Source organism: Vicia villosa, linkage group LG5, assembly GCF_029867415.1.
Source record: "Vicia villosa cultivar HV-30 ecotype Madison, WI linkage group LG5, Vvil1.0, whole genome shotgun sequence".
Lineage (NCBI taxonomy): Eukaryota > Viridiplantae > Streptophyta > Magnoliopsida > Fabales > Fabaceae > Vicia > Vicia villosa.
The window spans coordinates 167797650-167941828 of record NC_081184.1 but is presented as its reverse complement, the minus strand read 5'-3'; the positions used below and the strand labels follow the sequence as shown (position 1 = coordinate 167941828).

At 31.9% G+C, this 144179-nt stretch overlaps 11 protein-coding genes and 1 long non-coding RNA gene across 23 annotated transcripts in view; 6 read left to right on the top strand and 6 right to left on the bottom strand.

Moving 5' to 3' along the window:
• Window positions 1–9686: 9686 nt before the first annotated feature.
• Window positions 9687–11995, bottom strand: LOC131608144 (inositol oxygenase 4-like). Its single transcript, XM_058880076.1, has 10 exons — window positions 11836–11995; window positions 11575–11722; window positions 11393–11474; window positions 11052–11256; window positions 10857–10969; window positions 10581–10703; window positions 10388–10457; window positions 10226–10304; window positions 10058–10139; window positions 9687–9964 (listed from the first exon to the last, which is right to left on the bottom strand). Exons 1-10 carry the CDS (start codon window positions 11864–11866, stop codon window positions 9938–9940), a joined length of 960 nt encoding a protein of 319 aa, XP_058736059.1. The 5' UTR covers window positions 11867–11995; the 3' UTR covers window positions 9687–9937.
• A 12278-nt stretch (window positions 11996–24273) lies between these two features.
• On the top strand, window positions 24274–28162 carry LOC131603797 (mediator of RNA polymerase II transcription subunit 4-like). 3 transcript variants are annotated; one of them, XR_009284503.1, is made up of 4 exons: window positions 24274–24662; window positions 25319–26666; window positions 27648–27794; window positions 27886–28162. XR_009284503.1 is itself a non-coding variant. In XM_058876230.1 (3 exons), exon 2 carries the CDS (start codon window positions 25414–25416, stop codon window positions 26623–26625), a length of 1212 nt encoding a protein of 403 aa, XP_058732213.1. In that variant the 5' UTR covers window positions 24274–24662; window positions 25319–25413; the 3' UTR covers window positions 26626–26666; window positions 27648–28162. The 3 variants fall into 3 exon arrangements, 2 of the variants coding, with proteins under 2 accessions (XP_058732213.1, XP_058732214.1); XM_058876230.1 differs by having other exon boundaries at window positions 27648–28162; XM_058876231.1 differs by lacking the exons at window positions 27648–27794; window positions 27886–28162 and adding an exon at window positions 27381–27557.
• A 7963-nt stretch (window positions 28163–36125) lies between these two features.
• LOC131603796 (mediator of RNA polymerase II transcription subunit 4-like) lies at window positions 36126–40106 on the top strand. Its single transcript, XM_058876229.1, has 3 exons — window positions 36126–36832; window positions 37575–38924; window positions 39740–40106. The coding sequence occupies exon 2, from the start codon at window positions 37670–37672 to the stop codon at window positions 38879–38881; it is 1212 nt and encodes a 403-aa protein (XP_058732212.1). The 5' UTR covers window positions 36126–36832; window positions 37575–37669; the 3' UTR covers window positions 38882–38924; window positions 39740–40106.
• A 25046-nt stretch (window positions 40107–65152) lies between these two features.
• LOC131603795 (zinc finger CCCH domain-containing protein 20-like) lies at window positions 65153–66549 on the top strand. Its single transcript, XM_058876228.1, has one exon. It carries the CDS (start codon window positions 65153–65155, stop codon window positions 66317–66319), a length of 1167 nt encoding a protein of 388 aa, XP_058732211.1. The 3' UTR covers window positions 66320–66549.
• Window positions 66550–80424: 13875 nt separating this feature from the next.
• On the bottom strand, window positions 80425–83664 carry LOC131603794 (asparagine--tRNA ligase, cytoplasmic 1). Its single transcript, XM_058876227.1, has 6 exons — window positions 83070–83664; window positions 82241–82831; window positions 81682–81938; window positions 81364–81493; window positions 81042–81100; window positions 80425–80937 (listed from the first exon to the last, which is right to left on the bottom strand). The coding sequence occupies exons 1-6, from the start codon at window positions 83556–83558 to the stop codon at window positions 80754–80756; spliced, it is 1710 nt and encodes a 569-aa protein (XP_058732210.1). The 5' UTR covers window positions 83559–83664; the 3' UTR covers window positions 80425–80753.
• Window positions 83665–95547: 11883 nt separating this feature from the next.
• LOC131603792 (vacuolar protein sorting-associated protein 32 homolog 2-like) lies at window positions 95548–99407 on the top strand. Its single transcript, XM_058876225.1, has 7 exons — window positions 95548–95707; window positions 95799–95940; window positions 96851–96950; window positions 98014–98099; window positions 98422–98513; window positions 98740–98854; window positions 98983–99407. Exons 2-7 carry the CDS (start codon window positions 95869–95871, stop codon window positions 99172–99174), a joined length of 657 nt encoding a protein of 218 aa, XP_058732208.1. The 5' UTR covers window positions 95548–95707; window positions 95799–95868; the 3' UTR covers window positions 99175–99407.
• Window positions 99408–105863: 6456 nt separating this feature from the next.
• On the top strand, window positions 105864–109002 carry LOC131603791 (uncharacterized). Of its 9 annotated transcripts, none has more exons than XR_009284500.1 (5): window positions 105942–106134; window positions 106488–106511; window positions 106605–106781; window positions 106940–107581; window positions 107680–108998. XR_009284500.1 is itself a non-coding variant. In XM_058876224.1 (4 exons), exons 1-4 carry the CDS (start codon window positions 105919–105921, stop codon window positions 106944–106946), a joined length of 429 nt encoding a protein of 142 aa, XP_058732207.1. In that variant the 5' UTR covers window positions 105864–105918; the 3' UTR covers window positions 106947–109002. The 9 variants fall into 9 exon arrangements, 1 of the variants encoding a protein (XP_058732207.1); XR_009284498.1 differs by lacking the exon at window positions 106488–106511 and having other exon boundaries at window positions 105944–106134; window positions 106540–106648; window positions 106737–106781; window positions 107680–108997; XR_009284501.1 differs by having other exon boundaries at window positions 105944–106134; window positions 106737–106781; window positions 107680–108997.
• A 797-nt stretch (window positions 109003–109799) lies between these two features.
• LOC131608143 (uncharacterized) lies at window positions 109800–112198 on the top strand. Of its 2 annotated transcripts, none has more exons than XR_009285511.1 (10): window positions 109800–110025; window positions 110253–110318; window positions 110422–110510; window positions 110599–110692; window positions 110815–110955; window positions 111091–111217; window positions 111299–111389; window positions 111515–111593; window positions 111680–111754; window positions 111838–112198. It is a non-coding gene; the product is annotated as an uncharacterized LOC131608143 (long non-coding RNA). The 2 variants fall into 2 exon arrangements; XR_009285510.1 differs by having other exon boundaries at window positions 111474–111593.
• Window positions 112199–115207: 3009 nt separating this feature from the next.
• Window positions 115208–117379, bottom strand: LOC131608142 (vacuolar protein sorting-associated protein 32 homolog 2-like). Its single transcript, XM_058880075.1, has 6 exons — window positions 117308–117379; window positions 117117–117216; window positions 116929–117014; window positions 115876–115967; window positions 115579–115693; window positions 115208–115405 (listed from the first exon to the last, which is right to left on the bottom strand). Exons 1-6 carry the CDS (start codon window positions 117377–117379, stop codon window positions 115208–115210), a joined length of 663 nt encoding a protein of 220 aa, XP_058736058.1.
• A 5557-nt stretch (window positions 117380–122936) lies between these two features.
• On the bottom strand, window positions 122937–127567 carry LOC131603790 (uncharacterized). Its single transcript, XM_058876223.1, has 7 exons — window positions 127320–127567; window positions 127123–127184; window positions 126529–126612; window positions 126175–126229; window positions 125757–125892; window positions 123438–123488; window positions 122937–123345 (listed from the first exon to the last, which is right to left on the bottom strand). The coding sequence occupies exons 1-7, from the start codon at window positions 127414–127416 to the stop codon at window positions 123246–123248; spliced, it is 585 nt and encodes a 194-aa protein (XP_058732206.1). The 5' UTR covers window positions 127417–127567; the 3' UTR covers window positions 122937–123245.
• Window positions 127568–134446: 6879 nt separating this feature from the next.
• LOC131608140 (large ribosomal subunit protein eL31) lies at window positions 134447–135941 on the bottom strand. Its single transcript, XM_058880074.1, has 3 exons — window positions 135802–135941; window positions 135619–135717; window positions 134447–134823 (listed from the first exon to the last, which is right to left on the bottom strand). The coding sequence occupies exons 2-3, from the start codon at window positions 135702–135704 to the stop codon at window positions 134544–134546; spliced, it is 366 nt and encodes a 121-aa protein (XP_058736057.1). The 5' UTR covers window positions 135705–135717; window positions 135802–135941; the 3' UTR covers window positions 134447–134543.
• Window positions 135942–139180: 3239 nt separating this feature from the next.
• Window positions 139181–144179, bottom strand: part of LOC131603789 (zinc protease PQQL-like) — a 10303-nt gene continuing 5304 nt past the window's right edge. The window contains exons 11-21 of the mRNA XM_058876222.1: window positions 143730–143963; window positions 142382–142546; window positions 142153–142302; window positions 141981–142072; window positions 141335–141416; window positions 141129–141212; window positions 140937–141057; window positions 140748–140854; window positions 140411–140491; window positions 139622–139816; window positions 139181–139530 (exon numbers count right to left, since the gene is read on the bottom strand). Of these exons, the coding sequence (XP_058732205.1) occupies window positions 139423–139530; window positions 139622–139816; window positions 140411–140491; window positions 140748–140854; window positions 140937–141057; window positions 141129–141212; window positions 141335–141416; window positions 141981–142072; window positions 142153–142302; window positions 142382–142546; window positions 143730–143963 (1419 nt within the window). The 3' untranslated portion in view covers window positions 139181–139422. The remainder of the gene's footprint in view (window positions 139531–139621; window positions 139817–140410; window positions 140492–140747; window positions 140855–140936; window positions 141058–141128; window positions 141213–141334; window positions 141417–141980; window positions 142073–142152; window positions 142303–142381; window positions 142547–143729; window positions 143964–144179) is intronic.

Below are 144179 nucleotides of genomic sequence, written 5' to 3'. Positions count from 1 at the left end.
TATGGCAATGTTATGATATTAATAAAATATTGAGAAGTTCTAATAAAAAAAACATGGAAAAACTATGTTTTTTATAATAGATTTCACTTCCTTCAAATTCTCTATAATGTGGCATATACAAATTGAATATTAACCAAAAAACAAAAAGTCGGATATGTTCTTAGTATTTGTAATATATTCAATTTTAATACTGAAATTAATCTTATCTCATACATTAATTTCTTGATGATTTTAAACTTTAATTTAATTTCATATGTTATATTACATCTAGAGGCGTGTCTAAAAAAAGTTAAGATTGAATCAATTGTTAATTGATAAGTGGTGATTGACGTTGAATTTGATAGGTCGAAATGCAATTTGATTCCTGCAACTATGATCGAAAAGAGATTGAATTTACTTGATTTATAATTGACTCCAAATTCGACTATGATATAAAAAGAAAAAAAGAAGTTAAAATTTGATATTAATTATTATTACATTAAATATATATAATTTATCATATAGCTATTTAACATTTATTCTTTTTGATATTACTTAATTTTATCATAGTTAGAACACAAGAAATTACTTAATTTTATCATAATTAAACCAGTCATTTTGTCAAATGTAATTTATCATATAGCTATTTAACATTTATTCTTTTTGATATTTTTAAAGTGATTTTCATTAATTATTATTTTTTATTACAATTTTCTAAATGTGTAATTATACAAATTAGAAAAAATAAACTACTAAAATTTTCGTATGAATAAAATAATGATACATATCCTTTTAGATTTTATTTATGTGTGTTTGCAATTTATATTTTTAATATTATTCTTTTATTAAAAAATTGAAATGATATATTTTTTAGAAAAAGCTAACATGTGCCATTGGGGCACAAGAAATATTCTCTTGAAACGCGTGCATTCAAGCATTCAATATATTGATACTTTAAATATAATTTAATTGTATTTAATTACATTCAACATTTTCTAATTATAGTAACCTTAACATGTTCATTTAGGGGTAGAGATCCTCTCCATTTCTTAAAAGAAATGGAAGACTCCATTACTATAGTTTTGAGTATATAAAATTAAATAAATGTGAAATAAATGTCACATATCATGAAAATACGTGTTATTTATATATAAAACTATAATAATGAAGAAAATGAAGAGAGAGAAAAATGGAGAGGATCCTGCTTCCCTTAGGTCACATTTTGCATCACCCATATTTTTTTATTAATTCAAGTGGTTTTAAATCAATGACAGTTGGATTCAAAGAAATTGTGTGGTCAGCCTTTAGTTCAAAGTTCAAACCTTTAATTAACTAGACGGCTACCCGCGCGATGCGCGGATTAATTTTATTAAATTGTTATGTATACATATAAAATATATTTATATTGATATTTTATATTGAATTTGTTTTTTAATCATGTTCAATACAATCATTTTAAAAAGTGAGTAAAAATCTATAATATAATATAATATAATATAATATAATATAATATAAATATATTTAATACTATGAAATTATTATGGTAATATAACTTTTTATTAATTAAATTGATTTACACCATATCAATTTTAATGAGTGCTTGTCATTTTTTCAAAGATAATTCTTTAAATGAATGCCAACAAAATTAAAATATTTTAAAATACTTGTTCATTCGTTAACATCATATTATGTATCATCATCATTATAATCTGTATTAATTATAATTTCAATGACTATTAAAATGATAATGAAAGAAAATAAAAGCAAAAATGGTAAGAAATAAAATTTAAAAAATGATGAGTTTTATGAAATGAACAATTCAATTGATAGTTAAGTAAAAAATTAAATACTTTTTAGTCGATTAAGAAATAGAAGAGATATTATTGTTTCACATGATATATTGTATTTTAATTTTTACTTGAGAGATGTTTTTTTATGAGGTATATAGAAACATAGATTTTATATTATAATATTTAAATTTAAATATAAAAAATATAACATAAATATATTATAAGTTATAAGAGTATTTGATGTAATTTTTTTTATAATAATGATTTTTTCTTATTTTTATTGAGTAAAGAGAAAACAATTGCTAATATATTTTATGTTAAAAGACGTTAGAATATTAACCTATTTAAATAAAAATTAAAAGTGAGAATTAGACAAAAAGGAGATTATAATTTTTTTATTAATTAAAATAAGAACTATTAAGGTGAGAATTAAATATTTCATTAAAAAATTTAATAAAAAGAAATGTTTTTAAAAGTATATATTTTTTATAAGCATAATTTTGGTAGATAAGATTTTATATCATCATTTTATTAAATTTTTTTATATAATAGAACAATACATAAAATTATTAAAATTAATCATCATACTTTAATCCTCAATAAATTTTATTTTGAAAGAGAAAAAAATTAACCCATTGATCTTGTTATAAGAAAAACTTAACTATTATTTATTTTGTCAGCAGAGAATTGTGGAATCAAAAAAGTTACAATATATAAAATTTAGTTTAAATGTGTATAAAAATAGCATTATATATGTAAAAAAAAATTGTTTAGTAGCATGCTGAAAAAGTTTAGTAAGAGGTTACATATAGTGAAACTATTATTCTTTAAATAATTTTTCTTTAAATAATTTTAGTACATATACCTCTAGAGTAGCAATGACATAATATAATGTCAAATGAAAATATATGTATTTCATTTTTCTAATATTTGCATGAATTTTTCCATACTATTCATAAATAAAAAGAAAATTAAACATATATATATATATATATATATATATATATATATATATATAATAAAAAATATAAAATATAAATATAAATAAGAATTAAGGAGGTATTTATAAAGAATAATAAAATATAAATATAAATAAGAATTAATATATATGGGAGTTACAATATATTAATTAATATAAATATGAGAATTAATATAAATAACGTTTACTTTTGATGTTTTTAAACCTTTTTAATGCATTAGAATTAATTGTGTATTTTAAAGTTTCATGAATTAAAATGATTGAAAGAGTAACTGTCACATTATGATGTTTTTAAAATTTTAAAAAATTATATAAAGAGTTTGGAATTTATTAAAAAATTATATATTTTTTATTAATTTATTAAAAAATGAAAAATATTTTTAGAGTTTGGAATTTTTCAATTACATGCAAAAAAAATTGTCTAACAAAACTTATAATAACAATAATATTAAAATTTCAAAATTTTAAGTATATATTTTATTTTTATTTTTTATTTTTATTTTTATAAGTATGTATTTTTCTTAATTAATTAAACAGTGGAAAAATATATTAGAAATATAATAATGATTATTATAATATTGAAATTTTAAATCTATATTTTATTTCCATTTCTATATGTATATGTTTTTATATAGTTATTAAGAAATGGAAAACTATTTTTTTTGAGTTTTGAGCTTGTCAATGTTGTAATGTAAAAAAAAAAAAATTGTCTAACATAAACAATAATAATATTAAAGTTTTAAATTTATATTATATTTCTATGAGCATATATTTTTATGTATTTAACAAATAATGAAAAATTATTTTATTCAGTCTTGAATTTTTCAATATCTTAAATTTAAAAATAAATTGAAAAATTGTCTAACAACAATACTAATAACATTAAAATTTCAAAATAAAAAAAAATTAAAAATTCTATATTCAAAAGTAATAATATAAATAAGTTTTATATATATGGGAGTTACAATATAACAATTAATATAAATAATGGTTACTTTTTATGTTTTGGAACCTTTAATGCGATAAATTAATTGTGTATTTTAAAGTTTAATTCATTAAAATTATTGAAAGTATAACGGTTACATTATGATGTTTTTAAAAATTTTTAAAACTTTATATAAAGAGTATGTAATAAAAACTCAAATACGTAGTTATAACTTAATGTTATATGTATTTTAAAGTAAATTAGAAATTGCATTAAAATAAAAAAATTGAAAAATTGTCTAACAACAATACTAATAACATTAAAATTTCAAAATAAAAAAAAATTAAAAATTCTATATTCAAAAGTAATAATATAAATAAGTTTTATATATATGGGAGTTACAATATAACAATTAATATAAATAATGGTTACTTTTTATGTTTTGGAACCTTTAATGCGATAAATTAATTGTGTATTTTAAAGTTTAATTCATTAAAATTATTGAAAGTATAACGGTTACATTATGATGTTTTTAAAAATTTTTAAAACTTTATATAAAGAGTATGTAATAAAAACTCAAATACGTAGTTATAACTTAATGTTATATGTATTTTAAAGTAAATTAGAAATTGCATTAAAATAAAAAAATTGAAAAATTGTCTAACAACAATACTAATAACATTAAAATTTCAAAATAAAAAAAATTTTAAAAATTCTATATTCAAAAATAATAATATAAATAAGTTTTATATATATGGGAGTTCCAATATAACAATTAATATAAATAATGGTTACTTTTTATGTTTTGGAACCTTTAATGCGATAAATTAATTGTGTATTTTAAAGTTTAATTCATTAAAATTATTGAAAGTATAACGGTTACATTATGATGTTTTTAAAATTTTTAAAACTTTATATAAAGAGTATGTAATAAAAACTCAAATACGTAGTTATAACTTAATGTTATATGTATTTTAAAGTAAATTAGAAATTGCATTAAAATTTGAATCACTTAATTTTTAAGTTAATTTTTTATTTATTTCTATTAGTATATATTTTTATTAGAATTTCTTGAAAATTTGAATTTATATTTATATTTCTAAATGTATATATTTTTTGTTAATTTATTAAAAAAGGGAAAACAATTTCTTGAGTTTTGAATTTTTCAATGCGTTAATGTAAGAAAAATTGTATAACAATAATAATAATAATAATAATAATAATAATAATAATAATAATAATATAATTATATTTAAAAAATAACACAAATATTTTTTTATAACACTTGTGCACAGATATCAGTTATAAAAATATAACATAATTAAATCTATAACGCTTAACTACTTAAAGATTGGCTTAATATAAAAATTAAATACACTTATAAGTTAACCAAAAAATATATGTTAAAGAATTGAATTATAAAAATAATAATTTAAAAATAGAACTAACATTAAGTTATATGATAGTTTAAAGTTTATAAGGATTTTTTAATACTTTAATAATATAAAATCAAAATATTTTTTTTAAAAAATTTTTATATTAATTTTTTATGAAATAAAGATTTACTTTCTATTAAATCATTTTTTTTATATTTTGAATTTAACTATCATAAATTATAAAATATTTCTACATATTTTATTTTTTTATTTTTTTATGAGTAGTAACTTTTAACGTATTTATTTTATATTTTAATGTTTATATATTAGCATTAATATAGTGTATTAGTTACAATTTTAGTATTTATTAAAATAAAAATTAAATAAAATATGATTTAAAAAGTAAGAATTAAATTTAAATTTTTTTAATAAATATTTTTGTTTGAAGTTGAATATTAATTATTATTATTATTATTATTATTATTATTATTATTATTATTATTATTATTTATTTTTAATATAGGGGCAAAATAGTAAAAATATTATTAGGGTTTTTAGCTTAGAGTGGCTACCAAGGTGACATGTGGCTAGGGTTGCCATCATGACAACCTTGGGTTTATATTAAGTAGATATCCCATCAACAATCATTTTGCTCAATCATTGTGTGGTCCATTCCGCAAATTTGATGTTGGTTTTTCCTTCATAATTGTAATGGAAATTTTTTATTGCACCTTTTCTTATTTATTTTGAGATGTTTTCAATATGTATATTTGAACTCTTAAATATTTTTTATTTAAATATTAAATTTAAAATATTATGTATTTTTTTTGAATATGCATATTTTAAAAAATTATTTTTAAAAAAAATTGAGATATTGATTAATTCGAATATATATATATATATATATATATATATATATATATATATATATATATATATATATATATCCACAATATTCCAATATTCTAAAATGAAAATTATTTTATTTTTAAAAAAATATTATTCATAATATAATTAGAGTGAGTTATTATTAATAAAGATTAACTTAAATACAAATTGTTATAAATAATAAATAAAAAAATTAATTAAATTTTAATTCTGTAATAATTTATTTGTCATAAATTTTTTTAAATTTAAAAAATAATTATTTTTTAAATGACTACAACATTATTTATTTGGTGTGTTTCGAATAAACTTGAACACTCTTATATTAAAGATGCAATGCAGAACTATTTAATCAATAAAAATAATATTAAAGTAATATTGTTAATTAATGAAATGATCATGTTAAAAATATTCTTTTATAAGCATTATAATTTTTAATTTATATTAAATTTTTTTCTTTAACTAATTTTATATGAGAATAATGTGTTGATTTAAATATTTAATTAATTATATATCTTGATAAAAATTATATATATTTAATTATAAATCTTGATTGAAATGGTATATATTTAATTATATATTTTAATTAATACAATTAATTATATTATTAATACAACTGATTCATCTTGATTTTAATTTTTTAATAAATATTGAGTTTTTTCAGATATAAATCTCCGAAAAATTTCAACACCAAATATTGGGTGACTTCGGATGTGCATATGCGAAGTCACATTTTTAAAAAAAAAATTATGTCTTCAAAGATACATATATGAAATATATAAGATTATTTTACGGTTTTTACCGCGACTCTGTGAATAGGTATATGAGTTCAATGAGAATTTGTCTTATGTAATTGACACAAACTTAGCAGTAGGGGTGGGAATAGGCCAGGCCGGCCTACAGGGGCCTACGGCCCAGCCTACATAGGCCTAGGCCAGGCCAGGCCAGGGCTATTTAATAAAAAGGCAAGGCTTAGGCTTTTTTAAAAGCCTATTTTATTAAATAGGCCAGGCTTAGGCTATTAATAAAGCCTATGAAGCCTTATAGACCGGCCTATATTTTCATATATATTAGAAATATGCTAAATAAGTTGGTCCATGTAGACATATATATTAGCAAAAAAGGCTAAATAGACTACCATATATATATATATATATATATATATATATATATATATATATATATATATATATATATATATATATATATATATATATATATATATAACAAAGGCTAAAAAGGTCTACTTATATATGCATATAGAGGCCGACCTATAAGGCTTCTTAAGTAATATGGATAAATTAAAAACTTTAATGAAATAAAGGTTTTTTAAATAGGCTTTCAGGCCAGGCCAGGCTTTTAAAAAGGTCAGGCTAGGCCTAAAAACTGAGCCTATGATAGGCCTTAGGCCAGGCTTAGGCCTTTTAAGTTTATGGTAGGTCAGACTCAGGCCTTCTAAAGCCTAGCCTAGCCTATTTCCACCCCTACTTAGCAGTCATGTGGTAAGATATTATAAAATATTTTAATTACACATTTAAAAATAATGTCATAAAATATATTTTATATTCAACTTACAAAATTATCTCTGTGAAAAAAATCATATTCACATTTTTAATTTTAATTTTTTAAAATTCAATGAATAAAGAAAATATAAAGTTAGACAACTTTTAAACAAATAGAAATTACCTTTACTGCAAAATTATTGTTTTAAAATTTAATATTCATACATATTTTTGAAAATAATAATAATGATAATAATAATAATAATAATAATAATAATAATAAGAATAATTTTAATTTCTTATATTTAATTTTTCATAAATTTATTATTATTATTTTTAAACATATTTTTTAAATTTAATCAGTTTTTCTTATATTTAATTTTTTAAGTTTATTTTCTAAGAAACATAACCATTTCTTTTATTCTATCCTACTTATTTATAACCCAACTAAAAAGGCAAGATAAAATTTTTGATTTTTTCTTTACCCACCTCCCTATGGGGTCACCCCTAGCGAAAACCCCACTTTACCCCTGTTTCGGAAATACATTTCCGAAATATTTTTTTTCTAAATTTTTCCAGACTTCGGAAGTGCATTTCCGAAAAAATCCCAAAAATTAGAATTTTGATTAATTCAGAGATGCATCTCCGAAAAAACAAAAAAAAAAATCTAAAAATCCCAAAAATTAATTTTAGGATTAATTCATATATCATAAATTTGATATAATTTATGAGTAATGAATAATAATAATTATATATTTTGATATAATTTATGAGTTATAAATAATAATTATTATATATTTCTATTCTGATTCATATTTTAAAATTTAAAATGATTTTAATTAAAAAAACTAAAATAATTTCACTTACAAAATGAGTTATAATTTTTATTTATATATTTATATATTTATAATAATTATTATGTATTTACAAAAAAAATCAAAAAAATGAGTGTTTTATTATATATTTATATATTTATATATTTATATAATAATTATTATATATTAATTATAAATATATTTATATATTTATATAATAATTATAAAAATTATAAAAATGAGTGTTTTAATTTATAATAATTATTATATATTTATATATTTATATATTAATTATTATATATTAATTATTATATATTTATATATTATATATTTATATATTTCACTTACAAAATTAATAATTATTATTATATTTATATATTTCTATTCTGATTCATAATTAAAAATGAGTTATAATTTTTTATTTAGTTTAAAAAAATTAAAAAAAGATTTTGTCTTAATTTTATTTAATGAATAAATTTTATATTTAATTCTATATAATTCAAAATTTACTTATGGAATTAAAATGTTTTTGATTTATATAAGTTAAAAATAATTTTGAACTTTAAAATTGTTTAGGAAATTTTGATTAACATTGATTTTATTGATTCACCTTCATTTTATTGATTCACCTATATTTCGGATATGCATCTCCGAAGACACCCCCTCCCAAAAAAAAAGGTGTTTTCGGAAATGCATTTCCGAAATGAGGGTATTTTGGGTTTTTCACCAGAGGTGGCCAAGAAAAGAGGAAGGTAGAGAAAGAAATTTCCAAGCTACATGATATGATATGGTATGAATTTGAAAATTAACTTAACATATCATATTATGGACTTAAATACTGAAACAAAATTATTATGACTTTCTTTGACGTGACATTTTTTGAATTTATAGTTTATCTTTCACACATTATTTTAAATAATGTTTTAATTTATAATTTATATTTTTTTTCAAGTTTTATCTTTATTATTTTAACAAAAATTTAATATTATTTTTATAATTTATTTTATTTTAAAATAAAATAATTATATATTAAATATTTTATATGTTATTTTATATTTATAAATAAATATATTATAAAATATCTGTTATAAGCTATTAATCACATCAATTATAGGATATATTATAAATTATAAGCTATAGTATAAACTATCTGCCATGTGATAGATAACAAATTGAGTCCTGAGATTTGTAAGGTAACCAAAACTGGTACGTGTACAATATGCATCTAGAAAACTAGTACAATCTGTACCCTAAAATTTTGTTGTAAATTAATGGTACAGTTGGTATGATAGTGGTTGGTTCCTCAATTATATCCACACATTAAATTCCATCTCCGTATGTTGCTGTACTAATTTAATCATAACGCTTCAGATTCGTATCAATAGGTACGAACTCCATAAATTAATTATTGATCATACAAATAGGACCACACAAATAATAAGACATAATTTTTTTATTTAGATTTGTGAAACCAATTGTTTATTTGATTGCAACAGATTACAAACTGCATTACAAATACAAATACAAACATATGACTTTCTTATTGAAACTACGCGGAAAAAAAAATGATTAACCCTTTAATCTCTTAGTAATTTTGCAAATCACTAGACAAAATAAATGAGTATATGTTTCCTTCAGACCCTTAACCCTTCATTCGTGATCGTAAGTATCTTCAAAGTTCACTAATCACCATCTCAGCTTTGCAGGAAAATACTGCAAAATAAGATCCAAAAGAAAATAAGTACTTCACATTGAAAAATCACGACCAATTGATAAAAACTGGTGTTGATCGGAATTCGATCTCACCTTCTCGATAAGCGAGAGGTAATACGGTTTCACTTCTTCGACGTCAACAAGAACTTTGCTTTTGCTGTAAAGATCATATTTGCTGTACAAAATCATGTCTCGTAAGTAAATAATTATACAATTCGCGTAATTGATAACAAAAATGTTGAAATTAAAATATAAACATACTTGAATACATGGAGCCACTTCAAATTCTCAAAATCTTGTTCATTCATCAAGTGAGTGTAAGCATTTTCCTTATGCAAAGCTGCAAAATCATCATAGGTTTTCAGTAATTGAATTAAATTAGCTAAACAAAGATATCTAATTAGTTATGTTTAAAATGCTTACGGTAAAATGAATGGTATCTGATGATGAACAATCCTGCTTTTGGCAAAGTGGCGCCATTTTCCTCAGCAACCTGCGCATCAAACATACTGCGTATCAGGTCACAATTTAAACCATCTGATCAAGATCAAAACGGTTAGTACCATAAGTACACCGCAATTTATAGTATCGTGTAATGAATTATTTAAAAACTTACCAAACACATATAATCATCATGTCCCCATGACATCATCACATTGTCTAGTCCACATCCTTCAGTATAGACCCCATTTTTAGTGTTATAAGCAGAATTCTTGACATCAGGGTTGTCCTTGAAATACTGCAACAGAAACAAGATTTAGGTAAATTGATTGATCATTTAAAGATCAAACAGTATCCGTTGGTAGCCGTGCAGATACATCCGAATGCAGATGCGTGAGTTAGATCGAGTCCAGCCACTAATTTTTAGAAGAAATTTATAAATTATAATTACCTTGTGGTGAACATTTGATTCATCAAAAGCACAACCTACAGGAAATGTGTCACCAACAACAGCCCACTGAGGTAATTCACCGAATTTCGGCAGCAGAAGAATTTTCCCAAGATCTGAAAAAATCAACAAAAATTTGTTATAATATTATTATAAAATTGAAATGATATATGTATGCATTATGATATATCCACCTACCATGAATGAGAGCGGTCAAATGTAACCAATCTTCATTAGGATAATCTTTTCTAATAGCCTCAGCAGATTGCAGCAAATGTTGAATTTGAGGCTCATCCAAATCAGGATCACTCTCATCCACAACATCATTCAACAATTCGCAACATTCCCATATACTCATTTCAGCTTTGTCTAGTTTCTTGTATTCTTCCCTCATTTTCTTCACCTACATGTCAAATTTTTGTCACAATTAAATTTTCTTCAATGTCAAATAGACACAAATCTCACTAGCACCGACACCTTTAAAAAGAATAATGTGTCTGGTGTTTGTGTCACTGTTTCATAAACACAAATTTGCTTACGAAATCATATGTTTGATTGATGTGTTGCAATCTATAAAATTCCTCAACCCCTTTTTGCCTTTCACTTTCTTCATCATAATTTCTATAAACATAATTCAAACCAATCATGTGAGATTATTTTATTTTTTTTTCAATTAAAAGAAAATGAGTGAAATGGAATTATGATTAATAATAATAAAAACCTGAAGGTATGGCCAAATGAATTGATTTCTGGAGCAAGGAACAATTGATTCTGAGAATCCTTTTCAGGTTGATGAAATCCAGCATCAAGAACAAGTTCATTGGTGTTGGTTTCAGAATGCACATTTTTGGTATCTTCAAATTGTGACCCTGTAACAATAATAACATGACCTTGTTATTACATAAATAATGATGTGAATAATAATAATAATAATAATAATAATAATAATAATAAAAATGAAACAAAATATAAAAATGAATACCAAATGGAATTTGCTCCACGAGAATGGTCATGTTCTCCTTCAGAAATTGTAATAATAGAAAAACAAAGAAGGGGTAGAATGGGGAGAGAAAAAAGTGTGATATGATAGTTGCAATAAGAAGAGGTATTTATATGCATCCGGTGAATTAGGAGGAATGGGAGGCACACAAATTGAAACTCTGCTTATCCACGTGCTACTTCCTTTTTTGCAGTTTTTATGTTTATCAATTGTAACTTAAAATATTTTTAGTAAAAAATGAAAATACAGCTATAATTTCAGTTTAATCTATATTTAAAACGATTTTCACAAAATGATTAAAAATAATGTATTGTTAGTGTAAAATAAAAACATGGTTAGACATAATACAGTTTTTTTATTGGTTTGGTTGATAGTATAAAAGTAATTTTTTTCTCTTTAACAATTTTTTGTTAAATGGTGTAAATTGATCATTTTAAAATTTAAATAAATTATTTTTAATAAAACATTATTAATTTTATAGTGTTAAAATTAGTAAATAATTTAGATTGTATTTTAAAATTCATTGATTTATTTCCTACAGCTTATGTAAGGCTGTAAATGAAATACGCTGTGTACATTTCCATTCCATAAATTAAGTATTATAATAATAATGAAAAATGATAAACATGAGTCAGCATTACGTGGAATTTGAAGATTGAATACTGACAATGAATCTACTCATCACTGACTAATCTTCTGACTTTCTATTTTTATCATCAATGTTATCATTCAATAAGTGATTTCCCAATTTTTTTTTTTTTTTTAAATACTATATATATTTACAAATATCAGATTTTTTTTTTGACAGATTTACAAATATCAGATTATATACCATAAGAAATGTCTTTTAGACATATTAGATTGATATACTTATATAATCTTTGATTGAATAATAAACTCCCTTTCTTTCTGTGTTACATTTACAATAATTATTTTTTAATTTTCAATATATTTTAACTTTTAATTTTTAATTATATCATCTAATTAATATTTTTAATTTACTATTTCTCTTTTAATTATTACATTTTTTTAATCGGTATAATAGTATCAATTATGACATTTATTTTGAGACAGAGGAAGTAATAAATATTATATAAAAATTATAAAGTAAGCGATCAAGCTACTATTAAAAATAATTATAAATAATTTTTGTACATTATTTTGAACAGAAATATTAATTAATCCTCTAAAAGTAATTTATCAATCGTTAGTTAGTTCAGTGATGATTGATGCTGAACTTGATGGAAAAGACCACAAATTCCCACAATTATAATCGGGAGAGGATTGAACCCACTTGAAACCGGACTAAACCGATGGTGAGAAGCAGAAAAAAATACGACTTATTTTATATTTTAATCTTTTCTTTTTATTAATTTAATGGTTATATTTAACTTATTAATTTTAGAAAATTTTAAAACATACTATTAGGGGTGATCGTATCCGAACCAATCCAAAAGCAAAACAGCAAATCGAACCAATCCAAACCGAAACCGCAAAAAAACCTCGTTTCGTTTGGATGATTTTGGATGGTTTTTGGACTGAACCGCACGATTTGGTTTGGTTTGCGGTTTTTATTTCACGAAACCGAACGGAACCGAACCCAACCGCATATTTAACTTAAGTTTTAAATTTTTATAATTAATTTATTATCTTTCCAAATTCAATTGCACACAGCCACATCTAACGTTTTGAATTTTAATAATTAATTTATTAACTTAAGTTTTGGCATAATTCATTTAGTTTCTGTATTTTATATATATATATATATATATATATATATATATATATATATATATATATATATATATATATATATATATATATATATATATATAATTCTCTACATGTATTTCATTTATAATGTATTTTTAGTTCTCTATTGTTCTTGTAATATAATTTCTTTTGTATCGTATAATATCATATATTATATTGACATTGAATTACTTTCCTTTTTCTTTTTATTTCAGTACATTTTTATTTTATAGTGTAAACCGCAGTCAACCGAACCGATCCTAACCGCATTGGTTTGGTTTGGATGACTTTTTAAAAATCAACCGAACCAAACCGAACCGCATGTATTTTTATTCTCGCGGTTAGGATGACTTTTATGCTCAAAACCGAACCAAACCACACCGCGAACACCCCTACATACTATATATATTTACAAATATTATATACCATAAGAAATGTTTTTTTAGACATACTTGATTGATTTACTTAATATAATCTTTGATTGAATATACTCACTCTCTCTTTCAAAATAAATGTTTCATTTATATTATTATTTTTTTTAAAATAATTGTCGGTTTTTAACTTTTAATACAATTTTAATTTTTATCTTTCAATTATATTATCTAATTAATACTCTTAATTTACGATTTCTCTTACATTATATTAATAATAAAAAATACACCAATAACAAATAAAGATAAATTGATAAAATTATCATTCTCTCTTATATTCATTATATTTTTTTAATATGTGTGAGAGTGTCAACTATAACATTTATTTTGGAATAGAGGAAATAATAAATATTACATAAAATATAAGTAAGCGATGAAGCTACCATCAATAAATAATTTTTTTACATTACTTTGAGGAGAAATATTATTTTTGCAAAAGTAACTTTAAAAAGACTTATTTTATATTTTAATCTTTTCTTTTTATTAATTTAATGGTTTTATTTAATTATTTAAGTTTAGAAATTTTTTCTATATAAATAACTAATTAAAGATATTAAATTAATGAAAATTGAGAATTAAGATTTTAGTATTTTTATGATAATGCTAACAAGTATCCTAGAGGCACTATTGAAGGATTTTAAATGTTGAAAATATTCTTTAAAAAATCAATTATTTTAATTTACAATGCATTGATTACAAGTATTTTTAAAAAAATATACATTTTACTTTTAGAAAAGTCAATCATTTTAATTTTCAATTCATTGAATACAAATTTTTAAAATCTAAATGAGTGCCCCAGGCACTCGTTAGCATTTCCCTTATTGTTATTATAATATATTTTGATTTTTAATTAATTTATATAATTTTTTATTTATTAATTTCAATTATTTTTTTCAAATTAAAATTATTAATATAATTTAAATTATATTTATAAATCAAAAACTATTTTTAAAAAAATTGTATTTTAAATATGATTTTATATATATAGCCGGTTTTTTAAAATTTCATGTAAAAATTTAGAATGGAGTTCAATTTTATTTATTTATTTGAAAAATAAAACTTCAAAAAAAATAATGTATGTCTTAAAATTAGAGAGGATGTCGATATCATGTTAATAGATCTTGAAGAGGCAAGTATATTTTTTCCTTTTAGTTTTTATATTGAAATCAGATTTAATTATAACTTTGATCTCTTATTTCACTCGCCCATAGAATTAATTCTCCTACTTAAAAATCGCCCCCTTGAGCCACAACACAATCCTTCATTTCATACAAGTACTTTTTTCCATTTTTTTAATAAAATAACTAGTAACATAAGAGAATAGAGACGGTCAATAAAAAGATAATAAACATGAATTTGTTTACATTGTTCGGCCAATTGTGCTTTTGTATGCAATTACACAATAATTATAGATTTTGTTATGGGACGACACAAAGGCTTAATTCGAGGGCCCAACCATACATAGTTCAATAGGAACTGTCCAAAGTATATAGTCAACACATGTGAGATTCAAGATACACTTTTTATCTCTATTTTTTAGTACACTCAGCTTGGACTCTATAGTTGACTTGAGCATTAGAATGTTAACTTTGTAGGTTCACCTTGCCCAACCGTAATGAAGATCGATATCACCATCGCTTTAAGGATCATAGGTCATAAATCAACACCAATTCTGGTTCCAATGCAGAACAATGGAGCTGTCTATGGGAACCAACATCGAATTCCCCCAAAATTCCACAATCAAGCTCTTTTTTATCGAAGTGCAAAGACATTTGACTTGTGAAAGTAGTTTAGGGAGGAGCTACCGGTGAAAGCATGACATGGGAATTGGAGAGCTCGATGCGGGAGTCTTATCCATGATTGTTCGAACGAGGTAATTTTCGAGGACAAAAATATCCTAAGTGGGGGAGAGTTGTAACGCCCCATTTTATTTAAATTGTTTTTAATGATTTAATTATATATTGATGTGCATTACTAGTATTATTTAATCAAAAATTAGATGAGTTAAATAAATGTTAGCGGTAGTAAAGTATTACTTGAATAATTAATTAAGTAGTAGAAAGGAATTATTATTATTATATAGTAATAATAATTTAAATAGAATTAGAATTGTGTAGAAATGTGGAGAGTTAAGTGGTAAAGTCAAGTGCTTTAGTGAGGGCATAATAGGAAGATCATTTTAGGGGTCTAAGGGCCATATTTGAAAAAATAAGGAAAAAGGAAAACATTAGTTGCTGAACCGATCGTGAAAATTGAGAAGAAGAGAGAAGAAGCTAGGGCATATAGGAAGAAGGAGAGAAGCCATTGTACCTGAAGGGAAGGAATCTTCGCTGAAAATTCTAAGGTAATGGTGGGGTTCTAACTTTCTAGTGGGTGGTATAATTGTGGGTATGTGGGGATAATCATAGGTTAAATTTTTGGTGAGAATTGTTCTTGATAGATTAATCAATTGTGATTGAAATTGTGTATTGATGTGATGAATCTGTTGTGTGTGATGGATTGACCGTAGAACACTGTTGTCGAACCTTTAAAATGAATATCTAACTGTTATATAGAGTAACCAGGAGGTAAATGAATTGGATAAGTGAGATGTTTTCAAAAACTGAGATTTTTGGTTATGGTTATGCTATAATCAGGTAGCAGCTCTGCTGTAACCAGTTACAGCGTTGTAAAATAGGCAAAATTGGGCATTTTTAGGTGTTGTAACCGGGTAACAGCCCTGCTGTAACAGGTTACACCTGAACGTAACAAATAGCGAATGCAGTGACGGTGATGTGTAACCGGGTAACAGCTCTGCTGTAACCAGTTACACCTGACAATTTTCAGAAAACTTAATTTTTTTCTAAGAATCATAACTTTTGATCCGTAAGTCCGATTTAAGTGTCGTTTCGACTGTAGCGAAGCTAAAAATATTTTCCAACTAATGGAACTGAGTTAAGGACCTTTTGAGGAAGACTCTAAAAATGTGTAGTTCAGTGTTCGTTATAAACTAATTTTTAAGAATACCGAAATGAGTATTTGATGTTGATTTTGTTGACTGGTGTGTGTAAACGATGAATTAAATTTTGTTGCATTATGATAGTGATTTATAATTCATAATGATGTTGTTTTTGTCCGGATTGACACATTGTAGAGAGCTTATGCTCTGAGAATTATATATTTTGTTGTTGCATTGTCGATGTTACATGCATTCATTCGGTGAAGGCTTATGCCTTGTGTTGGCCTGGTTTGGCACCTTGTTGGGGGCTCATGCCGTGTTGTTGAAGGCTGATGCCTTGTTATTGCCCAGCATTGGCATTTTTTGAGAGGTCTTATGCCCTGATTGGTACCACATGCATTAGAGTCGAGTCAGTGTCATACACGAAGGTGTTTGTTGCATAATGATTGAATGTACTTGTGTATGCGTTGTATATGATGATGAATAAATAGGATGTAAACTGTTGATGTATGATTCTTGACTTATACTTATGAGATATCTATTGCATAGTTACAATTATATAACTCATTAGATTGTTGTGATATCTCACCCCCTCTGTTTGAATGTTACCTCTACGTGGGTAACGTGCAGGTGACAAGGATTAGAGTAGTCGAGGTATGGAGCGTTGCCTAGTATCGCGTAGATAGAGTCGGGTCGTGCTCTGATACATAACACCGGGGATGAACGCTTGTCTGTTTATTTTATGCACTATTTACTTCGAAGATTTTGCATTTTGTTGAGTACTCTTCTGTTTTGTTGAGAAGATACAATTTAGACTGCATGAATGATGTTTCAATTATGATTGAAATATTTCCGCTATGTTAATGAAAAGACTTTAGATTTCTATGATTGTTTTATGCTAGTTCATCTTGTCTATAAGTGTTATGTATCATTGAATTAAAAATGAGCAATATTTATGCGACGTATGATGTAGCATCCCATTTGTAAATGATCATTACATTATAATTACTCTGATTTAATTATTTAATTTCTGAGTGGGGAAATGGGGTGTTACATTTTATGCCTAAGTAAGAATGGAACGTGCTAGGGAAACCGCATCATCACCATCTCTCTTAAACAGCCCAGAATCTACGCTCTCTCTCTCTCTCTCTCTCTCTCTCTCTCTCTCTCTCTCTCGTAATCTGCATTATATTCTGATAGATCGAAGACACGTTAACAGTATGGCCATCCCTAGCCTGCTCATTCTCTAGTATCTCCTCATTAGCAAACTTAGATGGACGTCCAAAAGCGTATAGTGTCATGACATGGTGTGGCAAATAGTGTAATCAAGTCATGTAACCCTTAGCATAATGCCACTAACTTGTGGCTGACATACTTCGATACTTATCTGGTACCATATGACTCTTATAATCCAACAATATGTCATCAAGAACTTTTCAGACGATGCTGATAGGATCAACCACGAAGCGGGACTCTGAATGATCTGCACAAATCCAAAATAACGCATGCATCGCTCAGGCGGATACATGCATATCAAATTACTTCCACACCAATCATCCGGAGTAATATGAAATGGGGTAGAAGAGAATAGTGTCCTAGTATGTGGCGTATGGTGTTTGGTCGATGTCATCATGTTGAGTCCTGTCAATATACACCCTGAATGGCAACATAACATCATTCTCTCTATGTAGGCAATACATGCAAGCGCATGGGTAATCCTCAATATACCTTAGCACACGATCAGATCCGTGTATATAGTGAAAGTGGGATAGGATCCATCCCTGGAAATGTATAACAAAAAAACATTAGTAACAAGTGTAAAAAATAATTGGTTTTTAAATTAATAGTGGCTATGCAAATTACCGCCAGCAGGGTGCATGAGCCTGTCATTTTCTTTGTCGTCCAAAGAGAACCTTCGCTCAGGTTGGAGTACAGGTACTACCCAGTTCCACTCATGAATGGAGGTAAATTTAATGAAATACTTAAGATTTTCCACATCTATGTAGATTGCACTTTTGTCCATAAATATAGACGTGCCAACCAGGAATAGGAGGAAACACCTCAAAGCATTGTCCTCGTGGTAGGTAACATATAATTCATTGCCGTCGGCTTCCTCTGACAACTCCAAGTTTTGTTCATAGCTCATTCAAGAATGAAAATTTAGCATGAGCACCTCTGGTGTTGTTACACCACTTAAGGGGTTCCATTGGATCAGATCCCAAACAAATCACCATCATCTCCTAGGCCTCATCGCGTTTGATCCTAGAATGATCAAGTAACTTCTCCCTCATGGGAAGGTGTAGAAGGAAAGCAACGTCATCTAGTGTAATCGTCATCTCACCAACAGGATGTAGAGTTTCGACGATATGCACGTTGTTTTCAGAGATGAAATGCAAAGAAAGCAATATGTGGTCCTATCTCAGCGCCCCATGTTACCTACCTGATACCCAGACCAGAGCTGCATGGAAGCCTTAGGCATCGAGCCAAGTGTGAGATACCTATGCAACCAACTTCCATGAGAGGAATACACTTTGGAACCACTCATCCTTAGGATGATAAAGATTGTGAATCTTTCTTGAATGGTTAACAAATTTCTAACAATCACGTTCCTATTAAAAATAGTATATAACAATGTTAGTCGCATTGAGTTTGGTTAAAACAGAAAAATAACAGTCGTTAATAAATATATCTCTCCGGCCCAAACATATGAAGTAACATGGTCTCCATAATGTATCGATAATGATGTGTCAATGGACCCTCTTTGATAAAATGATGGTGTTCAATAATCAACACCTATTTTATGTAAAAATGATACGTTTAGAGATGCATCTCCGAATTTAAGAGATATTTTTGAATTTTCATCAAAAAATTGAAAAAACATTAAAGAGTGAGAAAAGAAATTACCCACGTGTTAAACGAGTTTCAGCCTTTTGCTATCTCCACTCTCAAATCACTCCAAAATGTGTACCTTTTTTTTCACCGGCCAGTACTATGGACGTATTTATCACAAATATCACTTGCATCCGTATAAAAACAATTATGACAGACATTGTTGGTCCCTATATGAGACATTGTTGGTCTCAATTCTTTCATGTGTCATGTGTGTGGATCGAAAGTATAACAGTGGAATATGCCAAAATCAACAGAGGCCCAACATGGGCCTAATTCAAGCAACACCACATGCAAACGCATACAATTAAGCTTGATATCAACAACAAGTGAGATCTTGCAATAGATACGCTATCATCATGCTATCACTAAAACTTGACAACCTGTGAAGAAGACTATAGATTCTAGAAGACTAGTAGAACCGTAACAAAGAATGCGTCTCCATTGTATATAGTGCTCCCTTCGTCCCTGTTTACACAAAACAAAAACTAGTCAATTCATGTACAACTATTGATTAGGCTTTAGTGGAATAGTTTGACTATTGCTTACATTGAAATAGATTGATGTAAAATTGACTGGAAAAAATTGATGAATTGAAGTTTTCTGCTGCAAATTGGAGGGTTAAAAACGACACCATTTTATAATAATTATTTAATAACTAAAAAATTTAAAATAGAATAAAATTTTAAAAGTGAAAAAATAGAAATCTTATTGGTTATATTTTTTATCTCTGTTTATAAGAAAAAACTGATTTTTTTAATAAACACGAAAAAAAATCTATTTACTTTGAAATATTTTTGGTATCTTATTAGTAAGTCCTTTACATCTTTGATATATTTTAGAACTTTTAACATATCGAGTCATTCGATTCAACACGATTTAATACTTATACAACTTTATCAAGATCAAGTTATATCGAGTCATTTGATTTTATCTAAATCAGTCACACGGTTCAATCTCAAACTCTTTAGTTTGACCATCAATCCCTTTATCTCCTGATCTTGTCTGGTCGATGGACAAACCAATTTTTAAAATATTGAGTGAATGAACAGTTGACTATATGAGGTTAAGAAGAAGTCAAGTCATGTATTGTCAATTAAGATGAAGTGAAATTATTTGGAATTAGTTACATCTAAATTAATTGATGTAGAATTGGTTACCAACTAAATTAATTTTTTAAAGTTGTATAATTAAGGGCATATGTTATAGAGAAAGACATCTCAAAAAATGTCTCTTCTTTAGTTTTTGATTAAGGCAGAAGTGTACTTCAACAGAGGCAACCCTCCTATTGAGTTCAAGCTTTTAAATGGCACCACATCACTCGCCAACTTGACAGCCAAGTTGAATAAATTGCAGTCTGATATTGATAACAAAAGGGTGAGAAAGACCGAGTTTCGCGAAGATTGGATTTGTAGTAATGGAAGGGTGAAATACAACGCGATTGAGTTGAAGACCGATGAAGAAGTGACGACCATGTGGAAATCATTCTGTCGTAGGATAATTAAGGAGCCAATCAAGTTTGATGCGCAGATTTCAAGATTTGTCGACGACATAATCAAGATGCTGAAACGCGCAAAATCATCTGGTAGTACCTAGGTTTTCAGTTTAGATATTTATAGTTGATGTTTGTTGTACTGTTTTACGTTATGTTCATATTCGAATCGAAACATGTAATAGCCAAAATATTATGTAATCAACGAATCAAATTGAGACATCAGAAGTGAGCTTCCCTGTTAAAATCAAATTCTTCTAGCACGACCTCCTCAGCGACCTGCAGATCCTCTATAATTTGTAGCAATTATATCGTCTAATTAATGACATAAGTAGTAAAAAATCTACCAGTGATGGGGATATGAAACAATGAGGAGACATCATCCAAAGTGATAGTCATCCCCCAAATGGAAGATGAAAGGAAAATGTCTCCTTGTGTCACCGCTCAACAAAAGCAGACATGTGTGAGGCGTCGAGCATGGTTCGCGAGCAGTCGGCGAACTTTAGGAGACTAAAATTAGAAACAATACGCCTGACCTGCTCAGGTGTCGGACTCAGTGGGAAATTCTTCAAGAAACAACCTCAGTAAGAGGCACCTCATCAACAACAGATACTTCCACAAAAACAGGTTCTTCCAAAACAACATAAACTATGGTAGCTCGGCGTCGGGGTGCGTGGAACTTGTCATGCGTCTGCTCAGCCATTCGTTTACGGTGAGAACTAGTTGGATCAACTCGTCCATCCCGTAGTTAGGAAGCCTTTGCCTCAGTAGCCCTGACACGAGATTCCTTCTTTTCGGTCAACCTGCCTCCTTGGACCCATCCTTCCCCTGGTACTCATTGAAAAAAAATGAAGAAAAAAACAAGAAAAAAGTAGTGAAAGAAGAAGGTACCGGAAATTATAAATTTTTGAAATTTTTCAAAAATAATTGAACTACCAAAAGTTTCAAAATTCCCGAGAACATAACCTTAAAACATAGTGAAGTTTTAGGTTGCTTTCTCCCTAAGTCAAAGCCCAAAATTACAAAAGTCCAAAATATCTATTTTGGTCTAAGTCAAAATTATGTGTGAAGCAACCTGCTTCGACACTTCGACATATAATACAACTCGACATAAATTAAACTATTTCGACACATACATGGTTTCGACACAAAGAATTACGTTCTTAACAATTACGAAGTAAGACAAATAGTTAGAAATAATAAAATAAATTTAATAAAATAAAATTTGAATGAATAACCCATTATCTAATGTTTAAATATCTCACGTTAAATGAGTTCACTTTCATTCCCTTACAAATCCAGTTTGTGTATGTCAAACTACCAATCTCCTTTGAGAAGAAAACAATAATATATATTTATAATTAAAGGAGAAACTAAACTAAAATTATTTGAGGTCACTGTTAGCGCAACAATCGGGAAGTCGAGTGAGGTGTATTCTATTTTGTGAGACTTTTCTTTAAGTAACATACTTTTATGAGAGACACGCCACTTATTCACAAAAAACTTTAAGGTGATAGGTGTGTGGGTTCTTTCTCTTATAAAATGCCCAATCTTTCATTTTTTAATCAATGTGAGACTTTTTCTTCTCACTTGAGTTTTAACACTCTCTCTCAACTGTGAGTCTATACATAATGTTCCCCTTAAAGTGGAAACTCTTTCTTCCACATACACTTATACCGCCGTTAACACTCTTTAACGAGACACGTTCTATCCACCATCTGTGGGAAGTATTTTTGATACAAGTAAGTTAGTCCTTTCACTCAAATCAAAAGCTTATGATACCACTGTTAGAGACAAATCGAAGGTCAACATGAGAGAGCATTTTACATTTGGGACACACTTTTGTGAGAAACACACCTCTTATGATATATGTTCTCTCATTTATAAAATGACGGACTAATTCTTCAAACTTTCTCAACCGTCACTCGAAGACATTCTTTCTCAAAACTCAGCCAAAAGACAAATACCCCCATTCTCAAGACTAAGCTAAAAGACATGAGACACAACAATCTCACCAACCACTCAAGTACCCTCGTTTTCAAGATTAAGCCATGAGACATTAGACACAACTAGAGCTGTCAAATTGGGCTCGGCCCATTGGGCCGGCCCATAAGCCCTACAATTTAGCGCGGGCCGGACCGCAAAATACCTTAAAAAAACCGACCATGTCTTTTTGGGCCAGCCCACCGGGCCTATGTTTTTCATGGGCTGGGCCGGGCCGAGCCAATGGGGTTTCGGGCTGGCCCATTAAAAAAAGATTTTGATAAATTTTGGAGAAAAAAGATTGAGATAAGATATGATTTCATAAATGTGTTCTCAAGTCATAAAGAAAAGTTAAAGAGGATCAAGATATATTTTCAAAATGATGTGATCAAGGAAATGGTTGTGAGATATAGAGAAAATTTGATAAGTATTGGTGAGAATATTAAGTTACTTTATACTTTTACATGGATGATTTTGTGGTATTCATATATATATATATATATATATATATATATATATATATATATATATATATATATATATATATATATATATATATATATAAAACATCACTTATATACGTTTACGATGACTCTCTACTTATGTTGTATTGCATTTATCCATTACATCCTTTTTATAAAATTAAAATTATAATATTGAAATACGGGCCGGGCTAGTCCACCGGACCGCACGGGCCTTTGAAAAATGGGTCGGCTCATTTTATGTGGCCCATTTAGCAATTGGGCTGGGCCGGGCCAGTCCATTAAAACACGTTGGCCCACCGGGCCGATGCGGGCTGGGCCGGGCCGGCCCATTTGACAGCTCTAGACACAACCTCAATCCTCAATAACCATTCCAATTACACGTCTCACGTAAAATAAATTGCAAAGGATTCAAAACATATATGAATATGGGCACTATTAACACTATAATAAATTATTCGATGATCATATGATAGTTTCATGGTGGAGTTTAAGGTGAAATTACACTATTCATCTAACGTTTCTGCTGCAAAGTTATGAACTCAGCTGTTTATCGAAACAAATACTGTACTATAATTCTTTTATTTTAATAATTTATAATTTATTTAAGCGTAATAACTTAATTAAATCCCATTTCGCAATTTTCTTCCGGAACACTTGAACCCTAATTCCCCCAAATCACAACTATGGATTACCAAATCGATTTTCAAATTCAATGAAATCAACAGTTTTAGAGAACACTGCATTATTCGACCTTATACCCAACACCGCCGCAAACCTCCGCTCACCGTCACAACTGTCTCATACCGCATCTTCTCTCCACCGCTGCCACTGATACTCAGGTAAACAAGGATTTGCTTTGTTCATTGTTTATGCCATATTTGCCGTACCTTTTTGGCCTTGTGTTCGAATTCGCAATGTAGTGGTATAGATGACTGAAGCATTTTTTAGTATCATTAGGATTTGTTTGAGTTTTGCTGGGAGGAAGAATCTGTGGCCAACAATTTTATCAGTATTTTCTACTGCATCTTTAGAGTTATTCATATTGCAATTTTTAATCCTACTCAGAAAACTAGACACTGATTCCTTGCACCATCCCTTTTTTTAGTATCACGAGGACTTGTTATGCAAGGTCGAGAGACTTAACTTTCTGTTTTGTTAAACATTGTTGCTTCTGCATTAGCACCTTTGAGTTATGTTTTTGTCTGTTTGAAGAAATGATCCCATATACTAAATGCTTCCAGTTATTATACTTATTATATGATAGCTTTTAAATATACATGGTTTGTATGTTGTGTTATATAGAGGATTTTCGTGAATAATTTTAAAATATCAAGTGCTCAGATTTAAAATTCACAAATAGATTGTTAGTTTGTATGTTATACGAGGAATTTTTGTGAATCATTTTAATGCACTAGTTCATATGTTTTTATCGCATTAGTTGTTACTAGCAAGTTAAACATGCTTCTAGTTGTGATTTTGTTCTTCTGTTACACAGGTGGCTCTGGCTTAGCCCTGCTCTCCAGTTTGTTGCCTGATTTTTTCATTTAGAGATACAAGAATTTTAAAAAAGACAAAAGGCGTTGGTACAAAATGCTTCAGCACCAAGTCGTGCAGTCCCCTGCCAGGCTAGGCCTTACAAATCCTAACTCACCATCAATTTTGAACCCTAACCCACAAAAGCTACCTCCTTCACAGACCCATCATCACCAAAACCATCATTCTGCAACTCCTTCAGCTGCTCTACTCTCTCTATTACCACCTCTGCCTAGAGCACAGGCACTTCTTGCTCAAATGGCTACCTTAGCTTCAAAACTCTTTGAAGTATCACCCAACAGATCTGTTTGGCTCACTGCATTCCGTGGATCACTCCCAACATTCCTTTCTTCCCAAACCCAATCACATTCATCTTCCTTGCTTGAGTCCTCTTCGCCTTCCTCCGCCAAAGAAATTATTTCACTTTTCACGTCCCTTCAAACCCAAATATTTGAATCTGTTGCTGAACTCCAAGAAATGATTGATCTACAAGATGCCAAGAAGAAGATTGACGGGGAAATTAGGTCAAAAGATTCAGCACTTCTTGCGTTTGCCAACAAACTCAAAGATGCTGAGCGGGAACTTGACATTCTTGTTGATGATTACTCTGATTACCGCCACAACATCAAGAGATTGAAATCAGGAGATGGTAGTGAAGATGATTCCGTAACCATCTCAACTGTCACATCTCAGCTGACACTGTCAGATATATTGTCATATGCTCATCGAATAAGTTATACAACTTTTGCACCACCGGAATTTGGAGCAGGAACAGCTCCTCTTCGCGGTGCAATGCCACCTGCACCACAAGAGGAACAAATGAGAGCTTCACAGCTATATAACTTTGCAGATCTTGATATTGGTTTGCCTAAAGCAGTTGATAATAAGGAGAAAACAGTTGAGGCTATTATTGAGCCTCCACCTTTACAGCCCGTGGATACGAATCCACTTGCAAATTTGTCTGCAATTCAAGGGATGCTTCCTCCCAATTTTTCTATTCCGCCCGGTTGGAAACCTGGAATGCCTGTACAGTTGCCTATTGATATGCCAATTAAGCCCCCACCAGGGTGGAAACCAGGGGATCCTGTGGCATTGCCTCCTGTTGACTCACTTCCAGTGCCAATATTTGAGGAACCAAAAATACCCCCTCACATTCCTCAGCCCAAGCAGCCTGAAATTATTCAAGTGCAGCATGTTAATTTGGATCTCGGAGGAACTGATAGTAGTGATTATAGTAGTGACGAGGCAAGCTCTGACGACGAAGATTGAAAGTCCATGAAATTTATTTTCTCAAATTGTCGACTGTACAGGTGAGGTTTTGTTTATAAAATTTTCCTTTTAATTTAAATTGTTGGAAATACATGATCTATGTGAATTTGTGGCATTAATTTTTCCCTCTTGTAATTTACTCATTCTGCACGTGTGATACTTATGTCATTTGCCTCCGTGTATGTTTAAGGTGATAAGGTCTTGTTTGTTTCATAAGCGTTGAGTTTTAATAGGATATCTATCTTTAGCCTTGTGTAGTTGCATTGATTGTTTTAAAACATAACTTTATTGCTATTTCGAGTAATAGATCATGGTCCTATGCCGAGGGATCTTACGGTTTCTGTAGTAACCTCTAGAAAGCAGAATGTATATGTTTTATAATCTTGAAGATTTCAAATTAGCACTGTATTTATTTATTTTAATGAAAGTTAAAAATCACACTTTTTTAAACAAGTAAAATAAATTTACATTTTGTAGAAATTTCCACCTCTTAACTGCACTTTTCTCATCCAATTATTCTTCCCTCTTCTACATGGTACAAAATCACTTGTAGTAGTAACTATTTCTAACACATAGATGCCCATTTTCCTAGTCTCATAACTCGTTTTGCACAGCACCATTTTTCACTCTTTCACTCACTAGGCGGTAACTAAACAGCTTATTCGTTTCTCTATTATCATTTTCCCCCGTTAAAACGAGACGGTTGAAGATAATGTAGTTGATTCTGATATTTTGTTTTTTACTGTTGGTCTCAGGATTTCTGGATTTGTAGAAGTTGCTAAATGAGTTCAGTATTTGGATCTGACATATCCAAATAGGCTGATTCTTCAATTTATTTATTGCTATTAGTTCAAGTTGAATTAGCATTACTATAATTGCATGTTGTCATGATGCTGTATTATCCAAATTCATATGTTTTGGATCCTTTGCAATTTTTTAGGCAAGTCGTGTATTTCTAGAACTATCATTTAGTTCATCTGATAAATTCTGATCACATGCTGCATTTACCTCATCTTGCACAGGATTGCTACTATGATCAAACACTGTAGAATTTTCAAGTGATTGAGGGTTGTTGGTCTGCGAGGGTTCTCTGCCTGATTATTTGAGAAACAAATACAGGAGTCCTTGTACCATTGTCAAGATTTGTGCTTTTCTGAAAAATGACCTAAGTAAGAGCTGGGCCATTTTTAGTTTTTATTTTTTCTTTCTTGGATTCAATGCATTTCTCAGTTTTTGGTTTTTTATATTCACTTCATTTAGAAACAGTCCCCCGAGAAGAACCCGTGGAAAGTTCATTTGGTTCGAAAACGCTACCTTTTGAATCCTTGTTTGGAAGATTCTGTCAATTGGCGCTTCTATTCTATCAGAAGTAATGACCTTTGAAACGTCTGTGCACAATTTAGAAACTGATATTATCATATCCCATTTTTAAGAAAATAAATCATGTTTCCTGAGCTTGATACTTGAATATTCATTGAGTCATGCTGATTTATGGGAAACAGAAAGGAAGTAATAATAAAGCAAGTTTTATACACTAGCTTTAGAGTTTCTAAAACCACAGAAGATATTCTGATGGATAAATTGTTTCAAGATTATATTTTCTCATATTATGATACAATTAGATAAATAATGATAAACTTAATCAACACATTTAATTCCAAGTTATCAACTAGACTTATAATTACTATATTTATCCAATAACTCTAGCAATTGAAGTACAAGATATCAGCCAAGATCCACTTAAGAACAAAGGCTGTAGGTAAACTTTATAGCATGAAAAGTAATCTGCTTATTTTACAGAAAAGTTATTGTTTTGGAACTCATATGAAACCAATCCACAGAAATTTAAGTCATTTTGTCTATTTATAAATTTATTCAGCTGAATTATGTTACCTAATGAATCACTCCCCACGTTCTTTTCTTCCCAATTCCAATAATATTCATCTTCGTCCCATGAGTCTTCTTATCCTTCCTCCATTAAAGAAATTATTTCAATTTTCACCTTCCTTTAAATCTAAATATTTGAATATGTTGCTGAACTCTGAAAAATTATTGATCTACAAAATACTAAGATGAAGATTGACATGGAAATTAACTAAGATTCAAGACCGCATGCATTTGTTAACAAACTCAAGACATCGTGAACTTCAATTTCTGGTCGATGATTACTCTTACTATCGTTGCAATATCAAGAGATTGAAATCAATAAGTGGTAGTGAAGGTGATTCTTTAACCACCTTAGCTGCCTCATCTCGGGTGAAACATATGTCCGTGGAATAAGTTATACAATCTTTCCACCACCGAAATTCGGAGCAGGAACGGGTCCTCTTCCAGGTGCAGGCCTGCACCACAAGAGGAACAATGAGAGTTTCACAACTATATAGTTTTGCAGATTTTGATATTGGATTGCCTAAAAGCAGTTGAAAATAAGAAGAATTTAATCTAGGCTATTAAGCCACCACCTTTACGGTCTAAGGATACAAATCCACTTGTAAATTTGTCTACAATTCAAGAGGTGTTTCCTCCCAATTAGACAACATTGTCCAAGTTTGTATATTTTTACTTCGAAGTCATTTTAATCCGACTAACAACTGTAATCCATAATTTGATTCAACCATTAACATCTCAAAATAGGGTAATACATTAGTAATTAAAAATACATCTTAAAATATTACAAACATAGTTCTCAAAGTATGGAATATACTGGTAAAACATCAGATAATACAAAAAGGCATAACCTACTGTGTAAGCCTAACCCCGACTCCTCCTCTGCCGCCGAAAACCCAAGGATTTTGTGCCTAAGTAAGAATGGAACGTGTTAGGGAAACCACATCATCACCATCTCTCTTAAACAGCCCAGATTCTACGCCTTCTCTCGTAATCTGCATTATATTCTGACAGATCGAAAAACACATTAACAGTATGGCCATCCCTAGCCTACTCATTCTTTAGTATCTCCTCATTAGCAAACCTAGATGGACGTCCAGAAGCGTCTAGTGTCATGACAGGGTGTGGCAAAGAGTATAACCAAGTCATGTAACCCTTAGCATAATGCCACTATCTTGTGGCTGACATACTTCGATACTTATCTGGTACCATATGACTCTTATAATCCAACAATATGTCATCAAGATCTTTTCAGACGATGCTGATAAGATCATCCACGAAGCGGGACTCTGAATGATTTGCACAAATCCAAAATGACGCATGCATCGCTTAGGCGGATACATGTATATCAAATTACTTCCACACACCCATCATCCAGAGTAATATGAAACGGGGTCGAAGAGAATAGTGTCCTGGTATGTGGCGTATGGTGTTTGGTCGATGTCATCATGTTGAGTCTTGTCAATATACACCCTGAATGGCAGCACAACACCATTCTTTCTATGTGGGCAATACAGGCAAGCACATGGGTAATCCTCAATATACCTTAGCATAGGGGTGGCAAAACGGGTCGTGGCCCACCGGGCCGGCCCGCACACCCGCCAAAAAATGGCGGGTTGGGTTAGGATTTTAGGCCCGCCGCTCGCCAAAGTCCGCCCCTCCAAAACCCGCCGCTCGCCATAGCCCGCCCCTCCAATGTCCGCCGCCCGCCAAAGCCTGCCCCTCCTCCAAAATTCCCTATTTTTTAGTTAATTTTAGTAATTCCAATTCTTGATGGTTTATTTTATATATTTATTTGTAAATATATGGAATATTTTTTTAAGTAAAATTTGTTAAAAAGTTGCTTTTATAAAAAATTCTTTTAAATAAGTGAAAAATTTAATTAAAAGATAAAAAAAAAATTAATCTATTAAAAAAATTAAAAAAATATAAATAAAAAATAGGCGGGAAGCCCGCCAACACACCATCTTGGCGGGGCGGACATGATTTTTATGTCTATTTCACTTGGCGGGCATGCCCGCCCCGCTCGTTTTTTGGCGGGCTTAAAACGGGGCGGGCGGCGCGGGTGGCCCGTTTTGCCACCCCTACCTTAGCACACGATCAAATCTGTGTATATAGTGAAAGTGGGATAGGATTCATCCCTAGAAATGTATAACAAAAAAAACATTAGTAACAAGTGTAAAAAATAATTGGTTTTTAAACTAATAGTGGCTATGCAAATTACCGTCAGCAGGGTGCATGAGCCTGTCATTTTTTTTGTCGTCCAAAGATAACCTTCGCTCAGCTTGGAGTACAGGTACTACCTAGTTCCACTCGTGAATGTCGGTAAATTTAATGAAATACTTAAGGTTTGCCACATCTATGTAGGTTGCACTTTTGTCCATAAACATGGACGTGCCAACCAAGAATAGGAGGAAACACCTCAAAGCATTGTCCTCGTGGTAAGTAACATGTAGTTCATTGTCGTCGACTTCCTCTTAAAACTCCAAGTTTTGTTCATAGCTCATTCAAGAATGAAAATTTAGCATGAGCACCTCTGGTGTTCTTACGCTACTTAAGGACTTCCATTAGGTCAGATCCCAAATAAATCACCATCAACTCCTAGTCCTCTTCGCGTTTGATCCTAGAATGATCAAGTAACTTCTCCCTCATGGGAATGTGTAAAAGGAAAGCAACATCATCTAGTGTAATCGTCATCTCACCAATAGGATGCAGAGTTTCGACGATATGCACGTTGTTTTTAGAGATGAAATGCAAAGAAAGAAATATGTGGTCCTATCTCAGCGCCCCATGTTACCTACCTGATACCAAGACCAAAGCTGCATGGAAGCCTTGGGCATCGAGCCAAGTGTGAGATACCTATACAACCAACTTCCATGGGAGGAATATCCTGATGCCATTAATGTAACCTACAGGAACCTTACCCTGTGAAGTGGAAAGATGACGTTTCTTTATGCCATCTATCAGCAAAGGCCCGCTGCGTGCCATGGCTGATGGTTGCGCACACGGAAGAACATAGATTGGCAAGACCGAAGTATTTGATGACACTTTGGAACCAATCATCCTTAGGATGATAAAGATTGTGAATCTTTCTGGCATGGTTAACAAATTTCTAACAATTGTGTTCCTATTAAAATAGTATATAACAATGTCAGTCGCATTGAGTTTGGTTAAAACAGAAAAATAATAGTTGTTAACAAATATATCTCTCCGGCCCAAACATATGAATCAACTTGATCTCCATAATGTATCGATAATGATGTGTCAATGGACCATCTTTGATAAAATGATGGGTGTTCAATAATCAACACCTATTTTATGTAAAAATGATAGGTTTAGAGATGCATCTCCGAATTTAAGAGATATTTTTGACTTTTCATCAAAAAATTGAAAAAACATTAAAGAGTGAGAAAAGAAATTACCCACGTGTTAAACGAGTTTCGGGCTAATTTAAGCATATAATCACCCTTTTGGCCTTTTGCTATCTCCACTCTCAAATCACTCCAAAATGTGTACCTTTTTTTCACCGGCCAGTACTATGGACGTATTTATCACAAATATCACTTGCATCCCTATAAAAACAATATATGACAGACATTTTTGGTCCCTATATGAGACATTGTTGGTCTCAATTCTTTCATGTGTGTGGATCGAAAGTATAACAGTGGAATATGCCAAAATCAACAGAGGCCCAACATGGGCCTAATTCAAGCAACACCATATATCACCACATGCAAACGCATACAATTAAGCTTGATATCAACAACAAGTGAGATCTTGCAATAGATACGCTATCATCATGCTATCACTAAAACTTGACAACCTGTGAAGAAGACTATAGATTCTAGAAGACTAGTAGAACCCTAACAAATAATGCGTCTCCATTCTATACAGTGCTCCCTTCGTCCCTGTTTACACAAAACAAAAACTAGTCAATTCATGTACAACTATTGATTAGGCTTAAGTGGAATAGTTTGACTATTGCTTACATTGAAATAGATTGATGTAAAATTGATGAATTGAAGGTTTCTGCTGCAAATTGGAGGGTTAGTGATTGTTCTTTATTTCTTCTTTTTAAAAATTAAAACGACACCATTTTATAATTATTTTTAAATAATAGCTACAAAACTTAAAATAAAATATAAATTTTAGAAATTAAAAATTAAAAATTAAAAAGTAATAGAAAATAGAAATCTTATTAATTAGATCTTTATATTTGTTTATGAAAAAAACTGATTTTTTTTTTAATAAACATGAAAAAATTCTATTTATTTTGCAATATTTTTGATATCTCGGTAATTTCTTTACTTCTTTAATATATTTTAGAACTTTTAAAAGACCAAGTCATTCAATTCAACTCAATTTAATACTTATACAATTCTATTAAGATTAAGTTATATCGAGTTATTTGATTTTATTCAAATCAGTTACACAGTCCAATTTGAAACTCTTTAGTTTTACCATCAACCCATTTACCACCTGATCTTGTCTGGTCGACGGACGAACCAGTTTTTAAAATATTGAGTGAATGAACAGTTGATTATATATGGTTAAAGTCAAATCATGTATTGTCAACTAAGATGAAGTGAAATTATTTAGAATTAGTTACATTTCAATTAATTGATGTAGAATTAAATACCAACTAAATTAATTTTTTAAAGTTGTGTAAATAAGGGCATATGTTATAGAAAAATACATCTCAAAAAATATTTCTTCCTCATTTTTTGATTAAAGCAAAAGTGTACTTCAACATAGACAAATCTTGTATTGAGTTCAAGCTTTTACATGGCACCACATCTCTCGCCAACTTGACACCCAAGTTGAATAAATTACAGCCTGTTATCGATAACAGAAGGGTGAAAAAGGTCGAGTTTCGCAAAGATTGGATTGGTAGCAATAGGAGGGTGAAATACAACCTGATTGAGTTGAAGAGCGGTGAAGAAGTAACGACCATGTGGAAATCATTTCGTCGTAGGATAACTAACCAATCAAGTTTGATGCGCGGATTTTAAGATTTGTCGACGACATAATCATGATGCTGAAACGCGCAAAATCATCTGGTAGTACCTAGGTTTTCATATTTAGTTATTTTTAGTTAATGTTTGTTGTACTGTTTTACGTTATGTTCATCTTTGAATCGAAACATGTAATAGCCAAAATATTATGCAATTAATAAATCAAATCGAGACATCAAAAGTGAGCTTCCCTGTTAAAATTAAATTCTTCTAGCATGACCTCCTCGGCGACTTGCAGATCCTCTATTATTTGTAGCAATGATGTCGTCTAGTTAATGACATGAGTAGTAAAAAAATCTATCGGTGATGGGAGATGAAACAACGAGGAGACATCATCCAAAGTGATAGTCATCTCTCCAAATGAAAGATGAAAAGAAAATGTCTCCTTGTGCCACTGCTCAACAAAAGCATACATAAGTGAGGCATCGAGCATGGTCTGTGAGCAGTCGGCGAACTCTAGGAGACTAAAATTGGAAACAATACGCCTGACATGCTCAAGCACCGGACTCAGTGGGAAATTCTTTAAGTTTGAACTGTGGGATGAGACCTTTAGCGTCAGACGTTCTTATAGGAAACAAAGTTTAAAAAAATTATCAATAAACTTTCAACACATCACTAAACCATAATAAATATTTTACAATTAAAAAATATAACATATATACCTCTTCCTGCCTTACTTTGTATGCGACATGGTCAACATACTCTGTGAGCACATATCGGTCACTAGGCCCTCCCGAGAAGGCTTCACTTGTGTGAATAGATGCCTCTGTAGAAGCATGAGTCGTAGTATCTGTATCAGTAGCAATATCATCATCGGGAATATGAGGCATGTGAGACATGTCATTAACAACAGGAACCTGCTTAGTCGACATATGAACCTCCTCAATAGTCTCTTCAGCAGCAACAGCCTCAGCAAGAGGCACCTCATCAGCAACAGTTACCTCCACAAGAGCATGTACCTCCACAACAACAAAAACTCTGGTAACTCGGCGTCAGGGTGCGCGAAACTTGTCACACGTCTGCTCACCCATCCGTTTCTGGTGAGAATCAGTCGGAGCAACTCTTTCAGCCCGTAGTTGGGAAGCCTCTGCCTCAGTAGTCCTGACACGAGATTCCTCCTTTTCGGTCAACCTTCCTCCATGGACCCGTCCTTCCCCTGGTACTCATTGAAAAAAAATGGAAAGACGACAAAAAAAAGTAGTGAAAGAAGAAGGCACTGGAAATTATAAATTTCAGGAATTTTTCAAAAATAATTGAACTACCGAAAATTTCAAAATTTCCGGTAACATAACCTTAAAACATACTGGAGTTTAGGTTATATTCTCCCTAAGCCAAAACCCAAAACTAAAAAAGTCAAAAATATTCATTTTGGTCTAAGTCGAAATTCTGTGTGAAGCAACCTGTTTCGACACTTCGACATCTAATACAACTCGACACAAATTAAACTATTTTGACACATACATGGTTTCGACACAGAGAATTACATTCTTAACAATTATGAAGTAAGACAAAGAGTAAAAAATAATAAAATAAATTTAATTAAATAAAATTTGAATGATTAATCCATTATCTAATGTTTAAATATCTCACGTAAAATGAGTTCACTTTCATTCCTTTACAAATCCACGTAAAACTACCAATCTCCTTTGAGAAAAAAACAATAATATATATATTTATAATTAAAGGAGAAACTAAACTAAAATTATATGAGGTCACTGTTGGCGCAACAATCGGGGAGGTCGAGTGAGGTGCATTCTATTTTGTGAGATTTTTCTTTAAGCAACACAACTTTACGAGAGACACATCACTTATTCACCAAAAACTTCAAGGTGATATGTGTGTGGGTTTTTTAACTTATAAAGTGCTCAGTCTTCCATTTTTTAATACTTTTTCTTCCCACTTGAGTCTCAACACTCCCTCTCAAGTGTGAGTCTATACATAATGTTCCCCTTAAAGTGGAAACTCTTTCTTCCACATACACTTATACCACCGTTAACACTCTTTAACGAGACACGTTCTATCCACTATCTGTGAGGAGTATTTTCGATACAAGTAAGTCGGTCCCTTCACTCAAATCAAAGGCTTATGATACCATTGTTAGAGACAAATCGAAGGTCAACATGAGAGAGCATTTTACACTTAGGACATACTTTTGTGAGAAACACACCACTTATTCACCCCAAACTTTAAGGTAGGGGTTGGCAAAACGGTCCCGGCCCGCGGGGAAATCTCGTTTTACCCGCACTTTTTCGCGGGGCGGGGCAAGGTTTTAGGCCCGCTCTCTTTAATGTGTCCGCCCCGCCCCGTTTTTTTGTGGGCTTTTGTTTTTTATAGAATTTTATTATTTTTAGGCCTAAAAAACCGAATGCCCGCGGGCTTTCCCCGCCCTCACTTTTTTGCAGAGCGGGGCAAAATTTTAGACCCGCACTCTTAAAAAAGCCCGCACCGCTCTGCCATTTTTTCACGGGCTTTTGCGGGGCAGGCCTAAACGGGGCGGACATGCCCGTTTGTCACCCCTACTTTAAGGTGATAGGTATGTGTTCTCTCATTTATAAATCATTTATAAAGTGTTAAACTATTTTCTAATCTATGACGGACTACTTCTTCAAACTTTCTCATCACTCGAAGACATGCTTTCTCAAAACTCAGCCAAAAGACAAATACCTCCATTCTCAAGACTAAGCTAAAAGACATGAGCCACAACAATCTCACCAACCACTAAAGTACCCTCGATTTCAAGATTAAGCCATGAGACATTAGACACAACCTCAATCCTCAATAACCATTCCAATTACACGTCTCACGTAAAATAAATTGCAAAGGATTCAAAACATATATGAATATGGGCACTATAGCATCATGACAACATGCAATTATAGGGATGGTAATCCAGCGCAACTTAACACTAATAAATTATTCGATGATCATATGATAGTTTCATGGTGGAGTTTAAGGTGAAATTACACTATTCATCTTACGTTTCTGCTGCAAAGTTATGAACTCAGCAGTTTATCGAAACAAATACTATAATTTTTAATAATTTTATTTTAATAATAATTATAATTTATTTAAGCGTAATAACTTAATTAAATCCCATTTCTCAATTTTCTTCCGGAACACTTGAACCCTAATTCCCCCAAATCACAACTATGGGTTACCAAATCGATTTTCAAATTCAATGAAATCAACAGTTTTAGAGAACACTGCATTATTCGACCTTATACCCAGCACAGCCACAAACCTCCGCTCACCGTCACAACTGTCTCATACCGCATCTTCACTCCACCGCTGCCACTGATACTCAGGTAAACAAGGATTTGCTTTGTTCATTGTTTATGCCATATTTGCGGTAACGGACCGTTTATTTGGCAATATTTATGAGATTTTCCATCAAACATCCCTTTTTTATTGCTCTTTTCATTCTGTTAATAGTGGTTCTTTAAGATTTCTCCATGATTACTTCTCTTGGTGCTTTAGGTTTGGTTGTGGTTTTGCTTAACTTTCTGTTTTGTTAAACATTGTTGCTTCTGCATTAGCACCTTTGAATTATGTTTTTGTCTGTTTGAAGAAATTATCCCTTATACCTAATGCTTCCAATTATTATACTTATTATATGATAGCTTTTAAATATACATGGTTTATGATTTGTAGAATTATTTATAGAAATTAATAAGTTGTGAATTGTATTTTTAATTTACCTATTTAGTCCTGGCTTTAAGTTATCTAATGTATGTATGTATTAAAGTTTTAAGCTTGGCTTTAAGATTATGATGACTTGGGTATTCTTGCTTACTTTTCGAGACTGTATTAAATTATTTTAATGTACTTGTTAGTTTGTATGTTGTGTTATATAGAGGATTTTCGTGAATTATTTTAAAATATCAAGTGCTCAGATTTTAAATTCACAAATAGATTGTTCGTTTGTATGTCATACGAGGAATTTTTGTGAATCATTTTAATGTACTTGTTCATATGTTTTTATCGCATTAGTTGTTACTAGCAAGTTAAACATGCATCTAGTTGTGATTTTGTTCTTCTGTTACACAGGTGGCTCTGGCTTAGCCCTGCTCTCCAGTTTGTTGCCTGATTTTTCTATTTAGAGATACAAGAATACTAAAAAAGACAAAAGGCGTTGGTACAAAATGCTTCAGCACCAAGTCGTGCAGTCCCCTGCCAGGCTAGGCCTTACAAATCCTAACTCACCATCAATTTTGAACCCTAACCCACAAAAGCTACCTCCTCCACAGACCCATCATCACAAAAACCACCATTCTGCAACTCCTTCAGCTGCTCTACTCTCTCTTTTACCACCTCTCCCTAGAGCACAGGCACTTCTTGCTCAAATGGCTACCTTAGCTTCAAAACTCTTTGAAGTATCACCCAACAGATCTGTTTGGCTCACTGCATTCCGTGGATCACTCCCAACATTCCTTTCTTCCCAAACCCAATCACATTCATCTTCCTTGCTTGAGTCTTCTTTGCCTTCCTCCGCCAAAGAAATTATTTCACTTTTCACGTCCCTTCAAACCCAAATCTTTGAATCTGTTTCTGAACTTCAAGAAATTATTGATCTACAAGATGCCAAGAAGAAGATTGACGGGGAAATTAGGTTAAAAGATTCAGCACTTCTTGCGTTTGCCAACAAACTCAAAGATGCCGAGCGGGAACTTGACATTCTTGTTGATGATTACTCTGATTACCGCCACAGCATCAAGAGATTTAAATCAGGAGATGGTAGTGAAGATGATTCTGTAACCACATCAACTGTCACATCTCAGCTGAAACTGTCAGATATACTATCATATGCTCATCGAATAAGTTATACAACCTTTGCACCACCAGAATTTGGAGCAGGAACGGCTCCTCTTCGCAGCGCAATGCCACCTGCACCACAAGAGGAACAAATGAGAGCTTCACAGCTATATAACTTTGCAGATCTTGATATTGGTTTGCCTAAAGAAGTTGATAATAAGGAGAAAACGGTTGAGGCTATTATTGAGCCTCCACCTTTACAGCCCGTCGATACCAATCCACTTGCAAATTTGTCTGCAATTCAAGGGATGCTTCCTCCCAATTTTTCTATTCCGCCTGGTTGGAAACCTGGAATGCCTGTACAATTGCCTATTGATATGCCAATTAAGCCCCCACCCGGGTGGAAACCAGGGGATCCTGTGGCATTGCCTCCTGTTGACTCACTTCCAGTCCCAATATTTGAGGAACCGAAATTACCCCCTCCCATTCCTCAGCCCAGGCAGCCTGAAATTATTCAAGTGCAGCATGTTAATTTGGATCTCGGAGGAACTGATAGTAGTGATTATAGTAGTGACGAGGCAAGCTCTGATGACGAAGATTGAGAAGTCCATCAAATTTTACCTTCTCAAATTATCAACTGTACAGGTGAATTCGTGGCATTAATTTTTCCCTTTTGTAATTTGCTCATTCAGTCATTCTGCACGTGTGATATACTTATGCCATTTGCCTACGTCTATGTTTAAGGTGATAAGGTCCCGTTGTTTGTTTCATCATAAGCATTGAGTTTTAAGATGATATCTACCTTTCGCCTTGAGAAGTTGCATTGGTTGTTTAAAAACATAACTTTTCAGCATCTAATTACTATTTCGAGTAGTAGGACATAATCCTCTGCCAATGGATCTTACAGTTTCTGCTGTAAACTCTAGAAAATAATCTTGAAAATTTCAAATTAGCACTGCATTTATTTATTTTAATTAAAGTTAAAAAATCACATTTTTTAAACAAGTAAAATAAATTTTCATTTTGTAGAAATTTCCACCTCTTAACTGCACTTTTCTCATCCAATTCTTCTTCCCTCTTCTACATGGTACAGTCACTTGTAGTAGTAACCATTTCTTACACATAGATGCCCATTTTCCTAGTCTCTCATAACTCATTTTGCATAGCACCATTTTCCACTCTTTCACTTACCGCAAATGTAGCCATTATCTTTCTCCAAGTTTCAATGTTCTACACATTCCTCACCTGCTGAATTTTTGCCCACTTAGTGCATGTTTGGATTGGCGGCGACTTTCACGGATGCACGGTGTCCCCGAGATTTTTTTAAACTCATTATGAATTTGTAGTTCCAAATATGTATATAACTATTTTTCACACCCTTAAGTATCCACCTCACTCAATGTTTATCACCGTTTATTTCACACACCCACTTACCTGGATTTTTTAATCACGCATAACAGGTTATACACACAGGAGGACCAGCCACTGTTTGAGAGGGGAGAAATGTTAAGCATCTGGAAAAGAGTTGAACTACCTTGGCCAGCATAAGTTAATTTGAGAAAAGAGTTGAACATCCTTGGCCAGCATAAGTTAATTTGAGAAAAGAGTTGAACATCCTTGGCCAGCGTAAGTTAATTTGAGAAAATACATACAGGATGGTAACTCAACAGCTTTTTTGTTTCTCTATTATCATATTTTCCCTTTAAAATGAGAGGGTTGAAGATAGTGTAGTTGATTCTGAAATTGTATGTCACTGTCAGTCCCATGATTTCTGGATTATGTAGAAGATTATAAATGAGTTTAATATTTGGATCTGATTGTCTTTTATTTATTGCTAATACTTCAAGTTGAATTAGCATCACATAATTGCATGTTGACATGATGCTGTATTGGTCATATTGACATATATTTCCCACTGGGCATGATGTTTTTAAATCCTAGGTTAGCTTTGCTATACATAGCTGGTCCCAAGCCTAGATAAAAGGAGAGGGTAGTGTTAGGCAGTCAACAGCCAACATAAAACTTTGTCGAGTCTCTATGACATGGATCAAATACGAAAGATCTCGAGATTAATGATTTGGATGGAAGCATGATCCTGCCTAGGTTAGTTTTTTTTTCTTGGATTCATTGCATTTCTGAGTTTTTTTATTTTTTATATACACTTCCTTTTTTAGAAACATTATCCTGAGAAGAACCCGTGAAATAAATCATGTTTCCTGAATTTGACACTTGAATATTCATTGAGTCATGCTGATTTATGGGAAACAGAAAGGAAGTAATGATAAAGAAGTTTTATACACTAGCTTTAGAGATTATAAAACCCCAGAAGACATTATGATGGATAAACTGTTTTCAGGTTATATTTTGTCGGATAAATGATACAATCACATAAATCATGATAAACTTAATCAACATATTTAGTTCCAAGTTATCAACTAGACTTATAATTACTATATTTATCCAATAACACTAGCAATTGAAGCACAAGATATCAGCCAAGATCCACTTAAGAACAAAGGCTGTAGGTAAACTTTATAGCACAAAAAAATAGTCTATTTATAAATTTATTCAGCTGAATTATGTATAGGGGAGAATGACTTTATAGCACAAAAAATAGTCTGCTTATTTTTCAGAAAAGTTGTTGTTTTGGTCCTTTTGGAACTCATATGAAACGAATCCACAGAAATTTAATTCATTTTGTCCTTTTGGTCCTTTTGGAACTCATATGAAACGAATCCCCACTCACTTCCATTACTAAATTTAATGTAAAGGGGAGAATGACTATTGTATATTGTATATTAATTATTTTTCCGGTGCATCAATACAATTACTAGGTTTCACAACTTAACAGATGTTCCCGAATCAAAGTTTAGGGGCATCAACGCAGCTATGAAGTATTGTCCGCTTTAAGCTTTAAAGTGTGTTTGGATGAGGTAATTAAAAATTTTAAAGTAATTTAAAATTCAAAGCAATTCAAATGATTCAATTCAAATCCATTCATTTTTAAATTGTTTTGTTTGGATGGAGTATTAAGATAATTCATTGATAGATTTTTGGTGTTATTTTATATAAAATTTAAACTTTTTGGACCAAATTAAAAAATAAAAAAGTAGACACTAATTTGTAATTTTTAAAAATTTGAAGGATCAAATTGTAAAATTTAAAAATTATTAACGACCAATTTGCAAAATTTAAAAATTTTTGGGGTCAATTTTATAATTTTGAAAAATATGAGGACCAACTTGTAAATTTTGAAGAAATAATAATAACAAATACATTCTATGGAACATGAGAGGAATTTCAAATTCTTTGGTTTTTGGTGTCATTTCAAAATGAATAAATTTAACATAGATGAAATACTCCATATATTTACATCATTTTAACAATTTTTTATTTTTGTATCCAAACAATAGATTTTAGTCGATCCATCCAAACACACTCTTAGGAGTGTATTTGGTTTGGAGTAGATGGAGGGGAGGTGAAGGAAAATATTTAATTAAATATGTTTGGTTCAAATTTAAGGAGGTGGAGGGAGGGGAGGGGATCAAAATCTCTCCAAACCACACTTTTTGCTTCCCTCCGAATTGGTCAGTTTAATTTTAATATTTCAAAATATCTCCAAACCACACTTTTTGCTTCTCTTCTATGTGATTTTTTTCCGATTATTCACATCAACTTATTATAACTATTATCCACCTTTAAATTATTTTTAAATTTTTATACTTAATACAAATCATAATCATTGCATTATTTTCTTAATATTTATTTATGTTCATTTTTTCTTTTAATTTTGTTATTTATCCTATTATTTTTTTTATATCAAGTTTTAAATCATTCACTTTATTTTATTTTTTGTTTATTCATTTTATTAAAAAATTTAAATTATTAATTTTAATAATAACAACTTATTTTATGTATTTGTTTTGTTAGATGATTCATTATTATTTAAAAATTGTTATTAACATATAGTTTCGTTTTTGTTGGGGAGTTATAATCTGAATCAAATGTACTTAGTTTATTAACGTTATGGTAAATTATAACGTTTTAGTCTCTCAATATTTAAAAAGTATTACCAAAAAATATTTATGAATTTTTCATATTTGAATATTATATCACTTATATAAGATCATAAGGGTAAAAAAGTAATTTATTAATAAAACTTCCTCCCCTCCTGAATCAAACATATCAACTACGTACCTAATAATAAAACATGGAAAATTCTTTACCCACCTCCTTACTTTCTTGGTCACCCCTGGTGAAATCTCCAAAATACCCCCGATTTCGGAAATGCATTTCCGAAACCACATTTTTTTTGAAAAAAAATGTGGTTTCGGAAATGTATTTCCGAAAACGTGTTTTTTTTTATGAAAAAAACTGATTTCGGAAATGTACATCCGAAATTATATTTTTTTATAGAAAATGGGTGAATTCAGAAGTGCATCTCCGAATTCACCCCCGTTGAAAGAATTCGGAAATGTACTTCCGAAATAAGGTCTGGACAGAAGAAAAAATAACAAACAACAACGATTCGATTTATTTAACGGTTGAAGATTACATCGATTACGTTACATAAGATTAAAGTTACATATTGTTAAACACGGGTAGTTGAGGATGAGTCAACATTTTGATAACGTCGGCCCCCGATCTTTGAAGTTTCGCATCCAACTCGATCGGACCCTTCGAAGAAAATCAGTCGAAAGTTGTCCACAAAACCGCTAAATCTTCGTCGTTCTTGATCTCAAAAGGTGTGAACTCAACGTCTCCGTCGTCGTTAAGCGATGGTGAACGGTACTCGAGCTTGACAACCTTTCGATTTTCCGGATATTGCAATAGCGTGTTGAGCGACGTTATCAAGTCCGCAAACGGCGTGTCGCGCGAGAAGCGGAATTGAAACGGCATCGGGTAGCCGCTGGTGAAGTAGACGAGTGCTAGGTGGGGGTAGGTTTGTGTCATTTGTGTTTTGTGGTGTGAAGAGTATGAAGAAGAGTGTGTTGTATTTATAGACTTATTGGAGCAATAATGGCCCAACAAACCTTATCCTTCATTCAGGGGATGTTTCGGAAATGAACTTCCGAAACTGGTCTGAAAACATTTATATTTCGGAAGTTCATTTCCGAATTATGCAGAAACAGAGGCAAATTTCAAATTTTGTGCATTGCATTCTGTTTTGTGTTAACAATATCAAAAGCATTCAAAATATGTATAAAATAGGTAATGACAACATAAAACATGCTTATATTATATATGTATTGAATCGGTCCGATTTTACATGGTAAACGACAATACATACAAAAAAGACACGCACCGGTCATTACAAACAAAAAATGGCCCGGTAAAAACTAAAATTCGCCGAACCAATCGATGGCGCCTAAATCTAAAATAAGTATGTTCTTCGACCACTCTCTATTTTGCTCACGCTCTTGGCTCATCATTTCTTCAAACTCCGCCATTCTTGAAACAAAAGGATTCGGCCAAGTCTCCGCCTCATTTGAATGATGTGTCGTCCATTGACAAGAAGTAGCCGGTATAGGACACCCCGGTTTCAAAAAGACTTGCACGAAGTGCCGCGATCTTAGATACCCGATGCATATGATGCGGCTCGACGCGTCCAATGGCGGTCGACTATGAAGTGGAAAGAATGTCTCACATAGTCCAAATCTCGTCAAATCGACACACACCCGATCGTACGCACTTGCTATGAGATGGCCCATTTCGAGGAATGACATCCACTTCGAAACCGGAGCGATACCGGTAAGTGATGGAACAAGTGAATCATGGAGTTTCTCAAAGTTTTCTTGATTTTCATATAGTCGGTCGTAGATGTCCCGATGCGAAGTCAACTCCGAAAGAAGTTCCCGTCAGATTAAAGTGTGATTTTCTTCCCCTTTACTGAGCAAACCCGCAACGGCCCGATATCCACAATTGTCGTCGCCACCAACATCAACTATGTTATCGATATATTTGTGCATAAAAAGTGGAATCTCATCAATGTAGATAATGGGTGATTTTATGATCGGCGGTGTGCGAGGTGGCTTCGAAATACGGGCTCCTTTGTTACCACTACACTTGGACTTCGGTATCGGTGAATCCGGGAACGATGCATCAACATGTTCAAAGTAGGAAGGAGATCGTTTTGTTGATGTGTCTTCTTGTGTATTTTTGGACTTTTTCGGTGCTCCTTTCGTTTTAACCGGTTGAGATGGCGGTTTCAAATCGGTGGTCTCCAGAAATGCAATTTTTTCGTAATTGTTCCTTTATGTGCATTTTCATTGTGTCATCCGCTTTAGCAAACTTATCCATTATCACTTCCAACTCGTCGGAGATGGTGATTTTGGAATCATTTTCTTTCGGCGGAGCAAAATCATCAAAACGAAGCTTCTTCCAATGGTCGATTACCTCATCCATGCGTATCGGTGAATTCAAATTCATTTTTTTAGAAAGTATACAAGCACATGGAAGGTCGTACGTCTTTCTAATGGTGCACCCACATTTGGAACTATCCGAACCCGTAGTCTCCGCCCGCTTCGCTTCATGAAACATAAAATTCAAACCCGAACGGGATATGTTGTAAATCAATTGGGAGAATAGAATTTGGCCCTTAAACCGATGTTCCATAACCGTCTTGCTCCGACCGAACGATGTTTGAATTTCATTGTGTTGATTTTGGAGCATTTGGTTCACGGTGTCCCATGCCCGACACAAATCTCTCTTGCTATCACATAACCACCTCTTCAAGACTGCATGTGCGGATTCAACTCGGTTAGTCGTGGTGCAACCAAGATGTCTTACTCGATCCGTTCAAGCACATACAACTTTTTCCTTTACTTTGTCAAGGATGATGGATTCGACATAATGACAAAAAGTCTAAAGTGTACCAATTTCTCGGTATACATCTCTTCGGAGCGTGCATCTAAAATCTCCCTCCATGCGGCCATAATCCTATCCACCACAACACCGACTTTGATAACTTTACCGTTTTCATCCGGCCTATCTTTTGTCCCAACTGCGGGTTTGAGCTTACTTCTCACGTTGCAAGTTATGTGATACTGGCAAAGTAATGCGGTCGATGTAGGGAAGACGGTATCGACCGCATTCATCAAAGCTTGGTCCCGGTCGGTAACAATGACATTTGGCATAACCTTTTGATCAACCAACAAAGACTTGCATATTCCCAAAGCCCATGTAAAGTTATCTTCTTTTTCACACTCCAAAAATGCAAACCCGACTGAATATGTCTTGTCCGTCGAGGTCACGCCGATAATCTCTAGAAGAGGAAGCCTATACTTGTTGGTCTTGTACGTCGAATCCATCACAAGGACGGTTGGAAATGTGTTGAACAATATGATACTTTCGGGATGAGTCCAAAAAATGTCACGCAACGTAACTTTGTCCTCGGTCGTACGGAAGCTTGACACGTATTGGTTATTGCCTAATAGTTTCAAAAGTTGTTGCATTTCCGACCGAGGGCCCATTTTCAAGACTTTAAGATTGTGTCGTTCATTGTAAACTTGCTTGATATTTGAAACGCTATCCAATTTTTTACGCTTCAAATCGGCAAGTATGTTGCGAGGCGGCACTTTGACTATCGTTAAATCCGAAATCACATTCTTCTCTTCGCGGGATAAACGACACGCCATTGGATGTCCGTGTAACGTGACATCCAAGGCATGATTATGAATTCCACAAATTACGGTTAAACGCCACAAATCATCAACCTTCTGAGTCGCGTGCAACTTAAACGGACACCCACACTTTCTCGATCATGTGTCTTCGTGTTTTAACACCCGGTTTGTTTGTACATAACTCCCACCTCGCTCGCAATTCAAAACGACAAAAGCTTTTCGTCTACTATTTCCATTGTCGGACCTTAAAATAACAATTCCAAATCCAAGTTTACTAGCTTCGTTACGAACTCAATCAAGCACTTGCTCACGACTACCGAAGCTCCGATCATTTGTAAATTGTTGTCGTACATCAACTGCATCGATCATAGATTTAACGTCGTTAATCGGATCTTTATTAACGTGGACAACTTCCGGAACTACTACGTCAGCGTCGACAATATTGTCCAGATGCACCATACCTAACATATGCAAAAATTAACAAAATTGGCCAAAACAGTTTTTTTTACTGCCAGGGCTTATTTCGGAAGTACATTTCCAAAATTTGTTAGGTAACTTATTTCGGAAATGTACTTCCGAACCATCGCAGTTTTCAGCAGAAATTTGTTCAATCAATGTAGTGAAATAGGGGATGAAATGAGAGATGTTTACCTCAAATTGTAGCTTACTATGCCCCCTTTAACGTGATCAACAGTTTGAAACTTGATTTTGAGACAAAAAATGGATTGAGATTGATTGAGTTTTGGAGAGGGTTTGGAGGAGTTTGGGGAAAAAATGATGAAATAGTGAAGGAGGGAAAACTGTATATGCAGAATTATTTTCGGAAATGAACTTCCGAAATATTACCTGATTGTAAAAAAATAACGTTTTTTTTTTTAATTTTCATGCATTTCAAAAATGCATCTCCGAAAAACACCAATTTTTTGGTGAATTCGGAAATGCACTTCTGAACCCTAAAAAAATCTGGAAAAAAAATTACTTCGGAGATGCATCTCTGAAGCAGGGGCAAATGGGGGATTTCGCTGGGGTGACCCCCATAGGGAGGTGGGTAAAGAAAAATTCTAAAACATACTACCAAACACCCTAAATTACCCTTAATGCAAAAATTAATTACCCTTACAAAAGCCCTTTTATGTAATTTGCTAAATTAAAAATTTATACCCACCAATCAAATGTCTCAATTCCTCCAAATTGCACTCTCCTTCCAATATTCCTATTGAGTCTCACCTAATATTCTTTAGTTTTTCCCTTTTACCTTCAAACATAACTTTATCCGGGTAATGCAATAAACTCTATATTAACCTTTTCCATTCCTTTAATTTTTCACCTCTATCCCTCTCATTTTACAAATTTTGTTTCTCTTTCTATTAACACATTCCTCTCTCTCTCTCTCTCTCTCTCTCTCTCTCTCTCTCTCTCTCTCTCTCTCTCTCTCTCTCTCTCTCTCTCTCTCTCTCTCTCTCTCTCTCGAACCCTAAAACCACTGCCGCCGAAAACAAATGGAACCAAAGAAGGTAAATATCGGTTTACTGTTGTTTTTCGTTTTCATCTTCAACTGTAATTTCATGTGAAACATATTCCCGCTCGTCCCTTTTTTTTGTTTTGATGGCTACCTATTTGTGTTCATGTTTATGATTTCTCGTGTCTGTGTTTGTTTATGGAGTTTCATATTTTCCAGATCTACCAGTTCAATGGCGACTAGTTTAGAGCGCCGACAGATGAAACGAACCCTTCGGGAATCAAGTTTTAGTGTGAATGTAATTGAGTCCACGGGTTGTGCTGCTAAAGGATTTGTGGATTTAGAACATTGATAGTTACTTTGGTTTGTTTGAGTTTTTCATGTCATCATGTTGTTGTCTGTGTTTGTCAGATTTTAGAACATATGTTTGTTTGTGTTTGTCATGTTGTTGATATGTTTCTTTTTGTTGTTGAATGTAGCTTGACATTCAGCTTTTTTTGAAGATGATCTCTTGATGGATGGTTTTGAACAAGATGATGAATTTTTTTTTCTTCTTAGCACAAAGAGCATGATCAAAACTGGTAGAAGCAATAACATGATGGTATGGCAATTTCATGTCATTTATGAATTCTTCCAATGGCAATGTTGTAAGAAATCACCAGAAATTTTATTGGTATTTTGTTAGGTGGTTTGACTTCAATGTGCGATTTTTTTAAGATATTTTATCCAGATGTGTGTACAAAGAAGCAGGCTCATTTGTTTTATGTTGAATGAGATTTGTTTATAGATATTATTTTATGATTTCACTGTTTTTTTTATTTGATGTTCTGAAAATATTGATGTTGGTTTTGATTGGGTTGTCATTGCAGCGTGTTTGGAGCAACCATAAGATGGTTAACACCGTTAGAAAATTGTGAGTTAAATGCTTAAAGTTTGTTGTTTTTTGTGCTCATTTTATTGTGAAGATATTTCTACCTCCACTCTTGTCTTTTACCTAGCCTTTCCACATTAACTATATCTAAATTAGGCGAGAAATAACCGTGTGATTGTTGTATTAGAATGATGTATATAGATAGTAGAAAGAATACACATATAGAACAAGGCTTCTAATTTTCACATCCCAGAATTCAGGATTTTACCACAGCTGTTGTCACTCAATTTTTGTGTGCAGGTTCTTCATGGAAAGATAGAGGAAGCAACAATGGCTATCAAGAGGTTAAAGGAATTGTTGGAAGCTCGCAAATCTTCTCTGCGTGACCACTCTGGTAGAACTTGAATTGATAGTGTTTCCTTTTACTACATATTTGAGTATACCAACTATTTTCTATCCCTTTCAGTTTATTCAAATGGATATCTACAGAAATGTTCTAAAAAACAATTTAGCTTGGTACATTTAGCACTATAAAAAAATTTTAATCTAACTTTATGTCCAAATCAATGAAAAATCCCTCCCGAGGTGGCTTGACTAGGAGCTGGAAGTAATGGTACATGTGCATGAAGTCTGTGCTGAATTTGATGAACAAAACAAAGTGTATGTGATCACAGTTTTTTTCCTCGAGTTATCACATTCCAAAACCGTATTTTTCGTTTTACCATTTATGATTTGAATATTGTATTTAGTCATGCTACACTGGAAAGTGAATTAGCTTTCCTGAAACAAGTGGACCAGCTTTCAGATAGGCAGAGTATCCCCACAAAAAACAGTCGATATTCAAGATGACCTAATCGGTATGTATACTTGAGAAATGTATGCATTCAAAAATTTATATCATAACATAATGAAGATTTGTAGAGTCTGTTTTATAGTTTTATGTTTTATATTTCTCAGGTATACATACTACAGGATCATGATGTGTACTGGTTTTGAAACTGTATCTCTCTTAATTACTACTGCTTTTGCTTTATAGAAAATTTGTTGCACATGTGTGTATTCACCATTATTATTTCATCTCAGTTAAACTAATTTCAAATTGAAGACAAATTATATGACAAAAGCTTTATATGAGATAAGTGACAAGTAGTATAGCTTACCATGCTTATGTATATCATGTTAATACTGTGAAGGTAATTTCTTTATGTTCACTCTCATAGGACCCAAACTTTATGTTAATATTGTGAAGGTAATTTCTTTCTTCTTCTCATGTCTAAACATCACCTGTACAATACAATAACTCAACAATGGATGAGTCCACAACTATTGTGACCAAGGCTTGGCTTTGAGGTTAAGCTAATGGGAATGAAGAAAGTTCTTTTCTTAAGGCTTGGATTCTCAACAATAGCTCCTGCAAAAATTCATCGATCAGAATGGGATGGACCTTTAACCTCATCTAGAAAGTCAGAATATTTCTCAGCATTTATGAGTAAAAAGCTTAGCAAAGAGTTGTAATCACTTGAGAAACATATTAAAGTTGACATAAATTTGGCAATTTATAATGTTGGTCCGCCTGTGCCTACAAGGGCTCCCAAGATGCTTAGCTTTGTGGACATCAAAGGAAAAGGTAAGAGGTCCGGAGGATCCACCTGGATATTGGGTTGTCACTGGTGCAAAGCTATGTGTAGAAGGTGACAGAATCTCAATCAAGGCAAAATATTCATTAACCTATAATGCAGTTAGAGTAAGAATTGATTTGTTAATATTGTTTTTAGTTAGTTGTACATATATCATATCATTTATTAACCTATTTGAATATATTTGGCCAAACTGTAAATTTTTATGAAATCCCGATCGCAATTGCGGGGGATCGAACCGTAGTTCTCCCTACCAAGTCCAGCGCCAATCACCACTGAACTAACTAACGATTGATTGTTATAATTAACTTTAAAACACGTTATTTATATATGGTTTAAATAAAATACATAAATACACCTATGCCTCAAATAAAATATATAAATACACCTATGCCTCATTATCTACGTTTTTTTCTTTTTTGCATTATCAATTAATACAATTAAATTTATATAATATTTATTTATTTTACAATTAAATAATTTATTTTAAAGTCAATGAGAGTATTGCGTTCTTTATCATGGGCGAAATACATGCTAATATTTGGTTCTACTGGTGAACTCTTGTGAATTTTATCAACGAAACTTATTATTTTCACGAGTCGCTATCACCACAATATTTTTTTTATTTTAATTAACAAAATATTTGTAAATATTTATAGTTATTATAAATATTGGCTTTATCATGTTGATGATTTGCTATATATTTATTTTTAAATATTTACAGTTGTTAGTTATTTTATAATAACTATATATCACAATAACTAAGCCTTATCAAATGACTTAAGATATGAATAAATTTACCCGTGCGGACGCACGGGTCTTCTACTAGTTTTTGATTAAAACCCCTCCCTTCTCCTCCTTTCTCTTATTTTGAACCAAACACTTATCTGATTAAAAAAAGTCCCTCAACTCTCCTCCTCTCCCCTTTCTTCCATTAAAATCCCACTCCTCCCCCTCATTTGAACCAGACAGACCATAAATTAGAATTTCTGCAACTTAATCATTTAAAAAGACACTAAGTGAGAAGTTTATGAATATTATATATAAGCTACCCTTTATGAAAATTGACATAGGTGGAATAGAAGTTTCAACCAGACCTTATATATAAGCTACCTTTCTGGACCTTAATTCTAGTTGTTACCTTAATTCTAGTTGTTACCTTTCTAGTCGATTAAGGTCTAGTTCAAAAGTCTTTTCAATTTTCATATACTTAAACGAGGGAAGTTTGTGTCAAATACATATTGCATACTATTTTTGTATAATTAGTGTATCAATGTAAATGTAAAACTTTTTATAGCATGCATTATTTCTTAGTAGTCAAACTTTCTTAATAGTCAAAGTGTGTTAGAGAAGATGAAATGGGTTATGATTATTGCATACATGAGGATCTTTCGCAAGGTGTTTCATAATTCATTACTTTTGATGCTTAATATAATTCTTTTTAGATTTATTAAAAAAAATTAATGTATCTAAATTATATACAATTCAGATATATTAATTTTTTATAAATTTAAAAAATAAATTTTCTTTTTATATTAAAGACTACAAAAAAATATATGAAATGACAGTTGGAACCATCATATGCTTTCTTAGAGCATCTTTAACGCATGATGCTCTATGATAAAAAAATTTATAGTTCACGTTAATTATCTGGAACCTACAATGCATTAAGTATGACATAACATTAAATGAACTAAAATTTAGTTTCCACCATGTATTGAAGTGACGTAAACTATTCAATTTCAAACATAAAATATTATTATTTTATATCATTAAATGTATTGATAACAAAACCTAATGGCACTAACCAACGATTATATAGTTTTTGAAACTTAACGGCTATATTAACATTATTTTACCTCTCTATAAATATTATAGTAGTAATTAAATTTTTTTTTACACACGACGTTACCTTCTAAATTTTTTCCTCTTTCATTTTCCAATCATATTTAATTTATCAAATGGATCCCAACCAATGGAATCCTTACTATAATTATTTACAAACCCCCACCGGTGACAATTCTCAAATTTTTCAAATGTGTCCACGACCATCGCTCCCTATTGGTGACAGTTCTCAAAATCTCCAACCTTTTTTATGTTTCAATCACCATTGTTCTCTACCGGCAACAATTCTCAATATCCCCGACCTTTTATATATGTTTCAACCACCACCAACCAACATCACTAGCCAATATGGACATCCAGTGGGTACCAATGACATTGTAGAGTCGCCTAACGTTGAATCAGAATCACCAATGGGTCCACTACAGATTCTCAAGTGCCACTGTTCTCCACTCAGGATGATCTAGAAAATATTACTTTTGCGGAAGAAGGAGAACATATAACCCAAAAAAAATAGTGTATCAGGTTCTTAGAAGAAGAAGATAAATTGCTTATTCAGACATGGCTTAACGTTTCCAAAGATCCAGTTGTGGGAGTTGACCAAAAAGCATATAGTTTTTGGGGTAGAATAAAAAATGGATATAACAATTATCGCATACCACTTATAGCGAGAGAGTGGTCTACACTCAAACCTCGATGGCATATATTGAATAAACATTGTCAATGGTTTTGCGGCAGCTACAAACTAGCCCTTGCTAACAAGAAAAGTGGACAATCCGAGACCGATGTCATGGAAGAGGCACGTAAACTTTTTGTACAAGTGCGTCATCAACGTTTCACAATGGAGCATGTGTGAAGGCTATTGAAGGATGAACCCAAATGGAAGGGAGAAGAAATTAACAACTCTTTAAAGAGATCAAAGATATCCTCTTCTGGGACATATTCATTGACATCTAATTCAGAAAATCACATCGATTGTTCAAAATACAACAACGCAACTTAGACCGACCGTCCAACAAGACAAAAGGAGACAAAAAGGAAGGGTAAAGGAAAATCATCTCCATCTACAACACCCATAGTGGGTTTTACTCCCATCAATATGTTTGATAAATGAATAAATTTTTCAAAATAATTTTTAAATTATATATTTTAATTAAATTTTAAAAAATAAAAATTAAAAAATAAATTAAAATCATATGAAAGTTGAAAATTATGGTTAATTATCTTATATTTCTATGAAAAGGTAAGGTTACATTAAAAAAATTCATAAACAAATTATATTCTCCAGACATAATTTAATAAACATCGAAACAAACACCCATAAATAATTTAAATTTTATTAGAAAATGAAGTCCACTAGCTTTTTTTTTATATAGTTGAATTGAAATCCGTTAACTTTTAATAGAAAATAGCAATGTCCATAAACTAAGTGCAGTAAGCAACAGGGTGAACAAACAGGGAATAATTTAATAAGATTCTTTTAAAAAGAAGAAAAAACCAATAAGTCTGTCACTAGAAATAAAAGATATTTATGGCTGGTTTTGTAAATGAAGAGACAGACAAGAATCACGCGAATCTCGAGATGGATAAAGAAGAAGATGATGCCGCGTGGTGGACAAATGTTATAAATTAGGGAAAGATGAAAAGGATGGGTACACGAGTTTGGTCAATACTGGACGCGTGGATAATGGATTCATCCGTACATCTGTCATTGTCTAAATTTTAGTTCCAATGGTACGGATAGTTTGTGGTTTTGTCGGATAGTGGTGCCCCTCAACTCAATGTCATTCACAAATCCGGTCTATTTCTATCCCTTCCTCTACACGATCACTTGTACTAGGCAGTGTTTTAAAAATTGGACCCGACATTAAATTGGTGAAGATATTGAATTATTGATTTATTGGTAGGACCACTAGGTCACTGGACGAACCGCATGATTAAACCGGATTATTCGATTAAATAGACCGATTGTTATAACAAAATTATATAGGTATAAAACATGTCGAACATGATGATTCAGTGCATGTTTGGTTTGGCTTTTGAAAATGCCAAAAGCAATTCTAGAGGCGTAGAATCAATTCTGGGTAATTTTAAGATGTTTGGTTTGATAAAAGTAGAATTGATTCTGTCTCCAGAATTGATTCTACTTGAAGCTAGAATTTGTAGCTTCTGTCTCCAGAATTGATTCTGGATGATTTTTACACTGTAATTTATTATTCAACTCACTTTTACAAAAATGTATCCAAACATAAATCAATTCTGCTAAACTCAATTCTACTAAAATCAATTCTACCAAACTCAATTCTACTAGAATCAATTCTGTCCACCGCCAATCCAAACACACCTTCAGTCTCTACAAAATATAATTTGCACTTAAATTTTTTAAAAATATCATATCCTAAATAAATTCACAAGTTCATAATTTAAATTCAAATTTTAAACATAGATACCACATATAATAAAATAGTACGAAATTACAAAGTATATATTTGCAAACAAATTTAATCGCTACATAATCTAATCGAATAAAATTATAATAAATAACATCACTTTCTACTAAATTTAATTTTAAAGGAGAAAAAACTATTTCAATGTTGCTATCTCCTTCTTCAATATCAAAATCATTTGCAACAAAATCAACCGCATCCGAAACATCTTTATTTTTATTTTTATTTTCTATTTATTTTCTATTTTTTTCTTTTATTTTTTATTTTAATTTTTTATTAAAATAATTAAAATGACGTTGTTTTGAGTATTTAAATTAAAAAAAATAAAAATGCATTTATTGGTTTACACCGGTTCTAGCAATTAAAGAAAATTAAATCACCGGTTCTAGAAAACCGCCAATTTTTTTAGTTTTACTGATTTATACCGGTTTTAACCGATTCACAACAATTAACCGAACCAGATCGACTACCTGGCCTGTTCCTGGTTAAACCGGTTTGACCGGCCGGTCCGGTCCAATTTTTAAAACACTGGTTGTAGGTGTTCTCGGATTTTATTTTAACAAATATAGTGATTTTGGGAAATTGTTTGTCTCATATAGTAAATTATTGGTACTTTAGTTTAGAGCTGTCAAAATGGGCTAACCTAATGGGCCAGCCCGCCAGGCCCGAAAAATCATAGGACTTGAGCCTTAAAATTACAGTCTATATTTTCAGGGCCTTTTTAGCCCAGACCTGAAAAGCCCGCTACTCATTAGGGCTAGCTCATATGGGTCGTAGGTAGCCCATTATGCCAGCATAATTATAAATTTTTAAAAAATATATTAATATTTATATTATCTTACTCAAAAATAGAATATTGATTTTTCTCACTTCACTAAATTTTATCTCTATTTTATTCAATCTTTCTCTTTTAAATATTATACATTAATATAATCAACATTTTTCGTCATATTATATTAGTGTTTAACTTATAATAAATATTTTAGTATTATTTTATATAATTTAGACATATATTGTATTTAAAAACATATTATAATATTTATAAGAGATAATATAGTATTTAAAAAATATTATGTTTAAAATAACATAATTTTTAATTTTATTTATAATAAATATTATGGAATTTTTATTTTAATTTTTTTAAATAAATAGCCCATTTAGAGCCGGGTAACCCGAAGCCCACATAGGGCCGGGCTCGGATAGTAAATCTCGAGCCCATATTATGCAAGGTCTTTTTGGCCCAGCCCTGAAAAACCCAGAGCCCGCTAGGACGCGCCCGTTTAGGGTCGGGTAGCCCATATACTTCAATTGAATGAAAAGGGATAAAACCCAAACTTTAAAGAATTTAATTAAAATGTTGTAAAATAATTTTATATAATTTATCAGTGATGAATTTACAAGGTAAAACTTTTTGCGTTTAATATTAATTTTAAAAATAAAATGATGTTAGGATGTTTAAAAAATTGAAAATTGATTTTTTTTAATATTATAGAATAAGTTCAGATGTAATTTTTTAAAAATTGTTTGGCTATTTCAGATTGATTTTAAAAATTTGATCCAAACCCAATTAAAATTAAAATGCATATATTTATTTGTATATTTATTTACTTTTTATTAATATGTTGTTTTCATTGGTATGTTAATTTATTATTTTGTAGTATTTATTTTTTAATATTATTTATTTGTTTGATTTAATCTATTTTTTTATTTTTTTATTTTTTTCCAACTATAATGAATCATTCTTATTTTATAATATATATTTTTTGTAGTATTAATGTTTAATATTTATTAGTATTTTATAATTTTTTTAAAAAATAAGATAAATACTTTAAAATTAATCTAAATTAAACTGCATGAAATTTAATCAAATCAAATTAATTTGTTTTAATTAACCATTTAAAATCAAATCAAATTGTGATAAAATTTATTTTTGAATTTGATGAATTTTGTCTCAAAATCACTCTAGACTAAATCGAATCGCGATACAATTAAACTTTGAGTCAATTGAATTTTTATCGGAAAATTGTTCTAAACTGACATACTCAAAGTTATAAAGTTATCATTGTATTTATTAATTCTGTTACACATTAACCCTTATTAAGATAATGTGTTGTTTTAATGATTTAATATTTAGAGTTTTAATTTTAAAAATTAAGTTTTATGATAATTTACATTGAATGCATTTACGTTATTTAATTATTAATTTTTTAAGTTATAAAAAATGAAATATAAGATTCAAAAAATATGTAAACACATTTTATTTTGATGAAAATTTTCAATTTTTAAGACAGTCAGGGTGGAAAAATCTGCCTCGTTGGAGGTAAGATGGAGTGTTCAACAATATTTCCCGACAAAGTTTGGGGCGGGGCGGGGGCGAGAGATGGCACGAGATTGGGTTGGTAATGCTAACAATGTCGGCTCCATTGCCATACCTACCCACAAATGGAGTAACCTTAGTTAAGTCGCAAATGCATATTTCTTTCATATACACTCGTACATTAGAATATTGGTTAGCCTAAGTTTTGATCTTCCTTGTTATGAATCCATCAAAAGTTTACATACGTCTTTTTTTTCACACATTGGTCCACTCGCTTGAATATATAAAAAAGAACATCTCTAGTCATGCCTGTATTTGAAACCTAAAAGCTTCATACAAAGAAACGTGCACTCCTGAAAAAGTATTCAGGCGTGTCTTACTTTAAACAGGACAAACATGATCATTAGAAAATAATGGAATATTGAGGAAATACCTAAAGATAGTATGATATTCCAGTGGTGACATATGGTAGCTTAACATATCAATAGGAATAATTAGAAGAATTTTATAATCATGTGTTTCTTACAAAACACCTAAAATCAACTTTTTCTCTTGTGCTTATGTCAAACATTACTTTCCTGTCCTGAGCAATTTTACAAAAAAGACAGTCGCCAGAACAAGTTGAGATTTAGGGAGGTGATGTCCTTGCTAGTAAAATTATTAATGTCAAAATTTAGAATTGTACAACTAAGGTTATCCAACAATTTGTCAATGTCAAAGTTTATACCACATATCTTAATTTCTCTCAGTATATTATATTGAAACACCTAAGATTTACTCTGAAAGCTACAAAAGTGTATGAGGTGGCCTTTACTATATAATACGAACCCAACCCTAACCTTAATAGGTACAGACGCCATCCTCCATTGAAGGTTTCGAAGAAAGAACCACTGTTAAAAATATGAAAGTGGTGACCTTTGCTCGTAGAATTAGTGAAAAATGTCGATATCAACCATATTATCTTCAAATGTCCCTCACAATTCGTTATTAGACCAAATAGAAGTCTCTTCCATGTGAATTAAATGACACATCTTTAAGCTATAAATTTTTTTGGCAATACACATGCAGGACTGAAGTAGAAGGAATTCACTCAAAGGATCCCTTAATTATGGAAGAAGATGTTGGACTAGAGACTTATCACACAATAGATGAGTGAATTGTGTGGTTTGGAAAATTATGGTTTTGACAACACTTTGTGAGATAAAATCAAAGTTTAAAAATATTTTTGAAAAATTTAGCAACCGAAAATAAATTATGGAAATTAAAGGAGTTAAGGGAAGAAGAAGAACACCAAGTTTTATACAGGCTTAGTGAAAAAAGACTTAGTCTTGTCCCCAACAATTGATCTTGAGAGTTTTCCATATACGTTGAGAGCTTTTAGTAGGAAATACTCACGAACCCCCTTATACGAGAAAATGTTGGTTGATTTTTAACCAAATAATAGAAATTGAAAGATATCGGCATTTGCATATTTTCTACAAAATAATTTTAGGAGTGAACTGGCCAATGTTCCTTCCCAATGAAAGATTAAAGCGGTTAGTATTCTCTCCACAAACACGGATCTTGAGCTTAAACCCTTGATTTAACAAGAGATGACCAATAACTTGTGAGATTTTAACACCGGAATGATCTCAAACTAGTGAAGCTTTTAATACCGGTCTGACCTTCAATCTATGTTGGTTTTAATACGGGGCTAACCAAGAACTTAGGAAATTTTATCACGAGCTGGTCTCCAACCTAAACTAGGATTGAATCACATAATCAATCCCAAACCAAATCTTTTAACGGGTTCTGCTTCTAACCCAAATAAATACCTAAATGGACACGATTCAACCAAGGTGTATACAAATTATTTTCTTGGTGAATTTACAATTTTAGCCTTTCCAGAATCACAAATATTCCTCACTCACAAAAGGTCTTTTTCACAAAAGTTGTAACACCCCAAACCTACCCCGTAAATATACAGGAAAATCAGAGTGTAGAATCTCAAAACATACATCACATTTGAGGCGTCACAATTATCAACTTAAACAAATCATACACATGCTCACATATATACGGATACATAGCAAGTAATACGGAGGAAACACACGTTCATTAAACCTCAATACTCAAATAGTTATAATATTGCAGCGGAACAACATCAACAACAATATTCAAGTCATGCATGCCAAACATGGGCAATTAAAATTCTAACATATCTCTGTAGGACATAACAACATAATTCAATGAGAGATAACAACATTCAAATATAATAACAAAACGACAAGACAACAGAACATAGTCAAAACAAGCTAGACGTTCTCCGAGTGCTACGTATGAGAGCAAAGACACACCGACACGAGCTAAAAGGTAAGCGGCTACTCCACGTCGCTGCCTGCATGTTACCAACAAAGGATAACATTCAAATAGAAGGGGTGAGATATCATTCATTATAAAGAAACGTATGATAATATTCAAAGCAAGGGAATATATCATACATTGGTCACCACTTCTCATCATAACACTCAATACAACAATTCACATCACATAATCAACTTATAAAATGGCAACGATGTCAATAATCAACCATGACAATATATGCAATTCACCAGCGAGATTCCAACACATCACGACAAACATCTCATCATCAGGTCATAACAACATAATTAAATAAAACTCAAATGCAATTCATATGTGACTCGACTTATGCAAATGCATGTTGTACCATTTGGAGTAAAACTCCCACTGTCTCAAAATTTTCCATTGGACACACCGTCGCTATTTGCCATTAAGGCCGCCATCTCTTTTTTCCATTAAGGCCGCCGTCTCTTTATGCAATGGATGTGACTCAATAAATGTAACATCCACACAAACACAACACACATCACAAACAATACGTCACAACATCGTCTAAATCACCATCAAACATTATCAAAATAATGTCAAACTTCAACAACAACAAAGTCATCATCATTCATAAGAATGCATCATTTCACTTCACAATACGTCACAAATTCATCATATTATAGCAAACATCAACAATTCACCTTATTACCAACAACAATCACAATCATCAAACAATTTAATTTAAAGAAGGCTCCAGAAAGGTTTATAAGATTTTCAAATCATATTCATTAGAAAGACTCAATTAAACCTTCACGGAGGTTCAAACGGTACTTAAAAAGGAGTTACGGATCAAAAGATACATCAAATTAAAGTTTGAACAAGTTTTACACAACAGGGTTCGCTTAGCGACCCTCAAGCTCGCTTATGGAAATACAATTTCAATAACCCCGCTTCAAGCGGCCAAAAATAGTAGTGAACCAATTCCGAGCTCTGCTTAGCGAGCTGTTTTAATTTTTCAAAAACTAACATTGTCCGCTTAGCGGACATGCGATTATGCAGAAAAATCACAGCATTGACAGACCTGCGTAATCACCCATCCATCACCCCAAACTCATTCTAAACAGCGATTAAACACATATAATCACGAAATCTATCATCATCTATCATCAAACATCAATTCAAACACATTTCCAATCAAAGATTCATGCATTTTCATCATAAACTCTAACATTCTACACACAATTTCATGGATACAACACATAATCAAAGCCCCACCCTAAACATCATCATACATCTCTTTAGCATGAAAGAACCCCACCTTTACCTTGGGATTTGGATTGAAGCCAACTCTAATCTTCAATCTCTCTTTCTCTTCTCTCTTCTCTTCTTTCACCAAAATCTCCAAATGAGCTTCTAATTCTGTTTTTCCATAAAATCCTTGTTTTGTTAAACCTTACTATCTTCTAATTGCTAATGGACCCCAATTAACACCTCTTTACTGCTAATCCTATCATAGGCCCAATAACTAGTCTAATCACCAACTTATGTTATTTACTAGTAAAACTCAATAAATAACATAAAGCCACATAAACACATATAAACATACTTAATCCACATAATTCACAAATAATAAAATAAATACGAAATAATAAATACGGGCGTTACAAAAGCACTTAGGATAAAACATTTAGTGAGAGAAAGTTTAGAAAAAGTTTTGAAGAGAGTGTGAGAGTTAAAAGTGTCAAAACATGATTTTGGGTGATTTAGAATTAGAAATTAAACCTCTATTTATAGGCCTGAGGTGGATCAAAAAGGAAATTTTAATAAAAACTTTTTATGACATTCTAATCGATTATAGCATATTCATAATCAATAAGATGGTTAAAATAATCGTTCATAAGCTCTAAAAAAGGAAGGTTAAGATCATATCTGGTCGTTGCATAGAATCAAAGCACCTTCAAAATAGATTAGGTCTCAAATATGCGCATTTCTAATTGATTAGACAAATGTTCTAACTGATTATAAAATTCAAAAATTCGCCTATATCCATCTTGACTGCTCCTAATTCATTTGATACAACTTCCAGATATTTTTCAAAATATTTTTCTATTGCTAAAGCATTTTGAAAATAGTTTAGTGTGTGTGCTTTAGCCTTGCGCTTCTACGGAAACACCATTTTATTTAACAAATGTTCACTTATTACAAAATTAGGAGTTTACCACTTTACTTCAAGACTTTGCCAGATATTTCTATTTTTGTTGACACATGCTTGAGTAGCTTGAGATTAGGCTTTAGTTACATTCTATTTGTTTGCCATCATCGGATAGTCAAGTCAATTAAACTCTAATGATAAGATTTGCATCTTTATCTATTTTATCGTTCTTGCTTGACTTATCATGATATACTAGTTGTTATCATCAAACGTATATGTCCTTGTTAAAAGCACGTCACCTGAAAACAAGATTCCGCAGAAGATGCATTAACTCCAGAATCCTGGTTACTCTCTTCATAAATATCTCCTCGATAAAATTTTATCTTTACTAACAACCATTCCAGGCAGTTTCTTCCTCATGGTGTTTATTGTCATCACATAAAGGACAAACGATTTTGATTTTACGATTTAAATTTAATGCTCAATCATGTGCATGTCTTTTGAATATCCACCTCCTTTGAATCCTTTACGACAACACTATCATAAAAATATCAAAGATGAAGAAGAAACTTGCTACTGTCTCTAATCTTATGAATACATGGTATGGTATGAGCAAAAATGAGCGTCCTAATAATTTGTCCTGCTGCATTTTATTGACTGATATAATATGTTCATGATATAATATGTTCATCCAAAGATACAATCTCGTTGGTTAACCATAAAGAAATACAATCCATAAAGAAATAAATGAACATCTCACCCTTACTTTGTACAATAGTGTTTCTCGATCTACCATGTTAAAAGCATGTGAAAATTCTATGGTGCACATAGTCAATATCAATAATCATGTCGCTTGTTTAAAACTATGTTAGCATTCTACAAATGATATTAACACCACCTAATACCCCGATCCAAAACTACAAATTATTAAAATATTTGGCCACATCTAAGATTTTCACTTATTATTTTTATTATAAACAATATTTTACATGATAATTTTATTGAGTAATTGATGTTTTAATGTATACATAAATTAAATATATCAATTAGCTAATGAATTTAAGAAATAATTCATATTCATATTTATAATAAAAAGGGAAGGAGCTATAGTTCATATCTCATCATATCTACTCCAAGTCAACAATGAGGTTCTCTGGTATATTTATTTTAGATTTTCCTTAATAATTATTTTCTTCTTATGAGCCTTTTGTTTAAGTGTTTAGTCTTCTTATTCCTTTCCTCTTAACGAAGTTTTATACAACTCTAATGCATTATTAGTGATACAATTTCAAAACTCATCATCATTACTTTCCATGGCTTCAATAGAAGAAATGAAATTCAATACCATGCCTACCCACATTAAACATGTATGACTTTAGGGGACGATAAATAAATGAAACTTCAGACTTTTTTTCTTTCTTTGGCCACCGGTGGCTTCCGGTCACTAATTGAACTATTCTGTTTGCTTTCCTCCACACCAATATGGTGGGTTTCTCGATGGATATATAAAGTCATTGTGTCATCGAGATGACTTACATGATACATGCAATTTTTTTAAAGAGATTTTTTAAAAATGTTGGTTAAAAAATTAAGCATAAGAATTTTATCTTAAAGCATGATATATTCAATTTTATAAAAGTTTGAAAATTATTATATTCTTCAGAATTAAGAAAAACAAAAAAGTTATTTTATATAAATTTAATTAAAATACACTAACATCCAAGTCAATTAAACAATTGTTGATTAGTTTGAAAAATATGAATTTTACTTTAATTTATTTTAAAGTAATACAATTAAATCATTATGATATAGAGGTGACAATCAGAGTATCAGACCCGTTTTCAATGGACACCTGCAAAAATTATTTATAATAGAAAGATAAAAACACGCAAAATAGACACAGACATGGACACAGACAATTGCCCACAAAAATAAGTGGGTAAGAGCGCGGGTAAGGATATTTCAATATCTACTCCATTCCATACTCGCATAATATACTTAACTATTAAATTTGTACGCATTTTAATATAAATGTTTGTTCATTTCTCAACTCAAAAATATTATATTTTTTATTAGTGTTGTTAAAAATTTAAAATGACAAGATAAATTATAGATGAACAATGCTACCTTGACATTAAGAATGACATCAAATACTTACACTTGACTACTGTTCACGTGAACAGTGTAACAATACTCACGTATATAAATATTAATTTTTAGTGGTAAATAAAAGTTGGTTAATGAAATATAAAAAGTTAATTAATAAAATTGTGAAATTGATTAGTAAACGCTAGATATTAAAAATAATTTTAGTAATAAGTAAAGTTGGTTAATAAAGAGTAAAATGTTGGTTAATAATGTTATGAAGTTGGTTAATAAACGTCCAAATATTAAAAATAATTTTTAGTAGTAAAACAAAGTTGATTAATGAAACGTAAAATATTGGTTAATAAAATTATTAAATTGATTAATAAATGCCCAAATATTAAAAATAATTTTTAGTAGAAAAATAAAGTCGATTAATGAAATGCAAAATATTGGTTAATAAAATTATAAAATTATGAAATTATTTAATAAACATTCAAATATTTAAATTATTTTTTAGTAGTAAAATAAATTGATTAATAAAATATAAAATGTTAGTTAATGAAATTATAAAGTTGATTAACCACACTATTTTATTATAATATTTTACTTTTTAGTGTATTAGTATTGATGAACCATCAAATAGGTATTATAAGATTAGAAATTGGTATCAGAATAGCAATTATGTAAATTATAATTAATATATTTTTGTTTAGAAATGCGGTTAAATAGATATGAGTATGGATATAGAAGTATACATGAATATGATAACGTTGTTGTCCACACGAATATGTGTTTGAAAATGAGAATTTTTGCATTTATTTAACAGAATGAAAATTAATTTTGTTAAAAAATATTATCTTTTAAAAAAAACTATTAAAAGCATTTATATTTTTTATCCATAAGAGTATTATATTCTAATTTTTTTAACAAAACAGTAACAAACATATTTTAGTTTTGACTTAACTACAGATACCTCACTTTCTTCTCGTCAACGAAATTGATTTTCTATATATTTTAAAATCAAACAGTTTGGCCTTTTTCTATTTTTTGTAAATTTAAAATTTATTATCTATCCTGTATAAAGTTTATGTTAATGATCTAGTCTTCTTTAATATTTTTATTTTAAATTGATTATATTTCAATTTTCAAATAACGTGTCATTTGTGTGATGATAATTATTACATAAGAATTTTAGTAAAATTTTAAAAATAAAAAATATACAAATATACATTATTAGAAAATGGTTGTATCATCAATATTTAATGTGAAATTTTAAAAATAAAATCCAAAATACTTTTAAATAAATGTTAAATATATAAATTACATAGTATTAACAATTGTATACACATCAATTTTTAATTAAAAGTATACAAAATTAAATCAAAATGGTTTGAATTTAACATAAAGAGATCAATTTTATAAATTAGATAAAATATAGAAAAAACTATAATTAACGTTCAAGTTTTTGAAAGTGATTTCTTTATGATCAAAATTAATTTTTTAAAAATATTTTAAAGCATGTTTTACAAAATAAAAAAGAGATATGTTGAATTTAAATATTTTTTATATCATACTAAAATTGAATACATAAATTTTCACAATTTTAAAATTATATTTTATCTCTAATTTCTTATCACATGCCATTTAAAGCCATTTGTTAACATTTTTTCATAAAAATAGTAGATAGGATTAGATCAAAACTATTTTACCGAATAATTTAACAATATAGTACGACCATCGATATATATTACTAGTAGTGTCATTATTATTCTTTGAGTGAAGAGATTTTGATATCTATGGCGTCTTATATGCTCCACCGCTTAGGGAAGACCGGGTGCGTTAAAATACAAAAAGCGGTGATTTTCCATCCGTCACAAACCAATCAACTCGCCTATAGTTTCACCACATCATCATCTATTCCTTACGTGGCATAAAAACACAACCCATGAGTCCGTGACCATAGATCCAAAGATAAGACGCGGTAACGTACGTACCCCCACTAACTTTAACTGCAATAAAATGGACTAATGGAGTCATTTTTAACCTAACCACAGTTAAATAAAAACCAAACCATGGTTATATTTTCTGTTTATAAAGAGATACACTAACCATGACTGAGATGGTGCAAAGTAAATATATATCTTTATCCAAATCCAAAACATCTTCCATCACCATGTCGATGATGATGTTAGGGGAACCACCCCATCGTTCAAATCCAACCCTACACGTGGCACCGGCACCATGGCCAGTTATGAACAATCCTACGGCGGAGATCTTTTCTGATGATTATTCTCAGTTTTATTTTGAAGAAGCAATGAACGCTCTTCAACACTGTGTTCCTTCCATGGAGGACGAAGACGATTCTGACTCGGAGATTTTTCCGAGTCATGACTCGGTGGATGCTTACACGAATGACCATTTTCGTATGTTTGAGTTCAAGATACGGAGATGCGCACGTGGTAGGTCACATGACTGGACGGAGTGTCCCTTCGCTCATCCCGGTGAGAAGGCTCGCCGTCGTGACCCGAGGAGGGTTCCATATTCTGGGACTTCGTGTCCGGAGTTTCGTAAAGGAAGTTGCAAGAAAGGCGATTTGTGTGAGTTCGCGCATGGGGTTTTCGAGTGCTGGCTTCATCCTTCACGTTACCGGACTCAGCCATGCAAAGACGGAACAAGTTGCCGGCGACGTGTTTGTTTCTTTGCTCACACGGCTGAACAACTCAGGGCTCCGACGAGTCTTCAGAGTCCGTTGAGTGTTAACTCCGTCGAGTCTTATGACGGTTCTCCTCTCCGGCTTGCCATTGAATCCTCCTGTGTTAAAAAGCTTCGGTTCATGTCTTCTCCCGGTTCTGTTTCTCCGCCGGCGGAGTCTCCTCCGTCATTGGGAAGGTCACCGGGTTCTGTGAATGAGATGGTGGCTTCGCTGCGAAACTTGCAACTCGGTAAGATGAAATCTTTACCTTCTTCATGGAATGTTCAAATGGGTTCTCCTCGGTTCGGGTCTCCAAGAGGACCCCTGATCCGACCCGGATTCTGTAGCCTTCCATCAACGCCGACTCAGCCACCGAGTCGCGGCGGGGTTAACCATTTCGACCTTTGGGATCAAAGCTGTGAAGAGGAGCCTGTGATGGAGAGAGTGGAGTCTGGTAGGGATATTAGGGTGAAGATGTTTGAGAAACTGAGCAAAGAGAACTCGTTTGATGGATCCGGGTCGGGTCTGAATTCGGAACAGGTAAATGGGGCTCCGGATATTGGGTGGGTTTCGGAGCTTGTCTGACTGATGTTGATTTTATTTTGGAGTCGTCTGTGGTTTCACTTTTGGACAAGATTTAATGTTGGAAAATTGTATTCATGTAAATATGTCTTTTTCTCAGGGTTATGAGGTGAAGAAAATGAAGTAAAAATATTTAAGCTATTTTTTGGAAGGTTTTCAGGAAATCCAGACGACCTGTAATTGAATTTCAAGGCTTTATTGTATTTATGTAATTCAATTAAAAATTATCCTAAGCCTAGTTTTTTTGTTTGTATATATTTGAAATTTCTTATGTACTGTATAATCCAAACTCAATGTGTTGAGTTATGTAAATTATATATGCAAATCTATATAATATTTGCTTTGATTAGAAAATGCATTATTAGAATCTTATAGAGGCGATTTGTTATGTGTTTGAATTGATAAGTTCGGTGCGCTTCAGAATTGGACTCTTTCATATGTTTTTATTTTAATGGAACTCCTCTTAATTTGTCTTTTTAATGTTATTATATTATAATCATGGTGTGAATATTGTATTGTGTTTGGCAAAATGTGATTTACAATGTTGTTTTATTGTCTATATGGAGCATAATTAAATTATGATACAGAGAATCTATCTGTGAAATGGATTGAGATGAAATCTGAAATAGAGGATGTGGTAAGTGAGTCACAAGGGAAAAATCCAGATGTCAACAAATGTGAGAAACAGCTTGCTTTTGGCAGTGACTTGGATTCTACCCTAGTGGTGAGTACTACTGACGGCTAAGTGCTATCACGAGACAAAAGATCATGTACATTACTATTCATACTTTTGTCAAAAACAATTGTTTAAATTGATGTTTTATTTAGAATTGATTCTTCAAAAGAATTTCTAATTTTTTAATTTAAATATGATTTTTTACATTTTAATTTATTAATCAATTCATTGTTATAAGGCTAATCAAGTTAAATAAAGTGACAATTCTTTCACTTCCGCAGTTCAAAGAGTTCAAAGGTACTAATGTCAGGTAAACGTTGCTATTTAAAGTCATTTGATTGTTGTAAGTTGTAACAGTAAGGCCTTCACAAGTTCAAGCAATTCTTATTCAAGGAGTACTTTTTATTACTTTAAATTCATACTAATTTTTTTCCATAACTAATTATGGAGGGAATCCAATGACAAATGATATGTTTATTTATACTTATATTTAAATTGGATAATTACATATGGCAAGGAGTTTCGATGAAGCATTTGGATGAAATTACATGCCATAACATTTTTCTTACAACAACACTCTGCAAGCAAATAACACATATTACACTGCAGGACAAGTTAACAACCCATTAGCAGGAATACAAATGTCAATTGTGGATTACTCAATTCAGCAACAATGGTGACACTACCATATGTACCTATTCCAACCCTGGTAGATTCGATTATCCAAAAACGAGTAAGTGGTTATATTGGCGAACAAGTTCTAATAAGGATGAGTGGAGTAGTTCAACTGACAATTGCTAGTTGGGTTAAGGGATGCAAGTTGTTGGTCTAGAGTTTAACTCGTGATCGATGGATAAACTTATTTATATGAATACTTATCTTTAATGGGTTAGAGATTGATGTCTCTTCCTAAAGGTTACAAGATTTTGCAACTTTTTTTTTGGAAGATGGAAAATTTTGTAGGGTACTCAAATTATGATAATATGATCATGAAATAGTGGTTTTGAAGTACAAATCTTGATTGAGAATGAAAGAAATTTTTGTAGGTTTTTCTTCTCTCTTAAAAAACTCAATACAAACCTAGGTAGATTTAGAAAGGTGTTTCTATAGCATATTTGTGTGTCTTTGTCTTGGAGTATGATAGCCAATTTGATGAAACTAAAAATAAGTGGATGAATTAGTTGTGTTCTGAACTGGAACGAGAAATTGGTAAATATCAAATGAGAGGGTTAGCACTCTAATGCTAAAGTTAGTGAATAAGTGGGAAAGTAGAGTGAGCTTTTGATATGGCGGAGCGGTGGTAGACATTTAAGGTTAGCACTCTAATGCTAAAGTTAGTGAATAAGTGCGAAAGTAGTATGAGTGTATGAATAAGAGAATACATGAAATGTCATGTGTGGTATTTTATATATTGTGGGTGGTTAAACTGTCCTAATGAGATGTGGCGCTTCAAGGGGTGGTCGTCAGATCATATCTAATAGTGGAAAACACGTTGGAGGCCATAATCATGTGTCCCCAGCTGAGGTGAGGTCCCACGTATTATGTAGTCCTTTCCGTATGATACATGTTGTTGGGCTTTCCATCGTGGTCCTGTAGAACGGTCCAAAATATTGGCCCTTAAGCCTTTGTTCTTGCTCGTAGAGCTAGGGCTTATTATGATACCTTCAATACAGCTTCCGGTGGAAGATCATGATGGAACATCAATAACATTGGAAGCAAGCGAATTAAACGTGAGTCTAATAAATAATATTGGGAACAAGTGCATTAAATAAGAATCTCTTCACCTAAAAGTTTTGCAGGATCATTCTGACACATGGCCCTAGATCCCTAGTGTAGCGGTGACACTGCGTTTTAGGATGCTCGAGTGCACTTGAGTGTCGTTGTGATCTCGAGATAAACTTGTTAGTTGATTTTTGTCTGGCTACCTTCCTTCATTCTGGGCCATTGATTTTCTTACTTTGCTCCCACCGGGGCACTCCAACGTCAATTGGTCAAGATCTCACTAGGGCTCTCCGACCCCCTTTATGTCTAAAACCTACCGGGTTCTACGACGTCAATAGGTCGATATCCCATTGGGGCTCTCCGACTCCTCTATGTCTAGAATCTATCGGGTTCTACAACATCAATAGGTTGAGATTCCACTAGAGCTCTCCAACTTTCCTTTTTCTAGAACCAACCGGGTTCTACGATGTCAATAGGCCGATATCCCATTAGGGCTCTCTGACTTCTTTATGTTTAGAATCTATAAGATTTTATGACGTCAACAGACCGAGATCCAACTGGGGCTCTCCGACTTCCCTATGTCTATAACCAACCAGGTTCTACCACGTCAACAGGTCGATATCCCACAGGGCTTTCTGACTCCTCTATGTTTAGAACCTACCAGGTTCTACGACGTTAACAGATCTAGATCTCAATGCAGCTCTCTGACTTCTCTATGTCTAGAACCTACCGGGTTCTATGATGCCAATAGGTCGAGATCCCACTAGAGCTCTCTGTTTCTCTATGTCAATGACATATCTAGTTCTATGACTTCAAACGGGTCGAGATTCCACTTGGGCTATCTGATTTCTCTACATTGCGAAACCACCAGGATTCTTCAGGTTCTCCATTAAAGTCGTAGCTTTTTTTTTGACCTTATTAAAGTCATATATCTTCACAATATAAGCCATGGTGAATCCATCGGAAATTGATTCATCATCAAGACCACAAATTTATAGGGAGTTTACTCAATTAAAAAACAATTATGACAAGTTTACGTGATTCGAGATAAACTCAAAACACTTAACACTTACAGGCCTCGTTCTTTAAGAGCTTATGTACATCCCGAAATTTTTAGATCGGGACGGGTCGAATAACCGGGATGGGCTTCTCATCCCGGACTCGGGTCGTTACATGATTCAAAGGGTCTTTGTCATCAGTTACAATATTCCTCCATAAAAGCAGAGAAAGTTACGAAACTGCTACAAATGATTAAATGAATCAATTATAATTTTTTAGGATCATTAAGTGTGTCTACGCTATAAAAGGGGAGTCTGGACTATTTCACAAGGCGAACGATAAATAACAAAAAAAAAGAGAGGAGATGTGGAAAACCTTGAACAGCTCAATAATAATTGTCACTCCTTACCTCTTACAAACACTTAAAACACTAAAATCCATAATTTCTGTGATCCCTCGAGACCATTTTGAGATTAATTAAATGATATATACTCCTTCCGTTTTTTATTATAAGTCGTTTTAGACTTTTCACACAGATTAAGAAAAATAATAATTGTTGTATGAAAATGAGAAATTATGAAGTTTTTTACAAAATTATCCTTCATTAATGACATGTTGAAGATAAATTTATATAATTGAAATGAGAGAGAATAATAAATATTTAAGGATATAATAGGAAAAATAGCATTAATTATTCATTGGAATTGTAAAACGATTTATATTAAAATACAAAATATTTTTTCAAAACAACTTATAATAAAAAACGGAGGGAGTATTTTTTTCTAACGAAACAATATATTTAAAAACCTTTTCTTAACCCTTTTTGAAAGTATATCAATGAAGGAGAGAATCTATTTTAATATATAAAAATGAATTACCACCAAATTGCCTTAATTACCCTAATCACAAACAATTAAACATGGTTTTGCATACCCCTGAGCGTCATTTTACATCTAATCATGATTACATTCCAACAGTTTATTTAATGTAAAACTTCTGTATTGGAATATGAAAAAACCTGCACTACGTTCTATACACTTAAGATAGTTTTTCATACCCCTAAACGTAATTACACTACTAAACCTATTAAATTTCCTTTAACCCTAATTAATTAAAATCTCTTTATTGGAATATGTATCCCATTATAAGTGTTGTCTTTTATAACACGCTTAATTTTAGTTTTTCCAAGCGTTGGAAACTTCAGGAATTTGAACCAAAGTCTCTTCCAATTCCTTTCCTCCATCTATAAATTCATTCTCTTCCCATCTTCCTTCCTTCCCATTGTTCGTCTTCCTTCCCATCGTTTTTCTGCAGCTTTTTCAATTTAATTTTTCTTCTTTCTTTTGCTGGCAGAATATGTGTTTCATCTATCTTCCCTTAATATTTGATATCATTTTCTTGATGCTTTAATTTATTCTTCTATGTTGTTCTTAACCAGATAATGAGTCGAAATTTAACTCCGTTAAGGACATTAACGACACAAATGAAACATGGAGATTGGCCGATCGAATCGTTGGTTTATGGAGCCTTATCAACAGTAAGGGTTTGAAGTATTTGGAGATGGTTAAAATGGACACATCGGTAATATTTATTATTATTTGAAATCGTTTCATATGAAAGTATATATTTTTGTTCTGATATGTTTTTTTTATCATCAGGGCGATAGGATACAAGTTTTGATTGTACTGATCATACACCTAAATGGAAATAATGAATTTATGAAAATATGACTTACATAATTAACAACGGAACTGTTTTCATTCATTTTGTTATTGTACACTGAAAATATAAATGTCCATCTGTTACTCCATCTTTGAATTCACTGTTTTCAATAGTTTCATTCCTTACACTGCAAATTTAGGGTTTAGGATTTCCAATAACAGAGTTAAAATGTATGGTCTATGCATTAAAAAAATTATTTATTTAATTTCACTATTTATTTTCAATTTAACTCTTAATATATAAATAAGTTAGGTTTATTTAAGAAAATAATTTCGATTCAGGATTTATTCGTATATTATATTGTTTGTTTTTAATTTTGATTTATATAATTATTCATTAATTATATATAAATCATTGAATATCTTTACTTTTAAATAAATTACTTAATGTCTATAATTTGAATCAATAACCCACTATCTCTATGCATTCTAAGAAAAATAGTTATAGTTATTATTTGCTGACTGTATGCATATTAATTTATTCATTCTAAGATATATATCACTTCTCATTGTTTCTCAGATTATTTTTTATCCACTTTTGACAATATAAGTTAGGTACTATAAAAGTTGATTCATTAAATTGGTTATTATCCTTTTTATGAAATAGTATTTATTTAAAACAATGTGATAAACTTGATGAAACAATTATATCGCATATTATGACATAATAAAAGAAAAAAATACTTAACTTCTTGGAGTAAGAATTTGCATGATTTATTTTAATTTCAAATTAATAGATACAAAATTATCTAATTATATTTATTTATTACAAATAATAATATTCTTGGTTACATGGCATATCATAATTAATAATAATTAATATTTAGATCACAATTTATTTGAAAGAGAAAAATAGTAAATGGCTAAAAAACCCGAAATATATTTTATTCAAAATTTACATATATTTTAGGAAATTATTTTTCGGCAATAATTCAGGAAAAATAAAATATTCAACCATATTATAGATAAATTACTTAATTCTGATTTATTTATTTTAAAAATAAATTAGATATACAATAATTTTAAAATATATAGTGTTTCAAAAATTGGTTAAATATTACTTCTATTTTAATATATAAAAATTAACTACCACAAAAATTACTTTATTACCCTAATAAAAACAATTTTAAGAGAGGTTTTCATGCCTCTAAACGTGTAATTAAACTAATGATATTTCATTGGACGTCTCAAATTGAATTGTATTGTAGTTATTGGTTATTTTTTAACTATTTTTTATTTGTTTTAGAGTGTGTATTGTATCAATGAAAATATGTGATATTGTTTATTCTTATATTTTTTGTGTTTATTTTTATAATAAAAATGTAATTTCATTTGTTTTTCCAATGCAGAGTTACACAGCAGGTTTGGGGAACTATCTTGACTTGGATAGGATATGCGCATCAGCCCCAAGAGTGGGAATTGGAGAAACAATGGCTGATTATGGAAGGTAGGAAGAAAGGCTGGAAGAGGATTTTACTAAAAATCGCCCTGGCTGAAACGACTTATGCTGTGTGGAGGGCAAGGAATGATTGTATATTTAACAACAAGCAGCTAGCTACTGATTTGATAGAACAAGTTAAATACATGATTATTGCTAGAAGTACTCTACATAGTAAACTTAGTTCTCACATGGATTGGCTTATCAACCATTAACCAGTCTGATATAGATGGTTGTTAGTTGTTTGATTTATTTGGCTGTTAGATTTTGTAGCTGATCTGGATCCTTATAGGATCGTCTGTTTTGACATTGTTTTGTGGAATAAAAGTTTCTTCTATTCTCCAAAAAAAAATGTAATTTCATGTAATTAATATATATTAATAATTATTATTATTGCAAAATTATGTAATTATGGCAATATTAATTTTCTTAATTCAAATTGATTTGAATCTTTAGAATATTTTAATATTTTCTTTAACCATCATTAATGATAGTCTTAAATAATTGATTTGAATCTTTGAAATATTTTTATATGTTTTTTCCAAAACGAATAAAATAGGTAGTATTTATTAGGCATGTATACCCTATCAATTTAAAAAAAACAACTTTTCATTAGCTTGCAATAATTTTATAACAGTCATTTATTATTGGAATGTGTTCTATTGTAATACGTACTCATTATTAAGATCGGGCTAATTAATTCTCGATTTTATATTTCTTAAAATCCTATTCTACTTCCCCATATCTTTTCAAATAAATAAATGGGAAAATCGTTCTTATATGTTTTTTAATTTTTTTTACTATTTATATTTATTTCAAAAAAACAAATATGAGGTTTTTTATTTTTTTTATTTCTCATGAGCTAGGATGCAACGGCTCTATAGACCCCAAAGTCTCTAAAGGGGAAGACAAGCTAAACCCTAAACAAATAATTGGTGGTAACTCAACAAATAATTGGTGTTCAGTGGAATATACAAATTGTGATGTATGAAATATACATAGAGTATAATATACTGTGTAAGAGTGTATACCAATAAAAGAATTTGAATTTTCTACAATGTCTCCTATATAAATTTTTATGATTTATACTTGAATAAAAGATTTCAGTGTGAAGCCTAAATATTTATATAATGTTTAAATTTATTTTTTTCAAATTTTATCATTAATGATACAGATTTAATTAATTCATTTTCAGCATCTTTTCAATGCAATATTAAATAATTGTAATCATTTCATATATGTTTTCAATGTAAAAAATAGGTCATTTTTCCGAAGTGAAGAAATAGGCCACTTTAATTGTCTTTCCTTACCCTTATTTTATTGAAAATGGGTCACTTTAGTTGTCTTTTCATCACAAATATATTATAATTTTTTATGTTTTGATCCAAGTTAATGTTAAATGAACATTAGTACGATTTAACATTACATATCATTGGTGTTTGTGTGAAATTTATGACAGGATTAATGTATAATTTATTTTCTATGAATATCTAATATTTCTAATATAATATAATTGTTATTATTATTTTTTAAATATTTTTTCTTCATTTCAAGTATAATGCATTAATATTTTTAATATATTATCTTATTTATTTTCTATGAAGATCTCAATTGATATAGATATTTAGCAAAAAAAAAAAAGAAAGAAAAGAAAATAGACTTATTAGAAATGGTATTTATTTGCTTACTATAATTTTTATATCCGTTTTATATATATATATATATATATATATATATATATATATATATATATATATATATATATATATATATATATATATATATATATATATATATATAAATACGTTAATACATAATCACAAGAAAATATTATATTAAAAACAAAGATTCTCACTATTTTAAAGGGTAATCCACTCCCACATTAATATGTAATTTTTTATTTATTTTAGTTAATGAGATAATATAATTTTATCTATAAAATAACTATTCTTACATATTATTATTATTAATGAAATATATTTAAAAAATCAAACTTAAAAGAAGAGATTTAAAAAATAAAGTGGAGATTTTATGGTGTGTGGATCCTTTAAAATTTAAATTATAACCATGCTCGATGGGTCGGATCTATTTTTCTGACGGACCGACAAAATATTTACCTAAGTTGAATAAATATTAGAGATCATATGTTTAATGACTTCTGAATTACTATAGAATATAACTTTTAAATTAATACAAAAATTTAACAGGAATAATATTATTCGATTCATTAAATCTAATCAAATTATTAAACCAATATGTTTTTTTTGGTGTATAATATATTTTATTTTATAATATTTGTTAATAGAAATTGTAAAATTATAATTATAGACAATTAGGGACGGCAAGCAGACCCGCACCCAACCCGAGTCAACGGGTGAAAACCCGAGTTCGGGTGTCACCCGATATTTCGGATGCGGGTTTAGGTAGTGTGAAACTCGCACCCGAAACCCGAAATCACACCCACGTATATATTTTTAAATATATATATATATATATATATATATATATATATATATATATATATATATATATATATATATATATATATATATATATATATAAATATATCATAGAAAGAGAAACAAATCCAGTCCATTAAAATCAACAAAATCAAAATTTAATGGTTGTAATTCATTGTTCTCATTTCTCATAATAACCAAATGTTCTCACTTGAGTCGTCCCCTATATATAGGGAATATATATATAGGGAATGTATCAAGTAGGAGGAGTTTTAAATAAGAGAAAAGAGGATTCAATGCTAACCATTGGATTAATGAAGAAAGAGAAATAATAGTTATATTATTATTTTAATAATTAATTTAATTTCTCTCTCTTGATTAATCAAATGCTTTGGATTGAATCCTCTTATCTCTTATTTAAAAATTCCTCCTACTTGATACATCCCCTATGTATATATATTGTGGAAAGTTGTAGAAAAAATGTATTTTATGTATTTTGCTGCGGGTTCGGATGTGGGTGTTATTTTGCCACCCGGACAGCATTTGGATTTGGGTTCGGGGGCAGGTTTGGGTAGTGTAAAACCCGCAGCAAAAATTAAATTTACTTTCTTTGTTTTTCATGAAAAACACAATTTTAATGCTAATAAGAATTCATCTTTAATTTTTCTTAACCATCATTAATTACAGTTCCAAATGATAACGAATAAACTATGTAGTATAAATTAGACAAGCATACTGTATAAGCTTCCAATTAAATTATTACCATTTTTATTATGTGACTCTTTACGTGCCAAATATTTATGTTTCAAGCATAACTCAATACGCATTATTGTATCTTTCCCATTGAAAATAGTTGACATTACTTCTAATTTATATTCATTTCTTTAATATCTATAAAAAAAATATTTGACATTAATTCTAATTTATATTCATTTCATTAAATATATCAAATATAAAGAAAGAGTTGGTATATAAATCTTTTTCTGTCAAGATTATAAATAAAATTATAAGTTATTTTTTATTTAATAAATGTTCTATTTTTGTTATTGGATATGCAATTTGAATTAAATATTTTTGCTGTTTTTATTCCATTACATTAGTATTTTTGATTCGGTATGAGTAGCTAACACAAATATGAGAAATTAACGACATATATGTGATAAGTAACATTAATATTAATAATATACATCTTTTGTACAAATTTTTCTTTGGTAAATCAAATTAAATATATATTTAAAGTTAAATAATGAGATTTAAATGTGTTGCATTGAATTATAATATGTCATTTCATTATTATTTTTTGTTTCTTGACTTATATAGATGTTATAATTTTTTTTGCAATTTTTTATTTTGATAATTTAAATTTGTAATTTGAATCATGCTCATAAAAAGGCGGGTAGACATACTAGGGGTGGGAGCCCATAAAAATTGATAATGTGCGTCTGCGGAAAAAAAGGCGGGTAGACATACTAGGGGTGGGAGCCATAAAAATTGTTGATAATGATAGTACATAATAACTACATTATCTCAATTTTTATTTATTTTTTTACTTTTTATCAAGAACTATATTTTTTCAGAGTTAAAATTGTAATCAACAATAATAATTAATTATCTCTAATATTATTTTATTTTTTATCCAACATAAATATCATCATTGAAAACAACTACAAATTGATAAAATTAAATTAATATTAATATGATAATCATTATTGAAGAAATTATTTCACTTAATTAATATATATTTTAATAGAATTCTTTAACCATAACCATATTATATTTATTTAATATTTATACCGACTTTACGTGACCCGTGCGGGCGCACGGGTCCTTTACTAGTTTTAAGATAAAAATTAAAGAAAAGACAAACCTCCAATTTAAATAAATAAATTTATTTATTTTCTTAACACAAAATTCTCTAATTTTAAGGAAGTCAAGAAATATAACGAAAAAACACTTTAAAGAATAATATAAGATTTATATATTACTTTCAAATCCTTTCCATATTATTAGAATACTTTAAAAAAAGTTCTATAAAAATTAATCATAAACATCTAGTCTTCAGTCTTTTAAAAGATACTATGAAGTATGGTAGACAATTTCTCTTTATTTTCAACTCCTCGTTTCTTAAAATATTATTTTTCAAATTTTCAAACAGAACCTTAAAATTATACTTCAAGTCATCCAAAATCATTTTAGACATAACATTTTATAAAATTTAATCAATCACAAAATAAAAAATCTTTTCACTAAAGATATTAAAACCATATATGAATTGACCTATTTTAAATATAAGTAAGTCAATGTTCATAAATACTTGTGCCTTAGGACCAGGCATGATATATATTGAGATCTTATCTCTTAGACTATTGCTCATTCTATTAATATCCTATATATAGACAATAGACTTAAGACAACAATAAACATTTCTCTGTAATTTATATTTAAAATAAATGTAATCAAATAATTTTAATACTAACAATTTAAAACCGACGTAATAATAAAATAAAAAAGTCAAATTTGAACAAATTTTGTAAGCACGCAGTCTTAACAGTAAGAGTCACATCAAAGGGAGTTAATAAAACTTGGTGGCATCCCCTGGGTTGAGGGAAATCTGTTGGTTACTTGCCAACAGGTCTTACCTTTGAAAAGAAAAGATTTTGTTTGAAATGAATTATTAATACCACTTCCAACCACAGACAATATCATAGGGGTTGTTGTACATTGTAGATAAGATCGATGTTGATGGAATTGACTAATTAAATAACATATTACTAAACTCTACTTTAATCAAAGTTTGTCACACAGATAAACTTGTTAAAAAATATTAATTTTCCTTACAGAATCTTAGCATGATAATAAACCCACTTTCTTGTGTTTTGGTTTGAGTTGATCTTTTCAAATTGGTCTCTAAGATTGCTCTACACGCCATATTTTATTTTAATAATTAACAAGTTACCCTTTTTTTATTATTCTATTTAAGGATGTGAATGAGTTTAAATATAGAATTTTATTTATCTTTCGAGCAAAGTCTAAATTATTAAAGTAGTTTTTTTTTTTATATATTTGAGAATCTAAGAATTTGGATTTAAAAAATCTACAATACTTGATTTTAAGACAAGAATAAGAACAAACTAAGTCATAACCATGATCACCTATAAGATGCTTCTATCCCTCTCTAAAAAAGGAAGTAGTTTCCTTTTACTTCCTCTATCCATGTTTTAGGCTATGTTTGGGAGTTTGGAGGGGAAGGGAGGGCTTTGGAAAATAGGAGGAATTGGGTGAAAAAGATAAAAAGATTTTGGGTAAAAGGGTTTTGGAGGGTTTGAGTTTATTCATAACACCAAAAACCCCATAAAATGGGGGAACTTAAAAATTGTATTGAAGGAGGTTTTGGAGGGTTTTGAAGGACTTACATAAATTTTCCAAATATCTTTTAGGTTGTTATACTATTTTGAAAATTAAAAATTTAGTAACGATAATAACTCTTTTATCATTCTAAACAAATTCATTTTTTCAAAAAATGTCAAATATTTTCCTATATTTTTTAAAAAATTTGTTTTTGTAAGCCTTCCCCTCCCCTCCCCTTCAAACTCCCAAACATAGCCTTAGTGGTTAAGTAAAAGTATCATTCCTCTTTTTAAATATAATTGTCACATTTTAAGTAAAAGTATCATTCCTCTTTTTAGATGGGTATGATGGAACCAATAAAAATTTTAATTTTTACTCAATATTGAAATTTTTCTAATTTTTTTATTTTATTAAATTAATTATTAATATTTTTAGTTTAATATCAAATTAATTTTTATTTATATTTATATTTTACTCACCTCAAGTTGAACTCGACACCTCCGTATTTTAATAATGTCAAAAGTAGGGGTGGCAAACGGGCATGCCCGCTCCGTTTAGGCCCGTCCCGCAAAAGCCCGAGAAAAAACGGGGCGGGGCGGGGCAGGCTTTTTTAAGAGTGCGGGTCTAAAACCTTGTCCCGCCCCGCAAAAAAGTGAGGGCGAGGCGGGGAAAGCCCGCGGGCATTCGGCTTTTTAGGCCTAAAAATAGTAAAATTCTATGAAAAAACAAATGCCCGCAAAAGCCCAAAAAAACGGGGCGGGGCCGGGCGGGCATATTAAAGAGAGTGGGCCTAAAACCTTGCCCCGCCCCGCGAAAAAGTGCGGGTAAAACGGGCTTTCCCCGCGGGCCGGTCCCGTTTTGCCACCCCTAGTCAAAAGTATTCCTTATTAAAAATGAAATTATTTGTCCAAACGAAATTTTTGATAGGTAGCATAAAATTTCTGAAAATCACTAAATTTTATATTAATTCATTTGAAATTTCCTATAAGTGATAGTAAGTGACAATTTATTCTGAAATTATTAAAATTTACTATTTTATACTGAAAATTTAGTGCAAATGTGAAATTTTCGTAAAAATGAAATCACAAAAATTCAAAAATTTCAAAATTACAGATAAAAATTTCTGAAAATTTTATAATTTTTGATAAAAGTTTTTTAGCATTTTAAAAAATTTATGAGATAAACTTCCAGTAATTTTATAATTTCTGATAAATTATTCACTTTTTCAAAAAATTTCAATAAATCCTCGAAATTTTTGGTATTACATGAGATTTTGAAATTTTCGCCTGGTATTGAATTTGGAGAGCCAGGTATACATAGTCTCCTTTGGATGATAGGCCTGGGTTTTCTGCTTTCTATTGGACCTGATATTGGCCCAAAAGATGAGTTTGGATCACAGAAACAAGTTTTACAACGACTAAAACATTTGTATAGATTAATTTCTGAGTAGATTCAAACTCGCACTATCTTATTTATTCACTTTTAATAAATGAAATTCTAATCATTAAACTATTAAAAACATGCAGAGACTAATTTCCAGGTATTCGAACAATGATTCTCCAACTTAGTCATGCTATAAATAAAATACACCAACCAACATAACTCAATGCACTCTGGTTTATATTGCAGCAATGACACTCCCTAATATTGCAGCAAATGCAGGGAACAGGCAAGAAAAAGCTATTATGGGTTTATATTGCAATTTCAGGAACTTTTAAAGGGACTTGTATAATAGATATCAACCATAAAACAAAAAATAATTCATTTTGAACCAGTCGGGTGCCAGGCAAGTAAATTGGAATGTGACTTGCAGGTACTTTCCAAACAAGTAGTTTCAATGCTATATATTAAAATAAATAAAACAAAAGCAGAAATAAAATAAATGAAAAAGGGGTTTAACATCCAAAAACCCAGCTCTTTCAAAAGTAAATAAATGCCAAGTAGAAGACTGTAACCCACCTAAAGACAAGAGACTGACATTTATGGTCTATATGAAAATAATTTCTGTTTTCAACTTAACTATGACTTCAGCAAGGAAATTATAGTAGCCATTTTAGTAATTGGTCACGAATAATCATAAATCTGCTCTGCCAGGGTACCGCGGGAAGGGAATCACATCTCTAATATTTTCCAGGCCGGTGGCAAAAAGAATCATCCTTTCAAAGCCAAGACCAAATCCAGCATGTTTCACAGTTCCGTACCGCCTCAGATCTAGGTACCATTCATATGGCTCAACAGGCAGATCCATCTCCTTTATTCTGTAACATTTTAACAAGGAAAATAAAGTAAAATATCCCTTGCAAAAGGAAACACAGTAAGAGCAAATTTATGAATTTTAGGGTAAACGGAAATTAGAATTTACCTTTGTTGAATGACATCATATCGCTCTTCCCTTTGGCTTCCACCAATTAACTCTCCAACCTGAAAATATATTTACATGTTTCTATTACACCGACCACAAAAGCCACAAGGTATAAATATATCTCATCAGTATCCCTGCTTAGCATCACAAGTAAACCAAGTTTACTGATAAAGCATTTAAATCTAAATCTTAATGGATTGATCTATAGTCTTTCCTAATCTTTATCTGGTCTACACTCTTGACTGGGAGGACGGTAGGACTTCTACAGTTCTTTACCCGAGCACCATAGATATGATAAAAACAAAATATATTGCATACATACCTTTGGAACAAGAACATCCATAGCAGCCACTGTCTTTGAATCATCATTGAGGCGCATGTAGAATGCTTTGATATCTTTTGGGTAATTATAGACTATGACAGGCTTCTGATACTTTACCTCTGTAAGGTATCTGCATATCATGACCCAAAGGTGTCATACAACACAATTTAATAAGCCCGATAAGGTCGCTTGGTGGTTGTATAGGGCAGAGTGACAATGGGTTCAACTCCACACACTCACAAAAACTAACAACTAATATTTGTCATTAAGAAAAAAACATAATTCAGTAAGAACTTAAAAAAACAACTGTAGAAGTACCTTTCATGCTCTGAAGCTAAATCGATCCCCCATTTTACTTCATTCTCAAATTTCTTACCATTCTTCACAGATTCCTCCAGTATTTCCACGGCTTCTGTATATGAAAGTCGAACAAACGGGGTGGAGGCAACCAATTTCAACCTATCAATGCAACCTTTGTCAATCTTGTCAGCCATAAACTGCATATCTTCAAGACAGTTGTCAAGTAACCACTGACACAGAAATTTCACATATGCCTCGGCACAGTTCATATCATCCTGCACACAAAATTGCGAATTATTATTTCTGCCACATCAAAAGCAAAAGCACCAACCATAGGAGTATGGGTGAGATTTGCAGTTCAATTCTGAACTAGAAAGTTTAGTTAATTGCACTAAAAGATTAAGTATTTGAATTGACATTAAGCCAATTAGTATTCCACTAACATCAACAAATAAAGCACCTCGTGGTAAAAATTTCCATAGGGAGAAATTAGATACATTGTATTTCAATAAACTTCAAACAATTGTAAGCGATAATAATCACAATAAGATAGAGAATGAGTTCATGTTTTATATACCTGCAAGTCTGCAAACGCAATTTCAGGTTCTACCATCCAAAATTCAGCCAAATGCCTTGAAGTGTGAGAATTCTCAGCACGGAAGGTCGGGCCAAACGTATACACACTACTAAGAGCACACACATAAGACTCAACTTGAAGCTGACCAGAAACAGTCAAAAAAGCTTGACGGGCAAAGAAATCTTTAGTATAATCCACCTTTCCATCCTTCCGAGGAATACCAGGCTGAAGTTTAGATCTTTCCTCTAACTTTGATACATTCTCTTTTGATTTTTTAAGCTCATCCACAGCAGCACTAATCTCCTTCTTATTAGCTTTCGCAGATTTCAATTGTGAAACAACCTCCCCTTTCTCCTGAACAACAAGCTTAGCAGCTTCAATATCAGCTTCAGTTGGAGGAGGATTCTGTATCAAGTCCTTCTCCAACCTCTCTGCTTCACTAAACAAAGTTGTCACTTGAAACATTTCACCAGCACCCTCACAGTCACTCGTCGTCACAATTGGCGTGTGCACATAAAGAAATCCATGCTTGTTGAAAAACGTATGTGTAGCATATGCAAGAGCATTCCGAATTCGAGCAACAGCAGATATCTGCAATCAACTCACGCTCAATAATTATATAACATGCATAAATCAATTCCAAATTTGCATCAATAAAAAAAAGTAATTAGTCCATTATTACTAAAACAAAAATCAAAATTCAATCCCAAAAACTGCAACAGAAATTAAAATTAACCTGGTAACTTACATTACTATATTCAATTCAATTCTATATTCAATTCAATTCTATATTCAATTCAATTGAAACTTATTAAAAAACGAAACGTACCGCGTTGGTTCGCGAACGAAGATGAACGAAATCTCGTAAGAATTCAAGAGTGAGTCTCCCTTTAGGCAAAGGATATTTGGCAGGATCAACCGGACCTACATGCAGAACCTTATCAGCGCGAAGCTCGATTTTCTGCTTAGTACCGGCGGGAGGAAGTTTGAGATGACCATCGATGACGACGCTAGTTCCGGTGAGAACGAGTTGTCCGAGGTCTGCAAGCGAAGCTTCGACGATAACTTGGAGGTTTCCGGCGCAGGATCCGTCGTTCAGTTCCAAGAAAGCGAATGCGTCTTTATCGGCTTTTCTTCCGGTTTTCACCCATCCGCCAACCCTTGCTTTCTTACCTGCTAATCCTGAGCCGCCGTCTTCGCGGCGGATTATGGAGTGGATCGGGACTCTGTCGGAGAATTCAGCTTTGGGGATCTCGTCGGAGTCGAGAGTGACGGCGGCTAATTGGTCGGCCGGAGGAGGAGATGTGAGCTCAGACATTGTTGTGGGCGGTAATGGATACTGCGAGTTCAAGATAAAACCCTAATATGAAAATGGTTTATGGAAAAGTTTTGAAATGTTTTTTTATGAACCTTTTTATGGGTGTGTATAATTTGAGAAGTTTACCTCTACATTGTCCTCTAATCCTCACCATTTTTTAATATCTCTAATTTACCCCTTTCATAATTTTTATTTGGCAAAATACCGTTTTCGGTCCCTTATGTTAACCTCGGGGTTCATTTTAGTCCCTTAACTTCAAAAAGTGTCACATTGGTCCCTTAACTCTTCAAAAGGTGTCATTTTAGTCCTTTTTGTCACATTAGCGACGAAAAAACTCAAAAATCGGTCGCTATTTCCGTCGCTAATATGACAAAAAGGACTAAAATGATACCTTTTGAAGAGTTAAGGGACCAATATGACACTTTTTGAAGTTAAGGGACCAAAATAAACCCCGAGGTTAACATAAGGGACCAAAAAGGGTATTTTGCCTTTTTATTTTAAAGTTTGACTTAAATATATTTTTTATTTCTTTATTTTAATTTTTTAAGATTTTAATTTTCATTGGATTTGGATGTAATTTTTTTATAATGTGACAACTAAACTAAATTGATGATGTGACATGACATAATTGAAAATACATGTCAAAAATTTTGATTGCAGAAATGGAATCGGTGACTTATTTAAACGAGGTTATGTTCCTTTCTTCAAAAACGTCTTTATAGGTGGTGTTGATTCACTTTCTTCGATTGTATTGTCGTCCTTTCAACTTGCAACCTCCAACTGCTTACCACTTCTCAATGTCACAATATTTATATGACTTCTCGAGTTTTGTTTGGGTTGTCCCATAAATTTTTCGACATGAGAAGAAGATGAGACTTGTTCTTGGGCCACTTGAGAGATTTGAGTCTCTAACGCTTTTAGATGTGTGGCTATCGAATCCACTTTGGACGCTAACTTAGTCAGAATTTCATTCATATGTAGATTTTGGTTTTTATATTCATTATTCTGCTTGGTGTGACATACTTACACTACTCAAACACTACTGAGAGAGCACTCCGCTCCGAGTAACCCTGACAACATCATTCTAACCGACTGTTTGCAGTCCAGTAGCACTTACCAACAACAGGGTCTCTCACTTCACATGAGATGGTCCCTTAATTAACCTCAAAAACCACCGCACATGACTACTAGCCATCGTGAGCTAGCCCTTACCCTTAAACGTGAAATATACCAACTGCATCCTTTGAGTCTCCCTGGGGAGGACTCGCTAGTGGGAGTGTGACTTATGACCTAGCGAGTCAGGTGATGGACCCGTATCCAACTTTGTTTGCTTAAGGTAAGTTTTATGGAAGAAAATTCTTTTAGTGGCAGAAATTATAACACCCCAATTTCGATTAAATTATTTTAATTAATTTATCTGTGATTTATTTAATTGTTGTAATTAAATGAATAAGAAGCTTGGGTGTTTGTGTGTGTCCTTGAGGTGGGAGTGTGGAGTGAGAGTTAGGGGTTTGATAAAAATAACTTAGAATTATTTTAATAGTTAAAATAATAGTAGTTTATTTGATTTATTTAATTAAAACAAGAAAATAGAGAATTTGGGTAAAAGGTGGAAAATAAGATAAATATAAGGGAAGAAGGAGTGAGTAAGGATTAAGTGATGGGAGAAACTACAATTCTAAATACTAAATAGAGTAATACCATAACTATTTAAGGTTAAGCATAATCTAGGTTTAGGGGTATTTGTCAATATGAAAAATTAGAATAAAGAAGCAATAGGCTAGAGGAAGAGTTTGGAGAATAGAAGGCTAGAAGTTAAGGAAGAGGCATCAAACAAACCAGGAAATTTTTAATTGCTGCTAAGAAAATTAGATAAGGGGAATAACTACTTCTCTAATGGGTATATGCATTAGGGGTAGAATGAGGTGTCCTTAACCTACAATATGATTGTTAGGTTTTTGATTGAATTCTGTAATTTGATGATGAATTGTTGTTATGTGATGATGTTGGTAATAAAATTCATGTTCTAATATGCGTGAAAAATTTGTTTATGTTTGCTTTGAAACTCCTCTATTGTTGAGTTGAAAAAACTTTGAAAACATGACCTAAAATTCTTGAAAAATAATAATTTTGTTGATGTCAATTTGTGATATATTGTGAATTTGTTGTTTAATCATTAGATAATTATAGTATGTCGAATTTTATGATCAGAACTTTTTACAGAATCGAAATTGGAGGTCCGAAAAATCTAACACAGTGAAAAATAAGTTTTTGGACAGTTTTTCGAGCCTTTAACCGGTTAACCACTAAGTGCAACTGATTACCACTATTTCGGGTGGAAAATTGCAGAATTGAAAATAGCGTATATGAAGTTCCGTAACACCGTTTGACGCGCAGTTTGAAGCGTTGAAAAACTAACGCGTGGTATTATCCCATGGTGATTCCCTAAGAGGCTAAATGTGCATTTAAGGGCGTGAATAAATTGTTTTCCCTTAAGGTGTAGTATTATGTGATTGTTAATGATGATGAAATAACTTTTAATTGTCTTAGTCGAATGAATTGATGAATATGTGTTGTTAAGTAATGTATAATCTTTACCTATGTTTTTAGGTTTAGGTATAATTGTTGGTTGGTGATGCTTCAATGAAAAATGATTACAGATGATGAATTACTTATTATATGGTTAATCATGTGTGCTTGTATGTAGATTATATGTATAATATGATTGGTGAGGAATTTGGTGATGTTGCACTTCTTAACGTGTGCATATTATATTTGTTGTGTTGAGGTGGTCTTATTGGCGATGTAAATGGTCAAAAGAGGGGTCATGCATCACGGTGTTTGAACTTCATTTCATTTTGGTGAACCCTGATCGTATGGGGGAGATCAAGTGCGAGTAACTAATTTCACTGGGGGATTTGTGAAGCGTTATGGTGATTAGTAGTGATTTTGGTGTGATCTGGTTCTAAGAGGGAGTATGATCCTATGGTGGGGATTGGGGAGCGAGATAGACTTGTGTCGTCCATAAATGTTACCACACCACATGCATATAAGTTGTGTTGTTGTCATGAGTCGCATTACATAAATGAGTTATACGCCTGATTTTTCTGTGATTGATTTGGATCGTGTGTAGATGTTTGTGAAATTCTAACACTTGAAATATAAATGTATCAACACAAAACACAATGTCAAGACATATGTTATAACATCACCTGCTTACAGAAAACACTTTTACCAAAATAGAAACTATGCTGGAAAAAATTGCAGAAGGTAAAAGAACACAATCAGTTGTTAACCTATTTCGATGTAACCCCACCTACTCTGGGGGCTACCAAGCCAAGAAGGGAATCCATTATAGTAGTATTAGTTTAAATCGTAAACAATCACAGTTTACAACTTATCACTACTTCTATTCAATTTCTACCTAAGAACCTCATAGAAATGAGAACTTCCTCTCACTTTCCACAATTACCTTGATGATAAAAACAATCTCAGCCCCAATGATTGTATCAAAACAACTAAAAAAGAAGTTTACACTTCCAGTAAACAATGCTTGGTATTGCTTAAAAGCTTCAACCAAGAACAATACTCAACTCTTTCGCGTAAAAGCTTCAAGAGTGAGAACAATCAGTCTACCTCAATGTATCAGAAGATACATGAGTGGCATACAAACAAAAATCACGAAAACCTTCAAAGACTCTCAAAACCTAAACCCTTATTTTGCACCACTAGTTATTGTTGTGAATGCTTGATCTAGGTTTAACAAGTTCATTTTTATAGACTCTTGCAGTATGAGCTTAGACTCTTGAATCAAATCGAATATTCTCCTTTTCAGTCACATGCAATATTTTCACACAAAATAGGAACAATTGAAATCAAATCAAATCCAAGTTTCCTAAAAAGTCTCAAAGATCCTTTTAATGAAAACAAATCAAACATGCATTGTCCCTAAAATATCCTTGATTGGCTGCGCCTATATGAGCACTAAAATCCTCTAAAATCTCGTATTTTTCAATCAAATCTTCAAGGAATTAAACTAGCAGTACTGTCAAGATGTTGCGGTATAACATGTCATAACATCTAGCTAAACATCTGTCAAAACTCAAGACAGTAAAACCTGTCTTGACAGTTGGTTAAGATGTTACAATATCTTGCTCAACATCAGATAAGAACCATGTTTTAGCAAAATTTATGTCAACCATAAAACCATTGATCTAACAGTTTGTATTCTACCTTGCAACTCATACCATTTTATTTATTGAAGTGAATTTTCACCCCCTTTTATTCAATGTTGTCCACCCAGAGTCGGCCCTAAGGGCAGGCCACCGAGGCTACCGACTAGGGCTTCATTTTTATTATATCTATTGTTCTAATTAATTGATATTTTAAATTATTTGATAAATGAATTAAATAATAAAATCTATTTAAAAATTATAATAATAACAATAATTTAAGAAATATATTTTATAATTAGTTAATTTAAAAATTAATATCATTTTAAGTTTTTGGAGATTATGTGTAAGTTTTTTATTATTGTTTAACTATAATCAATATTTTTAGGCCCTTTTTAACCATAAGTCGTGAAAATTTTTAAGTCATGTGCGATAACCCGCTTTGCATGCTCTGTAAGACAATTATGTTAAAAGGCATACTTATAAATAATAAACTTTTAAATTCTCCTGAATAAAAAGAATACTTGAATTAAAATTATTTTAAAATTTTTGGTAATGTTTTTTTATTATGACTTTTTAAAATAATAAGATAAATGTTTAGATGTATTGATATTATTATCAATGGAAATAAAATATTAAATAAATTTGATTAGAATAATTTAATGATTTTACATTTTAAAAAATCTAAAATTAAAATAAATTAATCTAAAATATTTTTTTATATTAAAATATTTAACTTAAAGTTCCGCCTCAGGGCTCAAGATGTGTTGGGTCGGCCCTGTGTCCACCATGGACATCTTGTAGATAACCAGGATTAGAAGTTGTTGTTGCGAGTGGAAGATAACTCGTCCGAGTTATTTTTGTTTGGTTTCGTTAATATTCTAGAAGTTATGCTCTAATTTTGTAACATCGGGGCTGGGAACGTTTGTTTTTGTTTATTCCGATTTGTTGAAGTTTAATACCATTTTTGTTGAAATTTTGAAGTTATTGTTGAAAGTTGAATAATACAACTCCATTTTAATTATGTTTTGAAAGTTAAATACTTACGAGACTAAATTCTGGAGCCGCTTTGCGGTTATTACTTGATTTAATGATGTTTCCTCTACAATGAGCCTAATGTATGGCGAGCGTGTGATGACAAGTGTTTTATGTTCTTTATAATTCCGCTACGCGTTGCTAAATATTTTTGAGTTATTAAAGGCTTATCGTCGTGACACATTAAATTGTCGAATAATTATTTAAATATAAGTTTCATGGTTTAGGGTGTTACAGACACGTCCATAAGACAAAAACAGTTTTTGGTTGTTTGCAAGCAACAAATGCTCAATATTTTCTTCCTGTTATCCTTATTGATGGTATAGGCCAACATATGTCTCCATTAGAGTGATGTACTATTCTTATATACTTGCTTATGATTCTCTTATTTTTAGTTGATGAGGTTTACCCTGTTTTTCGTAAAACGTGCTTAAATACATTTGGGGAACATGCCATTATTGTAAAAAGCTTCCAAATTTCAAATACCGACATGACTTTGTTAAAGATGTCTTATTTGATAAATTTTTTTGTGTTGGGGTATCTGTGAAGAAAGAGCCGTCTGTAAATTTCTTAACTCACCACCAAAATGGGAGATCGACACCTAGACCATCAAATATTTTAGTGTACAGGTGGATAAGAGGGAAACATGCATGTGTAGACTTGACTGAGGTTTTCCTACCGGAAGACTAGAGGTTTACTAAGGGACATGCAACTCTCAAACATGAGAAAGAGTGTTTTGACAATCAACATACTTTCGTACCATTTGAACACTGGTTTTCTAGCACTAGAAGCTGCAAAATTTTATACATAACAATGTTGTGTCTCACAGAATAATAAATGCAATATTTAAGAGAATTAAATTTTTCATCTAAAAAGGAACAACGACATAGCTTGTTGTTCGTTTGTTTGCTATTTTTATATAATTTTTACCATAATAACATAAAAGAAATAAATTGAAGAGAAAGGAAGGAGAAATAATAATAATAAAACTAAATTAATATATTAACAAAAAATTAATATTTATAAATCAATAATTTAATTTTTAAAAAATACAATACATTAAAATTAAGAGAAAAAGGGATATGCATCAATGTAAAATATTTTTACACTGTCAATCAATCACAATCATGTATGTAATTAAAATACAATTTTAATTTTAAAAAACTAATATGATATGACAAATGTAAGAATTTTGATTGGTTGTATATATAAAATTAATTTACTGTAATAATTCAATGCACTACCTTTAAACTCTAAAATTAAATATCTTAATTTATTTATTATTGAGTAGACTAAATTGAATATTATGGTCTCTCTAACAATCAACTAAATCTTCACTTCTGTTATGAATAATAGTAAATAGATGTGGATGTTCATTTTCCCCAATCTTTCTATATTCCTTAACTCCTATAATTTAAGTTCTTAACCTTTGTGTATTCCTTCAGTTAATGGTTGTTATTGGTCATGTACTATAAATATGGATCATATTGCAATGTAAATGGTACTTTTCGAAGAAGATAATACAATATTGCTTTCTCTCTTCTCTTTCTCTCCTTCATGTATCATTCATCTCTATATTGATTTGGTGAATTTTATAACACGTTATCAGCACGATACTCTACAACGCGAGTAATGATATAGCCAGGTTCTATGTTATTTTTCTAATCTTAATATATTTGAACCAATATAATATAATTCATGATTTTGTTACTATTTTTTTCTTCATATAAATATGTTTATTTTTTATATATTTTGTAGAGAAATTTATTTACCTTGTACAATAATATTAGATTTCTTTGATCATTCTTGTTAAATTCCGGAAGAATTTAACATTAAAGCATTTCTATATGTTAGTCCGGAATTGAATTTTAACACATAAAAGTGTTAATTTAATATTCAAGCATCCCTGAAGGGTTGCACAAAGAATAATTTTTCTTGACCGTTGTTTATGGAAATAGTTTGTGATGTGATATTTGTAGAACAAAAGATTATTAAAGATTGAGTTTAATCGAGTATTGTGTTTATCAATAATTGATGAATTCCAGAAGAATTCAACGTTCAATCACCTTTAAAAGGTCTCATCTATAATATTATTGAATCCCAGAAGGATTTCATAAAAAAAAATATTGTTGTATCGATCTAAAAATTCATAATTTGTAATATGTTCATTAAAAGATTGTCATTCCAGAAAAATGACACAAATAATTTTAACGCATCCCAGAAGGATGGTTATATATTTTATTTATTTTTTAGATTATTGTTTATAACAAATTATTTATATAGTTCCTGAAGAACTTATCAAGCATCGCTGAAGGATAGTAAATCAAATTAATTATATGACGATATAATTTTAGTGATATAATATTGTATGATTAAATATGTTTAATTTTATAAGGGGTAATTGTTTGATAATTATATGATAATATGTTCATATGAATGTGTTTGATTAAAGTGTTTAATAATGAGATACTATTATATTGGTTTTGAATTATATTGGAGGTATCGAATATCTTTGTATTACACAACACAATTTGGATATAAAATGTGTAGTAGAAAAGCTACCGTCTTTTTTCTCGGGTTTGTACTACACTTATATTAGTACAATTGACGCACATGTCATTGTAAACCAGTAGTTTACAAATTACACTTAAATGTGTCGTTGGTAAAACCGGTTGGGTCATCTCGGATATAATATGATGCGAATAATTTGTATTGAAGAACCAGAAGTTTCTTCAATCCAGTAAATTTTTGTGTGTTTCTAAAGGAAAATAAAAATTTGAGAAATTGAGTTTTTATGACATTAATTGTTGCATCGACTAAAAGATCATGCATATGTCTCTACTCACAACTAGAAGTATGTGAGATCATTTTCTCAACTAATTAGACTAAGATCTTGTTTTCTTATTTTTTTTAGAAATTCCTTTATAAGTATCACATATATTATTAAAATTGATATTGAATATCATGTAATATATGTTCATAAAAAGAAAATGGACCCGAAGATCCATTCTTTAGACGTCTAAAGTTAATTATATGGTTGATACTTATAAGATCATCAATTCTAAATTATATATTTGAAACACCCAAAGTATGATATTAAGATATTTATTCGCATTAAGCCAACAAGATACTATATCTTAGTCCTCCCTAATTTATTCTAATATTTCTCATCTAAGTGAACATTTGGATGTGTTGTGTATATTCCAATTGCTCCAATATAATACATTAAGATGAGTCATGAAAGAATATTGGAAAAATATAATTAATATGAATCTCAATTTTGAGGATATAATTTGAGAAAATAATTAAATACTTGATTGCAGCCCAGTAGGCTGATTATCACTTGATAAATTAATTTTCCCAATATTAGGGGGAGGGAATAAGTAGCTGAAATCATGAACAAGAAGTTCAAATGAACAGCTAAAATCATGAACAAGAAGTTCAAATGAACAATTTAAAATAAATTGTTGTCTTGATCCTCGTACAAATCAATATGAACCAGAAGTTCAAAATATAATTCATTTGCAAAGTATATGAAATAAATTATCAGCTGATAATACTCCACTCAAAGTGGATTCTCCTATTGGATAATATAATATTGCAACAGAGTTGTTACTGCGCCTGAAGCGTGGTATGAAAGTCGGTTCCAATGTTAAAAGTCCTCTACTAAGAAAAGAAACTAAAGATGACCCAAGTGAGGATATGAAAATGCTAAGAGCATTGTGACCTAATTTAATTTTCAGTTCCAGAAGAACAAATCAAGTACTTGAAATATGAAATAAAGAGATCTCGATAAATTATGTCATGGATGAAATGGAATGGAATCGAAATTGAGATAACCAAATAAAGTCAATATTGACAATGTCTTTGTATACAATATAGCGCAAAAGGTGGTCAATGATAACGAGGATCATGAGTCAAAGTCTATTAAAGATTGTAGACTAAGTGAGAATTGGCCAAAATGAATATATTCAATTAAAAAAGAATTAAACTCACTTTACAAGTGACTCACTTTTGGACCTGTAGTCCGAACACTTCAAGGTGTGAAACTAATTGGATATAAACGAGTTTTTATGAAAAAGAAAAATAAGAATGATATAAAGTTTGATTTATTGCTCAATGATTTTCACAAAGACCTAAGATTGATTTTGATAAAACATATCCACCTGTAGTGGATTCAATCGAATTTTGATATTTAATTAGCCTTGTAGCACATGAAGGGCTTAATTTGAACATGGTGAATGTTATGACATCTTTTTTATATGGTTCACTTAATAGTGATATTTACGTGAAACTCCCTGAAGGGTTCAATATACCAGAGGCACGTAATTGTGGATCTCGAGAAAACTACTACATCAAATTGAACAAGTCTCTCTATGGGCTGAAAGAATCTGGATGCATGTAGTATAATCGCCTTAGTGAATATTTATTAAATGATGAATATACTAATAACTCAATTTTTCCTTGTATTTTCATAAAATGATGTGGAAAAGTATTTGCAATAATAGTTGTCTATGTGGATGACATAAGTATTATTGGAACTCTTGAAGAGCTTCCAAAAGCTATAAATTGCTTAAATAAAGAGTTTGAGATGAAGGACCTAGAAAAGACAAAATATGTCTAGGTTTGCAAATTGAGCATTTGGACAAAAGAATATTTGTACATCAAGAAGGCTATATAGGAAAGTGTTGAAATGATTCTATATGGACAAATATCATCTATTGTCTACTCTAATGGTTGTTAGATCATTAGATGTAGAGAAAGATCCTTTCAGGCCTCAAGAAAATGATTACAAAAATTGTTTGGTCCTTAAGTACCATATCTTAAGTGCAACTGGAGCACTAATGTATCTTGCTAATTATACATGTCTCGATATATCGTTTGTGGTCAATCTATTATGAAGATACAATTATTCGCCTACATGAAGACATTTGCACGGAGTCAAACATATACTTCGTTATCTTAGAGATGTTGGTTACTTGTCAGATTCTCACAAGGGTAGATCTGAAAGAGGTTATTTGTTTAGATGTGATGGTACAACCATTTCATGGCGATCTATGGAACAACTCATGGCAACAACTTCATCAAATCCTGCATAACTATTAGCACTCCATGAAGTCACTTCCAAGAAGAAATTTTAAGCAACTACTACAAATAATATCGTCTCACATGTAAATGTCTGTGTAACACCCTGGATTTCCGCTTACCCCGCAGGGCTTCCGGCCTACCAAGCATGTCACCAGCTTAATCAATAATCCCCCCTAGGTCCGCTTACCGGCTGCCCAGGAAATATTGTTTTTGCCTCCCGCAGGAATCGAACCATGTACCTAGGGGTTAAGTACATATTCATAGCAATTCCTGCTACCAATTGAGCTAGCTCAATTGGTAGTGGGAATGGAATGAACATGTACTTGAACCCCAGGGTACAGGGTTCGATTCCCACGAAAGGCAAAAACTCTACTAGTGAGGGGGGTAGAGAAGATCATGAGGTGACAGTGCCGGGAACGCCGAAGGCTCGGGCTGTTACATAAAAAGGCGCCTTTTAATGTAACACCCTGGATTTCCGCTTACTGGATTTCCGCTTACCCCGCAGGGCTTCCGGCCTACCAAGCATGTCACCAGCTTAATCAATAATCCCCCTAGGTCCGCTTACCGGCTGCCCAGGAAATATTGTTTTTGCCTCCCGCAGGAATCGAACCATGTACCTAGGGGTTAAGTACATATTCATAGCAATTCCTGCTACCACTTGAGCTAGATTGTTTTTGCCTCCCGCAGGAATCGAACCATGTACCTAGGGGTTAAGTACATATTCATAGCAATTCCTGCTACCAATTGAGCTAGTTAGGTACATGGTTCGATTCCCCCTACCAAGCATGTCACCAGCTTAATCAATAATCCCCCCTAGGTCCGCTTACCGGCTGCCCAGGAAATATTGTTTTTGCCTCCCGCAGGAATCGAACCATGTACCTAGGGGTTAAGTACATATTCATAGCAATTCCTGCTACCACTTGAGCTAGTAGCTCAATTGGTAGCAGGAATTGCTATGAATATGTACTTAACCCCTAGGTACATGGTTCGATTCCTGCGGGAGGCAAAAACAATATTTCCTGGGCAGCCGGTAAGCGGACCTAGGGGGGATTATTGATACAGTCTGCATGAGGGGATTATTGATACAGTCTGCATGAGGGGGAGAAATACATATGTTTTGCACTCTTTTTCCCTTCACCATGGTTTTGTCCCACTGGGTTTTCCTGGTAAGGTTTTTAACGAGGCAATTCACATTTAAAGGATATTGTACTCCTTTTCCTTCACTAGAATTTTTCCCACTGGGTTTTCTCTAGTAAGGTTATAACGAGGCATATCCTCAATGAACATCCAAGGGGGAGTGTTATGAATAATAGTAAATAGATGTGGATGTTCATTTTCCTCAATCTTTCTATATTCCTTAACTCCTATAATTTAAGTTCTTAACCTTTGTGTATTCCTTCAGTTAATGGTTGTTATTGGTCATGTACTATAAATATGGATCATATTGCAATGTAAATGGTACTTTTGGAAGAAGATAATACAATATTGCTTTCTCTCTTCTCTTTCTCTCCTTCATGTATCATTCATCTCTATATTGATTTGGTGAATTTTATAACAACTTCTTTTTAAAGACTTAAGTCAATCAAGTATTTTGCTTACTCATTTCTTTTTATAAAAAAAATAAAAAAATAAAATCGGGTGGTCCTCCCAATAAAGGGACCCATGATCAAACCATCCAAATCCGTGTGGGGTGCGCATAGCAATTTCCCTTCACTTTATTTCTCCTCTCATTGAATATCCATCTCACGCGTTTTCATCTCAATTCTTCGATTCAATCAATCTTTAAACCTTCTTTCTCTCTACTATCACCAGATTCTCCGTTCTCCTCTATCCAAACCCTAATTTTTCAATAGGGTTTGTTCATCTTTCATCTCCACATCATCATCATTTCCTTTTATTTCAATTTCACAACTCTCATGATTCGTTTCGTTTTTTTCTGTTCCAGGGAGACCGGTTAAAGAGAATCGTAATTCTATTCAACATCTTGTGATAATCAATCAATCAATCAATCAATCATGTTTTCGAGGATTTTTGGTAAACCTAAACAGGAAGCCAATACTCTTACAACTTTAGACAAATTAAATGAGGTAATAACTTTGATTTTGTTTGTTTATGAATTATGATCATTTCGATTTTGCTTTTTGAATTCTGTATAGTTGATTAATTGAACTTGTTCACTCTTTCAACTACTCGGTTGGGTTTGTATTGTAATTTTAAATATGATTTTTTTCTCTTAATTGTTAAGCAATGTTATTGTTATTGTTGATTTTGGATATCGATTGTTCATCATCTCAATTAAGCCTTTAGTTTTTTTCTTGTAATCTGTTTTACTCCAATACGGATACTGATTTTTTGCATTCCCAATTGTGATTTTTTTTACTTGCGTTTTGCAAATTACTCAGATAGACTAAGTGTGTGTTTGGTTTTGGGGTGACAATGATTGATTCTGAGTGAATTGATTTTGTAGAATTGCTTCCGGTTAAAAGTGAGTTGGATGTAAAGTGATTTATGTTTGAATATATTTATGTAAAAATGAATTGGACAACAAATTTCAGTGTAAAAATCATGTTTAAACTCAAAAATTATAAAATTTAGCTTCAAGTAGAATGAATTTTACTTTAGAAGAACCTAACACCTCAAAATTATTCCAGAGTCAATTATACATCTCTAGAATTGCTTTTGACTCTTTCAAAACCTAAACCAAACATACACTTAAAGTATAGTGATTTATGTTTAGATACATTTATGCAAAAGTGAGTTGAACAACAAATTTTAGTGTAAAAATCACGATTAAACTCAAAAGCTACAAATTCTAGCTTCTACTATAATCAATTTTGGAGTCAATAATCAATTTTACTTTAGAAAAACCAAACACCTCAAAATCACGCTGTAATGATGGATGTGTCTGAAGTTTGAATTTTTGTTTCTAGCAGTGATTTACTGTGGGAGTTTTTAAAATAAAATGATTTGATATGTTTTGTTCCTTAAATTATGCAGACACTTGAAATGCTAGAGAAAAAGGAGAAAGTGCTTCTTAAAAAGGCTGGGGCAGAAGTTGAAAGAGCTAAAGAGTTCACAAGGGCCAAGAATAAAAGGGGTATGTAGCAGATTTCATGAATGCTGTTTTTATAAGAATACGAATATCATTTGGGCACATGCCTCCCTCTTCCTGACAACTTATGTTTATGTGAAGATTATGAATGTATGCTTTGGTCAAAATCATTTGGGCATTCTTTGGAACATCAAGATTGATTGCAATTATCATTTATTAGTTGCATTTTCCCTTGAGAATATTGTGATGGCTGAAAGAATGGTCATGAAAACAAGATAGGACACGGAATAAAAAAGCATTCAAGAGAAACTTGGGTATCCACTATAGAAAAGAGGGTGGAGTTTCATCGTATGTGGTTTGCACATGTTTAGAGAACACCTTTAGAAACATTTAAGGATAGTAGATTAGATGAAGGATAATTGAGTAGTTAAAGGTTGAGGGAGACCAATCAAAATTTTAGGCAAAATCGAAAAATTAGATTTAAATGTGACAGGTCTGTTGATTAAGAGAGACATTGCTAGTTGGTTTAAGGATGCCTTCTATGACACACCATTTTGTAAAATGTGTATTGATAGAAAACATTTTTGACTATGTATAGCAGGGCTCCCGGCTAACAATATCATTATGCAGTTGAGTATGTATAATTGATCATTTCTGCAATCAGAGGTAAATAAACGGAAAGATTCGAGTGAAAGTGGGACTAATTGGGTGAGCATAGACAAGCTTTACCCGGTCATTTTATGATGCACTTTTTACCAACTTTCTATAGATAAACTTTACCTAGACTTTTTGTGCTAAATTTTTTTTCCACACATACACACCCGTCTTTAGTTTAGGAATCCATTATTAGTGGAACAGGTTCACGGGTCAATAATATATTAGGTTATGCTAACAAGTGCCTCAAGGACACTAATTAAGGAGGCCAAAACTAAAAATTTGCATTGGAAACAACAACTTTTAAACTTCTATAGAGTCGAATCTTGAATACACCATTTTCCAACACAATTAGTATATTTGTTTCCTTGACCAATGCCCTTAGGGCCCCTTATTAGTATTTTCCTATATTAATCTTTTGTAAATTTTCTCTTTGAATTTCTATCTATTGCAGCTGCAATACAATGTTTGAAGAGGAAGAGGCTATATGAACAACAAGTAGAGCAGCTTGGAAACTTTCAGTTGCGTATTCATGACCAGGTGTGATTGCAATTTCTTATTCAGTAATTACAATTTCTTATCCAGCAGCTACAATCATTGTTTTCAAAACTGGACTTACCATCAAATTGGAAAAAGAAAGGTTCAAGTCTTTTGGTTTAACCACTGTCTTACTGTTTTATATATTTACACAAATAGATATAGACACAGTTTTTGAGGGTTGATTGGACGGATAGGACTTCGTTCTAAGTTTTCCCAGTCTGAGAAAGCAGTTCTATCTAGTTTTGAATTTCTTATAGCTATTAGGGCCACGTGATTCATTTTTTGAGTGTGTTTTATATCTTATGCTGGTGATGTATTACAGATGATAATGTTGGAAGGTGCCAAGGCAACCACGGAAACAGTTGATGCATTGAGAACTGGAGCGGCTGCTATGAAGGCAATGCAAAAAGCAACGTATATAGCACTATCTATGTTTAAATTTTCATTTATTTATTTTGTTCTTGATATTCTGATCTATATTTTATTTGCATGTTAGTATGTATGTTTTAAAACTTGAAAAAGTGTATCAAATTTTTCTGATGTGGAAAATGTTCTCAATGTATGCAACTTTATTTGTTTATCGCTCTTGCTTATCTTAGGTTACTGTGACATTGTTGAGCTGCAATATTTTATTTTTCAGGAATATTGATGATGTTGACAAGACCATGGATGAGATCAATGAACAGACTGAAAACATGAAACAGATTCAGGACGCATTGTCAGCTCCAATTGGTTCAGCTGCTGATTTTGACGAGGTAATTTAAATACTTATTTTCATTTTGACTCTGCTAATGAAATTTTTGTTTTGATTGATTTGTTATTGAGCGTCTATTCATGTGTTGTCATATATTCGGTTAACATTCTGAATTTGCTTGCCATTCAGGATGAATTGGAAGCAGAACTTGAAGAGCTAGAGGGTGCTGAGTTAGAAGAACAGCTTCTTCAGCCTGCAACTACAGCTCCAGCAGCCTCGGTGCAAGTCCCAGCTGGGCGGCAACCTACTCGCCCGGCGCATGCTAAGCCCACTCCAGAGGAGGATGAATTGGCAGCTTTGCAAGCTGAAATGGCACTTTGAGCAGGTCACTTTTCTCGGTTACGACACTATTGTTTCATCCTATCTCTGCATTAATATGTTTTAGTCTGATTGGTAAGGCAATTAATGTTGCAGTTGAATGGTTTGTGTATTCATGTTTGATATCAACGTTTGTACAGTTGAATTCTGTTGTATGATTATATTTTGAAATTAATTGCCATAAGCCGTTTGGCAGAAAAAAATAAGCCCGTCTTGTTAAGACGTTCTTATTGTTAGTTTTGCTGCTGGATTTGGTTAGGCAGTTCTTATTGTTAGTTTTGCTGCTGGGTTTGGTTAGGCCAGAAGTTTGCCGAATAGTCCTTATGATACGGGGCATACACGAAGAGTCGTAACCATTGCCTGTGATCTCAACCTATTAGATGTTTTTATTGTTCTTGTGATGTATTTATGGCAATGAATCCCAATCTTGTTAGATGAAATCTGTGGTTATATTTATCGTCACTAATTGATGGACACTATCAAAAGCACTTCTCAGTACTAGCGATGAAAGAATATACATAAATTTTAACTGTTTTGTTTGGTACACAAATTTGAACATTGTCATGCATGTGAAATTCATCTCCACTATCACCCCATTTGATCATTTATTTATTTTGTGATGTCAGAAGGAGAGACACTTACAAATTATGACTTACAAACTACAAAACACACGCATAACATGATACTTACAAACTACGAAACACATACACGGAACATGATACTTGATACTGACATGGCAACCTCAATAACAAGTTGATAGAATAAATAAATTAAAAGTAATTACATGTATCGGTATTGTGTCAGTGTTCGACACAGATATGTAGTGTCGGATACCTGGCATATTTTTGTTCAAGAAGTATGTGTATGGCTCATACTTAAAAGGCTATAAGGGATAGTAATGAAAAAACTGTCTATTGATATGTTGGAATTAGTACATACTTTGAGTAATTAATTCTTTTGTATTGTTTGTTTATTGACGAATTGACTAGGAGTAGAAAGATTTAGAGTGTGGTTGTTTGTTTCAAAGTTTCATACACATGTCTAATCACCCAATAGGGCTGCCAAATCTAAATCATGATAGAAAGGTTCAATCTAAACTAATTAAATTGGTTTGGCTTTTTCCCCTTGTTCGGATTTAAATTGATCAAAGCAATTGGATTTTATCTCTATTGGTTCGAGTATATCTCATGAGCTGTCAAAGTGTTTTGGATAACATGAAGCACTTTGAAAACTGATTCTTTTTGGTTGCTCCTCTCCACCAATGGGCTCACACGATGGTATGCATCATAGGGACCGAGATGAAAAATAAGTGCACAAGTTTATTTATAAGGATAAGGATTGGAACCAAAGTCATTTTTTGACGGGAAACAGATCACACATTTACGACAAAAGTGATATGTTTCAAGAAGAACTTTATCTAAAGAAATGACTGACCACCTTTGTCAAATAGTTAGGTTAAGTTAGGGGGTGTCACCCCAAGAGATGAAACCTCAAAAGAAATGATTAAAACTACTTGTTGAAACTCGTGTGTTGATGGACGCTCACATTAAGGAAGAGAGGAAGGTTATTTTTGGCGAGCTCTCGATATTTTTGTCGTCTACCATCATTTTTGTAATTTGTAATGCTCTTAACCTTTGGTAATTGTCATTTGTAGATTCAACTAAGAATGAGGAAATGGTCTGCCAACTAAAAAGGGGAATCCAAGTTATCCCTATGTAAGATTTTTGAAGGGGAGCCGCCCCGGGGTCTGCTAGAGATGTTGGTATTCTTGGTGATTTCTGACGGTCATTGCGTACGTTGGGTCCTCAAGTTTTTATCCTCTTGGCTAAGACGAGACCTCATAGTCCAAGATAGCACCAAGTGTTTACTTCGAGAGAGGAATGCTCTTACCTTGCTAACTTAACCAAAGAAAAAACACGAGCGTTATCGAATGACAACCAAAGAATAACACTATGTGAAAGTTGTTACAACACATAATATATTCTCAACTACCCCAGAGCCCAATACACCCACACTCTCCAAAACAAATATTTAACTACACCTCACAACATTGTAGTACAAGATTATAAGAGAACAAAGAAGGTCAAATACAAGCTTAAAGTGTTTTTGACTGATGCACCTTGGAACGAAGAGTTTGAATTTTATATATAGTCTTGGACTCCCTATTCCTTCACAAAAAAAGAGATGTGAGACTTAGAATAACTTTAATTCTATATATATAGCCTTGGACCGTCTCGTCCTTCACAAAACTAAGCTTCAACATGTATATTTTCAACTAACCCCAATAATCTCCACCTTGATTGAAAATAATACATTAACTTTCATTGTCTTCACCGACAATCACACTCCTCCATAAAGAGTATAGTCACTTGAAGCTAGACCACACCAAGAATTTTCATATTTGTCTTTATCGGCAATCATAATTTAAAAGAACTATCATACTCTACTATAAAGAGTATAGTCACTTAAAGCTACATTACTCCATAAATTTTCACATTGTCTTCACCGACAATCATATACTCTATCATAAAGATTATATTTCACTTGAATCTAAACTGTTATAAGAATTTCACATGTCAAAATCCAGGTTGAAAATTTATGGTGCAACTTTCATATTGGCAGGAAGCTCTTCAACCGCTGACATAATCTCACACCTTGTATAATCCTAATTGTATTAACACATCTTTAACTTGATCTTTCAGAGGTCAAAATAATTCTTCCATTAATTTTCTCAAGCCCATATAGCACATTAGAACTTGTGACTGCAGCTCAACAACCCTTTCACAATACTACCTTTCTTTTTATGATGTGGAAGATCAGACAAAACTACAACCACAAAACATATACTAAGAACACCTATCCCTGGACCAAACCAAAAGCTCTGATACTAGTTGTTGAAAAAAACAAAGCATATAGAAAAAAGAGGAACAAAATAGCAACACGAGAGATTAATGTGGAAACTCTAAAATCGGAGAAAAATCACGATCGTTGTCGAAGGACTACCAGAAACTAACACTATGTAGAAATTATTACAACACATAACATACCCTCAACTACCCCAGACCCTTAATATACGCACACCCTCCAAAACAAATATTTAACTACATCTCACAACACTCTAGTACAAGAGTATAAGAGAATAAAAAAGGTCAAATACATACTTAAAGTGTTTTGACTGATGCATCTAGGAACGAAGAACTCGAATTTTATATATAGCCTTGGACTCCCTATTCTTTTACAAAAATAAGCAATGTGAGACTTAGAATAACTTTAACCTGATATATAACCTTGGACCCCCTCTTCCTTCCCAAAACTAAGCGATGTAAGACTTCTTCAACATGTATATTTACAATCAACCCCAATAATCTCCACCTTAATTGAAAATAATACACACTCCACCATAAAGAGTATAGTCACTTGAAGCTAGACCACTCCAAGAATGTTCACATTGTCGTCATCGACAATTATAGTTTAAAAGAACTATCATACTCTACTATAAAGAGTATAGTAACTTGAAGCTACATTAATCCATGAATTTTCACATTGTCTTCACCGAAAATCATATACTCTATCATAAAGATTATATTTCACTTGAAACTAAACCATTCTAAGAATTTCACATGTCAAAATCCAGGTTGAAAACTTATGGTGCAATTTCCATATTGGCAGAAAGGTCTTCAACCGCTGACACAATCTCACACCTTGTATAATCCTAATTGTATCAACACATCTTTAACTTGATTTTTCAGAGGTCAAAATAATTCTTTCATTAATTTTCTCAAGCCCCAATAGCACATCAGAACTTGTGACTGTAGCTCAACAACCCTTTCACAATACTACCTTTTTTTTATGATGTGTAAGATCAAACAAAGTTGCAACCACAGAGTATACTAAGAAGACCTATCCCCAGACCGAACCAAAAGCTCAGATACTAGTTGTTTGAAAAAAAAAACATGGAGAAAAAAGGAACAAAATAGCAACACAAGAGATTAATGTGGAAACTCTAAAATCGGAGAAACAACCACGATCGTTGTCGAACGACAACCAGAAAATAGCACTATGTATAAAATTGTTACAACACATAATATACCCTTAACTACCCTAGGCCTCCAATACACCCACACCCTCCAAAAAAATATTTAACTACTTTTCACAACACTCTAGTACAAGAGTATAAGAGAACAAAGAAAGTCAAACACAAGCTTAAAGTGTTTTTGACTGGTGCATATTGGAACAAAGAACTTGAATCCTATATATAATTTTGGATTCCCTCTTCCTTCACAAAAATAAGCAATGTGGGACTTAGAAGAACTTTAACCCTATATATAGCCTTGAACCCCCTCTTCCTTCACAAAACTAAGTAATGTGGAACTTCTTCAACATGTATATTTTCAACCAACCCCAACAATCTCCACCTTGATTGAAAATACTACATTGATTTTCATTGTCTTCAAGGACAATCATACTTCACCCTGAAAATTATCAACATGTATATTTTCAACCAATCTCAACAAGTAGATCATTTGTAGTCTCCTTTGTTATTTCAAGGGAGCAGGTACTGTCGGACCAGATGCTTAAAAATGGAAAAGTTGTTTTGTTAAGAGATTAGTTGCGTCCTTCCTCCTAAATAAAATACTCTACACTTGGATGTGTGAGTAAATGAATTTGACATAGAGATATTGTTTTTACTTGTTTAAGGTGCATGCATTTGGTCTCAAGTAAATTATTTAGGACTTTGTATTAACTTATGAGGTTTTCCATTGAAGTATTTTGGACGTCTCTAGGGTTGTGCCCAACCAAGGTTCGTTATCCCTCCGCCTAGGTGAAAACTTAGTTTAAGGTTGACGTGTGGTTGACCCACGCGGTCTCTGGAGTGACTAGCTATCGAGATGAGGTGCTAGTAAACAAAGACGGAGAAATCCGTTTTGCTAACTTAATCGCTCTAGATAAACTAAAGAACGATAAGTAGAGTTTAACTTGGGCCAATTATTTTTATTTTAGTGGTTTTCCCATTTTCTTTGGGTGTGCTTTGTATCATTGGATTTTGAGTGCTTTAATCACACATCTGTGGTGTTTATGTTAACACCCTTTAGTTTTTGTGTTGGAGCTTTAATATCTTTAGTCGTACCTCAGGATCATCGTTACCTTTCACGGTCACAAAGAAAAGAGGCATTTCATAACTTACGCTTCATTCATTAAAATGGAAACTAGTAGGCTACCTGTGTGTGTGAACACATGCATTGGAGTAGTACACACATTTATACCAAAAATTAAAATATTGCAAAACCATTTTATTATTTAATAACAAATAGTTTTGGTTAATAAAATTAAAAAAGAAAAAGAAAATAAAATTATTTGCAGTAGATTTTTACATCAATATATAAACACCCGAGTTCATCAACAACAAAACTAAGTTGATCACCAACTTTCAAGTTGTTTTCTATTGAATTCGTTCCGATCAGATCCAGGAAAGACATAAATGTTCTGGTAATTCGATATGAAAATGATACTACAATTGTGGCAAATGTCTTGACCGTCTTCATTAATGAGACCTATAGTGGAAATCTCCTTGTAAAGAAAACAATAGTCAGAGACTTATTAAAATAGTAAAATAAATATATTGATCATATGTCTTGAAACATATTGTATTATAATTTATAGTTATAACCAGGGACGAGGACGGCCCAATAAAACTAGAGACTCTATTTTAATTTAAAAAAAGGGCTTAAATACAAAAAATGCACATTTAATAATTAAAAATGACCGACTAAAAATATAATTATATACTCACTAAATGGAGCATAAAAAATATACATACAAAGAAATTATTAAAAATTAATACCAAAAAAACATACAATAAATTACTCCATTCTTTCTTCAATTTTCTTAAGAAAACATACATAAACACAGTGATCCAAACTGATTTGAATTACTAGTTTACCATTTAGTACTTTCTTTCTTTAATTTCCTTAAGAAACATACATATACAAAGTGCCTTTACAATATAACACCGTTTCTTTTGATAGCTGCTAGCACAATTTCAATTTTTTAATAAGTAATTAATTAAAGAAAGAGGCCTTTAGAATTGCCGGGCTCGGCGCTACAGGGCTTGTTGCGCCTGAAGATGGCCGACCCTGGTTATAACTAAATTTAACATATCAAATTATTTGATCCAAACCTATTTATAAATAACTTGCGTGTATTATCGTGATGATCTTGTAGGCATAAATTAAAGAAAGGAATAATGTATTAGTGATTTATTTAAAAAAATTATGATGAATTTATAGTAAGTGGAATAGAAAAAAAAATATAAACATAGTATGAACCGATATTGAAGTAGACATTTTAGTGTTAGAAAGGAAAATTGATTGAAATGTAGAAATTTTTTGCAAAGAATAAAGAGTTAATTGTGTTAGAAGTTATTTATAGGAATAGAGTTTAGAAGTTGTATGAATTATGAAAGTGTAGTTTAAAAAGTAAGAAAAATATGGTAAAAAGAAAAAGTGATTGGTACCAAATAAACAGTATCTACCATTTATCCAATGAATAAATAAAACCGAAAATAAGTTTAATGAAATATTAGCACCTTATTGCCATCCAATAAACAAGTTGTAATGAAATCTCCTATCTATCTACTATCTATCCATTACTAAAATGTTGCCCAAATTTACTATTTTACCCTTCCATCCAAATTTTTTTACATTGCAAAAAGGCTATCTAAGTAATTAACAAAAGAAATATTCAGCCATGCCAATTGTATTCTTCTCATTGGTCTATTCCAAAAAGTTATGTACTAACATTTTGATTAGAGTGCAAATGTCGCTTCCCTTCCAAAATATTGATACCCCACTCCTCTGCAAAGGTCACTTCAGATTTTTGCAAAACGGACAAAGCCAAAGCATCACCTTGAACAAGGCCTTCATCTGCCGTTTCCAGAAATCGTGCGCGTTTTCCCTCCCTCAGGTATGAATGCTCCAAACAACTCAGATCTTTTCTTTGCCGAGCAAATCGTTTCTTCATCAAATCTATGGCTTATCACTCAACTCAGAGTTTCTCCAAACAACTCAGAGTTTTTCTTTCTCTTTCTTCATCGTTATCATCTTTCTTCTTTCTCTTTCTTATCATCCATTTATGCTTTGGCTTCAAACTAATTTTGTTTATTTCTTCTCTCTCTTTCTTTCTTCTATCACCCTCTTTCTCGCTTCCTTCAACAAATCAAACCCTAAATTAATGGTCATCCTTTTTCTCCCTCATCTCCAATTCAAACCCTAAATATGCCGACATCCGATGAAAAACCATATGGAGATGAACTTAAGGCGTGGGATGCCGAGTTTATTAAGGTTAGTGTTTCTTCATTTGTTTTTGCAGATTCAAACTCTCTGTGCCGATTTCATGAACAAGCTAAAGTACACAACATGTGCTTTCAATTTCAGAGAACAAAATATGAAGGATCATCCGATACAACGCATTTGTTCCTGTTGTGAATAATTTATTTTCCATTTTGGTATTTTAATTTTTTTTCTTTCAAAAACCTAATCCCTAATTTGATGTGTACAATAAATTAGGTTGGAAAAGCTTGTGGTGAAAGATGGAAATCCTTGTCCAAAGAGGTGAATATTTTTTTAAAATTTATAATAATCAATTTTATTAAAATGTGTACTAACACAGAATAGCTTTTGTTGCTCTTTCTGTGTTTTCATGTTTTTGTTTGGCTTAATCACTTATGTTGTTGACCTTTTCAATGTTGGTGGTATATTGCGAGATGCAGGTGCTGAACGGAAGACGCAAGTCTCAGCTTGGACTGCTGATCGAAAACTCGAAAGTGTCTATGCAATGAATTTACAGCAAATTAACAATAGTGTTTGTATTCCTCCAAAATGGTATAACTTAATTTAATCCACTGTTGTTAAAGGTTAATATTAAGCTATGGAAAGTTAAAATACAAGTATGTCTTAAAATTCAATTGCTCATAAATTCATGACCCTCTCAAATTCTCTCATTCAGTCTACGTGTTAATTGGTCACCCAGTCTACATATAAACTACAAAATTACATGCTAATTTAAAGTCATGAATTAAGCTTCATTAAAATTTGCATTTGGTCCATGACAAATGGTAGTATTCCAACAAAGATACCACTCCTAATTAACTTAATATGATTTTTAGTAATTTTGTGACAATGTATTGGAATTACTGTAATTTTAGTTGGGGGTCATTTTCAAATTAGTCATTGCACTGTGTCGTGATTGCTTCTAAATGGCTTTGATTTACATTTGATTTTTCCAAGTTCACCTCCAGGTTGTCATACCTCACAGCTACAGGCTGACCATATGATTTTCTCAAATTCTCAGTTGGATTGTTTCTCTAAGTGTTAACTTCATGTAACTGCGTCGAACTTTCCAATCCTAAAAGGTTAGTGAAAGAAGTCCTGTTGAAAACATTGTATTTGACTGTGCTTAGTTGATCTTCTACTTCTCTGTTGCTGTCTGAGACTGATCCAATCTTCTCAGGATTTTGATCAATGGAAAAATCTCCCGACAATTGAGGTGTCACAATGAAGTAATGAGATGAAAATAAAGCATTTAACTCTTTCCTACCACCCCCATTACATGAATTTTCTTGGCCTTCCCCAGTCACAGGACTAACAAATTCCACTGTACCATGTCCGCTAATATTTCTTTGATCAGGTTCCGACATCTTACAATTTGATTCATCTTTTAAGCTGCCAATAGTTCCACAGGAATCAATGTTGTTGCTGTCAACAATTTCTCTTTCTTCAGGATGCTCAATGTTGTCTTTTGTCATGGAACTCAATTCATGAACAAATTGATTCAATATTTCTTACGGCTTTGCATTTTCTTCTGGTTCCACAATCTGCATCTCTGGTGAGTTGACTATCATGCTTGCACTTTCATCATGGCATGTATCGTACTTGCTGCTTGGCTTTAAGGAAAATCGAGCAGCAAGGGACATGAATGCAGAACTGTCAAACAGAAAAGAAAGGGAAAGTGATGTACCATGTATTTTAATTACATGATAATTTGTGATGAATGCACATATAGGATAATTTGTGATTATTTTGTATTTGGTATTTTTTCTATAAAATAGTACTCATAAATATTTTGTATTTTGATAAGCAATGATAAATGTGTGAGAAAATAAAAGTGATAAATGTTATTCTTGAAAGTATATCACTCATACCTTGACTTCTCCCATATTTTGTATTAGTTCTGTGAATTTAGTACTTTATTCATTGTGTTTGTTGAAGTGTGAGATAATGCATATCAGGAAATTCAAAATAGGTGTCACCTTAAGTAGGAATAATTTGAAAGCTGGAATTTTCAAGGTATCTATAGAAGATGATGAGTTTTTGTCAACTTGATCATAGTTTTTGCTTTTGATATTCAGTGGTTGTAATTGCAAGCTATCACAGTCTGTTAACTTTTTTTAGGCTATTACGGCTGAATAAAACACAGGTAGTTCAAAATGTACATGTCTAAACTATACTGTTTAAATCGTGTCTAGACATGTAGATTCTTCCGCATGTTGTTTTTCATCATTCTGTTATCTTTTAAGGAGCAAGAGTCTAAAATGTACATGTTTTATGAAAATGAAATATGTATTTAATATTGCGAGGACTACGTAACTACATGTTTTCTTTTGAGTCAATGAGCTTTTTTTAATCAATCAGAGTCAAAGGACTTTGAATAGATTAACTATGAGAAGTTGAAAATTTTAAATAAATAAAAAGTGTTGAACAAATTTCATTACAAGCATAAAAAAGTTTAAGACTAAATTTCTTAAAAAAAAAAACATTGGAGGGCCATATTTACAATTTTATCGGAAATCACCTTCAGAATAAATAATTATTTTATTTAGTTAATCCAAAAGATTCTATATAATAATTATGTTTGATCTCAATTTTATTTGGTTAATCCAAAAGATTCTATATAATAATTATTTATTTTAAAATTAAATATTCATTTCAAATTTAGATTTGTATTTAATTGTATTTTATATGATAATTATTTATATTATAATAATATTAATAGTAAGTAAATAAATATTTGATTGCAATACTTTATTAAAAATAATAAAACTTTTAATTTCACGGGTCACCAGTACCATAATACTAAATTTTTTGAAGTGATCAAGCCTTATCAAATAATCATAAGATATAAATGAATTTATCTGTGCTGGTGCACGAGTCACCATCTCCGGAATACTATTTTTTTGAAGTGATCACGTCTTATTTATTAAATTATCTAAGATATTAAAAATAATTAAACTTTTAATTTCACGGGTCACTAGCACTATAATACTAAGTTTTTAAAGTGATCAAGCCTTATCAAATAATCATAAGATATAAATGAATTTATTTGTGCTGGTGCACGAGTCATCATCACTAGAATACTATTTTTTTAAGTGTTCACGTCTTATTAAATAATCTAATATATATAAATGAATTTATATGTGTGAATTTATAAAATTGACCAAACTCCCAATTTTAACCTTCTGCAAAATAAACTTTACCCTTGCAAAAGGTTAGTGAAGTAATTAACGAATTGAATATTTGCACTTGCCATGTGTTGTCTATTCATTCGTCTACTTTTACAATTGTGTACTTGCTTTAACATTTTCCTCCTCACCTTTCCTCTCTCTCTTCACGATTCAAATTATCATTCTCTCTTCTCTTCTCAAACCCTAAAAGTGGCTGAACAAGCAAAACCTAGAACACGCCTCCCCGTCGTCCAAACAGTTGAAGCACGGGAGATGAATCAGTTTTATCCACCAAAGCGGAAAATCTTCAAATCTTCGTTCTCTTCGATCTCAGTTTTTCGCAAATCACCCCGCATGTATGTTGCTGATTCTCTCTTCAATTTCGCTTACTGTTTTTTCGTTTTCGTTTTTGTTTTGTTTTGATTTCGATAAAACTGATTACAGATATACATAAGAAGCATTATAATTGCGCCTTCTTAAGCGTTAGATCCGCGGAAAATCTGTATTGTTATTAATTGATATCACTATAGATTTACAGGGCGATGTTCCAATATTGCTTAACCTATGCTTGATTTGCTTGCAGTTTCTATGTGGGCGATGTTCCAATCAGGGTGTTAAATAGATTAGACTGGAGCATTAGGCTATTATGGTAAGCTATTATGTGTTCTTGCTATACCTTTTAGGGTTTTGATGTTTTTATAGATTTCTCACCATATGGAGTAGTCTTCTAATTTTGCATTCACATTGTTCAGGTAAATCCGGTGGTGGTAGAGCTGATGAAGAGAAGGTTCTGAAAGTTTTGTGGGAGAAGGACGGTGAAGATTATTCTCTATCCTTTTTGGTATTTACTGCATGTCTGCAACCATTTTGTTTTAGCTAATAGTTTTTAATTTTGGCCAAACTGACTCTGTATGTATCGTTCTTGGCAGTTCAATTGTAGTATCTGCTGGGCTTCTCAGGATTTTTGGCCGCAATATTGCAGAGTTTCCCATGGTAGCTACAAGCAGAGAGTATCAAGGAAAAGTAAGCAATTTTTTGTACATCACAAATGGCTCAAATCAAAATTGAAAAAGTAGATCAATAGATGCATTACCATAGATTTTTTCCCAAGGATGAGCTCTATTAACATGCGGTTTTCCATTTAGGGTTATTTTCAACTGCTATTTTCTTGCATATAGAGGTTCTTGTCTTCTCTAAATGTACAAAAGTTGGTTCTCCCTGCTGCAGGGGATGCAGAGTCAATTTAGACTAAGAAATTTTGCTTTCTCAAGATGAGTGAAGATTAGGTAAAAAATCATCTTTTACATTTTTTGGTTAACCAAGTAAATTGTAGTTTGAGACTTGACTTATGTTCAACAATTTGTCACAGAAAAATATAAATTGATGTCAAATACTTGTGTGATTTTTCTTGCACTGGTTAGGAACTTAGGACTATAACCCTCACTACAATCACCAGTATCGACATGCCTGAGATTGCAGTACACAAATTCAAATTCAAGCCCTTTGCAGAATTCTTGTATGTAGATTTTGATGTTGATCGCTTATACGGTATAAGTTTCTATATGTCTTTTTGCAATATATAATTATATTCTTCTCCAACTATTGACAAAGCCGAATTTGGAAGTGCAGATATTATTGGTGTCCTGCAACAAGTCGTTAGGACCCAGGTTATAGGTGCTGGGAAAAAACTGTGTGTCAACCTAATTTTGGCCAATGAATGGTATGTCACGTTACAATTTCACACCTGACAGCACTATACACTTCATTGCTTCATATTGTTTTGTTGTATTTTTTGTTTTGTTAGTGGAGCTGAGATTGATCTCACCCTTTGGGAGATGTATGCAGAAAAGACTTATAGCTTTTACTAAAGAAAACGGTCTACCGGTTGTCATACTAACTCATGCTTGGTATCGCCAAAGTTCAAGTCAGTTCCTTCATAAAACTCTATGCTATGTTTATTCCTTGTCCTTTACATGCTTCACTTGAAGTAAACTTTTTTCATGCTTTCAGCCACATGGAAGCTTAATCTTTCAAACGCTTGGAACAGTTCCAAACTACTACTCAAGTAGTTGATTTCAAGGCTAGGTATGCAATTCTGAATTCTATTTTTGCCAAATCACTTGATAAATTCTATTCCGCATTTTAAAACTGACTATCCTTTAATTCAGGTCTTTTCAGAATTGATGCCGAGAACCCAAATGCAAATGCAAATGCCTGTTTACTTGAATGAACTGATTTATGGTATTTGGCAGCTTAATCACTGAACTCTGATGAAGCAACAGACCTTAAGCTACCACTGAAAGAAAGGTTCTTTCTTCAACCATTGCCACCTACAGAAGCAGCAACAAGAAGTGCATTTGAAGTGCAACATTGCATTCATTTGAAGTGTGATGGTCTAGAAAAATCAATTTAATACTTTTGTTGGGAACTGTTCTGCCGGGGGGGTCTTGTAGTACTTAAGGTTTCGGATAACATTCTATCTGTTATGCTATTTTTTTCTTCATTTTCAATTTAAAAGTGTTTCTTTCATTCTAGGGTGTATAATTTAATTGACCTAAAGTTTTATTACTTTTATTATTTAATGCAATGAAATACTTTTTATTTCACGTGAGTATTTTTATTCACATGTGAATATTTTTTATTCACTAAGATGGACTAATGTAATAGTATATTGGAATTTGCATTTCCATCACGTGTTATTTCCAACAAGCTACCATTCTTTCTGTTGTGTTGTTTCAAAACCTCATTTGCATGTGATCCTTACAATAATGTTGCCACAACATACATATACACAGTCCAAGACTTAATCACTCACCTTTAAATTGTAAGTTGTTAAGACAATAACAAGCAATATTTCAAATTTTAAGGATACAGCAAGGATCTATATGTTTTAACATTTAATTTAATAAAATGTTCAATCTCACAAGTTAGTATCACCATAATAAAATATATCTTACAAAATAAAGTGTACATAGAGTTTATATTTCACGGGTCACTACCAACATAATATCGTTTTTAATTTAATTAATCATTATCTTAATTTGAATTTAATTTATTATCTTAATTTGAGAGATAAAATTCTTATTTTTAAATATTTTTTCTCCCATAAAATTATTTAATACATTTAAATCTATATAATTATTGTTCAAGTTACAATTAAGTATATTATTTCATTATTTCATTTATATTTTAAATTTTACATTTGCATTTGTTACAACTTTTTCCCCCAACTCACATGTCCAATATTTAATGGGTCATGATATAATTATTTAATTCAATACTTGGCCTTATTTTGCTATTGTGTTCTTGACTTATCTTGAACTTTTTTATGGATCATTATTTTAACTTAGAACCTAATTTTCATATTACTAATATCTTATTAGTAAAACTATTTTTTAAATGGTTAATTTCCATTTTATATATACAATTTAGTCAAACTTTTTTTACTTCACACTCTTCGTATTATTTAAAAAATACTACACCATAAATAATGTACCCGTGCGACAGCACGGGTCTCTGACTAGTGCATGTAATAAGTAAACCAATAAATTAAATGCGCTGTTGCTTGTTACGTGTAGTTATGGTCTTTAAGTTTTTAAGGTGTCATTGAGATGCACAACTACTTGATTAGCATATAAACTGGGAAAAAAAAATGCTAGATCAACCCTCATCACCATCGATTCAAGCACTTAACCATGCCAAAAATGGAATTGATATTGTTTATGTAACCAAAGTAAGCATTTTGTATTTAATGTACACTGTGCAAATGTGTGTACACTATTTTCTCTAACGAGGAAAACTTTTTTACCCGTAAAAAAAAACACCAATCACATTGTATTATTTAATTTTATCCTATTTAATTATTTATTAAGTAGTATATATTTTTATTGTTTCTAAAATATTTCACATCAAATACTCAAATTTTTGTGTTGGATAAATAAGAATTCATCTTTTTTAATTTCTTTTTTATTTCTAAGTTAGAGGCCAGTAAATCATAATTACAAATTTTCTAATTATTAGGTGCAAACACATTTTGGAAAAAAAAATTCTCTTAATAGTGAACAAATAGGTTGATCTCCACCAATCATATGTTACTGTTAAGAGTCATACATTTGATTTGATAATATATGGCTTTAACATGTGCTTATAAGTGGAGGTAATCTTCACCCTACTAGTCAGTTTTATAGGGATGAGTTAGGCCGAATCATATTTTTTATTATGACATCAAAAACCTCGTTTAAGATCCGGTGAACAACATACTATCAGGTTTTCGCTAGCGAGCCGTCCACCATTTATTTCCGAATTCCAGTTGTCTAGTCCTGAGCATGAGAGAGTGTGCTTTTAAGTGGGACAATCCTCACCCTACTAGCTGATTTTATAAAGATGAAATAAATCCAACCACATTTCTTTAACTATTTCATGTACATGTTAGTATGGTTGTGTTTTTTTCTTTCTTGCATCGACATCATAGATGTCTTATTTCTTATCGGGGATATTTTATTATGGTGCATCGATTTTGGCCAAAGAACTTAATAAGCTATGCTTTGAGTCCAATAAAAATTGAGTTCCACAACGAATATTTCTAACTAATTAGAATGGAGTTGAAACTAATAATATTATTACATGACTATGTTCAATAAGCTAAAACTCTTTTTGCATAGAATGTGAAGCATCATACATACCTGACATTAATAAGCTAAAACTTTGATGGTTAGGGTTGAACACATGACTATGGGAATATGCAACAATGTCGACTACAACAAATATAATCTTTAGCAGCACCCCTACGAGAGCGCTTTTAGGAAAATATAATCTTTGACGTCAATCACATAGATTTAAATTTAGTAGTTGCAATTGACAAAATGAAGAGAATTCAAAGAGAGAATCAATTTCCTATCTAATATTACCAATTAATTTAGTTTTTTAATTGTATTAAAATTAAGAAAAGAATTATCATTTACACCAGTTTTTATTTACACGTATATTTCACAATGGCAAAAATGTAAAGCACGGTTTTCAGCTTTGTGAAAAACGTGAAAGAATTTTTATTCTGGCCAACCCCATATATATACATCATCTATGTTCAATAATTTCACTAAATATTAGTGAGGTTGGACAGAATTCTCCAATGCAACAAATCTTTTTAGAGGTTGCATATTATGCACATCAATGCCTGCGAAGTTCTGGTTTTAATTAAACACAATAGCAAAATTGTTAACAACTGCATAAATTACAATTGTAACTGTCTACATTTAAAGTGTAACTAACTGTGCTGAGTCGGCACATGTAACAGATTGTAACTGCCTACATCTAGACTGTAACTAACTGTGCTGAGTCGGCACATGTTAGTTACACTATATAAACTCACTACTTTCGGTCAATGAAAAAAAAAATCAAGGTCAATGAAAAAATCAAAATAGAATAGCAGAATGAAATCTGTCTCTCTTTTCTTCCTCAATTTCTCTCTTTCCAACACAGCCAACACAGACTAAGGCATTCATTGAATTAATAGTGTGGCGGTCGAGAAATGAAACCTGCTCAAAGTGCCAGCTCGGCCTGCAAAGCTGCCAATTCATCTACCTCGTCCGCGCGTTTCACAGACGCAGGGTGGGTAGGTTTCCGCCCAGGTGGGACTCGTACTTGTGCTGCTGGAGCTGTAGTTATAGTTGCAGGCTGAAGAAGCTGTTCTTCCAACTCGGCACCCTCTAGCTCTTCAAGTTCCGCTTCCAATTCATCCTGAAATGGAAATAAATTCAGTATGTTGCCTCGATATGTCATATCATATAATACATATGTCAATGTTCAGTAATGATTCAATCTGAAATAATAAAAAGATTGATGCAATCAAAAATAAAAATGTATCTTCAGCATAGAGTAAAAAAAACCAAATGAACAGGTTAGAGGATGACCTCATCAAAGTCTGCAGCTGCACCAATTGGAGATGACAATAATTCCTGAATCTGTTTCATGTTCTCTGTTTGTTCATTTATCTCATCCATGGTTTTGTCAACATCATTAATTTTACTGAAAAAAATTGCAACTCAACAGTGTAACAACAGCATGAAATAATATCAGCTAACTGCATGAAGAGAATTTTCCATATCACAATATACAGTACTTCTCAGGTTTTAGAAAGGTAGTAAAAACATAGAAGAGTATAGCAACAATGAAAGAACAGAAAATTGATAACTACTACTACTGCATACGTTGATTTTTGCAATGCCTTCATAGCAGATGCTCCAGTTCTCAAAGCATCAATTGTTTCTGTAGTTGCCTTGGCTCCTTCCAACATTATCATCTGCAACACATATTCAAGAATAAAACTAAAATGATATTTAAAAAAAATGAATCATGTCGCACCCAAAGATACAGCAACAACAACTAAGCTTTATCCCACTAGGTGGGATTGGTCAGATGGATCAACTGCTGTCGTAATGTTTTATCAAAAATCATACTTCTATCCAACTCATTAGTCACGAGATCTTTCTTAATCACTTCTCTTATAGTCTTTCTGGGTCTTCCTCTTCCTCAAATGTAAAAGTAATAACTAAACTTGACCAGCCAGTCTGTGAAGTAACGGGTGAACTGATCATAATGACTGATGAACAAGTCAACCTGTGTGAATCAATCATGATTCAAATGATTGAACTAACTAGTGCATCTTTTGTAATTTTTCAAAAAACTGTTTGACAATGATTATTTGGTTTCCAATATATAACAAACAAGGTATCTCTTCTAATTTTTCTAATGTGAGACAAATAAGAATTTATAGATAGAGAAGAGGAATGTTCATGGTGTAATTTGTGACAGGAAAATCCCATTCAACCTTCTAAATTCTAACTATCAATAAAATACTCAACAATAAAATATTCTTGCTGTAATATTCAAACAATGGTATTGCATGGTAACTTATGTCATTCCAACAACAACAACAACCAAGTCGTATCCCACTAAATGGGATAACTTATTTCATTACAATTCACTTAATTGTATCATATTCTACTTCATTTTATTCTCCATCATTAGATATCCAAACATAGCCAAACCCTTACTTTTTAAGGGCCGACTAGCTAGTTTGGTTTCGAAAACAATAGTTGCAACTACTACATATACAAATTTGCATTAAGTATGGTGGCAGACGGCGGCTTGGTGACACCGTGATAGCAAGATAATGGTGGAAAAACACGCAAAACCACCACTGATATCCACCACGGCGCTGCCATGGCCTATATTTGGCAACACAGGTTGCATTTCCGCACCTGATCATGAATCCGCAATTGAAAATTTGCAAGCTGCTCTATTTGTTGTTCATATAGCCTCTTCCTCTTTAAACATTGTATCGCCGCTGCATGAAGCAAAAATTTAAAAACGACGTCATAATGTATCATCGAGTCATAAACCCTAATAGTACTCTTTATAACATGCATGCATGAGTATTGTCACGTACCTCTTTTATTCTTTGCACTAGAGAATTCTTTGGCTTTTTCAACTTCTGCTGCAGCTTTTTTTATTAGAAGATTCTCCTTTTTCTCTAGCATTTTAAGTGTCTGCATGATCCAAGGAACAAAACAATCAAAATCATAAAACCATCAGCCACGAATATTTAACAAATTAGTATCAAGTTAGATTTGATGTTACCTCGTTTAACTTGTTTACAGTGGTTACAGAAGTTGCTTCTTTTTTAGGTTTTCGAAAAATTCGGGTAAACATGGTTGATTATTAGAAGATGTTGAAATGTAAATTCAGTTGTGCGTGGAATGGTGAATTCTTGACGTGATTTGGCTAGCAGAGGAATCAAAAGTGAAGATCAGAATTTGCAATGCAGAGAGGTGGAGTGAAAGGAACGTGGTTGATAATTTAGGGTTTGGACTAACAGAGTGATAAAGGTTTAAGAGGAAACGCGGAGAGAGATAGTATGAAGATAGTAAGAGGAGATATATTAAATGCAACTTGTTTTTAGGGGTTTAGAATAGGTTAAGCTTTTAAATGCGTGAGACTAGGTTATATACCCCGATATTCATTCTTTTTATAATATTAATCTTATAAATTTTTTCAAATCTGTATCCATACCTATATTTATATCTAAATTTATCTATTAATTTAAGATTTCAGAATGGAATAATGAACTATTAATATATAATTTTTTAAGAAAAAAATATGCATTGATTTTCTAAAATAATTTTACAGTGTTAACCAATCTGACGCATATATTTAACCAAGTCATACTTTTAATTTATAAATATTATATAACAGATAAAATGTTACAATTCTATTGAATGATGATTCTATTGAATGATGATGTAAAATTAGTTTACACTGATAGTGACCTCAATATTTTTTTATATAATTAATCTTTTTCCTTTTTTTCTTCACCATCTTCATCGTCATATTCATCCACATTCATATTAAACTCAGAAAAATCAAAATTAAAAAAAAAAAAAAACATTTAACCCTAAAAATCTCAATCTAAAACCCCTAAATGTTACACGCTACCAAAACCAACATTGCTGTCAAAGGTATACTTGGAAGCTGCAAGTCACACAGTTTCACCAGAATTTAGCAACTGCATTTAAAAACACATCACTTCTTCCTTTATAAAATTTTCTTGATTTCCAATATTAACCTTGTCATTGTTGGAACTTGACAAAACTAAACCTAAAAAAATACTACGCTAACAGATCTTCTATAAATTTACATGTTAAATTTTTTTTTTTATAAGCGACATAATAATATTGAATACGAGTACTAGGAGTACTCAATCCGTTTATAAAGGAAGAACGAATTACAACAAAGCCTGTACGGGATTATCCATCCAAGATGTTACAGATGGTAATTGAATCGAATCTCACCCGCAAAAGCGGCATAAAACCATTCCCAGGCCAACATTTTTGCCATGAAAAAGATCTCTCGGCTGCCCTTCACCCCTCCATTAAACACTATATCGTTTCTTACTAGCCAAATAGCCCGAACAACCGACAACCAAATAATTATACTACTAAGATTATTTCTATCCCGCCTACACAATACCGAATGGAACCGTAAAAAGTGCTCTGGGATGGAAAGAATAGTAGGATACAAAATTACTCCTACCCATTCCATGATGAATTTTCAAACTTCGGCAGCAACACAACAAGATAAAAATAGATGAGGATGTGTTTCTTCAAAACCCGAACATAATGGACAAACCAAGTTAAGCGCACCTGATAAAACACCTCTTCTTGCCAACTCATCCCTTGTTTGTAGTCGATTGTGCAATAGCCTCCAACTGAACACTTGTATATTCGACGGCACCTTTGATTTCCAAATGAGTTTGAGGACTGCCAGCTCTTCCGCGCTTAAGGTTAATGCCTGATCCCACCCAATCGACAACCTATTGAAGGCCGATTTAACAGAAAAACCTGCTGTCGAGGGCCACCAAACAAACACATCTTGATTCAATAGATTTGGCGCTATATGCTGCAGGATATTATATAAACTGACACTAGCTTCAACCTCCATCGCTGACAGAGGAGTAGAAATGTCGCAAAAGGACCATACCCAATTATTCTGTTCGAAATAACCAGCTTCTGAAATCCTCACCAACGGTTCCTGCAATGCCTCAAATAACATAGGGAATTGATTACACAGTGTGTCGTTACCTATCCGACGATCCCTCCAAAAATCTGTGTCTGCACCGTTACCAATCTTACACGATATGCACTTGCGAAACCAATTTGCTTCAGCTCCCCATACACCTAACAACAGAATACACAAGTCCCTCCACCACAAAGAGTGCTTTGGATTAACGCTAGGAGAACCGTCTGCCCGAACTGCACCCTTTATGTCTCCATATTTGAAAGTTAAAACGTTATGCCATAGTGACCCCGTCTCGACCATAATCCTCCAACCCCATTTACTCATTAATGCTCTATTGAAAGTTTCGCAATGCTTCACACCGAGACCACCAGCGGATTTCGATAAGCAAACAGTCGACCACGCCACCCAATTCATCCTTCGCAAATTTTCTTTCCCATTCCATAAAAAAGCACGTTGAATGCTAATAAGTTCTTGGATAACAACATTTGGAGCTTTGTAGAACGAGAATGTGAACAGAGGAATGGAATTCAGAACTGAATTGAGAAGAGCTATCCGACCACCCAAATTAAGATACTTGCCTTTTCAAGAAACCAGTCTGCTCCTTACCTTTGTCAAAACCGGATCCCATGAAGACCGTCTTCGAGGGTTACAGCCTATTTGGATGCCAAGAAAAATAAATGTTAAATTAAACAATGTATATTGTAATTAATGTTAAAGTAGAAAAATATTTGCATGAAAACCAACATAACATATAATTTTACAAATAATTAATTATAATTTTTTATTAATTAAAAAACAAAAATTAAATATTTGTTTCCTACTCTATTACAAACACTTTCATGAATTTAATTAAAAATAAAATAAAATTTTAAATAAATTTAAATTTCTTTCTTTTTTATTTTAATGTTTTTAAAAATATGAATTTAAGTTTCTTGTCATGCAAGTATTTTTAGTTAAACTAAAATCTAAAAAATAAGCCAACACCAACACATGGTGTAATTGTAATCTCCATAAGAAAATTAACCTTGTGTTTTGTAATCATCATCTTAAACACGTTCATTCTCTAAAACATTGAAATGGGTGTGTTTCTATTTGTAACCTTAATAGTTCCACAAATCTTCTTGTGAGTGTGTCTATGTTTTGCACTAGGTTTAGGATGTGGATTTGGAAAAGGCCATCCACATTTGTGGCACACATAAACTCTATGATTCTCGTGTCCCACAAAATCAAGATGATATTTTCAAAATTAAAAATAGAATAAAAACTGATAAAATCCATAAAGATAACGACGTTTTGTAAGTCTTTTTGTTATTGGGTTGTTTTTTAAAAATAAAATAGGTTAAATTTTGATTTTTTTAGATTTAAGATAAATTTGATGATGAAAATGGTGAAGGAGAAGAGGAAAGAAGTTGAAGTTATATCAAATATATTATGTGTTAAATGTTTATTGATAAAAAAAATTAGATCTTTAAAAATAAAAAATCAATAAAATATATGATAGATGTTAGAATAATAATACAAGTGTGAGTAAGTGGGAAAATAGCCTCCCATTAGATAGAAATGTGATAACTTGAACATTTATAAGTGGGAGAACTCATTCACCTATCACCTTAAGGTTTTATGTGGATAATTGATGTGTGTCTCACAAAGGTGCATAATCCTCAACTTTGTATCAATGCTCCTAGTAACTCCTCCCAACAAATGGTATCATGAGTCTTTGGTTTCGAAAAAGGGACCGACTTACTTGTATCGAAATGCCCAGTAAATAGTGTCCCGTTGCAAGGTGTCAACGGTGGTACAAGTGTGAGGGGGAGCATTGTGGACTCACACTTGAGGGAGAGTGTTAGAATAATAATGCAAGTGTGAGTAAGTGGGGAAATAGTTCCACATTGAATAGGAATGTGGTGATGACTTGAATATTTATAAGTGAGAAAACCCACTCACCTATCACCTTTAGGTTTTATGTGGATAAGTGGTGCGTCTCTTACAAATTAATGTGCATAATCTTCAACATTGTATCAATGCTCCTAGTAACTCCCCCCAACAATACACACTTACAAGTATTATCTCACCTAAAAGTTAACGCAATTGACTAAATCGGCTAAAGGAATAGTTTTTAAAAAACTAAAACGTAACGTTTATTAAATAAACACTACTACAAATGATACATTTTATGACAAAACTTTCACCTCAGTCATTGAAAATCTGAGGTCAATGTCTTGGAACATGCCATTATTTATTATTAAATAAATATATCTAATACACCGACATAAAATGTTGCACACTATTTGAGCTTCGATTCTCAACTCCTACAATTTTAAGTTTTATTTAGAACCAAGAAGACGTCTTACATTTGACAAATAATATTATCCCTCGATTTTTGTATAAAACCGAGGGTAAAAATAATATGTCACCTAGCAAATGTGGTTTATCTTTTTATTTGTAAATCAAATCATATAATCCTTTGGTTTCTTAAATAAGTGAGGGAATATACAATCCGATTTTATTATAAAAGCACTTGTTAATAAATTTCTACCATAACCCTAGCTTATATGTAGTCGCTTCACTCCAAACTCGTACGCATAAGTCTTTTGGATGAATTACAAGACAAAAAAAAATATGATGTTGCAATATATCCCTTGAACAAAACATTTTAATATTGTTGTTAATCAAAATCTACTATAATTCTTCTCACTTTCTTAAAGAAAATATATTTTCTGCCCTTGTAATCTATTTCACGTGCTGATGTTGTTGTTTTGAAATAACCTTTGTATGTTGTTAATCAAAATCTGCTCAAGATATTTCCAACACTATATATCTTGCTCTCTTCCCTGTAAAAACATTTACTCTAGAAATACTCAAGAACTCGGGGAACACATCTCTGTGATGATTTGCAAGTGTAGAAAAAAAAATTATATTTGGAACAAATAACTTATCAGAATTGTCAAAACTTGATTTTGTTGTAAACAATGTATTTTAATATTATATGTAAACAATGAAATTTTTTTAAAAAATAAAAAGTTTATTCACCTCGATTTACAACTGAAACTGAGGGCTTTGTGGAAAGAAATACTTGTTACCTCGATTTTTCTCATAACCGAAAGTATATTTAAGCATGTTTATTGAGAATATTCACCGTCATTAAACAAATCTGAATCATCTACTAAATGAGTGTCAACACTCTAGACACTATCATTAGTGATTAACGTGAAACTTAAGAAACATCTATTATAAAAGCATTTTGGGTATCAAAATTTGTTAATGAAACATATAACATGAAAACTTTGAAACATAAAAAAGTGTGGTAAGTTCTCAATAATAGATTGGAAGAGAAAAAATAAATTGAATTTAAGATTTGTGTTCTATATAACTTTAAAATTTATTTTATTTACCTAACCATATTTTTTCAAATCAAGCATTATTTATATTTTGTTCAGATGATCAATATGATGAATTTGAATTTACAAATGAGTATTAGAGGTAGCTTATTCTGCTATTATCAAAAGTAAAATAATAATAACCAAACATAATCTAGTTAGTAACTATTTAGAACAATGCTCTTAATCATAACTCTCATAATCCAATAATCCATATAACAGAGCCATAACAAACTTCATAATACAAATAACAATTTATTTTTATTAGAAATTTATAACACAAACATTCAAATTTTTATATAAAAATACACAAATTGATAAAGTTGTTCCATCATAATTTTTACTGTAAAATTTTCATTTCATAAAAAAATATACATTTTCTATCAACATGCATAAAATCTGCATCGATTACAATACAATCCTAAAATTACAAAACATAAATCTGCAAAAGTTTCTATCCCCAAAAATTTTATGTTATGCCATTTCTATGTTCCTTGCTGGTGGCTGATAAGTGTGCAGGCTTATGCCATTCCATGTTATAAATAAATGGAACACACATTTCAGTTTATGTGGCCATTCTGCTAAAAAACACTTCTATCAACACCACAATCACAGTATCAATTCTAGCTTGCTTTGTAGGCATACATGTATCCATGAAGCTTTCTTACTTCTTCAGATGACTCGGTTAGTAAGTGATCCACGTAGAGACAGATAGTGGATGCGCTGAAGCAGAATAACAGAACAATGAATACATCTATTTAGTTACAGCTTACAAAACAAACCAAGACAGACTGCAAAATCGAATTATGGCTTACCTAAGAGGCCCAAATGGCAGCCATATGATATCCCAACGGAACTTTGCCAACCTACATAATAAAAGATGAGAAGAAGCAGCTGAAATAGGTGGTACAGACAGAAGAAAACACAACTGAAGAGTGTGCTGAAAGAGCACTACAGTAGGGAAAAACTATTAGAATTTGTACATTCTTCTATTACTTTTCAATTTTTGAAGAGCCACACACTATAGAACTGATTTTGATGTGTTTGGTTCATCAAAAATAGAATTGATTATGTCCACTAAAATTGATTGTACTCGAAACTAGGATTTGTAACTTTTGAGCTTAAACATGATTTTCACACTGAAATTTATTGTTCAACTCACTACATAAATGTATTCAAACATAAATCACTTTTAACAAAAACCAACTTTACATAATCAATTCATTCGAAATCAATTTCGGTCACCAGAGAACCAAACATGCACATAGGCCCTTTTGATTGATGGAGCTAGAAAATTCAAACTGAATGCAAGCAACAGCCAAAAGATGCATCAGTTTCCTGCTATGATTTAAGTTTGGTGATAGACCAATTAACACTAAATCTATCTTGATATTTTTTTGTCTACCTTTATCTATTAAATTTTGTTTGGGAGTTTAGAGGGGAAGAGTGAGGAGAGTTTTGAAAAAAAGGGAAGGATTTAGGTAGAAAGGAGTTTAGGGGTTCATTTTTATTCATACAAAATCCCTCTAGTTTAGGAGAACTAAAATATTGTATTGGAAAAGAGATTTTGAAGATTTGGGAAGGCTTTGATAATCTACGTTTGTTATAATCTTCCGAAAATTAAAAATATGTTAATAATAAACATTTATTTATCATTCTATACAAAATCATTCTTTCAAAAAATATTAAGATTTCTCTATATTTTCTTAAAATTTTCGTTTTCCGAAGTTCTTTCTTCCCCTCCTCTCATAACTCGCAAATGGAGCCTAACTAACGGACTATCATTTGTCTCGTGAACCCTCCTTACCAGTTCTCTGTGAGTCTCGTCCACATATGTCGAAACTCCAAACCACCTAAAATAAGAGCCCTTTATCTTTTCTACAATGATAGCTACCTCAACTTTTTCTCTAATGATTTCATTCCTCCTTTTGTCTTGTGCAACCATTTATTCACTATAGCATTCTCATTTGTGCAGCAACAAGCATAGCATACCCCTCTTGATAGCCTTTTTTTCTTATTTAATACTCAATCACATACAACATTACAGGTCATATAAATCATGGTTTTTAGATTCAAATCATGAAACTGAAGACTTAATTTCCGAATTGTGAATCGAATCTTATGAATTATAAGATACATTATGGATAAAAAAAAGAAGACATTTTTAAGCATAGACAAGTGACATAGCAACATTATAAGTTGATGATATGCCATTTTCAAACTCCAAAATAAATGAAGACATAAGTCATGAATAAATGACAAAAGAAAAGTTGATGATTGCACCAAGTTTCGGTAGTGATTCATTAGAATGAATCGAGATTTATCATAGTGAATCAAGATTCAGTATGAGATTTATATCCAAAATAGATACACTATGGATTCTTATCAATTAGGCTCCGTTTCATATGAAATCTGGATATGAATCACAATGTATTGTAAGATACTAACAACTCATGATATGAAGTGTTAAATTTCTCGACTATTATTTTATTTCAATGTTCCACCCATCCCACTTGGACCCTATGGTAGCATACCCATTGATTTCCTCGTTGTTAGTAATGATATGAAACATGCTACTTAAAACATGGGGCTAGTCGTCTTATATGTTCTTCAAATTTCACCTCCAAGTTAATATTTGCATGCCAAGATGGTATAAATCCATTCAAAAACTCTCATATTGGTGTAAAGTAAGCGAAAACATATTTATCAAAATGATATAAGTCATATATGAGAAATAACTTCTATCCAATGTTAAAAAGACAAGATAGAATTTAAAAGATATATTATATGCAATATGTAACTTGTGAGCATGAAGAAAAAGTTAAATTTTAAGTTTTCTTCCTGCATGTAAGTTATATTTCTCATATAGAATTTGTAATTTCGTTATACTGTTTTGATAAATACTTTTGACTTGCATCAATATCATTTTATATGCTCTATTTTACTTCTACTTTGAGGAAAGCCAAGTGTGTCCAAAGGTTGTCTCTAACTTCAATGAGCATGTTATATTTCGTGTTGATCTCACATCAATCTCAACTCATTAGGGACTAATTTGCATATGAACATCTAGAACAACGATGAACCCATATGGCGTATATAAAATGCACTTGTTGGTACATATCTAAGAACTTTACCTTGACATGTAGTATAACCAGAAAACTGCCAGAACAGTGCTAATATACCACGAGTACCAGATCCATTTCCTGTGATGCAATGACTCGTTATGCAGTCCTTTGATGGCAAATGAGAATGCTAAAACAGCCACCCAATCTGTAGAAGTTATACAGTTAACAATGTGTACAGTAATAGTCCTCAAAATTTAAAAACTGAATAGCATATCATATTTCACCCACAAATGTAAATTGCAAATTAGTACAAGCCTAAAGAAAATTCGAGGGGTGCAAACTGAATGTAAAGGGTCTAAAATTCAGAATTATATAGTAAAAGGACAATGCAATAAGAATCAAAGAAATAGGCCATGATATAAAATAAGCATGATGCCCGATAAAAAGAGAAATATGTATAAGATCTGGGATAAAAAGAGAAATGAACCTGCAGATATAATCATCCATGAGTATATCTCCTTCATGAAGTAAGCATGATGCCGCTGTTCATCAGAAAACAAAGAATTGCAGCAACACACATTTAGTTAAAGAACTAACCTTTAAATTTAGAAGAGGATAAAACAAAAACGGTTAGCTAGAAGGAGTAAGGACTACAGTATTATAAATTTGGAAAGAAAAAAAGAGTATGAATACATGGCATTTCCAAATGTGGCCACTTCTCGAGGAACATGATCATAAAATAACTACATAACAACTTATTTTACACACGACTTATTGTTTCTTTGTCATGAAAAGAGGTTTTATTGATACGACAGAAACTAGAATAGTTGAAGAAGCATACCAGTTCCCATGGAGATGAAACCTGGTGGAAGATTGAGTACAAAATAAACAGGATGTAACAGATGACTAGAGCCACAAATACAATCTATTAAATAAATAAAAAAAACAAAAAAAACAAGGTTAGCATGAATTCAAGATTTTATAGATGAAGTAATAGACAAATTGGTACTCGAACTTGTAAGCTCGGATCAAAATAGTCCCATAGTTTTTAGTGAATTGGCAAATAAATCCTATCATTCAAAATGATCACTTTATGAACATTAGGCCTGAGACCTAATAGTATAAAAACATTAAAAGGTGACTATTTTGAAAAACGCACACACCATAAACATGGACACGGACACAGACATTGACACGTCAACACCAGTACTAATTTAAAAAAAAATGAATAAATTAAACGGAATCACAAATGTTGGTTCCAGACACCCGTTTTTTCCAAGGTGTATGTACTCCATTTACTAATTCACATAAATTAGGGACTATGTTGACCTATTTTAAATATCAAATTTCCTATTCAATCTTGATAGATTTCAATAAATTTATGCATAAAAGGAAAAATGTGATATTGCATGTAACTGAAATTTGTAAAATGTACCCTCCAAAAGCGACTCTGCTGAGCTTGATTCCTTTCTAAAGAACGAACCAACTCTTCTTGCTCTGTACATCAAAATCTAAATCATTATCATTATCAATTAGAATAACAACATGAACCAAATGAAAAATTGAGAAAAAATTGATTTTTTTTGAAGTTTTATGAAATTCAAAATAGATGATAAGGGAGAAGAAAAAGACCTTGAGTGTCGAGGGGGCGAGAATCATCGTCGTGAACGGGAAGAGAAAATTTGTCACCTTCCGAATTCTTCCGTAACTTTCTTGCAAGCTTTTTCATTTTCTCACTTTATTTTTCCTCACCTGTCGCTGCTTTTTCCCTTCGCAAGTTTGGAAATTTTATCCTTGAATTGGGGTCATTTTAAATTTAGGGTGTGTTTGTTTCATGGATTCTTAATTTATTCTCAGCAATTTCACATTAATTTTTTGCATTTCCATGTTTGTTTCAAGTATTTATTAATTATGCTTTGGAACTTTTTATTTTTTGGAACTTAATTTACACTTGATTTTTTCATTTTCTATTACCATGTAAAAGGATGGGAATCTTATATTCCCATGAGAATAAGATGTAACTTCCAATAACTTTCCATTTTTATTTATTTAATTTCTTTATTTTTTATTTTAAATATTTAAACTAAATATAATTTATAAACATTCTTAGGAATTTAAACTATTTACCAAACATAAGGATAGGAAAAACATTCCTGGTAATAATGTTTCCCAGAATTATAATTTTAATTCTTGAAACAAACACATCTAGAGTTTAACTTTCTAATATTCACATGTAGTTCTAATTTATGAAATTGTACATGCGCATATGAGAGACCGAAAGTGAGGATGGGGACAAAAAGTATTTTAAAATGTGACATATAAGTATTTTTTTTTTTATCATAGGACCAGAAGTGTTTAAAAATAGAATAGAGAGACTAAAATCGTGAAAATACAAAAATAAGAGAATCAAAACTGTAATTTAGCCAAAATATTATAGAATGATTTTAATTTAGGTTAAATAAGTTTTTAGTGCTTCTAAATATTTCAAATTTTGTTTTTAGTCCCTCAAAAAATTTCGAAGCTGATGTGGCATGCCAGTGTGGTCAAATGCTAACGTATGCCACGTGGCTAAGGTAAACATGATAATTAAACTCATAAAATTTCGAAGCTGTAGTTAAAATCGTAGCTAATTTCTAGCAAAATTTTTAGATTAAAAAATACAATTAGTTCACATTTTCAGGGTAGAAATTGTCAATCTCCAGATCTTAACAAACCGAACAAAAACAGTAGATTAATATACCAGACAGAAATTTAAAATTAAGTGCTAAATTAAACATAACAATCTAAAAAACATAAAGATGGTAAAGACCACACAGTCCACACGAAATGAAAATATTTTCCATTAGAGCCGACAAAGTACACTAGAGTGGAACTTCAAGATCCATAGCATAAAAATAGAAAATCTATAGTAGCACCTTAGATCTAATAGATGTAAGGGAGCAAGATACAAGAGGGTGACAACTACCATCTCTTCTAACTGTTTAAATACAACTCTACTGTAGGTCCACAAGATTCCTCTAAGTATTTGTATTTTGGTGTATCACCAGATTTTTTTTGTTGCCCTATAGATTTTGAGTTATTTGAATCTCCCTGGGTAACACCCAACTAGAAGATGATTCTTCTAAAAAGAAATTTAGAATCCGTTTGTTTTGATTTTCTTAAAAAATGATTTTTATAGTATTACATGTAAAATAAAAATTTACAAATAAATTTTTTATAAAAGTTTCAAATAAAAATTTTGCTAAATAGTTATTATAGGATTTAGAAAAAACGAATATAAAAAAACTTGTAATATTTTAAAAAACAATTTTAAAAAATCTATTTTCAAAAATACAAAGAAAAAATTCATTTTTTAAAAACTGAAATAAACTGACCCTAAATCTTGATTATTTGCTTTGTTGTTCTAAGACAGATTAATGAGAAGCTATACCTTAACATCCTTGAAAAACATAGACACATTTGTTACTTATTTGTAGGTTTCTTTTATTTTCAAACTTTATGATAATTAACGATAATAGTTTTTTAATAAAAATTATATTTCAAAAATGATATTAATATTTGTGAATTGCATCACCTTTTTATAATAGTATTAATATTTTTCTGTTTCAAGCTTTCTACCCTTTCTTTGTTCAACATTTGCAGCTTGTATAATGTATTCTTCCTTAATTTATTCTAGTACTTAGGTGTGGAATATTGATATTTACATTGGTGGATTAAAAAAGACCTTATTTTTTTGTGTTGTAAATGAAAGAATTTGCAGCTGTGCCTGTAAGAGGCATCTTATGCTTAGAAGGTCATAGTTCTTTTATCTGGTTTGTTAGTGTCAATGAGGATAAAAATCCCCTTTAGGTAAGATGGTATAGACTATGTCATATCTCATTACAATCTTTACAAATTTCATAGAATAATCTATTTTACAATCCATTTTACAATCCACAAAGTTCAAATCAAGAGAAAATAGTTTCCATGCTAAAGCAATCTTATTTAAAAAATAATTCACTGTACAAATTTCATATTACACTAAAGAAACAAAAGTATTAAAGGTTGTAAATATATTTTACTTAAATATCACTACTTTACTTAAATCTCACTAGATTTCTTTCGCTGCCTAATAGGTTTTGAGTTATTTGAATCTCCCTTAACATTATTGTGGTTAACACCCAGGTTCACATTGCGCTTCAATGATGGTTTTGGAAGTCCAACCCAAGTTTTATGATATTTTGACACTCAAGAATCATTTTAAATGCACGAATATTTGATTGATTTGAGATAGTGCTAAGAGCAGGAGATTGACAATTTCCACCCTGAAAATGTCGCTACTTTAAATATGAACAGATTGTATTTTTCAGAACTAGAAATTTTGCTAGAGATTAGCTGAGATTTTAGCTACGGATTAGCTATGAATTTTTATGGGCTCAAGTATCATGTTGACTTTAGCCACATGCCATGACACGTCACCATCTGACCACGCCGGCATGTCACATCAACTTCTGTTAACAGACGTTGACATGAGGGACCAAAAGTGTGGACTAAAAACTTTCAGAGGATCATTATTTGAAGAAAATTATTTGAGGGACTAAAAACGCAATTTGAAATATTTAGAGGGATAAAAACTTATTTAACCCTTTAAATTTTTAATATAATATTTTTTTCCATTACAATTCTTAATTGATATTATTTTTATAACTCTCAATTAAATATTTTTAGAATTTAATTGAAATATTGACAAATTGACTAGCTATCAGTATCATAATTGTAAAATTGGCGTTGGGATGTGATTATTTGTCCAATTCAAACGCTTCACCAAACACCTAAATCTTGAAATGTTGATTCCACTCTATCTTGAAATTATTTTTAGAGGAATGATATATCATTCATTATAAACTAATCAATCTATTATGTTGATTCCCCACTATTCTATTCCTCTAAGCATGCACCAAAGACATACTACTAAAGAAACTTTCATTTTTCATATCAAGGTATAGGTGTCAAAGCGGATGTTATTATATCCCTTTGGCAAGAGTATTTTGATAGAGTAATACGGCATAATGATATTTTAAATAACCATGTTTTAAATTTTAAAAAAAAAAACATATTTTGGAAGCAATTACTTAGGGGACGGTTTATGGGTGCCCTACACATAGGAGTCACTTCCATAGCGCCTATGTGTTATTTTTTAACCAATGCACCACCTCCATGGCGCCAATGTGCAAGTTTAAAATGGACTGCCATGTGGGTGGCGCCAATGCCCATGTGTAATTTTTTTTTTTTAATTTTTAAAATTTGTTTTTTATATAAAATTAAATATTAAATGAATAATTAGAAATACAAAAAACATATATTAATGATAAAAGCTGCAAGTAATATAAAAAAATTACAAATATTCTAATGACTATGGTCATCGTAACGACCGTCAGTTCCGCCCCTAGGCGCTATCCGATTTCGTAGGAGACGTTCTTGACCCCTATCCCTTTGAGGTTTTTGTCGTGTTTGGGTAGGTGGGCCTTGAAATAGTCCCTCCATGCGCTTGTTGTTCATGTACTCTTCGATCCTACTGTCAAAGAGTTGGTTCCCCATTCCCTCATAGTTTTTTCGTGGTGGTGGGGGTGGTGGGGTTGCCATATATGGTTGGTAGCAACTCACACTTGAATTGCCTTGCTAAAAAAGCATTGTTGGTTGGGGTGTGGTGTAGCCATATTATCGTTGTTGGGAGCTACTGTAAAGTGATTCCTGTGTGATTATTGGGTGGCTTGGGTAGTATTCCTCATCTAGGTTCAAGTTAGGGCTAAGATGAGATATGGAGGAGCCTGTCTCATAGCGTTGTTGGGCGTAGCCATATGATTGTTGTTGTTGGTATGGTTGTTTTTGGTAGGGAGTTTGATAATCTGCCTGGTAAGGATATTGGTATTGGTGTACGGAGGTTTGATGGTATTGGTACCGAGTTTGGTATGAGTTATATTGGCTTTGTTAGCTTGGTTGGCTTGGTTGACGTTGTTGGTGTTGTTTGCTCTTGTGGAAGGTGAAATTGATGGGGATTGGAGTTTCTTTCTCAAAAATCTCCGGACATACGTTGCTCTCCAACTTGGGCTCTGTTTGATTTCAGATAGGCATGCTTCCATCGAGAGTGCGTACAACAATCCAACAAACGGTTGGAACGACCCACTTTCAACGCATGTACTGTATTCGACATATTGCGCAAAATTTCATGTAGGGGATCAAGGATAGGGTTTTTCGGAAGACTCCTGTCAATGTTGGGTATGCATTAACTCAACCAACGTTCCAACATTATCGACGTGAAATCGTATTGTCAAATCCGGATGCAGGTAGATGGATAGATAATCTAGACAGAGAGAAATGGACTAGGACTTACGACAACAGACAACGATGGGGCACATGACTCCAAATCTTGTGGAATCAATGAACGGTGTTTATAAGGGCATCAAACACCTTCCAATTACTGCCTTGGTGAGATCAACCAACTTTAGGATGGCCTCCCTTTTCGCAAGAAGAGGTGAGCGGTGGAGTGCAGTTTCAGAATCGGGACAACTATTCAGCGGAAGTTGCATGAAATTTATGAAAGAACAATCTGCCAAAGCCAACAGCAATTATGTTACAGCTTTTGACGAATTCAACCGCACCTTCAGTGTCAAAGAAACAATTGACCATAGTGAGGGCCTGCCGAGACAATAGTACAAGGTTCAGCTGGAAGAAGGGTGATGCGACTGCGGAAAGTTTCAAGCCTTTCGCATGCCTTGCTCCCATGTCATAGCAACATGTTCATATGCGCACCGAGATGTCTTAGCACTCTTATCTCTTATTTACAAGACCGACACCTTGCTCGCAGTATACAACAATGCATTTCCAGTTATGGCAAAGGAGGATTACTGGCCTGCGTATGAGGGAGAGGTAGTTTGGCATAATGACAACATGCGGCGAAAGAAAAATGGTCAACCCAATAGCACGCGTATCAGAACCAAGATGGATGATCATGAAAAAATGGTAAGAAAGTGTAGCATTTGTAGTCAAGTCGGGCACAATAAAAATAATTATCCTAATCGTGGAGCAACCTCCACAACCAATAATTGTATGTCATGTATTTGTACTATCTTTTATGAAATCAACTAGACTTTCTTTATTCCTGAAACATATTGGTGTTACAACTGAACAGACGCAAACAAAGATTTAAACAACAACAACACAAACAACTCTAAACAACAACAACACAAACAACGCTTAACAACAAACACGGACGTAAATTAACTGCATTAAAACAAGTACAGTTTCACGCTATCACAACCATCAAAACTATGTCATTTGTGTCATGCATCATGACACAGACATCATTGTCATTCTTAACTTCATCCCACCAACGTTCGATTTTTCCCGTGATAATTGACGTCCTCATTCTCTACCTCTGGATTCGTCTGATGCTTTCACCAGCTTCGTACTTCGCGTCTAACTAACGCAACAACGACCTCTTCAGATGGTTCATGGAATGAATGTTCCAAAATTTCATTTTAATCGGAGGTTTCACAATTGAGTAAAACACATGACCATCTTTCTTAAAAATCGGCAAATCCTCCATGACGAGAAAAATCTAAGAGAATATGAGAAAACGTTTGAAAAAGGTGTGAAAAATGAAAGGATTGAGTATATTTATAAAAAATACCCTAACACATAAGAGCCACCCCATATGACTCCTATGTACAAAATATGTACATAGGCGCCACAAAGGGAAAACACCAATTTAAGCTACAACATTGGCGCCATCTAAGGTGGCACATTCATTCAAAAAATATCACCAAGGCACCATGGAGAGTGGCTGTTATATGTACAAAATATGTACATAGGCGCCACAAAGGGAAAACACCAATTTAAGCTACAACATTGGCGCCATCTAAGGTGGCACATTCATTCAAAAAATATCACCAAGGCACCATGGAGAGTGGCTGTTATGTTTAGGACTCCCCCAAAACCATCTATTTACCAGGACCTAGTTTTTTTAATTTTTTTTTTTAAACATGGTTATTCCAATTTTTTTTCATATTATTAAACACTTACATCCATTCTTTCCATATTATTAAACACTTACTTCCGTACTATTTTCCAAATTAAAAAATTGTGCTTACATAAACTCCTGTTGGAGAATGACACCACTGGTGTAACCAGCCTAGAGTGGTGTTTGTTTAGTTTTTCATCTAGGCCATTGGCCCTCCTTTGTTCCAAAAAAAAAAATTCAAATAAGGTAGTGTTACTAATTTATTCGTAAAAAACACCAAAATGAAAGTATGAAAAAGTTACATTCACCAACTTAATTCCTTTGAAATGATTTTACATAAAACAACATACTCTTAAACTAAACACATTCTTAATGAATAAAGGTGAAGAAAGGGAGTATAAAAAAGTTACATTCACCAACTTAATTCCTTTGAAATGATTTTACATAAAACAACATACTCTTAAACTAAACACATTCTTAATGAGTGAAGGTGAAGAAAGGGATTGAGATAAGCAATAAGCAGTTAGGTTCCTGCAGCATTGTGTTATGGATTAAAGGATCATTTTAAGAACTGGCACTAGCCGGCTGATTTTCAGAGCCACAATGGTTGTGATGGTATAAGTTTATAAATATATACCAAATTTAATTACTTTGGTGACTTGGTAAATAAATCTGTGACAAGAATGCGGCTGCTACCAACTGGAATAAGAGGAAAAGAGTATCTGATGTTTAATCTTTCTAAGAAAGGTAAACAAAACAATTAAAACAGAGAATGAAAATTAATGTTGGCATACAACATATCCTCAATGTCTGAACAAAATTAAACTCAAAAATTGCTTTAACAAAACTAAAACACATTAATCTTCATCGTCAATAACCTTAGTGCCCAAACCTTTAAGCTCCTCCTTGGGGATTTCGACAACGGTAACAAGAGAATAGAGCTCTTCCTTAGCATCCTCATCATCGTTTCTCTTGCGAGCAATGCGTACCCTGATTCTTCTTGGGACACTTCTAATACCCTGGCTCCATATAGCCTTGTTCAACTTGACGTCAACACGAACATCATTGGTTCCCATTGCTTTTTGGGCAAACTTCCTAATCTCCTTGATGGCTTTAGGAGCCTTCTTCTTAAATGTGCTGTTTTACATAATAAGGATATCAATGACTAACAGAATTTCATGAAGTTAATACAAATTAACAATACAAAACACACAACAGCCTAAATTTTCTCCTATGACATTTCATTTCACAAGAGTAACTAAACTTTCTCCATTGACATGCCATTTCACAAAAGATGCCTAAACTTTCTCCACTGACATATCATTTCACAAAAGTATGAGTATAAACGTAACATAATATATCAATGTCGAGAGACCAAAATAAAAAATAATAGGTTGCAATCGAGGATGTGAACAATGCAGTTGAAACCTATGAAACACATACACTGAGTAAAGGTGTCCAGTACCAATGTCAGACACTTGTATAATCACCCGTTCCAAGAGGGTTGGAAAATTCAGACAAGTCTTCCCAAAAAAAAGTTTTTTTACTTTGATTTTGCGCACTTTGAATCGGTGTCCTACACTCTTACGACAATCATAAGACAGGATTTAATTTATGCTTCATAGGTTGAAACATATTTAAAAAGTTCCATCAAAATCTAGCACCTCACAAGAATAGATTTCTCCTCGTTAGCAGAATGTTTTGTATATCAAAGACAAACAAGATTCTTCTGCTATAGTACTTAGCTTGAATTGAAAATACTACCCAAACTAATAGTGAAAACTATGTAGTATTTCATACAGATGCACAATATAATTTAGGGTTCATTAAAATGAAAACAAACATGATATTTCGCTAAAAAGGGGTCAAAAGCTATAAATAATGTAATCATAATCCCTAAAAACTACAGAAAGAGCGAGTGTGAAGAATTACCATCCATGGAGGCGTTTATGGAGGTTAATGGTGTACTCTCTGGTAACCACCTCTTCCTTCCTACCGGCGCCGGTCTTCTCCACCATTTTCACTTGTGACCTAAATTAAACACAAGAATGATTCGGGAAGATCGATGAGATGAACAAAATGATGGTTAACGAAAGAGAGGTGGAGAGAACTTACGACGGAGCAAGCGATCCAGATACAGTGAAGGTTCGGAGTGAGGCAGACACAGAACGAAGGAATGCGATGGAAAATTAGCTTAAATATAAAACCGAGAAACCCTAATTTCTAATGGGCCTAGGGCTCGACTCGACCAAATGTTTTTTTTAGGCCAGATGCTTTCTTTTTATTTTTAAATTTCAAATTATTTAACATAATTTTAGTGATATGCAAGGGTTTTGCTAACTAGTTTGGACTTAGATACAACTTAAAAAAAAAAAATTATTTAACATAATTTTAGTAAAGAGTTGCTCTTCCAATCCTTAGTGGTGAAGAATCATCCGTATAAAATTTGAATGTGCTTTTGGGGCAATTCGAAGGTTAATTTTTAGACGCTCCTAATACACACCAAAATACTTCATAGGTGAGCCACTCCAATTTTGTCAAAGGATTGACGGAATGGTCCATCTGAAAATTAACTTTCAGACTAACCTTGGACATATCTTGAATTCATGATAGTGTGTTTATTTTACAATTCAATTGAGAATCTGAATGTTAAGTAATAAACTAACCTTCAGGACAGTAAGTTTCCCTCCTGGACAATAAATTTGTTATAAATTTAAAATATTTTAATAAACTTTATATTTTAACTCATTTATACAAAGTATGTGTAATTGTTAAAGTAGTGAGGTGTCTAAGAGTAAGGCTAGCAATGAACCAAACTAACTCGAAAACAGTTCGAAATTTTATTCAAAAATTAAATTGTTGAACTAGGTTCATGAACCAAATAAGCTGAGTATGAACTAAAAATTAAGTACGTTAACTAAATGAGCTGAATGTGTACTATACATAGTTCGACTCGTTAGGTTCATGAGTCAATTCGATTATATATGAGATAGATTATATTATCTTTAAGAGTAGGTTTAAAGATTTGCTCTAAATCTTAGTATCATTCTTTTTAATCTAACAGTTTTAATTGATAATTTATATTCTCAAGTGAACAAAATATTTCTACAAATAATTATACAAAATAAAATTAACGTCGTATAAATTTCAATCTTATAACTTTTATTTTATTTCTATATTTTTTATTTAAAAAATATTAATTTAAAATGTCAAATATATAAAAAAAAATAGACTAAAAGTTACTTTTAAGTCCGTGAAGTAAGCGGGTTGAACCTAACAAGATAAACCTAACGAGTTGAACCAAGATGCTTGTGAACTTCTAACAAGTTGAGTTTGAGCTGAAAAAGCAGTCTGTGATGAACTCGAACTCAAACTCGGTCAATTCTTAACGAGTCGAGTTTGAGGTGAAAAAGCACCTAGGCCATTTTCGTCTATTCTCCTCAATCGACGTTTATGTTTGTAGACGTGGCAGCTGAGCTGGCAAATGACTTTTGTCTTTCTTGTTTTTTACTCTCTGCTACATTCGTGTTCTGCAATTTCCTGAGAAATAAAATTAGGGGCTTATGGTTCCATCCAATTCCATCTCAAATTGTTCATCCAATTCTAGAAATTAAATGTTGTAGCAACAAGACTTTTGTCTTTCTTGTTTTTTACTCTCTGCTACATTCGTGTTCTGCAATTTCCTGAGAAATAAAATTAGGGGCTTATGGTTCCATCCAATTCCATCTCAAATTGTTCATCCAATTCTAGAAATTAAATGTTGTAGCAACAAGAACAATCTCTTGCAAAAACAACCCAGGATGAAAAAGTTGAAACTCATAAGCGTTTCTACTTCTAACGTCGCTCTGGGATCGAAGCTTATGATCTCTCACATTCAAATTATCACATTTTTGTAAAACTTCAAACTATTTCTCCTTCAGTTTCTTCTTTTGGCTTTTGATTTTATGCTGTTACAACATGAGTTGGAGTTTCATCGTTCTTCTCATCACTAACCGCTTATGTTTTTGGTGGCTTATCCTCGGCTTTCTCTTCCTTCTTCTCATTACAAGAGGATTCAGATCTCTCGACTTTGTTTCGTTCTCTTTCTTTGTATGTCAAAATCAACAATGGCGTAAGCGCTCGTTATTCCTTGACTCGACTTTGTTTCGTTCTCTTTCTTTGTATGTCAAAATCAACAATGGCGTAAGCGCTCGTTATTCCTTGACTGTCTTTCGGCATTAAATTTTTAGTGTTGATCACTTCTACGATTAGTTGTCTTGCATTAGCTTTTGTCATTTATGAATGAAGTTTGAAGTATTTCTTTGCTAAGTATGTACAAGCATATTAAAGAAATTTTGCTTTAGGAGATTCGCGAGTTATCTTGTTGCAGTATCGTTCCGCTATCAATGGAGTTGTTTGAGTAGACGTCAGCTTGGGTGTTATTTTGTTTTCGCATTTTCAGAAGGTATCCTTGATGTGATTCTTGTTATGGCTTTTTGGAAACTTTTGTTTGTGCAAAATTGTTATAGCGATTTTGCTAGTGTGGCTGTTGTGGCTTAACGGATCTATCTTAGCTCAGAGTTTGGGTTTAATTTTGGAGTGTGTTTTTGTCTTAATTTGAAGTTGTTTGTAACAAGTGTGTTTGGTTTTTAACTTTGTAATGGTTTGAATTCTGGTGTTCTATGCAGATTTTTCATGAGATATGCAATGAATGATATTACTTTATTTTTATTTATGTTAAATCCACATCGGCACATTACAATGCAACTTGGATGTTTTTTTTTTCAAACTTTGACTAATGGAGCCAATCTTAAGGACTAACGTGACGCTGTTTTAATAGTTAAAAGATCAATTTGAACATTTTAAAAATTAAAGGACCAAATTAGACCCTGAATTAAAGTTAAAGGACTAAAAAAATATTTTTCCCTTAATAATAATATTATTAGACATGTCCATTAGATTATTATTAAACATGTTTCTATGTACTTTAAAATAACATATTTGATTTATATTTAATAAAAGTATATTAGTTATTCAATGAAACCAGAATAAAATCTCTCTTATAATAGAGACGGGAAGAAGTATCAGCTACAATAAAAAGAGAGAAGTATTAACTTACTAATAAGAGCTTAATTTTGCAACTTTGAGAGTAGCAGTTCAAATTTCCTAAAAATTGATTGTACAGCCAACTAAGCGTCTTATACATGTTGTTTTTATAGAATTTTATACAAATGTTTTAAACACGGAAAACTAATTAAAGATAAAACTAAAAAATACAAACGGAAAATGTTTTATACTGCCAAATATATCTTATTTTTGCTTCTACTCACTTCTCATCATTATAAAAATCTCTTACCACCTATTCCCTTCTTTGAACTTTCGAAGTGATCCATGGAAAAAATAGAGTACTAATAGATGACACAAAGATACACTCTTGTTAGTGTCAATGTGTCATGCATCAGGAGCACTCTTGTTCTGCCCAGGAACTGTCTACCAAAATTACTAATTTGTGAGAAACAAGAAAATAGCCAGTCATAAATACAATATCCCACTAGCATCCATTTTCCAGATGTTCTTGTCAAGATGCAAGTGAAACCGCTGGATGCGGGTGAAGCAGATACCATACCTATATATAGCTGACACCTAACTTACCTTCTAAGTCATAACTGACATGTGTAATAATAATCTACTCTTACAATGTTGATATGCACGTTCTGTCTTTAGCGAAATACTAAGAATCACACTGTTGGAAAACTTCTACTTAGTGGCTCTGCCAAGCAAGTGTCTGCTATTAACATGACCACTACGCGAATGTTTCCACAGACTAAGAGCCAAAACTGCCAGACCAGCAATTCCAGCTAAAATCTGCCATAGAAAAAAAAGCAACAAGTGATTATGATTGTTTATAATGTAACCCGGGCATAAATCTCCCCACAAGAGACCTATAGTAACAGACCTTTGCTTCTCTGCCACAGTTTGTTCGAGTAGATTGGAATACTGCTTTCAGGAACTTAAAAGGAGACGACTTGGGCATAAGAATCACCGCAGTATACTGTTTTTTGCAAGGATAAGGCAATATTCTTTGTAGTGCCAACTGTGCAGCTGACGGTGTAAGGGACGATCTAACTTTTAACCGCCCTTCATCTTGAATCTGCAGCCAGATAGTTGCAGAATAAATAACTTCTCATTTATACGAAAACGAATAAACATGACACTGTAACCTATGCTTCCATCACAATAGGCAACACAAATAGATCATTTAATAGTATAAAAAGAAAAAAAGTTTATGCCTGGACGCACTTTCTAATCAAGATCATGAAAAGAAAAGCTGAATGGTTATTTGTATTAGATAATAACTTTCAAAAAGATAAAAAATTCAATGCCACATTCAATTGCCAAATCAAAATGGATTGTTAGGATATAGGAAAATTATCTTATAATATTTTCATCAATCTTTGGAGTAATTTTAGAGTAACTTCAATTATCTCTTAGGATTGAGTATCAAATTATTAGTGTAAAAAAATAATATAATTTTATTATTTTGAGTATTCCTTTTCCTACATATATATTTAAAAGTCTAACCCCATAATTTCAACAGTAACTGAAATAGAGAGATATTCTACATTTATTTAAGTTTTCATTTTAAACTAAAGCAACAGTACTAGAATTAGAATCCTCGTGACAGACAGCAATTGAGCTGATTGAAACATAAAATACAAACAAAAGGACAGTAATAGACACTAACTTCGAAAGAAGTGCCAACGTCACCAGAATAGACTCTTGATTGGTAGCTGTGTAAAATCTTGTCCAGCCAGAAATAATTTTCCTGAAAGAGCATGTGAAAATAAGAAAAAGAAAATTGAGAGGGTACTGTTACGCCCATGATCCATTCCTTTCACCCACAAATCAGGATGCCCTTGTAGATAAAAGTGACGTTAGAAGACGGAGCTTTTGAATTTTATCATTATTTAAAGTTGAAATGTGATATGATGATTTGTGTGTCCTGGTGTATCTATTCTATTACATTGATAGCATAGAAAAGGCTATGATGTTAATGAAACAAACTTTAAGGCTAAATTAACCTGCAATCCATTCTCATGCGCTCTTTGCTCAATTTCAAGTACAGTTGAAACATCCTGTTCTGTAGGTCCTTCCTCTTGAAGACGCAACATTTCGTCCAAAGCAATATCTACCTGTAAATGGTTTACAAGACAGTAAATTTCACCATCTAGTAGCATAAAAAGTTATCTTATTTTACAAATGCATGAGACTTGCCAGCTTGGAAGATATCTCCGGATCACATGAGAAATTTATGCTAACGTCTCCACGAACAAGACCAGTTCTTGAGGGTTTATTACCACCAAGGAATACCGAAACACCTACAGAGTATATCTGGTGCAGACAGGTGAAATCTCAGAATTAATGGACCATTAAGATGACTGAAAGAAAACACTGATACACACCTGCCCATGCTTGAAACGGAGAACCTGCATTATTTTTGTTTCCAGAAGCTTGCTCAGGAACCCAACGAAGTGAATCTCTTCAACCTGCAAGTCATGCCCCAAACAGGACCAAACACAGATTATACAAGTTATTTGTAAGACGCAGTTAATACAAGTTTTTATGTAATTCCATTGTATTCAGCAACGCAAAAGACAGGAGCACAGACCATGGTCCCGTTCTTCAGCTCTACGGGAAAGCATATCTGCACCAAACATTGTGCTTCCACCATGGGACTTCGAACCACTTCTCTACAATCGAAGAATATTATTTATTTGGAAGATGAATTCATTGAATACTTAAAAAGTGTTTCCGTATCCATGCACACTTGATAATATAGAAATCTAGATTGTAAAAAGGTGCAATAGAGAAGAATATGCAACCTTTTAGAGATGATGTTAAAGCATGGTCATTCTTTTTTCCTTTTAAAATAAACCCACAAATATTTGTATAGAAAGCATGTGAAATTCATATCCCAAATCCATCGTAAACTCACAATAGAGTATTAGAATTTAAGGATTTTGGGTGATAAAACATTGACAGCAAGATGAATTTGCATAACTTAAAAATAGAGGGATTTGATTGGCTCACAAAATCCAAACTAGAGACCAAAAGTAGAGCTAGGCCAACGAAATCCAAACTAGAGACCAAAAATAGAGCTAGGCCAAAAAACATATATAGTTTATTTCAAAATTTCCAAAAAACATATATAGTTTATTTCAAAAATTTCACATCTTTTCCAGATGGTTCAAAATTACACCAAAATTATTGCAACACCAACACCTTCTGTTTGTGAATGCAATGCATTGATATACCTATGGACGACTGTTGGAAAAGTGAAAGGCAATCCTTTCAGCTCATCGCGATTAAAATGCATAATAGGTTCGGGGGGCTTTGGTATTCCTCCCTGCATGGAAAGATATCAATTGGTATAGATATAGAATTATTCAATGTCAGCTGGCTTTTGGTAAGAAGATTTATACTCACTAGGTACTGCAATATTAAGGGCAGTGCAATAGTAGGATCAATATTCCCAACAATCACAACCGTAAAGGCTGAAGGATCTCTGAAACATATGCTGAAATATTCACAAGCTTTCAGAGGATCAACCTTTTGTAGGTCATGTTTTTTAATCGGCTGCATAAAAAATAATATGTTGAAAGTCAAGAGTAGTTTATTCAGTCCATGATTAAACTGACAACAGAAAAAGTCATACCCTAAAAAAATAGGAGTTTCCATAATTAAGCTCCTTTACACGGTTTGTAAAAGCAGTATAAGGATCCCTATCTTGAGCACAGACTGCTTCTTCAGCCATCTGCATTACTATTTTGACATTTTCTTCGTCTGGGGTTAAATTTGTTGTAAATAGCTGATAGACAAGCTGAAAAAATAATGAATAAATAAATGATATCAGAATAAGAAGAAAGAGAGCAAAAATTGAAGAATAGAACTGATGCCTGTCCGCAAATATGGATGTAACCACCAGAATCATTGGAAAAAAACCAACAAGAAATATGGTAATAGGCACATCATATTGTCACGGATCTCACTATCAAAATCATCCATGCTTGATTGATATATAACTAATGCAGGCCAATAGTTCAACCTAGGTTGTGCTAAACAATTCAAATTACACAATAAACTGTGCTATGCATCGGAAGTATAGTGCACCCAAAAATGAGGAAATCAAAATACACTTCTTGGGAAAAGCTGGGACCAGACAAACTTGAATGCTGCTAAGAAACTAAGTGGCTTAAAACACTTGCAGAGAAAAAAATGAATATCACACTAGCATGCCAACAAACCTAAACACACGCCTGCGGCCTGCTGTTGACTATATTAAAATGCATGCACTTTCAAGTGTATAATAATAAAAGGGAGAAAATACAAAAGATAGAAGATGTTTAATTAGGAATAACATCACACTGAAGCTGATGCAAGGATTGGGAGATTTTAAGGCACTTAGACAAGCACCTATATGCAACTTAATCTTGGAAAATTGTATCACTACCAACCGAACCAAAAGCCAGAAATACAAAAGTTTTGATTGATTCCAAAGCACTAGGCATTTAGAGAAAGATTATGATTACATAACTAAAAGATAAAAATACTACTGGCTTCCTACTTTAAAACATAAGCATGTCATATAATTTAACAATGGTTTTTAATATGCTCTATTGGTTGCGACTTGCGTGCGAGCAACAGCATACTACTTTAAGTTGTGATCATATAATGAAAGGAGAGACAAAAAAATTCTAATTAAATCAAATATACCTGCAAGCCAGTTTCCAGGTCTGAAGGTGAACAATCACCATAAAAAGATGGAATTGATATATTCAAGTTATGCTATGTCTATAAAATATTCATGAAAAAAAAAAGGGGGGAAATATTACTAGGCATTTAGAGAAAGATTATGATTACATAACTAAAAGATAAAAATACTAGCTTCCTACTTTAAAACATAAACATGTTATATAATTTAACAATGATTTTTAATGTGCTCTATTGGTTGTGATCATATAATGAAAGGAGAGACATAATTTTTCTAATTAAATCAAATATACCTGCAAGCCAGTTTCCAGGTCTGAAGGTGAACAATCACCATAAAAAGTTCTCATATATGCACCAATCTTGGTGCCAACTTCAGCTCTCTTGCCAGCAAGCATATCCATTAGGACAGATGGTCTATAACCAAACACACCAATTTCCCCAGCAATTGTTGGTCCCATTGAGCAAGAGAAATACTCGCTTTCTGGTAGTTCGGACAAGCCCCCATATGAATAACCTGTGAAGATAACCTGTTGTGACACACATCTGTAGATTAGAACTGATAATTTTCTGCCAAAACTAACTAAAAACAGGATGATTGGAAACTGGCCTAGCATATGACTCTAGAATCAGCTAGTCGGAATCGGAATATGCTTTTACCCTTGCTTGAACTGGTTTACTCACAGGCACTGAAACTAGATAGCAACTGTAATTGTAATTGGATGGCAAGGAAATCACAAGATTGC

What these genes read in the sequence shown, in the direction of transcription:
- LOC131608144 (XM_058880076.1), bottom strand. Translation starts at nt 11,866, where the DNA reads ATGACCATTCTCGTGGAGCAAATTCCATTTG. An exon ending in AATCAAATGTTCACCACAAG is followed by an intron (nt 10,704 to 10,856) that starts GTAATTATAATT and finishes TTTCTGTTGCAG; the next exon opens with TATTTCAAGGACAACCCTGA. An exon ending in CAGATACCATTCATTTTACC is followed by an intron (nt 10,305 to 10,387) that starts GTAAGCATTTTA and finishes ATGATTTTGCAG; the next exon opens with CTTTGCATAAGGAAAATGCT.
- LOC131603797 (XM_058876230.1), top strand. Translation starts at nt 25,414, where the DNA reads ATGCTTCAGCACCAAGTCGTGCAGTCCCCTGCCAGGCTAGGCCTTACA.
- LOC131603796 (XM_058876229.1), top strand. Translation starts at nt 37,670, where the DNA reads ATGCTTCAGCACCAAGTCGTGCAGTCCCCTGCCAGGCTAGGCCTTACA.
- LOC131603795 (XM_058876228.1), top strand. Translation starts at nt 65,153, where the DNA reads ATGACTGAGATGGTGCAAAGTAAATATATATCTTTATCCAAATCCAAA.
- LOC131603794 (XM_058876227.1), bottom strand. Translation starts at nt 83,558, where the DNA reads ATGTCTGAGCTCACATCTCCTCCTCCGGCCGACCAATTAGCCGCCGTC. An exon ending in TTCGTTCGCGAACCAACGCG is followed by an intron (nt 82,832 to 83,069) that starts GTACGTTTCGTT and finishes AGTTGATTGCAG; the next exon opens with ATATCTGCTGTTGCTCGAAT. An exon ending in TATGATGTCATTCAACAAAG is followed by an intron (nt 80,938 to 81,041) that starts GTAAATTCTAAT and finishes AAAATGTTACAG; the next exon opens with AATAAAGGAGATGGATCTGC.
- LOC131603792 (XM_058876225.1), top strand. Translation starts at nt 95,869, where the DNA reads ATGTTTTCGAGGATTTTTGGTAAACCTAAACAGGAAGCCAATACTCTT. An exon ending in CTTTAGACAAATTAAATGAG is followed by an intron (nt 95,941 to 96,850) that starts GTAATAACTTTG and finishes TAAATTATGCAG; the next exon opens with ACACTTGAAATGCTAGAGAA. An exon ending in CAGCTGCTGATTTTGACGAG is followed by an intron (nt 98,855 to 98,982) that starts GTAATTTAAATA and finishes CTTGCCATTCAG; the next exon opens with GATGAATTGGAAGCAGAACT.
- LOC131603791 (XM_058876224.1), top strand. Translation starts at nt 105,919, where the DNA reads ATGCCAATTGTATTCTTCTCATTGGTCTATTCCAAAAAGTTATGTACT. An exon ending in GCGCGTTTTCCCTCCCTCAG is followed by an intron (nt 106,135 to 106,487) that starts GTATGAATGCTC and finishes GATGAACTTAAG; the next exon opens with GCGTGGGATGCCGAGTTTAT. An exon ending in GATACAACGCATTTGTTCCT is followed by an intron (nt 106,649 to 106,736) that starts GTTGTGAATAAT and finishes ACAATAAATTAG; the next exon opens with GTTGGAAAAGCTTGTGGTGA.
- LOC131608142 (XM_058880075.1), bottom strand. Translation starts at nt 117,379, where the DNA reads ATGTTTACCCGAATTTTTCGAAAACCTAAAAAAGAAGCAACTTCTGTA. An exon ending in CTGTAAACAAGTTAAACGAG is followed by an intron (nt 117,217 to 117,307) that starts GTAACATCAAAT and finishes TGGATCATGCAG; the next exon opens with ACACTTAAAATGCTAGAGAA. An exon ending in AAGGCATTGCAAAAATCAAC is followed by an intron (nt 115,694 to 115,875) that starts GTATGCAGTAGT and finishes AATTTTTTTCAG; the next exon opens with TAAAATTAATGATGTTGACA.
- LOC131603790 (XM_058876223.1), bottom strand. Translation starts at nt 127,416, where the DNA reads ATGAAAAAGCTTGCAAGAAAGTTACGGAAGAATTCGGAAGGTGACAAA. An exon ending in TCGCCCCCTCGACACTCAAG is followed by an intron (nt 127,185 to 127,319) that starts GTCTTTTTCTTC and finishes TTTGATGTACAG; the next exon opens with AGCAAGAAGAGTTGGTTCGT. An exon ending in ATGGATGATTATATCTGCAG is followed by an intron (nt 125,893 to 126,174) that starts GTTCATTTCTCT and finishes TAACTTCTACAG; the next exon opens with ATTGGGTGGCTGTTTTAGCA.
- LOC131608140 (XM_058880074.1), bottom strand. Translation starts at nt 135,704, where the DNA reads ATGGTGGAGAAGACCGGCGCCGGTAGGAAGGAAGAGGTGGTTACCAGA. An exon ending in CATAAACGCCTCCATGGATG is followed by an intron (nt 134,824 to 135,618) that starts GTAATTCTTCAC and finishes TATGTAAAACAG; the next exon opens with CACATTTAAGAAGAAGGCTC.